This window comes from Dendrobates tinctorius, unplaced genomic scaffold, assembly GCF_039654945.1.
Source record: "Dendrobates tinctorius isolate UK_male_01 unplaced genomic scaffold, ASM3965494v1 ptg000004l, whole genome shotgun sequence".
NCBI classification, from domain to species: Eukaryota; Metazoa; Chordata; class Amphibia; order Anura; family Dendrobatidae; genus Dendrobates; species Dendrobates tinctorius.
In genome coordinates, this window is record NW_027361672.1 from 4,241,027 (window position 1) to 4,385,205 (window position 144,179).

Here is a 144,179-nt window from a genome sequence, read left to right on the forward strand (position 1 = left end):
CAACCTCCGGAAACACGGGGTGGCACTGACAGAGGTACCCGAGATAGCAAGACCCCGTTGCACTGGTGGCAGCCAGCGGGATATGATACCCCTTCTACAGGAGGAAAGGAATGAATGGAAAACAACTACCAGAAGTTAAAGAGGACTACATTAAAAGATCTGGTGGAAGCCCGAGGGTTGATTGCCAGCAACAAAACAAAAGCGGATTTGATAGCAGCCATCATGGAACACGACAGTGCAGCGCCCCCCAATGTAAACGTGGAGAAAACTGAATTCCAGAGGGAAGTAAAGAACAGACTGGCGTTCTATGGCCCGAACCCTGCAGTAGAGATCATACGAGAGGTGATGGCTGATGTGCGTACTGATCTGAAGGAAAAGATGGCTGAGTGGACCAGGATAGACCTAGCCAAGATGGAGATGGCAGAGCGGACCAAAGTGGAGCTGGCCAAGATGGAGATGGCAGAGCGGAGAGTCAACGAGCAGGGGGAGCTCTGGCCTTCGACCAGGTACCTTCAACAGTAAGCCACAAAAAAATCCAGTATAATCCTTTCCGACAGTTGGGGGAGGCAGAGGAAGACATTGATGGCTTTCTGCAGGACTTTGAGCGGCAGTGTGCCCTTCATCAAGTAAAGCCGGAGGAACGGGTTCAGATTCTGGCCAGCAAGCTGACAGGCCGGGCAGCGGACGCCTATCGCACGGTACCTGATGAGGACTGTATGGACTATGAGCGGATCAAAGAAGTGATCTTGGCCCGGTATGCGCTGACACCAGAGGCATACCGCCAAAAGTTCCGTGGACTTATAAAACGCGTAACCGATACCCACGCTGAGTGGGCCTGTAAATTACGGCGGTCACTGCTACAGTGGGTGCAAGGGAGCCAAGCAACCACTAAGGAGGACGTCCTTCAGCTCTTCTTGTTAGAACGATTCTTTAATGGACTAACCCTCGAGACACAGGAATGGCTTCGGGACAGGCGGCCAATGACTCTGGAGGAAGCCGCTCGTCTGGCCGATGAAAATCATGATGCCAGGAGGCCTCAGTTGTCCGGATCAAAGATGGTTACTAGGGGCCCGCCCATGGACCTGGAGGGCCCCAAACCACCGAAGATTGTAGGGGGACCAGCTAGAAACCCAGCCTACCACAGTCCCCCTGGGGCGCGATGCCACAACTGCCGTCAGCTGGACCACCTGCAAAGACAATGTCCCAACCGGACTCAGCATACCCAGTGGCCAAAGGCGGGAACAGCTACCTTCAGCCGGGCTGCTGTACACTGCTACCAAGGTGAAGCTGACCCGGCATTGGGGGCTACGACTAACCAAGGGGTGGAAGAGATGGAGGAAGAGCTGCATGAAGTAGACCCCGTGAAGGCAGCCCGGGCAGATAATCGACAACAGCATCGACAGGTCGTGTGGGTTAATGGGAAACGTATGCAGGGACTAAGAGATTCCGGGGCAACTTTGACCCTTGTGAAGCCTCATCTTGTCCGGGACCAAGAGAAGACGGACCGGACAGTGGCAGTCCGTGTAGCAGGGGGAGCTATACATCGACTGCCCACTGCCAGGATTCACCTGAACTGGGGAGTCGGGGATGGCCTTGTTGAGGTCGGCTTGATGGAGGATTTGCCTGCAGACGTCTTGCTGGGAAACGACTTGGGGCCCATGTTGTCTGCATTCTCGGTTGCCCCTCTGGCTGAGGCATATCCTGTGACCACCCGGAGACAAGCTCGAGCTGCGGAGGCGGAATCACACTCAGAGGAGGCCCAGGTAAGACATCCCAGCCCTACACGTATTCCCATAGCCAGACACATTTCTTGGGCCACCCCAGATGAATTTAAGAGGGAGTTAATTGAGGATCCTTCATTGGAGGGATATCGTGGGAAGGCACAGGAGGGGAGAGCGGTACTGGAAGGGGAACAGTTTGTATGGAAGCAGGGACTCCTTTACCGGATCACAGAGCAGCACCACACAGGGACGAGCTCCACTATAAAACGACAGCTGGTAGCTCCCAAGAAGTATAGACAGGAGTTACTGCGAATCTCTCATGACATAACCTTGGCCGGGCACTTCGGCGTCAGTCGCACCAGGCATCGTTTGACACAAAATTTTTTGGCTGGGGGTAACCTATGATGTTCGTCATTACTGCCAGACCTGTGACAGTTGCCAGCGCATTGGCAAGAGGGGGGATCGATGCAAGGCTAAATTACGCCCCCTCCCCATTGTGGAGGAACCATTTAGCCGAGTAGCGGTCGATCTGATAGGGCCGTTAGCCAAACCCAGTCCGTCAGGGAAAAGGTATATATTGACAGTGGTAGATTATGCCACACGGTATCCAGAGGCGGTTGCGTTACCTAACATACTGGCAGAGACGGTGGCGGCCGCCCTGCTCCAGGTTTTCTCACAGGTTGGATTTCCTCGGGAGATTATCTCGGACTAGGGTACCCAGTTTACAGCAGAGGTGACCAACCAACTGTGGAAGCTGTGCGGCGTAAAGTCCATTAGAAGCTCCAGGTACCACCCGCAAACCAATGGGTTGTTGTGAGCGCTTTAACGGGACATTAAAACAGCTCATTGGGACTTTTACCAGGACCTACAGGGACTGGGAGAAATTCTTGCCACACCTCCTGTTTGCCTATAGGGAGGTGCCGCCAAGAATCCAGGGGGTTCTCCCCGTTTGAGCTGGTATACGGGAGACGGGTAAGGGGACCCCTAGACTTAGTGCTAGAACACTGGGAAGGGGAGGGCCTCATAGAAGGGGTACCTATTGTACCCTATGAGCTGGAATTCCGGGACCGCCTACAGGAGCTGACCCAGGCTGTACGTGAGAACATGCAGGCGACCCAGCGGCGCCAGCGCATATGGTACGATCGGAGGGCCAGAGAGCACACCTTGGAAATAGGACAGAAGGTCCTGGTGTTAAAGAACACTAAGCAGAACAAGTTCCAAGCTGCATGGCAGGAGCCCTACCAGGTAGTGGGGAAAATAGCCAACACAACCTACAATGTCGCCGATTGTGACGACCCCAGGGTTATCCGCATGTTCCACGTGAATATGCTGAAGCCCTACCGAGAGCGCCCTGAAGAGGTAGTGGCCATCTGTGCACCTGAAGCAGAGGATTTAGCCGGACTTCCCTAGCCGGATGTCTTAGTGGAAAGGACTCAGTTTAAAACATGGGACCAGGTACACTTGGGTGAAGACCTAGGCCCCCGGGAGAGACAGCAGGTGGAGGAGTTGTTGAGGCTGCGACAGAGGATGTTTTCGGGGAGACCAGGGTACACTCGCCTGGCACAACACAAGGTTGAGACCCAGGATCAGACCCCCCTGCGACAAAACCCCTTCCGCGTCCCTGAGTCTGTACGAGAGGGGATGCGACAAGAGATACAAGAGATGTTGCGTTTAGGGGTCATTGAAGAGTCAGATAGTCCCTGGCAATGGCGGATCTTAATAGGGGCAGATGGGGCGGTCGCCCCGGGCCCAAGGTTTTTTGGGGGCCCAGGGGCAGGGGCGGGCTGGGCCGGGTGGCAGAGAGGCAAATGCCCCCCGGACCGCTCCCCCAGCACCTGTACAGGGCCGGCCGTGCCCTGTGCTGTGACGCCGCCGGCAGCAGACAGCCACCTGCGTCACATTCTATGAGGGGCCGGGAGCTGCTCAGCTCCGGCTCCCTCCGGCTGTACTTCCGGGTCAGATGTCGGGCGTGCGCGATGACGTCATGCTGAAAGCAGAGGCGCTGCTGGGGAGCGAGCCGGCTGTGAGGTAAGTATGGGGAACTTTTTTTATTTTTTTTTATTTATAAAATGAATTAAATGGGGGAGGGGGTGAGTGGGGGCTGTACACAATGAAGGGGGGGTGACTGGGGCCTGTATATGATGAAGGGGGGGTGACTGGGGCCTGTATATGATGAAGGGGGGGTGACTGGGGCCTGTATATGATGAAGGGGGGGTGACTGGGGGCTGTATATGATGAAGGGGGGTGACTGGGGGCTGTATATGATGAAGGGGGGGTGACTGGGGGCTGTATATGATGAAGGGGGGTGACTGGGGCTTGTATATGATGAAGGGGGGGTGACTGGGGGCTGTATATGATGAAGGGGGGTGACTGGGGGCTGTATATGATGAAGGGGGGTGACTGGGGGCTGTATATGATGAAGGGGGGGTGACTGGGGCCTGTATATGATGAAGGGGGGGTGACTGGGGGCTGTATATGATGACGGGGGGTGACTGGGGGCTGTATATGATGACGGGGGGGTGACTGGGGGCTGTATATGATGACGGGGGGGTGACTGGGGCCTGTATATGATGAAGGGGGGTGATTGGGGGCTGTATATGATGACGGGGGGGTGACTGGGGGCTGTATATGATGACGGGGGGTGACTGGGGGCTGTATATGATGAAGGGGGGTGACTGGGGTTGTACAGGATGAAGGGGGTGAGTGGGGGCTTCACATGATGAAGGGCGGTGAGTGGGGCTGCATATGATGAAGGGGGGTGAGTGGGGCTGCACATGATGAAGTGGGGGATAAGTGGGGCTGCACATGATGAAGTGGGGGATAAGGGGGACTGCACATGATGAATTAAGGGGTAAGTGGGACTGCACATGATGAATTAAGGGGTAAGTGGGACTGCACATGATGAATTAAGGGGTAAGTGGGACTGCACATGATGAATTAAGGGGTAAGTGGGACTGCACATGATGAATTGGGGGTAAGGGGGACTGCACATGATGAATTAAGGGGTAAGTGGGACTGCACATGATGAATTAAGGGGTAAGTGGGACTGCACATGATGAATTAAGGGGTAAGGGGAACTGCACATGATGAATTGGGGGTAAGGGGAACTGCACATGATGAATTAAGGGGTAAGTGGGACTGAACATGATGAATTGGGGGTAAGAGGGACTGCACATGATGAATTGGGGGTAAGGGGGACTGCACATGATGAATTGGGGGTAAGGGGGACTGCACATGATGAATTGGGGGTAAGGGGCACTGCACATGAAGTGGGGGTAAGGGGGACTGCACATGATGTGGGGGTAAAATTAACTGCACATGATGATGGGGGAGTGGGGCTGCACATGAAGTTGGGGGGGAAGGGGACTGCACATGATGAAATGGAAGGGGGGATAAGGGGCTGCAAATGATGAAGCGGCACTGCAGATGAAGTGAGTGGGTGATAGGGGACTGCAATGGATGAAGTAAGGGGACTTGAAATTAAAGTGGGGACATTAAAGTGGATCCCCTATGGCCAGGATCACGTTGGGCGATTTTGTGCGTATTGGCCGTAGGCCTACAGCTTATGTGCAACGTCTTTTTAGGCCATGTCCACACGTGGTGGAATGGTGGTGGGTTTTCCGTATGGACCCGCAGCAAACCAAGTGCTGCGGTCCGTACGGCTGTCAATTCCTGCACGGGGCCCGCAGCGCTCAGGTGGGAAGGGGGATACAGGGGCCTAGGTTTTATGAACAGCCCCGGGCCCATAGTCCACTTAATCCGCCACTGGTCCCTGGGCATCCCCCATTGTGTTAGTGCCCAAGAAGGATGGGACCACACGGTTTTGTGTAGACTATCGTAAGCTCAATGAGAAAACAGTGACGGATGCATATCCAATGCCGCGTGTGGATGAGTTGTCAGACCGGCTGGCGGGGGAAAAGTATTTGACCACCATCGATCTATGCAAAGGCTACTGGCAGATTCCCCTTAGTCCTGACGCTATTCCCAAGTCGGCATTTGTCACCCCGTTCGGCTTATTCCAGTTTCGAGTTATGCCATTCGGGATGAAGAATGCCCCGGCGACCTTCCAAAGGCTGGCGTACTGGCTTCTGGATGATCTCCAGGACTATGTTTGTGCCTACCTGGACGACATCGCCATCTACAGTGTGACATGGGAAGAGCATCTAAATCACCTAGAGACAGTATTGGACAGGATCCACCAGGCCGGAATCACCCTGAACCCAAACAAGTGTCACGTGGGCAAAGCAGAGGTTCAGTATTTAAGGCATTGGGTGGGAAGTGGGAAACAGCAACCAGAACCAGCCAAGATTGAGGCCATAGCCAAATGGCCCACCCCACGCACTAAAACCCAGGTCATGGCGTTTCTAGGGACAGCGGGGTATGAAAGGAAATTCGTTCCCAATTACAGCAGCGTAGCCAAGCCCCTCACTGATCTGACCCGTAAGAACCAACCCCGCCAGGTAACCTGGACCCCAGAGTGTGAGGAAGCCTTTCGCCAACTAAAGAACGCCCTCACCAATACCCCTGTATTGGCCGCACCCGATCCAACTAAACGTTTACTGGTTCACACAGACGCTTCTATGTTTGGATTGGGGGCAGTGCTGAGCCAAGTCGGGCCAGACGGCCAAGAACACCCGGTAGCTTACCTGAGTCGGAAACTACTGCCCCGTGAAGTAAGCTATGCGGCCATCGAAAAGGAGTGCCTGGCGGTAGTATGGGCACTCAAAAAGTTGCAACAATATTTGTATGGACGACAGTTTTCCCTCCTAACGGACCATAATCCCCTATTCTGGCTTAATCGGGTCTCCGGAGACAACGCCAGATTGCTGCGGTGGAGTTTAGCCCTGCAACCTCTGGACTTCACCATCCACTACAGACCCGGATAACAAAACGGTAACGCCGATGGACTAAGTCGACAAACGGAACTTGTACCAACCCCATAAACTTCGGTCATCCCCAAACCGATCCGTTAAGGATCAGACTGTGTATGCCGATCGCGTCGCTGAAAAGGGGAGCCGTGTTACGTGTTACGGAACCACTCAGCACCCAGAATATGTTGTGCAGTTATATGTATGTATAATAGGTTCCATGGGAGATGCATGTCCCTAATGCATCAGCCCACAGGCTGATCCCAGCCGCCCCCCCTCTCACCTTTGTAATTCCCACAGTAAATATCCACCTGCGGCTATTGTAATGCATGTCTGGCCTGCCGCTTTTCTATTGGCCTGCCCTCTGTATCTGTGTGATATATTCTGTGTCCTGTGAGTAAAGTGTTGTCAGACTGGAAATACGTGGAGAAGCAGTGATCTTTTATATGCGCCCATGTAACCAAGGAATTCCAGCCAGCGTCCTTCATTCAGACTCCAGCCAAAGCAGAGTCGACCTCCGGAAATACGGGGTGGTACTGAAAGAGGTACCCGAGATAGCAAGACCCCGTTACAGTCTGTGACTCTGAACAGACTCAGCGTTTATTTTGAGCTTATTTGCCTGCAGCTCTGTGAGTATAACAGAGCTTGCTTTTGTGCACTGGGTGCCGTCTAACCCTTGTGCACATTACCGCCTTGTGCTCCGCCTCTCTAGCAGCGGTTTTTCCATCCACCGCACGGTGGATCCCGGGTGGCGAAGGCACTTTATTTTTTATTTAGTGACTTCCGCCACTCCTAACATAATACTAGCGCCAGGGTCTGGCTAGAGATGGCAGATCAGCAGCAACTGGTGCAGTGTGTGCGACAGCTCGAGGCTCGCTTGGCCACCCTTGAGAGGTCTCTCGCAGCTGCGCAGGCCACAGATGCTGCTGTTCAGGCACTCACAGATGCCATGGGGTGTATGTCCATGTCCTCCCTTGTGCCGACAGTTACCCGCCTCCCGTTGCCCGAAAAATTCTCTGGGGATGGCGCCTCCTGCAGGAGTTTCATCAGCCAGTGCTCTATACACCTGGAGCTGCTGGCTGCGCAATTCCCTACAGAGCGGGCTAAGGTGGCCTTCATTATCTCCCTACTGTCGGGCAAGGCTCTGGAATGGGCTACGCGGTGACCTCGAGATTCGGACTGCGGCTAACTTGCTAACAGCCATAAAGCAAGTATTTCTCGGTCCTCGGGTCATGCACAATACGTCTCTGCAGCTGCTCGCCCTTACTCAGGGGTCGCTCTCGTTTAGCCAGTATGCCGTCCGTTTTCGGACACTGGCATCCGAGTTGGAATGGTCCGACACAGCGCTTATCCCCGTTTTTTGGCGAGGTCTAGCAGAGCACGTGAAGGATGCTCTCTCCACTAGAGAGATCCCCACCAGTTTGGAAGAGCTAATTTCCATCTCCTCACGTATCGACCTCCGTTTTTCGGAGCGCGGTATGGAGGGCTCACTCCAAGCGAAGAGCTGCCTCAGCTCCTAAATTTTTTGTACCTCCTGAGCTGTCTGAGCCAGAGGTTATACCCCCTGAGCCCATGGAGGTGTCTCGTACCGATCTCAACACAGACTCTGATCAGGAATCCATTTGTGGTTGTCCCCATGTATGTGCGGTTTCTCCGGAAGCCAGCTCCCCGCAATGGTCAGAATCTGAACCGGTCACCGAGACTTTTGTCCCTCCTCATCTAAGGGCTCAAGTTCTCTCATGGGCGCATGCTTTCCATACGCCTCAACATCGAGGTTACATGCAAATTCCGAAGCTCTTGGCCAGAGCGTATTGGTGGCCTCATAGAGCTCGGGATATTAAAAAATTTATCCAGGCTTGCACTTCATGTGCCCAGGTTAACCTTCCTAAGCGGAGAGTGGTGACGGTCGCTGATTCGCGGCGGCGTTCAGTTACATCGCCAGCTCCTGCCATCTTCTCCCAGCTGTCTCTGTTGAAACCTGGTGACTTTTCTTCCACTGATGCTTTCCAGGTGTCCCGGTTTACTGCAACACCTACCAGGACATCAAGCTCGCCTTCGGGTGAGTTTGAGCCCAGGTTGATGGTTCGGAAGGCTCAGGGAGGAGGGGGGTAATGTTAGGAGTCTGATTTCTTCCTTCCCTATGATGAAATCTAGACCCTTACATGCTGCAGTCTCCTGCGCTTCATATGCGGTAGAGATTGCAGAGGAGAGTGCCTTGCAGCAACTCTCTCCGGAGGCTATGTCCTCTGTTCCCTCCACTGAGCATGCTCATGGGACGAGCTCCCATTGGAGTTTGGGAGTCACATGCTCAGGTCCTGTGTCTAATCATATTGGCTCCTCCTGGAGCCTTGGAGACTTCCGAAAGATCCCGTTTGGTATAAAAAGCACGCATGGCTGTTCCGCCATGCACTAGTATTTCATACTTGCTGCTGTATGTATGGTGATGGATGCTTGGACTGGTGACTGACTTATTAAGAAACCCCTTCCCTCTGATAATACGATTGTGTGAGTGTTTGGATTCAGCCAGTAGGAGCGCTAGCGCCAGCGCGCATATGCTCCACCTTGCTCAACAGCTTAGCGTCTGCATTGCGCCAGCGTTATTGCAGCTCCTTGCCAGCGGCTCAGTTCTTGCCGCACTGCAGTTGCAGCTTTCTCTGTGTCCGCAGTTGTGACGCTTCGCACCTTATTTGACGGTAGGTCTAGATGGAGTAGTCCTGCTGTTTAAGGCTACTCCTGTGACCGCGAATACCGCGACTATATCGCTGTGTGTCTGTGACTCTGAACAGACTCAGCGTTTATTTTGAGCTTATTTGCCTGTAGCTCTGTGAGTATAACAGAGCTTGCTTTTGCACACTGGGTGCCGTCTAACCCTTGTGCACATTACCACCTTGTGCTCCGCCTCTCTAGCAGCGGTTTTCCATCCACCGCACGGTGGACCCCGGGTGGCGAAGGCACTTTATTTTTTATTTAGTGTCTTCCGCCACTCCTAACACCCTCTGACATGAGAAAGGCAGTTTTCCATTCGTCCCCTTCTTTAATTCTTATCAAATTATAAGTCCCTCTGAGATCCAATTTGGAGAACCATTTTGCCCCCGAAAGATGGTTACACAAATCTGGAATCAGGGGTAAGGGGTACGTATTACTGACAGTAATCTTGTTGAGTTCTGTGAAGTCGAGGCAGGGGCACAGGACACCATCTTTCTTTTTAACAAAGAAAAACCCTGCTGCTACCGGAGAAACTGAGGGTCTTATATGCCCTTTTCAGAGACTTTCCGTTATGTATTCCTTCATTGCCAGACGCTCAGGTCCTGACAAATCAAATAAACGGGCTTTGGGCAATTTGGCCCCAGGGATAAGGTCTATAGTGCAGTCAAATGAACTATGTGGGGGTAATGCCTCAGCCTCGCTTTCGGAGAACACATCTTCAAAGTCCTTGAGGTACTCCGGAATACCCTCCAGACAAACAGAAGACTCACAGGTGTTTTCGGAGGTCCGCTCTGCGTTGGCTGGAGTCTGAATGAATAACGCTGGCTGGAATTCCTTGGTTACATGGGCGCATATAAAAGATCACTGCTTCTCCACGTATTTCCAGTCTGACAACACTTTAATCACAGGACACAGAATATATCACACAGATACAGAGGGCAGGCCAATAGAAAAGCGGCAGGCCAGACATGCATTACAAAAGCTGCAGGTGGCCGGAGCCTGCCGATGTTTACTGTGGGAATTACAAAGGTGAGGGAGGACGGACAAAAGGAGAATATCGTGTCCCCTCTGCTCAGGGGCGCAGCCTGTGGGCTGATGCATTAGGGACATGCATCTCACATAGAAACTATTATACATACATATAACTGCACAACATATTCTGGGTGCTGAGTGGTTCTGTAACACGTAACATGGCTCCCCTTTTCAGCGACGCGATCGGCATACACAGTCTGATCCTCCAAGGATCGGTTTGGGGATGACCGAAGTTTATGGGATTGGTACAAGTTCCGCTTGTCGACTTAGTCCATCGGCGTTACCATTTTGTTACCCGGGTCTGTGGTGGATGGTGAAGTCCAGAGGTTGTAGGGCTAAACTCCACCGCAGCAATCTGGCGTTGTCTCCGGAGACCCGATTAAGCCAGACTAGGGGATTATGGTCCGTTAGGAGGGAAAACTGTCGCCCATACAAATATGATTGCAACTTCTTGAGTGCCCATACTACCGCCAGGCACTCCTTCTCGATGGCCGCATAGCTTACTTCCCGGGGCAGTAGTTTCCGACTCAGGTAAGCTACCGGGTGTTCTTGGTTGTCCGGTCCGACTTGGCTCAATACTGCCCCCAATCCAAACATAGAAGCGTCTGTGTGAACCAGCAAACGTTTAGTTGGATCGGGTGCGGCCAATACAGGGGTATTGGTGAGGGCGTCCTTTAGTTGGCGGAAGGCTTCCTCACACTCTAAGGTCCAGGTTACCTGGCGGGGTTGGTTCTTATGGGTCAGATCAGTGAGGGGCTTGGCTACGCTGCTGTAATTGGGAACGAATTTCCTGTAATACCCCGCTGTCCCTAGAAACGCCATGACCTGGGTTTTAGTGCGTGGGCATGGGCTATTTGGCTATGGCCTCAATCTTGGCTGGTTCTGGTTGCTGTTTCCCACTTCCCACCCAATGCCCTAAATACTGAACCTCTGCTTTGCCCACGTGACACTTGTTTGGGTTCAGGGTGATTCCGGCCTGGTGGATCCTGTCCAATACTGTCTTTAGTTGATTTAGATGCTCTTCCCATGTCGCACTGTAGATGGCGATGTCATCCAGGTAGGCACAAGCATAGTCCTGGAGACCATCCAGAAGCCGATCAGCCAGCCTTTGGAAGGTCGCCGGGGCATTCTTCATCCCGAATGGCATAACTCGAAACTGGAATAAGCCAAACAGGGTGACAAATGCCGACTTGGGAATAGCGTCAGGACTAAGGGGAATCTGCCAGTAGCCTTTGCATAGATTGATGGTGGTCAAATACTTTGCCCCCGCCAGCCGGTCTAACAACTCATCCACACGCGGCATGGGGTATGCATCAGTCACTGTTTTCTCATTGAGCTTACGATAGTCTACACAAAACCGTGTAGTCCCATCCTTCTTGGGCACTAACACTAAGGGGAATGCCCAGGGACTATCTGACTCTTCAATGACCCCTAAACGCAGCATCTCTTGTATCTCTTGTCGCATCCCCTCTCGTACAGACTCAGGGACGCAGAAGGGGTTTTGTCGTAGGGGGGTCTGATCCTGGGTCTCAACCTTGTGTTGTGCCAGGCTCTCTCAAAACATCCTCTGTCGCAGCCTCAACAACGCCTTCGCCTGCTGTCTCTCCCAGGGGTCTAGGTCTTCACCCAAGTGTACCTGGTCCCATGTTTTAAATTGAGTCCTTTCCCCTAAGACATCCGGCAAGGGAAGTCCGGCTAAATCCTCTGCTTCAGGTGCACAGATGGCCACTACCTCTTCAGGGCGCTCCCGGTAGGGCTTCAGCATATTCACGTGGAACATGCGGATAACCCTGGGGTCGTCACAATCGGCGACATTGTAGGTTGTGTCGGCTATTTTCCCCACTACCTGGTAGGGCCCCTGCCATGCAACTTGAAACTTATTCTGCTTAGTGGGCTCTAACACCAGGACCTTCTGTCCTATTTCCAAAGTGCGCTCTCTGGCCCTTCGATCGTACCATACGCGCTGGCGCCGCTGGGTCGCCTGCAGGTTCTCACGTACAACCTGGGTCAGCTCCTGTAGGCGGTCCCGGAATCCCAGCTCATAGGGTACAATAGGTACCCCTTCTATGAGGCCCTCCCCCTCCCAGTGTTCCAGCACTAAGTCTAGGGGTCCCCTTACCCGTCTCCCGTATACCAGCTCAAACGGGGAGAACCCCGTGGATTCTTGGGGCACCTCCCGATAGGCAAACAGGAGGTGTGGCAAGAATTTCTCCCAGTCCCTGTAGGTCCTGGTACTAGTCCCAATGAGCTGTTTTAATGTCCCGTTAAAGCGTTCACACAACCCATTGGTTTGCGGGTGGTACAGGGCGCTTCTAATGGACTTTACGCCGCACAGCTGCCACAGTTGGTTGGTCACCTCTGCTGTAAACTGGGTACCCTGGTCCGAGATAATCTCCCGGGGAAATCCAACCTGTGAGAAAACCTGGAGCAGGGCGGCCGCCACCGTCTTTGCCAGTATGTTAGGTAACGCAACCGCCTCTGGATACCATGTGGCATAATCTACCACTGTCAATATATACTTTTTCCCTGACGGACTGGGTTTGGCTAACGGCCCTATCAGATCGACCGCTACTCGGCTAAATGGTTCCTCCACAATGGGGAGGGGGCGTAATTTGGCCTTGCATCGATCCCCCCTCTTGCCAATGCGCTGACAACTGTCACAGGTCTGGCAGTACTGACGAACCTCGTAGGTCACCCCCGGCCAAAAGAAGTTTTGTGTCAGACGATGCCTGGTGCGACCGACGCCAAAGTACCCGGCCAAGGGTATATCATGAGAGATTCGCAGTAACTCCTGCCTATACTTCTTGGGAACTACCAGCTGTTGTTTTAGTGTGGCTCGTCCCTGTGTGGTGCTGCTCTGTGATCCGGTAGAGGAGTCCCTGCTTCCATACAGTAGGCAATAAAAAAAAACCCCGGCACTCAATTGAGGAAAAGAAGGAATGTATATGCAAAAGTGAATTTATTAATTGACACACTGCAAAGGGAACCTAACCAAAGCAACAGCACCAACGTTTTGGCATAGAGCCTTTCTCAAGGTTGTTGCCTGAAAAGGTGTGAAAATAACAATAGTGAGTGCGATATGTACATGTGATACATAGAATATTTACATACGTATTTACATACACAATAATACAAATAAACATAAGAAGTATAATGCAAATGGAACATACATCACTGGTCAGAGCAGGGAAACATGGGTCTCAAAGGACTACCGGATAATTCAAAGAGAGGTGAGGTTCCATACGGTTTGCAGAGCGTGCTTTTAATCACATGAAAAGAGAATAGTTAGTACAAATATGAATATAATAACATGAAGCGTACCAAGGGAAACAAGTTGGATCAACTGGCACAAATAGTAGAACAGCCAAGGATAGTATCCATATCAGTAGAGGATGGTGGGAAGCAAAAAGGAGAGAGAGAAAAAAGAGAGAGAGAAAAAGAAAAGAGAGAAAAAAAAAAAAGGGAGGAAGGGGAAAAGCAGGGAGCAAGGGGAAAGGAAAAGGAGGGAACGAGAAGGAGAAAGAGGAAGGGAAAGAGAGAGGGGGGGAGAAAGAAAGAGAGAAGGGAAAGAAAAGGGAGAGAAAGAGAGAGAGAGAGAAGGAGAGAAAAAAGGAGAGGGGGGAGAAAGAAAGGAAAAGAAGAGGAAGAGAAAAAGAGAGAGAGTGAGGGAGAGAAAGAAAGGGAGAGGGAGAAGGACACGGGGAAGTGAGAGAAAAAAAAGAAAAAGAAAAAAAGGAATGAAACCGAAAGATAAAGGGAAAAGGCAGGAAAGAGGGAGAGAAGAGAAAAGATAGAGCAGCAACAGAGAGAAGGAGGTAGAGTAAAAAGTAGAAGTAAGGAGAAGAAAGGAAGAGAAAGAGAACAGAGAAGAAAAAAAGGAAAAAAAAAGAAGAAACAGAAGAGAAAGGAGGGGAGGGGGAAGGAGAAGAACACATCCAGGGAGTACAATTGACAACATCAGAGAGGCTACATACCATGGGTGAGAGATGTGATAAGGTCACTATGGAGAGTGAATGGACGCCTGGAAGGAAAAAGCAGCATGGTGAAGCGGACTAATATATAGAATAGGAAGAAGCCAAGAGTAGCCGGGCAGCAGCGCTACCTGCAGTAGAGGTCCAGGACAAGCACGGGTGGCGAGGGGAACGGCTGCAGCGGCGTGGTGTGACGGGCCGAACGGCACCATTATAAGGAAGCCAGCCATGCACAGGGGGGAGGGGCACTTCCGGGAACGCAAGGTCTGTGACGTGCATGGTCACATGACCAGGGACGGCCAGTGAGAGCAGGGAAGTGCTGTATCCCGGGTTACCAGCTGTGGGGCGTGTGCGGGGTGTGCCACTAGGAGAGTATAGGAAAACAGTGCGGATCAGTTGTGTGAGATCTGAAAGGGAAAAAAAGCACACAGGGGGTTAGTACTGTGGATGGAAAAGGAGACATAAGAAAAACGAGTGCATGGGTATATACAGATACAAATATGCACATATACAAATATGCAAGACACTAAGAGCAGAGAATGCAATGACATACTGTAAGTCAAAATAACTCAAGGTGAGCATGCAAGCATACATTGATGAACAGTAAGGGTCAAATAGGTAAATAAGCAAATCGATTAAGCACAGTGGATAGGTAAATCAACGGAGGGCCTCATATTCCCTATTGAGCCCTAATGGCTCTAAGGTCTGGAGGGTATGGATCCAGAACGCCTCGCGTTCTCTGAGTGTTTTAATCCTATTTCCGCCGCGGCGGGGTTGGTCAACATGCTCAATCATTTGAAATCTGAGCTGTGGAATGGTGTGGCCAGCGGCACTAAAATGAGCTGGGATGGGTAAGGTGGTCAATTTACAGCGGATAGTGGATTTGTGCTTGTTAATGCGGTCTCGGATATGCTGGGTGGTCTCACCAACATACCCGAGACCGCAGGGGCATTTAATCAGATAAATGACATAATTTGAATCGCAAGTAAAATATCCAGGGATCGGGAACTTCTTCCCAGTATGTGGATGTGTGAAAAACTCGCCTTTGGTGATATGAGAGCACTGAAAACAGTGCAAGCAGGGGAAAGTACCCTTGCGTTGGCATGAAAAGAAAGTCTGTTTGGCCAATGGCTTAGAGGGGCCAATGTCGGCTCTGACTAGGGAGTCCCTAAGGTTCTGGGGGAGTTTATGGCAAATCAGGGGCCGGGAGACAAATTCTGGGACAGAAGGATAGGCTTGATGGAGTAAAGGCCAATGCTTGAAGATGACACCATTGATGAGAGGACTGAACGGGTGGTATGTGCTCACAAACAGAATACACTTACGGCTCCGTAAGCTGGAAGCCGGAGTAGGGGGCGAAGGTCTAACATACGGCGGATAGCCCCTTGCTGAAAATTTAGTGTCCATGTCAGTATGTCGTGCCTCCCTAATAGAGGGATCTGATACAATCCGGTCGACACGGCAGTGTTGGTGTCAGGAACACCGCACTGCACTTGCTCACTGAGCCAGGGTGCGTGTCCTGAGTACAAAGACTGTGCACAAAGATACCTGCGGAGCGAGCAGCAGTGGTGACAATGCATGCTCCAGGACCTGAATCACGTGACTGCTGGGGGCGTGGCCTAAGCTCCACAGAGCTAGGAGCTGCAGGGAAACTCCTAGAAGGGTAACTACAGGACAATGTTACCAAGGAGCATAGACAGAGACAGATACCAGATCAGGCCGGGTCAAAGCACGAGATAGCAGGACAGTACCAAAGGGCTAGACAGAAAGAATAGTCAGGACGTAGCAATAGATCAGAAAACCAGAACAGGTATTAGACGGTACAATAGGGGTAAACTGTAACGGAGTAACGATAGCCAAGCCAGGAGGTCAGAACCAGAAAAGACAATGGTACCAAAAACGAGAGACGGAGTACAGAGTGAAGGAACAAGCCGGGTCATACATGGGAAGCAAACAAACAATGCAGAGTACACGCACACCAGGGGTCAGACACACCAGAATAGCAGTATAACTGACAGAGAATGCCAGTATGGAGTGAGCATAAATACCCCTCCCAGATCCAAAGAGAGGCCGGCAATGTTAACCCTGTCAGAACAGGACATTAACCATGTCCTAACCATGACAGTACCCCCCTCTTAATGGGGGGCCACCGGACCCCCAGGTTTCTCAGGGTACCTGGCATGAAAAGCCCGCACCAGTCGATCAGCGTGCACCGAACTGGCCGGAACCCACGATCGATCCTCAACGGAATATCCCTTCCAATGGATAAGGTACTGAAGTCTCCGGCGCACCCACCGCGAATCAATGATGCGCCCTACCTCGTACTCCAGTTGACCCTCTACCAACACTGGTGGAGCCACGGATGAGGGATCTTCTCTAACTGTCCCCACAGGTTTTAATGGGGACCTGTGGAAGACGTTAGAGATTTTGAAGGAGGTGGGCAACTGTAATCTGTATGCCACCGGGTTGATCACCTCTACAATCTTGTATGGGCCAATAAATTTGGGGCCCAACTTCATAGAGGGTATTTTAAGTTTGATGTTACGAGTGGACAACCAGACTTTTTCCCCCACTGTCAACGCAGGAACCACCCCCCTCCTCCTGTCTGCAAAATGTTTGAACTTCTTCTGGGCTTTGGAGATGTTCCCCTGTACCTCCTTCCAGAGGGTTTTTAATTGTTGTACCATCCCCTCGGCACCAGGGCAATCCGAATCCATACGGAAAAATTCCCCAAACTGCGGAACAAACCCATAATTGACCAGAAAGGGAGGCTTTCCGGTAGACTGATTAACCCGACAGTTGAATGCAAATTCTGCCATGGGCAATACCTCACACCAGTCTTCCTGTCTGGAGGAGGTCAGGCATCTCAGAATCTGCTCCAATGACTGGTTGGTGCGTTCCGTTTGTCCGTTAGATTCCGGGTGATAGGCAGAGGAGAATGACAACGTGACCCCCAACTTCATACAAAACGCTCTCCAAAACCTGGCCACAAATTGCACACCCCTGTCCGACACCACGTTCACAGGCACTCCATGCAGTCGAACAATGTGCTGTATAAACAAACGAGCCAAGGTTTCAGCAGATGGTAACGCAGGTAATGGCACAAAGTGGGCTTGCTTAGAAAATCTATCAACCACTACCCATACCACTGAGTTGCCCTTGGAAGGTGGAAGGTTAGTGATAAAGTCCATGGACAGGTGTGTCCATGGTTTATCCGGAATTGGCAAAGGCACGAATTCCCCGGCCGGCCGGACCTGAGAGCTTTTAGAGCGCGCGCACACCCCACAAGTATTCACAAACCTTTTTATATCAGTACCCATAGAGGGCCACCAAAAACCCCTAGCTACTGCCCCCCGGATAGATGCAATACCAGGGTGTGCACTTAACATAGAGTCATGAAATTCTTGAAGGAGTGTGGGACGGAATTGTTCGGGTACAAACAATTTACCTGGGGGTTTATTCCTGGGAGCTTGTGCTTGTGCTTCCAGAATCTCTCTCTGTAACTCAGAGGAGATTTCGGCTACAACCACTCCCGGTTGAAGAATGGAGGAAGGAGGTTCTGGAGGGGACACAGAATCAAAACTTCGGGATAAGGCATCTGCCTTTACATTTTTAGACCCTGGTCGGAACGTGATGATAAATTGAAATCGAGAAAAAAAAAGTGCCCACCGAGCCTGTCTGGGGGTCAATCTCTTAGCAGACTCGATATAGGCCAGGTTTTTATGATCAGTGACGACCGTAATGGGATGAGCGGCCCCCTCCAAAAAATGTCTCCATTCTTCAAAGGCCAATTTAACTGCTAACAGTTCCCTGTTACCGACATCATAGTTTCTCTCGGCCGACGAGAACTTCTTAGAAAAAAAGGCACAGGGTTTGAGGTTAGTCAGGGTAGAGGGGCCCTGTGACAATACTGCCCCCACCCCCACAGCGTCGACCTCGACGATAAAAGGTCTTGACGAATCGGGTTGTACCAACACAGGGGCTGTAGTAAAACACTTCTTTAATGCCAGGAAGGAATTTTTTGCGGCCACAGACCAAATTTTTACATCTGCCCCTTTAAGTGTGAGGTCCGTCAAGGGTTTTACCACCTGCGAGAACCCTTTAATGAACTTCCTATAATAATTAGCGAAGCCCAGAAATCGCTGCAACCCCTTCAGGTCATGAGGCTGCACCCAATCTGTAATGGCCTGAACCTTCCCTGGATCCATGCGGAATCCCTCCCCGGATACAATTACACCCAGAAAAGACAGTTCTTGCATAAAAAATGAGCACTTCTCCAGCTTAGCATACAAATGGTTCTCCCGGAGTCTCATAAGCACCGTACGCAGATGATGCAAGTGTGACTGACTGTCCTCAGAGTAAATCAAGATGTCATCCAGGTAAATGACTACATTACGTCCAATCAAGTCAGAAAAAACAACATTAATAAAGTTCTGAAAAACCGCAGGAGCATTAGTGAGGCCGAAGGGCATAACCAGGTTTTCAAACAGCCCCTCAGTTGTCAGGAACGCTGTTTTCCATTCGTCCCCCTCCCGGATCCTTATAAGGTTATAAGCCCCTCGTAGATCGAGCTTAGAAAACCATTTGGCCCCCGTGAGTTGATTGCATAGATCAGGAATCAACGGGAGAGGGTACGTGTTCTTAACAGTAATTTTGTTCAGTTCTCGAAAGTCGAGGCACGGTCGCAACCCACCATCTTTTTTCTTTACAAAGAAAAACCCCGCTGCCACGGGTGAGACCGAGGGCCGAATATGCCCCTTGCGAAGGCTTTCTTTAATGTACTCTTTCATAGCTTGGCGCTCAGGCCCGGACAAATTAAACAAACGAGCCTTGGGTAATTTGGCTCCAGGTACTAAATCGATAGCACAATCATATGGTCTATGTGGTGGGAGCGCCTCGGCCTCGCTTTCGGAAAACACATCTTTAAGGTCTCTCAGGTACTCCGGAATACCCTCCAGACCGACAGATGACACAGATACAGATTTTATCGGATTGACAAAAGGAACCGGGTTACAACACAGACCATTATCATTACATCCCCAATGGGTGATCTCCCCTTCACCCAATCAATAAGAGGATTGTGGCGTTGCAACCAGGGCATTCCCAATACCAGTCCTGCAAGCAGATTATTCATAACGAAACAACTTAAATTTTCCACATGAGTGAAACCCACTTTCATAGAAAAAACTTCAGACATAAAACAATTCCATCCCGGGTAAGAGGGGATGAATCCACAGCCACAATTTTAACAGGGTCTTTTAACCTGACTGTCCCTATCTTATTAAGAGTCACAACTTGGGCATCAATCAGATTAATGGAGGAACCACAGTCAACAAAGGCGGTGGTCATAACAGGACCGCCAGCAATTTCCAATTCAACCTGGAGGACCATTTTTATACGTGAGAAAAAATGTACCTGGGAGTCTGGACAACCTCCTCGATTGTTGCCCAGACTCAGTCGTTTCTCTGAAGGTTTCTCTGAAGAAGGGCAGGAAGGACAATTCCTTTTCCAATGTCCAGAGGCTCCACAGTAAAAACATAGTAGGTTGTCTCTGCGGTGCCTTCTCTCTTTCTCCTTAACAGAGACTGACCCAACGTTCATGGGCTCAGATACGGGTGAATTGTCACACAATTTGGGGTACAAGGGAGACTCTTGTTGCATCATTCCTCTAGCACGGAGTCTCCGGTCCATACGGACCACCTGCATCATGGCGTCCTCCAGGGTATCAGGAGGCGGATGTAATGCCAGAACGTCCTGCAGATGGTCAGAAAGGCCCCTGCGAAACAACCCCCTCAGGGCGGCGTCATTCCAGGATACTTCAGCGGTCCAACGTCTAAACTCTGAGCAGAACCATTCGGCAGAGTGTCTCCCCTGTGTCACACTCATCACCATATCCTCTGCCAGACGCACTCTATCAGGCTCGTCATAAATGTGCCCCAGAGCCTCAAAGAACAAGTTCACTGACATACGTTCAGGAGCAGAGGAAGACAGAGAGAAAGCCCATGCTTGCGGAGCCCCCCGAAGTAGGGAAATAATGACCCCCACCCTCTGGAACTCATCCCCGGAGGAGCGGGGCCTTAGAGAAAAAAAAAGCTTGCATCCTTCTCTGAAAGACCTGAACTCCTTTTTATCCCCTGAGAAGGGATCGGGCAATTTGACTGGAGATTCGGGGGACGCTAATGACACATCCCTACCCCCAGAACTAGAAGCCCCTGCATCGACAGCCCCCTGCACAGTAACCACCAACTGTTGCTGGGTATGGGCCATCGTGCGCTGTTCCACATTGAGTTTATGGAACATTTGGGTCAGGTGCTTGACCTGATCAGCCAAGGCTTGTATGGGATCCATGAGGATAACACACACTTTTTTTTTTTTTTCCTTCAGAGGAAAAAAAAACTGAAACGGTCAGTTATAATGTCAGGAACACCGCACTGCACTTGCTCACTGAGCCAGGGTGCGTGTCCTGAGTACAAAGACTGCACAAAGATACCTGCGGAGCGAGCAGCAGTGGTGACAATGCATGCTCCAGGACCTGAATCACGTGACTGCTGGGGGCGTGGCCTAAGCTCCACAGAGCTAGGAGCTGCAGGGAAACTCCTAGAAGGGTAACTACAGGACAATGTTACCAAGGAGCATAGACAGAGACAGATACCAGATCAGGCCGGGTCAAAGCACGAGATAGCAGGACAGTACCAAAGGGCTAGACAGAAAGAATAGTCAGGACGTAGCAATAGATCAGAAAACCAGAACAGGTATTAGACGGTACAATAGGGGTAAACTGTAACGGAGTAACGATAGCCAAGCCAGGAGGTCAGAACCAGAAAAGACAATGGTACCAAAAACGAGAGACGGAGTACAGAGTGAAGGAACAAGCCGGGTCATACACGGGAAGCAAACAAACAATGCAGAGTACACGCACACCAGGGGTCAGACACACCAGAATAGCAGTATAACTGACAGAGAATGCCAGTATGGAGTGAGCTTAAATACCCCTCCCAGATCCAAAGAGAGGCCGGCAATGTTAACCCTGTCAGAACAGGACATTAACCATGTCCTAACCATGACAGTTGGGAGTGGGGTAAGGACCTCTTGATGTGCCGAGGGTGGCAGCTCGAGTGTAGGAGAAGACTATTTCTGTCCGTAGGCTTAGTGTACAGGTCTATCGAGAGGGTATGATCAGGATTAATGATAACTGAAGTGTCAAGAAAATTAATGGAATGGTCACTATAGTGGAGGGTGAATGAAATATTGTTAGTGGCGTTATTGATATCGGAGAAGAAAGAGTTCAATGATATAGCGTCACCTGTCCAAATGAGGAAAATATCGTCAATGTAACGTTTCCATAGTGTCACCTGACTACCAAAAAGAGGATGGGAATAGATATGACTGTGCTCAAAGTGGTACATATAAATATTTGCATAGGGGGGCGCGACGTTGGATCCCATCGCAGTCCCCCTACACTGCAGGTAAAACTGGTCCTCAAAGAGAAAGAAGTTCTGGGTAAGGACCACCTCGAGCATGTCAAGACAGAACTCCTTTTTTGAAGAAGAAAAATCGGTGTGGGTATCAAGGAACCTATCGACAGCGTGAATGCCTTCATGGTGGTCGATGCTCGTATACAGGCTCGAGACATGTAGGGTTACCAACAGACAGTTGGCAGGGACACTCGGAATAGATCTAATTATAGACAAAAAGTGGTTAGTATCCTTCAGATACAAGGGAATTTTGGAGATGTGTGGAGTAAATATTTTCTCAAGGGTAATTGAAATAGGTGATAATAATGAATCGGTGGACGCGACTATGGGACGACCGGGTGGGGAGGTCAAATTTTTGTGAATCTTAGGTAACGTGTAAAAGACGGGAGTGATGGGATGGTTGTTGATCAAAAAATCACTGAGTTTGTCGTCAATGACGGCATTCTGCTTGTACATTGTCACTTTCTCCTGTATAAGGGTGGAAATGTGAGATGTGAGATCACGGGATAGTGGACGATAGGTATTGGTGTCACCAAGTTGCTGCCGGATCTCCTTAATATAGAAGGTTCTGTCAAGGACCACAATAGCCCCACCTTTATCGGCTGGCTTGATAATGATGTTCTTATAATTTTTGCGTGAGACAAAGGCTCTGCGTTCATCAGGGGTCATATAGTTTTTTAAATGAAAAATGCCCTTACCGATGTCAGTGGTAATGGCGTGGACGTCCCTAGAGACTAGACTGGTGAATGTCTCAACGGGGTGGTAACAGCGAGGGGGTTGATAGCTGCTAGGAATCCTGAGGTTGAGACCCGCGAGTGTAAACCCCATAGGGGATGAGGGTGTCATGGAGGCAACTAAAGGTCGGTCGGTATCAGAGATTTTGTTGTAAAAATGTGCCTTCAGGCGGAGATTTCTGAAGAATCTGTTAAGGTCGTGTTCTATATTAAAGGTGCTGAAGGCGGGGGTGGGGCAAAAGGAAAGACCCTTCTGTAAGACCTGGGTCTCAAGGGGGGAGAGGGTCTGGCTGGAAATGTTGTAGACAATGTTGTCCCTACCTGGGAGCGGGTGGTAACTCGGTCTGAGCGTCCCCTGGTGCTTACGACCCCTCCTCGTCTGTTTTTTCCGGGGCGTCTCGGGTCTAAAAAAGATTGGGAATCTGTGGAGAAATGGTCGCTGTCGGACCCAGAAGAGAAACCGCCACCACGGCGAGAGTTGCGGGATGGAGCGGACGAGTGCCATCGATAGATACGATTCTTCAGATAGTCTTCTTGGTTCCGCAAGAATTTGTCGCGTTTGCGTATCTGTAGCGTGTCCCTGTATTCAGAAAGCGTGGAATTGCACTTGTTCTTAAGCTCTTCAAAGGCCGTGGCATTCAGTGTCTGGGAAAGTTGTGTCTCTATGTTCTTGATATTCGTGTCAATGCTGATGAGCTCCCTTTGCAGGTAGTCAATTGTAAGGAGAATAATATCGAAGGAACATTTGTTGAGAATGCTCTCAAAAGACTTACAATACTCAGAATTATCTGAGAATAGCATGGGCCGCAGAGAGACTCTAAGTCCCCTCGGTATTCTCTGGGTTCTATGATATTCAGCCAAAGTAGCTGCGTGTAGTTCAAGGGCTGTGTTCCTCTTAATTTCCCTCAAATAGTCACGGGTACGGATCTCGTCTGAAGGAACAGTGAGGAACTGCGCCTGTGGTCACCTTGGACAGGATACTAGCGGCTTGTTCATCATTGAAGGAGAGAACAGGTGCCGACATGAGACTAGTAGGTACAGTGGGGGCACTGGAAAAAACAGTAGTACGAGAGTATAGAAATTCCAGGCTCTACCACACACTGAAGGTGCTCTGGGGGTAAAGAATCATAAGTAGGCAATAAAGTAAACCCCGGCACAAAACCTCTGATACCGACCGACCTTTAGTTGCCTCCATGACACCCTCATCCCCTATGGGGTTTACACTCGCGGGTCTCAACCTCAGGATTCCTAGCAGCTATCAACCCCCTCGCTGTTACCACCCCGTTGAGACATTCATCAGTCTAGTCTCTAGGGACGTCCACGCCATTACCACTGACATCGGTAAGGGCATTTTTCATTTAAAAAACTATATGACCCCTGATGAACGCAGAGCCTTGGTCTCACGCAAAAATTATAAGAACATCATTATCAAGCCAGCCGATAAAGGTGGGGCTATTGTGGTCCTTGACAGAACCTTCTATATTAAGGAGATCCGCCAGCAACTTGGTGACACCAATACCTATCGTCCACTATCCCGTGATCCCACATCTCACATTTCCACCCTTATACAGGAGAAAGTGATAATGTACAAGCAGAATGCCGTCATTGACGACAAACTCAGTGATTTTTTGATCAACAACCATCCCATCACTCCCGTCTTTTACACGTTACCTAAGATTCACAAAAAATTTGACCTCCCCACCCGGTCGTCCCATAGTCGCGTCCACCGATTCATTATTATCACCTATTTCAATTACCCTTGAGAAAATATTTACTCCACACATCTCCAAAATTCCCTCGTATCTGAAGGATACTAACCACTTTTTGTCTATAATTAGATCTATTCCGAGTGTCCCTGCCAACTGTCTGTTGGTAACCCTACATGTCTCGAGCCTGTATACGAGCATCGACCACCATGAAGGCATTCACGCTGTCGATAGGTTCCTTGATACCCACACCGATTTTTCTTCTTCAAAAAAGGAGTTCTGTCTTGACATGCTCGAGGTGGTCCTTACCCAGAACTTCTTTCTCTTTGAGGACCAGTTTTACCTGCAGTGTAGGGGGACTGCGATGGGATCCAACGTCGCGCCCCCCTATGCAAATATTTATATGGACCACTTTGAGCACAGTCATATCTATTCCCATCCACTTTTTGGTAGTCAGGTGACACTATGGAAACGTTACATTAACGATATTTTCCTCATTTGGACAGGTGACGCTATATCATTGAACTCTTTCTTCTCCGATATCAATAACGCCACTAACAATATTTCATTCACCCTCCACTATAGTGACCATTCCATTAATTTTCTTGACACTTCAGTTATCATTAATCCTGATAATACCCTCTCGATAGACCTGTACACTAAGCCTACGGACAGAAATAGTCTTCTCCTACACTCAAGCTGCCACCCTCGGCACATCAAGAGGTCCTTACCCCACTCCCAACACTGCCGTGTCGACCGGATCGTATCAGATCCCTCTATTAGGGAGGCACGACATACTGACATGGACACTAAATTTTCAGCAAGGGGCTATCCGCCGTATGTTAGACCTTCGCCCCCTACTCCGGCTTCCAGCTTACGGAGCCGTAAGTGTATTCCGTTTGTGAGCACATACCACCCGTTCAGTCCTCTCATCAATGGTGTCATCTTCAAGCATTGGCCTTTACTCCATCAAGCCTATCCTTCTGTCCCAGAATTTGTCTCCCGGCCCCTGATTTGCCATAAACTCCCCCAGAACCTTAGGGACTCCCTAGTCAGAGCCGACATTGGCCCCTCTAAGCCATTGGCAAAACAGACTTTCTTTTCATGCCAACGCAAGGGTACTTTCCCCTGCTTGCACTGTGTTCAGTGCTCTGATATCACCAAAGGCGAGTTTTTCACACATCCATGTACTGGGAAGAAGTTCCCGACCCCTGGATATTTTACTTGCGATTCAAATTATGTCATTTATCTGATTAAATGCCCCTGCGGTCTCGGGTATGTTGGTGAGACCACCCAGCATATCCGAGACCGCATTAACAAGCACAAATCCACTATCCGCTGTAAATTGACCACCTTACCCATCCCAGCTCATTTTAGTGCCGCTGGCCACACCATTCCACAGCTCAGATTTCAAGTGATTGAGCATGTTGACCAACCCCGCCGCGGCGGAAATAGGATTAAAACACTCAGAGAACGCGAGGCGTTCTGGATCCATACCCTCCAGACCTTAGAGCCATTAGGGCTCAATAGGGAATATGAGGCCCTCCGTTGATTTACCTATCCACTGTGCTTAATCGATTTGCTTATTTACCTATTTGACCCTTACTGTTCATCAATGTATGCTTGCATGCTCACCTTGAGTTATTTTGACTTACAGTATGTCATTGCATTCTCTGCTCTTAGTGTCTTGCATATTTGTATATGTGTATATTTGTATCTGTATATACCCATGCATTCGTTTTTCTTATGTCTCCTTTTCCATCCACAGTACTAACCCCCTGTGTGCTTTTTTTTCCCCTTTCAGATCTCACACAACTGATCCACACTGTTTTCCTATACTCTCCTAGTGGCACACCCCGCACACACCCCACAGCTGGTAACCCGGGATACAGCACTTCCCTGCTCTCACTGGCCGTCCCTGGTCATGTGACCATGCACGTCACAGACCTTGCGTTCCCGGAAGTGCCCCTCCCCCCTGTGCATGGCTGGCTTCCTTATAATGGCGCCGTTCGGCCCGTAACACCACGCCGCTGCAGCCGTTCCCCTCGCCACCCGTGCTTGTCCTGGACCTCTACTGCAGGTAGCGCTGCTGCCCGGCTACTCTTGGCTTCTTCCTATTCTATATATTAGTCCGCTTCACCATGCTGCTTTTTCCTTCCAGGCGTCCATTCACTCTCCATAGTGACCTTATCACATCTCTCACCCATGGTATGTAGCCTCTCTGATGTTGTCAATTGTACTCCCTCGATGTGTTCTTCTCCTCCCCCCTCCCCTCCTTTCTCTTCTGTTTCTTCTTTTTTTCCTTTTTTTTCTTCTCTGTTCTCTTTCTCTTCCTCTCCTTACTTCTACTTTTTACTCTTCCTCCTTCTCTCTGTTGCTCTATCTTTTCTCTTCTCTCCCTCTTTCATGCCTTTTCCCTTTATCTTTCGGTTTCATTCCTTTCTTTATTTTTCTTCTCTCACTTCCCCGTGTCCTTCTCCCTCTCCCTTTCTTTCTCTCCCTCAGTCTCTCTTTTTCTCTTCCTCTTCTTTTCCTTTCTTTCTCCCCCCTCTCCTTTTTTCTCTCCTTCTCTCTTTCTCTCCCTTTTCTTTCCCTTCTCTCTTTCTTCCCCCCCTCCCCTCTCTCTTTCCCTTCCTCTTTCTCTCCTTTTCCTTTCCCCTTGCTTCCGGCTTTTCCCCTTCCTCCTTTTTTTTTTTTCTCTCTTTTCTTTTTCTCTCTCTCATTTTTCTCTCTCTCCTTTTTTTCTCTCTCTCCCTTTTGCTTCCCACCATCCTCTACTGATATGGATACTATCCTTGGCTGTTCTACTATTTGTGCCAGTTGATCCAACTTGTTTCCCTTGGTACGCTTCATGTTATTATATTCATATTTGTACTAACTATTCTCTTTGCGTGTGATTAAAAGCACGCTCTGCAAACCGTATGGAACCTCACCTCTCTTTGAATAATCCGGTAGTCCTTTGAGACCCATGTTTCCCTGCTCTGACCAGTGATATATGTTCCATTTGCATTATACTTCTTATGTTTATTTGTATTAGTGTATGTAAATACGTATGTAAATATTCTATGTATCACTTGTACATATCACACTCACTATTGTTATTTTCACACCTTTTCAGGCAACAACCTTGAGAAAGGCTCTATGCCGAAATGTTGGTGCTGTTGCTTTGGTTAGGTTCCCTTTGCAGTGTGTCAATTAATAAATTCCCTTTTGCATATACATTCCTTCTTTTCCTCATTTGAGTGCCGGGGTTTACTTAATTGCCTACTTATGATTCTTTACCCCCAGAGCACCTTCAGTGTGTGGTAGAGCCTGGAATTTCTATACTCTCCTGCTTCCATACAAACTGTTCCCCTTCCAGTACTCCTCTCCCCTCCTGTGCTTTCCCACGATATCCCTCTAATAAAGAATCCTCAAGTAACTCCCTCTTAAATTCATCTGGAGTGGCCCAAGAAATGTGTCTGGCTATGGGAATATGTGTAAGGCTGGGATGTCTTACCTGAGCCTCCTCTGAGTGTGATTCCACCTCCGCAGCTCGAGCTTGTCTCCGGGTGGTCACAGGATAGGTCTCAGCCAGAGGGGCCACCGAGAATGCAGACAACATGGGCCCCAAGTCAATTCCCAGCAAGACGTCTGCAGGCAAATCCTCCATCAAGCCGACCTCAACAAGGCCATCCCCGACTCCCGAGTTCAGGTGAATCCTGGCAGTGGGCAGTCGATGTATAGCTCCCCCTGCTACACGGACTGCCACTGTCCGGTCCATCTTCTCTTGGACCCGGACGAGATGAGGCTTCACAAGCGTCAAAGTTGCCCCAGAATCTCTTAGTCCCTGCTTACGTTTCCCATTAACCCACACGACCTGTCGATGCTGTTGTTGATTATCTGCCCGGGCTGCCTGCACGTGGTCTACTTCATGCAGCTCTTCCTCCATCTCTTCCACCCCTTGGTTAGGCGTAGCCCCCAATGCCGGGTCAGCTTCGCCTTGGTAGCAGTGTACAGCAGCCCAGCTGAAGGTAGCCGTTCCCGCCTTTGGCCACTGGGTATGCTGAGTCCGGTTGGGACATTGTCTTTGCAGGTGGCCCAGCTGACGACAGGTGTGGCATCGCGCCCCAGTGGGACTGTGTTAGGCCGGGTTTCTAGCTGGTCCCCCTACAATCTTCGGTGGTTTGGGGCCCTCCAGGTCCATGGGCGGGCCCCTAGTGACCATCTTTGATCCGGACAACTGTGGCCTCCTGGCATCATGATGTTCATCGGCCAGACGAGCGGCTTCCTCAAGAGTCGTTGGCCGCCTGTCCCGAAGCCATTCCTGTGTCTCGGGGTTTAGTCCATTAAAGAATCGTTCTAACAGGAAAAGCTGGAGGACGTCCTCCTTAGTGGTTGCTTGGCTCCCTTGTACCCACTGTAGCAGTGACCGCCGTAATTTACAGGCCCATTCAGCGTGGGTATCGGTTACGCGTTTTATAAGTCCACGGAACTTTTGGCGGTAGGCCACTGGTGTCAGCGCATACCGGGCCAAAATCACTTCTTTGATCCGCTCATAGTCCATACAGTCCTCATCAGGTACCGTGCGATAGGCGTCCGCTGCCCGGCCTGTCAGCTTGCTGGCCAGAATCTGAGCCCGTTCCTCCAGCTTCACTTGATGAAGGGCACACTGCCACTCAAAGTCCTGCAGAAAGCCATCAATGTCTTCCTCTGCCTCCCCCAACTGTCGGAAGGCATTATACTGGATCTTTTTGCGGCTTATTGTTGAAGGTACCTGGTCGAAGGCCAGAGCTCCCCCTGCTCGCTGACTCTCCTCTCTCCGCTCTGCCATCTCCATCTTGGCCAGCTCCACTTTGGTCCGCTCTGCCATCTCCATCTTGGCTAGCTCTATCCTGGTCCGCTCGGCCATCTTTTCCTTCAGATCAGTACGCACATCAGCCATCACCTCTCGTATGATCTCTACTGCAGGGTTTAGGCCATAGAACGCCAGTCTGTTCTTTACCTCCCTCTGGAATTCGGTCTCCTCCACATTGGGGGGCGCTGCACTGTCGTGTTCCATGATGGCTGCTATCAAATCCGCTTTTGTTTTGTTGCTGGCGATCAAGCCTCGGGCTTCCACCAGATCTTTTAATGTAGTCCCCTTTAACTTCTGGTAGTTATTTTCCATTAATTCCTTTCCTCCTGTAGAAGGGGTATCATATCCTGCTGTCTGCCACCAGTGTAACGGGGTCTGCCAAGCTGGAGTACCTCTTTCAGTACCACCCCGTGTTTTCGGAGGTCCGCTCTGCGTTGGCTGGAGTCTGAATGAATAACGCTGGCTGGAATTCCTTGGTTACATAGGCGCATATAAAAGATCACTGCTTCTCTACGTATTTCCAGTCTGACAACACTTTACTCACAGGACACAGAATATATCACACAGATACAGAGGGCAGGCCAAAAGAAAAGCGGCAGGCCAGACATGCATTACAAAAGCCGCAGGTGGCCGGAGCCTGCCGATGTTTACTGTGAGAATTACAAAGGTGGGAGGAGGGCGGACAAAAGGAGAATATCCCCTCTGCCCAGGGGCACAGTCTGTGGGCTGATGCATTAGGGACATGCATCTCACATAGAACCTATTATACATACATATAACTGCACAACATATTCTGGGTGCTGAGTGGTTCTGTAACACGTAACACTCCGGAATACCCTCCAGACAAACAGAAGACTCACAGGTAGGTTTTACAGGTGTAACACAGAACACAGGTTTATAGGCACAGTCAATACATTTAGGACCCCACTTAACAATTTCTCTTTTCTCCCAATCAATAACTGGGTTGTACCGTTGAAGCCACGGCATACCCAATACCAGCCCTTCGGGCAGGTTGTCCATGACAAAACATTTCATCTCCTCAACATGGGAGGAACCAACATGCAAAACAAAACTGTTAGTAACATTATGAATCCCCGAACGGGTGAGAGGGGAAGAGTCAATGGCCACGATTTTCAGAGGGGTCTCCAACCTGACTGTCCCTATCTTGACCCTGGAGACGGTACTGGAACTGACCAGGTTAAGTGATGAACCGCAGTCCACCAAGGATGTAGAAATAAAATGACAGTTGTCTACTACCAGTTCGACATTAAGCAGAAATTTAGGGCATGAGGAAAAAAGTACCTGGGGGTCTGGGCAGCCTTCTCGATCACTACCCAGACCTAGTAGTTTCCCGTCGGCTTGGAAGACGTTGGACACACACTGGACAATCTCTCCTCCAATGTCCTGGTTCCCCACAGTAGAAGCAAAGTTGTTTCTCATGGTGGCGCTTCCTCTCAATTTCCATAGGCACAGGACTGGCCTCCACCTCTTTACTGCTGGAAAACAAAGACGACTCGGAGTGCATAACCCCTCTGGCTCTGAGCCGGCAATCCATCTGCACGGCTTTGGTCATGGCATCCTCCAGACTTTCAGAAGGTGGATGCAGAGCCAGGGCGTCCTGAAGGCGTTCCGACAGGCCCCTACGGAATAGACCACAGAGAGTGGCATCATCCCAGGAGACTTCTGCTGACCACCGTCGGAACTCAGAGCAGAACCACTCTGCTGAGTGCCGACCCTGACATGTGCTCATCACCATGTCCTCTGCCAAGCGAACCCTGTCTGGTTTGTCATAAATGCGGCCCAAGGCCTCAAAAAATGCATCCACAGTCATACGTTCTGGGGCTGTGGGGGCTAGAGAGAACGGCCAGGCTTGGGGGGCACCCCGAAGTAGGGAAATAATCACCCCCACCCTCTGAAATTCTCCCCCAGACGAACGGGGTCTCAGGGAAAAGAACAATTTGCATCCCTCTCTAAAAGCCCTGTACTCCCTTTTGTCCCCAGAAAAAGAGTCCGGCAGTTTAACCGGAGACTCCGGGGAAGTGAGTGACACGTCCCTGATCTCAGGACCGAGAGCTCCTTGTACAGTAAGATTAAGTTTCTGAAACATCTGTGATAGTTATTTAACCTGGTCAGATAATGTTTGCATGGGGTCCATGATGCAATCTCTAATTTCCACACTCACACACCTTACTCTCAGGGGCGGGGGGAATGAACTATTATAGGTCGCTTATAATGTCAGGATCCTGACAGCGTCGGCGTGCAGCCTCCGCTGTGCAGGGACTCACCCGTACTGTAGGGGGCCCGGGGTCAGGTACAGCCAGAAAGTATAGATGCACAGGACCTGTGGATGCTGAAGTTAGCAAGCAGTCACAGGACCTACGGTCATGTGACTGCAAGGGGGTGGGGCTTAGCGTCCTGCTTTCAGAGATGGAAGGACACTATACAAAAACTCAAAGTCAGGCAAAACGGAGGTCATACACAGTACGGGCAAGCGAGGTACAGGAGGGATATACAGATGGGAGGTCAGACAAAGCAAAAGGTCATACACAGTACGGGCAAGCGCGGTACAGGATGGATATTCAGGAGGGAGGTCAGACAAAGCCAAGGGTCATACACAGCACAGGCAAAGCAGGTACAGAGTCAGCAAACCAGAGACGTAAACCGTAACAGAGCAGGGTCAGAATACCAGGCAGACGGACAATGATTGGCGTGACGCAAGGACAGAGCCACGTCGGGCACACTCAGATAGGAGTATAAGCGACAGGGGACGGCTCTCCCCTGAAGCTATAAAAACCCTCCCCAGATCCACAGAGAGGCTCTCAGAGTTAACTCCTTCACCACCTACCCAAAACACACCATGACAACAAAGTCGAAGACGTGAGTAGGGGCGTGCGGTGCACTTGACCCACCATCCACCTAGGTAATTTCATCCCCTCTCCATTACATCCCTGCAAATCTGGATTTTTACTATCCTTACTATCAGTTCTATCTCACTGCCTCTAACACTGAGCACAACAGGGCACAGTACGACTCCTCCTGTCCTGTATATACACTCACTGGCCACTTTATTAGGTACACCATGCTAGTAAGGGGTTGGACCCCCCTTTTGCCTTCAGAACTGCCTCAATTCTTCGTGGCAGAGATTCAACAAGGTGCTGGAAGCATTCCTCAGAGATTTTGGACCATATTGACATGATGGCATCACACAGTTGGCGCAGATTTGTCGGCTGCACATCCCTGATGCGAATCTCCCGTTCCACCACATCCCAAAGATGCTCTATTGGATTGAGATCTGGTGACTGAGGAGGCCATTTGAGTACAGTAAACTCATTGTCATGTTCAAGAAACCAATCTGAGATGATTCGAGCTTTATGACATGGCGCATTATCCTGCTGAAAGTAGCCATCAGATGTTGGGTACATTGTGGTCATAAAGGGATGGACATGGTCAGCAACAATACTCAGGTAGGCTGTGGCGTTGCAACGATGCTCAATTGGTACCAAGGGGCCCAAAGAGTGCCCAGAAAAAATTCCCCACACCATGACACCACCACCACCAGCCTGAACCGTTGATACAAGGCAGGATGGATCCATGCTTTCATGTTGTTTACGCCAAATTCTGACCCTACCATCCGAATGTCGCAGCAGAAATCGAGACTCATCAGACCAGGCAACGTTTTTCCAATCTTCTACTGTCCAATTTCGATGAGCTTGTGCAAATTGTAGCCTCAGTTTCCTGTTCTTAGCTGAGAGGAGTGGTACCCAGTGTGGTCTTCTGCTGCTGTAGCCCATCTGCCTCAAAGTTCGACGCACTGTGCGTTCAGAGATGCTCTTCTGCCTACCTTGGTTGTAACGGGTGGCAATTTGAGTCACTGTTGCCTTTCTATCAGCTCGAACCAGTCTGCCCATTCTCCTCTGACCTCTGGCATCAACATGGCATTTCCGGCCACAGAACTGCCGCTCACTGGATTTTTTTTCTTTTTCGGACCATTCTCTGTAAACCCTAGAGATGGTTGTGCGTGAAAATCCCAGTAGATCAGCAGTTTCTGAAATTCTCAGACCAGCCCTTCTGGCACCAACAATCATGCCACGTTCAAAGGCACTCAAATCACCTTTCTTCCCCATACTGATGCTCGGTTTGAACTGCAGGAGATTGTCTTGACCATGTCTACATGCCTAAATGCACTGAGTTGCCGCCATGTGATTGGCTGATTAGAAATTAAGTCTTAACACACAGTTGGACAGGTGTACCTAATAAAGTGGCCAGTGAGTGTATACACTGCACAGTATCACTCCTCCTGTCCTGTATATATACACTGCACAGTACCACTCCTCCTGTCCTGTGTATATACACTGCACAGTACCACTCCTTCTGTGTATATACACTGCACAGTACCACTCCTCCTGTCCTGTATATATACACTGCACAGTATCACTCCTCCTGTCCTATATATATACACTGCACAGTACCACTCCTTTTGTCCTGTGTATATACACTACACATTACCACTCCTCCTGTCCTGTTTTCGGAGAGGCAACATTGGACTCCAGTGTTGGTTTATTATTTTCCCCTGGGGAAATAAAAATCTTGGAAAACCTGTTTAAATGGGTTCTCAACTAATCCCATATTCTCTGGGTATGTGATCACTTTCCAGCTGGGGAACAGGAAAGCAAATTCATTATGAACCAACAGCCAGGTTTACTAAAGGGAATCTGTCACCTATTTTTTCGTATATAAGCTGCGGCCACCGCCATCAGGGGCTTATCTACAGCCAGGTACGGACTGGGACTGAAATTCAACCCTGGCATTTGCAATCACACAGGCCCATGCTGTCCCCGTCCCCCCATCACCAGTATACAGGGGTGGGATTCAGCGGGTTCTCCCCGGTTAGGTGGAACCAGTTGTTAAAAAAGCAGCCGGTTCCCCGAACCGGGGAGATTCAGAGCCGCGATCCGGTTCTGAGGACTATACAGGGGCCGGAGCTGCAGCCAGCACAGTGCGGGGATCGCCGCGTCACATCTACAGGGAGCACAGAGCTCACCTCCAGCCCAGCCCCAGGAAGCAAGTACCCGGAACTACCGCTACCGTATATCACCAAGGAGACGCGCCCCCGTCCTGCAGCAAGTGCCCAGAGAGCTGTGAGGACGCGGTCAGGCGCAGGCGCTCAGGTATACGGAACACGCTAAGTATGGGGGGGACAGTGGAGTCTCGGGGACAGAGAGGTCTGGAGGGGACAGAGAGGAGTCCGGAGGGGACAGAGAGGTCTGGAAGGGACAGTGGAGTCTGAGGGAGATAGGAGTCCGGAGGGGACAGTGGAGTCGGGGGGGAGAGAGAGAAGTCCGGAGGGGACAGAAGGGACAGAGGACTAGAGGGGTCAGATGAGTCCAGAGGGGACTGAGGAGTCAGAGGGAGAGAAAGGAGTCCAGAGAGGACAGAGGAGTCTGGGGTGGACAGAAGGGACAGAGGACCTGTGCAGCACTGTGCTGCCTATTGGGGGACCTGTGCTGCCTATTTAGGACGTGTGCTGCCTATAGGGAACAATGCTGCCTATTGGGGACCTGTGCTGCCTATTTGGGAACAATGCTGCCTATTAGGGACCTGTGCCTGCCTATTGGGGACCTGTGCTGCCTACTAGGGAACAATGCTGCCTTTTGGGGACAATGCTGCCTATTGGGGACCTGTGCCTGCCTATTGGGGACCTGTGCTGCCTATTAGGGAACAATGCTGCCTTTTGGGGACAATGCTGCCTATTGGGGACCTGTGCTGCCTATTAGGGAACAATGCTGCCTTTTGGGGACAATGCTGCCTATTCGGGACCTGTGCCTGCCTATTGGGGAACAATGCTGCCTTTTGGGGACCTGTGCTGCCTATAGGGAACAATGATGCCTATTGTGGACCTGTGCTGCCTATAGGGAACAGCTCCTTGACTGCGCCCCTACTTGTATATGTTTGAGGAAAAGGTGCGTGTAAATGGGTGTGTCTTAAAATGGGTGTGGTTTTACTACAAAGACTGAACCTGTTGTTAACAATTTGAATCCCACCACTGCCAGTATATTACTAATATTACCCTGGATGGAGGAAAGCAAGATTTACTACAAGACCAATATGTCTAATGATACCTGTGGCCTCCTGGGGTAAGTGATGGAATCAGTGACTTTGTGCTCCGCCACAACTCCAACAGCATGGGTGTCTTGAGAACACAGATACTGTTAACAACATATCAGACAAGGCAGCCCACAACCAGACAGGCCCTTCTGGCATTTGCCACATGGTCAGTCTGGCCCTGTCTACACCATTCTGTAATGCTGTAGATAAGCCCCGATGTAACCTGAAAGAGAAGAAAAACGAGTTATATTATACTCACCGGGGGGCGGTCTGATGGGCAGAGTAAAGTACAGCAGTGCGCAGGGGCCGGGAAATGTCAGAGAAGTCCGGCGCCTCAACAGGGCAGATAAAGTACACCTGCACAGGAGCCGCGGCAGAAGTAAGGAGGAGGACGGCATCGTATGAACGGCAGAAGTAAGAAGGAGGACGGCATCGTATGAAGATGGGAGGCGCCGGACCCCCGAGTGATTATACTCTCATTTTTCTCACCTTTCAGGTCAGGCCCTTGATGGCGGTGGCCGCAGCTTATATATCGAAAATGAGCTGACAGATCCCCTTTAATTGCTGACCAGAATACCCCTTTATTTAACCTCAGTGCCTCCCCAATACAAATGTCTTTTGCTTTTTACACTTATTACGACATCTTGCGTGGCTCCTCGCGGAGAACAGAACCTACAGCAGGAAGGCGGCACCCACAGCAGGAAGGCGGCACCCACAGCGCTCCAGCCCTCTGCCCCTCGCTCTGCCGCACACCAATGACGCGCTGTGGAGACTGACAGCCAATGACAGGGGGAAGCTGTGTCGATGCAGCGTCGAGAACGTGAGCGTCTCCCCGTCCAATCATAGTGTGGCAAATTACGTGGGGCGGGGATATGCAAATCCAATTTGAAAAAGACGGCGGGAAATCTGAGTTTCGCGGGAGGACCTTCGCGCGTAAACCGCATCCCTTCATTCATTGTCAGCTTCCTGGAGCCATTTTTCAGCCGCGGCGGTGGCAGGGAGGTCGGAGCCGGGGCCCTAGCACACACAGCCGTACAATCCGCCTCCATCTGCCTCCCCCGGTGCTCGATAGCCCTCCGGCGAGCTCGCCTCAGCACCGAGGGGACCTGCTCTAACTACAGCCCCGGCTATTTCCAGGGTGCAGGCCGGGCAGTGCGGATTACTGGGGTCACAAGGAGGAGAGCGGAGGAGGCGGCGGCTCCGTACCATGAGAAAGGGAAGCCACCTCGGGCACGACCAGCTGCTGCTCCCCGACAAATGCTCCAGCTTCTCCGGGGGCTTCGTGGCCGGGGGCGGCGCTGTGGTTGGTGCAGGAGGCGGCGGATACCTGCACGTCCTGTCCTCCCCCGGCCCGGTGCACCATCCCCCGCACGGACTGTGCGCTCCGGAGCAGCCAGCAGCGGCCAGCTTCATCTACTCCACCCCGCATGGACCCGCCGCCAGAGCCGGCCTACTGCAGCCTGCACCAGGGCGCCCTCCGGTAATGGTGCCCCATCCCCCACCCTCCTGAGTGTGTGCAGTGTCTGCTGTGACGAGTGCCAGGTACACGGGGGGCGCCATGCACACACGGCATAGGTGGGATCTCCTGCAGCAGGCCAGCGGGACGCCCCGGATGGAGGGGGCAGGGGAAAGGTCACCTGTGTATTAGCGGGTTGGCATCTGTCACTGGGAGGAGGGGGTACAGCATTGTATGCCAGGCTGTGTGTGTGTGGGGCTGGCCTCTACCTGGGCCAGGCTGTGTGTGTGGGGCTGGCCTCTACCTGGGCCGGGCTGTGTGTGTGTGGCTGGCCTCTACCTGGGCCGGGCTGTGTGTGTGGGGCTGGCCTCTACCTGGGCCAGGCTGTGTGTGTGGGGCTGGCCTCTACCTGGGCCAGGCTGTGTGTGTGGGGCTGGCCTCTACCTGGGCCAGGCTGTGTGTGTGTGGCTGGCCTCTACCTGGGCCGGGCTGTGTGTGTGTGGCTGGCCTCTACCTGGGCCAGGCTGTGTGTGTGTGGCTGGCCTCTACCTGGGCCAGGCTGTGTGTGTGGGGCTGGCCTCTACCTGGGCCAGGCTGTGTGTGTGGGGCTGGCCTCTACCTGGGCCGGGCTGTGTGTGTGGGGCTGGCCTCTACCTGGGCCGGGCTGTGTGTGTGGGGCTGGCCTCTACCTGGGCCGGGCTGTGTGTGTGGGGCTGGCCTCTACCTGGGCCGGGCTGTGTGTGTGGGGCTGGCCTCTACCTGGGCCGGGCTGTGTGTGTGGGGCTGGCCTCTACCTGGGCCGGGCTGTGTGTGTGGGGCTGGCCTCTACCTGGGCCGGGCTGTGTGTGTGGGGCTGGCCTCTACCTGGGCCGGGCTGTGTGTGTGGGGCTGGCCTCTACCTGGGCCGGGCTGTGTGTGTGGGGCTGGCCTCTACCTGGGCCGGGCTGTGTGTGTGGGGCTGGCCTCTACCTGGGCCGGGCTGTGTGTGTGTGGGGCTGGCCTCTACCCGGGCTGTGTGTGTGTGTGGGGCTGGCCTCTACCCGGGCCGGGCTGTGTGTGTGTGTGGGGCTGGCCTCTACCCGGGCTGTGTGTGTGTGTGGGGCTGGCCTCTACCCGGGCCGGGCTGTGTGTGTGTGTGGGGCTGGCCTCTACCCGGGCCGGGCTGTGTGTGTGTGTGGGGCTGGCCTCTACCCGGGCCGGGCTGTGTGTGTGTGTGGGGCTGGCCTCTACCCGGGCCGGGCTGTGTGTGTGTGTGTGGGGCTGGCCTCTACCCGGGCCGGGCTGTGTGTGTGTGTGTGGGGCTGGCCTCTACCCGGGCTGTGTGTGTGTGTGTGGGGCTGGCCTCTACCCGGGCCGGGCTGTGTGTGTGTGGGGCTGGCCTCTACCCGGGCCGGGCTGTGTGTGTGTGTGGGGCTGGCCTCTACCCGGGCCGGGCTGTGTGTGTGTGTGTGTGGGGCTGGCCTCTACCCGGGCCGGGCTGTGTGTGTGTGTGTGTGTGGGGCTGGCCTCTACCCGGGCCGGGCTGTGTGTGTGTGTGTGTGGGGCTGGCCTCTACCCGGGCCGGGCTGTGTGTGTGTGTGTGTGGGGCTGGCCTCTACCCGGGCCGGGCTGTGTGTGTGTGTGTGGGGCTGGCCTCTACCCGGGCCGGGCTGTGTGTGTGTGTGTGGGGCCGGCCTCTACCCGGGCCGGGGTGTGTGTGTGTGTGTGTGGGGCCGGCCTCTACCCGGGCCGGGGTGTGTGGGGCTGGCCGGCCTCTACCCGGGCCGGGGTGTGTGGGGCTGGCCGGCCTCTACCCGGGCCGGGGTGTGTGGGGCTGGCCGGCCTCTACCCGGGCCGGGGTGTGTGTGGCTGGCCGGCCTCTACCCGGGCCGGGGTGTGTGTGGCTGGCCGGCCTCTACCCGGGCCGGGGTGTGTGTGGCTGGCCGGCCTCTACCCGGGCCGGGGTGTGTGTGGCTGGCCGGCCTCTACCCGGGCCGGGGTGTGTGTGTGTGTGTGTGGCTGGCCTCTACCCGGGCCGGGCTGTGTGTGTGTGGCTGGCCTCTACCCGGAACCGGGCTGTGTGTGTGTGTGTGTGTGTGTGGCTGGCCTCTACCCGGAACCGGGCTGTGTGTGGCTGGCTGGCCTCTACCCGGGCCGGGCTGTATTATCGTGGCTGTGCCAGTCATCCTCATACAGCATAGTTGTCATGGGTCAGCTGTACTGTGGCTCAGGCACTGTTCACATGAGTGTATTTTCTGCTGTCTGGAAGAAACAGACATCACACAGACGTTATTTATAGGGCTGTTTATATGAATTTTTTTACAGACAAAATGTGTGTGATAAAAATCAGTTTCCTTATTCTCTTTATTTAGGATGAGACTCACGTATTCAAGTCTGTACACAAAAACGATCAGATCCCTATGGATAATCTGTATGACATGGTTTTTACTGATACATAGGAAACTGTATTTGGTCTTTGTAATGCATGTGGATGACAATACAGATTAAAATTCATCCCTTTTTGTGTGTGTGAACTTGGCCTTAGGAGCAAGAGGCGCATATCTTGAAGACGCAGCCCCTCATTGTATATCTTGCGCCTGCAGCCTGCTCAGATTAGGCACTGCACACTATTATGTGCCTGATCTGCTTGATCTCTATTGACCACCAATGTGTAACCTGTGCATACGTTTCGGATTCTGCTGCGGATTTTGCCCTGCGGATCCGCAGCAGATTCTCTTGCGTTGTACAGTACTATTCTATCCTATGTAAGATAAAAAAAACGCTGTGCACATGCCGCGGGAAAATCCGCAGCATAAACGCTGCAGGTTCATTTCCGCAGCATGTCAATTCTTAGTGCAGATTCCGCAGTGTTTTACACCTGCTCCGTTATAGGAATACGCAGGTGAAATCCGCACAAAATCTGCACTTATTCCGCAGGTAAAACGCAGGTCATTTTACCTGCAGATTTAGCAAAATCCGCAACACAATCTGCAACGTGTGCACATACTCTTACCATAGACTTTATTGGAAGCACTTAACTCAATGCTGCTCCCTATTTAGTCTTTTGTGTAGGGATCACCAGGTGCTTGCAGGCGCAGGTCAGCCTGCGATGGTGACCATGAAACAATGCCTAGGAGATCGTCACAACCTACCTAGTACTTATTCTTTATGGTGTTGCTAAATAAGAACTCTACCTACAGCCTAGATTTTAAGGGATTTTCATCAGATGCTTTACTGGGTTCTTCCCATCTCGGTATTTAACGGCTGAGGTTGGAATAAGTCTGTTCATGCTCTAGAGGTGGTGCTGAGGGTCAACTTTTAGGCCATGTTCCCACGTGTGGAATTCCCACGTATTTTATGCGTTTTTGCTGCGTTTTTTTGCCACAAAAAGGCATTAAATAAGCAACCCATTGAGTTCAATGGCATTTCGCACATGCTGTGCTAATGCTGCCTATTTTTCTGTGGCGGAATCGCATCGCGGAAAAATATGCAGCATGCTCATTGTTTTTGCTGAATCGTGGGGATTCCGCACACATAGGAATGCATTGTTCTGCTTACTTTCCGCATGTGGCTAAGGCCACCATGTGCAAAGTAAGCGGAAAATGTGCGGATGGTACCCAGGGTTTGGAGGAGAGTTGACTCCTCCAGGCCCTGGGTACCATATCCCTGTAAAAAATAGATTTAAAATAAAAAATCGTGATAGTCTCACCTTCTGGCGGCTGCCGCAGCCTTCCCAATCCTCACGATGCTCCCGGCAACTCCCATTCCCAGTGATGCCTTGCGACAATGACCTGTGATGACGTAGCGGTCTTGCGAGATGCTACGTCACCTGGGGTCATTGTCACAAGGCATCGCTGGGAACGGGACTTGCCGGGAGCACCGCAAGGATTGGGAAGGCTGCGGCCGCCGGAAGGTGAGAATATCGCAATTTTTTTTTTTTAAATTATTTTTAACATATCTTTTACTACTGATGTTGCATAGGCAGCCTCAATAGTAAAAAGTTGGTCACACTAGTCAAACACGGTGTTTGACGAGTGTGACCAACCTGTCAATCAGTTTTCCAAGTGGTGCTACAGATTGCTTGGAAAATGCTAGCTTTCTGCAAACTACGCTTGCAAAATGCTAGTTTTTCCACGGGAATTACGCATGCGGATTTCTCGCGGATTTCCCGCAGCCCAGTCGCACACAGCGAGAACGCTAGCGAGATAGCTGATTGTGATGCAACAGCGATCTCGCGGTGTGAGACACATCAGCGACTGAGCCCCCCCCCGCCGGGTATCGCTGATCGTGCTTTAATGTCCTGTGCCATTTTCTTTGATCGTTGGTCTCCCGCTGGCCAGCACGCATCGCGTGTGGCAGCGGGAGAGCAACGATCAGGGCGCTCCCAGCGCTGTAAGCAGACGCTGGGAGCTGGTATCCAAGGTAAATATCGGGTAACTAAGCGTGCGCGCGCGGCGCTTAGTTACCCCCTGTGTACCTTGGATACCCGCGTGCTTGCGCTGGGAGCTGGTATCCAAGGTACACAGCGGGTAACTAAGTGACATGCGCTTAGTTACCCGATATTTACCTTGGATACCAGCTCCCAGTGCGAGCACGCAGGTATCCAAGGTACACAGCGGGTAACTAAGTAACGCGCTTGCTTAGTTACCCGATATTTACCTTGGATACCAGCTCCCAGTGCGAGCACGCAGGTATCCAAGGTACACAGCGGGTAACTAAGTAATGCGCTTGCTTAGTTACCCGATATTTACCTTGGATACCAGCGTCCTCGCTGGTCCTGTTCGCTGGTGAAATCTGCCTGTTTGACAGCTCAGCAACGATCATGTAGCGAGGCACCAGCGATCCTGACAAGGTCGTATCGTTTAGTGTAACGGGACCCTTAGAGACAGCCATGCTGTTCTGTAACTGCTATATAAAAATGTTATGGAACCAGTGTAGCTCCCATGGTCGCAGACTGGATATGAGCTCATGAAAGAGGCCTTCGCTATCCGTCGATCCTTGCTGACTAAGCTCTGAGATGATGCTGAGGTAGATGCTATGAGATCACTGAGCTCAGTGATTTTTTGCAGCAGATGAGATTTTATCATTGCAGCCATGTTGAGAGGTGCTGCTGGAGCCCCCATTGGTGAGTACACTCCCTGACCTAAGTTATGTCGCTTATCCATGTTATGTAAATAAAAACGTATAACCTGACGTTAAATTCATCCATTGGTTGTATAAACTATTCTTTTGAAAGCTGAAACCCTCTGAAATGTGTTTTAGGTTAAGAAAATAAATTGGCATCAAAGCAGAAATATTGATCATTTAATGGACACAGAATGGTTAGATTTTGGCAAGACAAAAGTTTTGTCAGCCACAAAGTAATGTGATATTCAAACAAATTAACTTAACCCCTTAACGACCAGGGGTATTTTTGGTTTTGCATTGTCATTTTTCCCTCCCCTTCTTTCTAGAGCCATAACTTTTTTTTATTTTTCCGTCTATATGGCCATGTGAGGGCTTATTTTTTGCGGGACGCGTTGTACTTTTAAATAAAACCATTGGTTTTAATATGTTGTGTACTCAAACGGGAGAAAAATTCCAAGTGCGGTGAAATTGCCAAAAAAGTGCAATCCCACACTTGTTTTGCTTGGCTTTTTTGCTAGGTTCACTAGATGCTAAATCTGGCCTGCCATTATGATTCTCCAGGTCATTACGAGTTCATAGACACCAAACATGTCTATGTCCTCTTTTATCTAAGTGAAAAAAAATTCCAAAGTTTGCTAAAAAAAAAAAAAAAATTGCGCAATTTTCCGAGACCCGTAGCGTCTCCATTTTTCATGATCTGGGGTCGGGTGAGGGTATATTTTTTCTGTGCCGGGCTGACGTTTTTAATGATACCACATTTGTGCAGATACGTTCTTTTGATCGCCAGTTATTGCATTTTAATGCAATTCTTGGCGACCAAAAAAAAGTAATTCTGGCATTTTGAATTTTTTTCTCGCTACGCCGTTTAGCGATCGGGTTAATGTTTTTTTTGTTTTATTGATCAGGCGATTCGGAACGCTGCGATACCTAATATGTGAGATTTTTTTTTTTTCCTGTTTTATTTTGATTGGGGCGAAAGGGGGGTGACTTGAACTTTTAGGTTTTTAATTTTTTTTTTAATTTTAAACTTTTGGCATGCTTCAATAGCCTCCATAGGAGGCTAGAAGCATGCGCAACCTGATCGGCTCTGCTACATATGGCCGATGAGCAGATCACCCATATGTAGCAGATTTACTGCTGTGCTTTCAGCGCCGACCACCGGGTGGCGCTGAAAGCCATATGCCTGGACAACCATGTTGTCCAGGCAACATGACGCCGACCCCCGATCATGTGACGGGGGTCGGCGATGACGTCATTTCCGGCCCGGCAGCCGGAAATGCTATTTAAATGCCCGCTGTCAGCTTTGACAGCGGGATTTAACTAGTTAATAGGCGCGGGCGGCGTTTTCGCTTGCACCTATTGCGGGCACATGTCAGCTGTTCATAACAGCTGACATGGCCCGGCTTTGATGCGGGCTCAGCGCCGGAGCCCTCATCAAAGCAGGGGAGATGTCATTGGAAATTAAGGGGTTAAAATACAAATATATTTTGCATAACATTGGTGAATGAAGTTGTGATGCTATTAGTCATATTTAATATTTTGTGTGACTTACATGAGCTTGAAGTGGATGGCCATGGAACAAGGAGGTGGAATAAGATTCTGCAGGTGAACAACTGGCTACGTCGATGGTGCCATCAGCAACGATTTGGATTTCTGGATCACGGAGTGAATTACCTTTACGATGGACTACTTGTTAGAGATGGGGTGCACCTTGCGAAGACAGGAAAACATGTATTTGGAAGTCGTCTTGCTACACTTGTAAGGAGAGCTTTAAACTAGAACAACATGGGAAGGGAAGCAAAAAGCCAGTAAAAAGCCATACATCTGACAAATGCTATTGAGAACTCTGCTATTAGAAGTGGAAAGGAAGAACAAAGACAAAAGAATCTAATTAATACAAATATTGGAGAAAGAGAAACCAATCGCAAACTAAAATGTTTCTATACTAATGCACAAAGCATGGGCAACAAACAAGGAGAATTGGAACTACTAACACAGGAAAAGAAATATGTCATTGGAATCACAAACTTGGTGGGACAATACACATGATTGGAATACAAGACTAGAAGGATACAACTTATTTGCAAGAAACAGACTTGATAAACGAGGAGGAGGTGTCGCATTGTATGTTAGAAACGCGTATATCTGCACAGAGATTGAAGCTTCAGAGACTGGGAGTTCTGTGGAAACTGGGTAAGAATACAAGGAAAGAACGATGGAAAGGACACCAATGTAGGCATTTACTACAGGCTGCCTGTGCAAGCTGAAGATATGGATGATCTCTTTATGCATCAAATGGCCAAGTTCTCCAAAAAATGACATAGTTGTCATGGGAGATTTCAACTATCCAGACATTTGTTGGGAATCTCTCTCAGGCAAAACTAACAGGTCAAGGAAATTCTTATCCTCTCTTGCTGACGTTATCTTCCAAAAGGTAGGGGAGAAAACAAGAGCAACTGCTACCTTTTGGATTTAATCTTAATCCTTATAAACAGGGAGGAAATGGTTGAGGAGGTAAAAGTGGCTGGACCCTAGGAGGGAGCGACCATGCTATTTTAGAATTTTGGATAACTAGAGGAGGAAGACCTGTGAAGACTCAAACGTCAAGGTTAGATTTCAGCAAGGCGGATTTTAAGGGATTCAGAAAGAATTGGAGGGATCTAATGGCTGGATATCCTTAAAGACAAAAATGTCCAGGAAGGATGGGAAATCTTGAAAAATGAAATTCTCAAAGCACAATTGTTAACAATTCCTAAAAGAGGGAAGAATAGGAAGCATTTAAGGAAGCCAGGATGGATGAACATAGAACTTAAGCACATGCTAAAAAGGAAGAAAGAACTGTTTATAAAATGGAAAGAGGGAGGCATTTCTAAAGAAGAATATAATGCTGTCTGCAGAACCTGCAGGGCACAAATCAGAGTACTAAAGCTGACAATGAATTGAGGCTTGCAAGAGATGTCAAAAGCAATAATAAAGGATTTTGGGGATATGTCAAAAGTAAAAGAAAAGTCAAAGATGCTATAGGATTTTTACAGGATGAAAATGATAAAATGGTAAGACAGGATGTTGAGAAGGCCGAACTTTTAAATTCCTATTTTGCATCTGTTTTCTCTCAGAAAGGAAATGTAACATCAACGGTTCTTCACTGTCCTATTAAGGGAATAGAAGAATCCAGGATATCTATAAACAGAAAGATAGTGAGGAATCACTTAGCTAACCTAAATGAATTCAAGTCTCCAGGTCCAGATGAATTACACTCCACAGTACTGAAGGAGATAGCAGAAGAAATTTTTGAACCCCTCTCCATAATCTTTGAAAATTCTTGGAGAACAGGAGAAGTCCCAGAAGACTGGAGAAGAGCAAATGTTGTTCCTATCTTCAAAAAGGGGAAGAAGGTGGACCCAGGCAACTATAGGCCGGTGAGTCTGACTTCTATACCAGGAAAGATCTTTGAACAAATTATTAAACAACATGTATGTAAGTACCTGGACAAGAATGAAGTGATTAAACAGTCAGCATGGGTTTGTAACTAATAAGTCATGTCAGACTAACTTAATTTCCTTCTATGATGGAATCACTGATTGGGTGGATCAAGAAAATACTGTAGATATAGTATATCTTGACTTCAGCAAAGCATTTGACAAAGTATCTCATACAATCCTTATTGAAAAAATGACTAAGTATGGAATGGACAAGGCAACTGTTAGGTGGATTCATAACTGGCTTAGTGATCGGACCCAAAGAGTGGCCGTAAATGGCTGCACATCCAGTTGGAAGAATGTCTCAAGTGGGGTACCACAGGGCTCTGTCCTGGGCCCTGTATTGTTCAACATCTTTATCAACGATTTAGATGAAGGAATTGAGGGTGAACTGATTAAATTTGCTGATGACACAAAGCTAGGAGGGATAGCTAATACTAGAGAAGAGAGAGAGAGGATTCAAAAAGATTTAAATAAACTGGAGAAGTGGGCAGCAACTAACAGAATGGTTTTTAACATGGAAAAATGCAAAGTACTACATCTGGGCAATAAAAATGAAAAAAGCATATACAGAATGGGAGGAATAGGGCTAAGCAACAGCACATGTGAAAAAGACTTGGGTATACTAATAGATCACAGACTGAATATGAGTCAACAGTGTGATGCAGCAGCAAAAAAGGCAAATGCAATTCTAGGATGTATTAACAGAAGCATACAGTCTAGATCACGTGAAGTCATTATTTCCCTCTACTCCTCTTTGGTCAGACCTCATCTGGAATATTGTGTCCAGTTTTTGGCACCACATTTTAAAAAAGATATCAACAAACTGGAGCAAGTTCAGAAAAGAGCAACCAGAATTTGCGACCGGTCTGCAAACACAGTCTTATGAGGAAAGGTTGCAGGATTTGGGAATGTTTAGTTTGCAAAAGAGAAGACTGAGAGGAGACTTAATAGCTGTCTACAAATATCTAAAGGGCTGTCACATTGTAGAAGGATCAACTTTATTCTCATTTGCGCAAGGAAAGACTAGAAGCAATGGGATGAAACTGAATGGGAGGAGACACAGATTAGATATTAGAAAAAAACTTTTTGACAGAGTGATCAATGAGTGGAACAGGCTGCCACGAGAAGTGGTGAGTTCTCCTTCAATGGAAGTCTTCAAACAGAGGCTGGACAGACATCTGACTGGGATGATTTAGCGAATCCTGCTTTGAGCAGGGGGTTGAACCAGATGGCCCAGGAGGTCCCTTCCAACTCTACGATTCTATGACTGCATCCATGTGGTTCAACAATGATTCATACAATTTATTAATGAAGTCATCAGGAATAGCAAAGAATGCAGTCGTACATGCCTCCCAGAGTTCATCTAGATTCTTTGGTTTTGTCTTCCAAGCTTCCTCTTTCATCCTACACCAAACATGCTCAATGATGTTCATGTCTGGTGACTGGGCTGGCCAGTCCTTGAGACCTTGATCTTTTTTGCCTGGAGGAACTTTGTTGTAGAGATGGATGTATGAGAGCACCATCCTGCTGCAGAATTTGATCCTTTTTATGATTTGGAATATGAGGTAGCTAATACTTCTTGATATTTTAGGCTATTGATATTGCCTTCCACCTTGCAAATGTTTCGCACAACCCCATACTGAATGTAACCCAGACCATGATCTTTCCACCACCAAATTTAACTGTTTTCTGCGTTTATTTTGGATCCATACGGGCTCCAGTAGGTCTCCTGCAGTATTTGCGGAGGCAGTGGTGTCATTCTACTGAAGATTCATCAGAGAAATCTACCTTCTGCCACTTTTCTAGCATCCATTTGTTTAGCAGGCTGTAGGACTTTGCAAATGCCACACTGTTTTTTATTTGCCTTTTGTTTAGTGCTGGCTTCTGGGCACTGATTCGACCATGGAGGCCATTTTATTTCGAGACAGAATCCTACAACCTGTTCTAGTTGACACAGGAACTTGAGGTGACCAGGCCTGTTGGAGCTCTGCTGCAGTGGAAGAGGGGCTTGCTTTGGATTTTCTAACCAATAAACGTTCCTCCTGAGCAGTTGTCTTGCGGGGTCTGCCGGACCTGGGCTTGTGAAACACATCTCCAGTCTCTTCGAATCTTTTTTTTTTTTTTTTTATTCTTTGTACTTGACGCTGAGACACATTAAAGGTGCCAGCCACCTCTGCAGTGGATCTGGTCTTCAGCCTCTTGATGATCCAGGCTTTGGTCGCAGGGTGGATTTTTGGCATGTTGTCATAGCTCAAGTTGCAGCTCAAGTGAAGGTCTGGGGTGCTGGGTTTCTCTTTATACACACCCACTAGTTAACCGATCATTTACTGAGCACAGGTGAGGAAGTAAACTAGGATTGGGTGCATTATATGACCAGGCGACAACTTTTGTCTTGCCAAAATCTGACCATTCTGTGTCCATTAAATGATCAATATTTCTGCATTGATGCAAATTTATTTTCTTAACCTAAACCACATTTCGGAGGGTTTCAGCTTTCACAAGAATAATTTATACAACCAATGGATGAATTTAGTTAACGTCAGGTTATAAGCTTTTATTTACATAACATGGATAAGCGACATAACTTCTGTCAGGGAGTGTAATGCTGAATTTGTTTTTCAAGCACTTCAAATATGTGATTTGTGAAAATGGAAAACCCCGGTACTTTGTCAGTAGTGGTGTTTGAAATACAGGCTTTGGTAGTGGAGGTTAAAGAGGTTGTCCACTACTTTATCATTGATGACCTGTACTTAGAATGATTGGTCGGGGTCTGACACCCTCACTCATTAGGTGTTCTGTGGCTGCCAGCAGCAGCTCAATTGCGGAGCTGCTCAGTCTTCTGATAATGGCTGTGACTTGGTCCTGCACATCTGCATCCTATTCCAATCGGTAGGAGGCGGATGTGCAGTACTTTGCCGTGGCCGCTCTCAGAAGGTGGAGCAACTCTACAATTGAGCAATTTTGGCCACTGACACAACATAGCTGATTGGTTGGGGTTTGACAGCTGTTGTCCCACCAATTGGACGTTGATGACCTCTGACCTATCCTAAGGATGATAAAGCAGTGGCAACCTCTTTAATGAGATGTTCTCACTGCGACACCCCATCTGTATTGTATGCTTTTATTAGGCTATATATGGAAGTTGGAGAGTATCCCCTTTGCCCAAGTGCAGTCTCCAGTGCCTAGTGCATCACACGCAAGGAGCATTATTTTGACCAGACTATAATACTGTTTTGGCCAGGGCTGTGAATGTGTGGCTGGTCATGGTTTCACCATATGTTAGCAGTTGACCTCCATGGACCAGGGAATTAACAATCTAGAAATGACCTCAGATCTTTGCCATCCTCCCAATCAAACCCATTTTAAAGCAAAACGTTTGACTAAGCTCGTACTCCTAAGCCATATAGACCCCTCAAACAGACTTCAAATGTGAGGTAGTCATACTCTTACATTATCTGACATAACCAAAACCATACGCCGTGTACTTTTTGCATCACTGACTAATCTGGCCAGGAGGCACCTTGATCTTAAGATCATGGCGCCATATAGCAGGTACAATAGTGTTTTTGAGGTGCATGCACCACAGTGAGCATCCAAGTGTTTATGGGAGAGTTGGGCGATGTCGAGTGAGTGCAGGGGGCTCATAATCTGTACCCTTTTCTTCTTCCTATGGTCAGTGTATTCAGCTTGCTTGTGTGCACAAGAATGCTGAATTCACTGACCATAGAAGGAAGGTCGTACAGGTCGTCTGGCGAGCGCTGGGCGCATGCGCAGGATTCCAGAGCAACAACTGCACATCCCAGGTCAGTGTGACAAGCATGGGAGGGGGGTGATAGTATAATAAAGACCGGAGGCAGGGATTTCTTCCAGGCCTGGAAGAAATCATTAATATAATGAAAAAAAACAAAAAAAAAACTTTCTCCACATCTAGACAGCAACTATGAGGCATACAGGTAAGACTAGATTAACCTTTCTATTACCTTTATACCCATAGTAATAGCTGAAAAGTGTCATAGGGTGACAGATTCCCTTTAATATCCCCCAAGTGAGCATGTTTAAAGACCTATTTAAACTTCTGAGCTAAAACTGAAGTACAATAAAAAACTGCAAAAAAGTACAGGTGTTCGCTGCATCACAGCGGAGCTTTAACTACACCCTCCTTCCTGCTTGTTTTCACTCAGTCTCCACTCTGTCCTCTTGGATAGCCCTGGCGTTATAGAGCCAGAGACCTGCAGAGATGGATGGAAAACAAGCAGGTTGCAAAGTGCTCTTAAAGGTGTAGCCACGTCATGATGGTGCCACGCACCCTGGTTTGAACAGTCATTTTGTGCTGACAGTCCCTTTTAAAATACACCAGATTTATCAAAGTGGTGCAGCTTTAGACTATTTAAAGGGAATCTGTCACCATTTTTTTTAGATCATATAATGAGATCATTAAATTGTCACATAAGGATTCTCTTAGTACTTTTGCTTCCCCCTGACCCTGCACCTTTCATGCATAAATACCTTTTTTATATTGGTTCAGATGTATGTAAACTGCCGTGGTTTGGTCTGATGGGCGGGGCTTATTCACCTGCTTCCCCCCCCCCCCTCCCTGTCTTGCTCTATGCATTTCTTCTTGCGCAGAGCAAGACATGGAGGGGGAAGCAGTTGAATAAGCCCCGCCCATCGGTCCGGACCACGGCAGTTTACATACATCTGAACCAATATAAAAAAAGGTATTTATGCATGAAAGGTGCGGGGTCAGGGGGAAGCAAAAGTACTAAGAGAATCCTTATGTGACACACAATTGAATGACATCATTATATGATATCTCAAAAAAGGGGTGACAGATTCCCTTTACGTTTACATCACCAATTTGTCTTGTCCTAAATTTTGGTACATGGTGCTGCCTGTTGGGCCATGCCCCTTTTCTGTTAAAGGGTCTTGGTCGACACAGGATAATTGACTCTACTTCAAACCAAGTGCACGTGCTCAGTGCATCATGGGGTCAATCATTTTTATGCCCTTTCCTGCCTGCTTGTGTTCCATCTATTTCCACCCTTCCCTGGCTCTATGAACTCAATTACAGGGGTGAGGGAAGGCTTGGATATTGTGTCCTTACTTGGGGGTGCTGGATAATATTGCGTGTTTCGAGCAAGATTGATCCCTGGAGTGATGCATATAAAATCTGTTTCCATAATGTCCTTCCTGTTTCAGGTGAAAACTAAAGAACTTGGAGACTTGGGACTTAACTTTCATAGTGTTTATTTGCACATGAGTGTACAGATTGCTGTATTCAGCTTAAATTTGTTGTGAAAAGGGAATCTGTCACCCTTTTTTTTGGCTTTGCAGCTGCCGGCATAGACATCGGGGGCTTATCTACAGCATTCTGTAATGCTGTAGATAAGCCCCCGATGTAACCTGAAAGAGAAGAAAAACGCGTTATATTATACTCACCGAGGCGGGCGGACCGGTCTGATGGGTGTCGCCGTCCCGTCCGGCGCCTCCCTTCTTCATGCGATGACGTCCTCTTCTCCCGTCCTGTAATGGCTCCGGCACAGGCGCACTGCTTTGCCCTGTTGAGGGCAGAGTCCTGCAGTGCGCAGGCATCAGGAGAGGTCTGGTGCCTGCGCACTGCAGAATTCTGCTCTGCCCTCAACAGGGCAGAGCAATGCGCCGGAGCCACTTCAGGACGGGAGAAGAGGACGTCATCGCATGAAGGGAAGCGCCGGACCGGGCCGCAACACCCATCGGACCGGACTGCCCACCTCGGTGCGTATAACGTGTTTTTCTTCTCTTTCAGGTTACATCGGGGGCTTATCTACAGCATTACAGAATGCTGTAGATAAGCCCCCGATGTCTATGCCGGCAGCTAATGGGGGATAAAAAGGGTGAGATCCCCTTTAATACAATACTCAAAGAGGAGATCCCAAGAGGGATTGTTTATTACAATAAGATACTTGCTAATTACTATGTGGTCCGGAACAAGGAGGGGGTTTGGATGGGTGTTGTCTTTTGTTGCATATTGAAAAATTCAATAAAAATGTGTCTGATTAAAAAAAAAAAAAAAAAGGGTGGGGGTAGAGACTGAGGTAATAAAAAAAGGGTGGGGGGGTAGAGACTGAGGTAATATAAGCAGGTGGAAAGGTGCATTTAGTTGACTGGTTCTGCCATGATGTATCGAGCGCCTGTATTTGGTTTGAACAGTTATTCTGTGCTGACACTCACTTTAAGTCACATCATGATTTTGTATTCATCAGAGTGGTTAAAATGCAATAATATACTTTGTGCAAGTCATGAGAGAGGACACTTTGCCTAAATTTTGGCACACCTCTGGATCATTGACTTGTTAGATGACTAATGTTGCAGGTTTTAGTGGATTTTCCTCAAATGAACAATCACTTAAGTGCTTCAGATGGTGGGTAAAATAGTCACCATTGGCTCCTGACATTAGAATTGCTATCACTTTGTGCCTTTTGTTTGACGTTGGCCAGTTAGTGCTTGATTTGTTAAACGGAAAGTGTGGCTTCAATGTAAGATTAAATGGCTGAATTCAAAAAGCCCTATTTGCCTTCGCTTTAATATAAAGTTAAAGGGGTTGGCCTCTTTCCGGAAAAGGTTTTTTTCCCTAAAATCTTTTCCAGCAGTTAGAAAGAGAAAAAACCTGGGCTTTACATATCCTGCCCTGGTTCAGCACCGAGTCGCCACTGCTGCTTCCAATCTGTCTGAAGCGCTGCAGACAATCATTTAACTCACGGTTTTTGAGCTGCTCATTAGTGATGAGCGAGTATGCTCATTGCTCGGGTTTCCTCGAGCATGCTCGGGTGGTCTCCCAAGTATTTGGAAGTGCTCAGAGATTTAGTTTCTGTTGCCGCAGCTGCATGATTTGCAGCTACTTGACAGCCTGAATACATGTGGGGATTATCTGTTTGTTGGGGCATTCCTCACATGTATTAAGGCTGTCTAGCAGCCGTAAATCATGCAGCTGTGGAAACAGAAACTACTTTAAATCTCCGAGCACATCCAAATACTCGGAAACCACCTGAGCATACTCGGGAAAACCTGAGCGACGAGCATACTCGCTCAGCACTACTGCTCATTCAATCAGCTCAGGCAAAGCTGCTGAGCTCCCATTATTGGTTGCAATGCTTTCAAGGTGACATCAGTGATGCAGATAACACATTGAGAGCGCCAGTGGGGACTCTGTGCTGGACCCGGGCATCACGAGAAAAGCGCAGTTTGTGTTTTTTTTTTGCCTAGAATACCTACTACTACGAAACTTTAAAGTAGACAATTTAGGCATGGACAAACCCTTTAAGGTTTCTGTGTATTTCAGTGAGCCAGTCTCCATATTGTAGTGTAGTGCAGACAGGCTGCGCCCACTCTCTGTGAGCCAACTGTTCATACGTGTCATAACACGAGTGTGGAACATGGATCTGGGGCGTGAAAAAATGCTGTAGTTTTGTGTACAGTTTTGGGACTCTGCATAAAAGTGAAGCAGTTTACTAAATGAACAGATGTCTCCTGCTTTCAGTAAAAGGATTGTCCACTGTGCATGATAAAGATGTGCATTAAGTAGGTCATAGCCTTGTTTAGTTGTGTTCAGCATAATCTTAGTTACATTAAGGCTTCCAGTGCTTATGTAGTACAGCTGTTATAGTTATCTGTAAGTTGGTTTAAAAATATTTTCACTTTATACTTAACAGCTGTATTATCATGTGTTCTAGGCGAAGCGACGACTAGAACTTGGAGATGGAAGTCAACAGTACCTCGCTGAAGGATTAAAAACACCAAAAGGCAAAGGAAGAGCCACTGTCTTCTGTCCCGACAGCCCAAAAAGTGGGTTTAATTAAACTTGAGTTCCTAGCCTAATTAGGCAAGAATGTTTCCGTACACTTACTGGCTTTTGTCACTGTTTAAAGGGAACTGGTAATCTCCAGAAACTTATTTTTTTGGATCTTTATTCCATACTTCAGGGGCCGTACAAAATTATCAACTTGAAAAGTACTCTGCTACATTTGGGAAAATTGACTCACCCCTAATGTGTTGGCTGGAACGGCTTTTCTTTGGTGCAGCTGTGATGTTAAGTGATATGGATGATGTTACTTATAATTGCTTTTCTAGGTCAGCCTGGAGCACAGGTGACTCTTTGCGATAAGTTTTGTAAAGAACTCGCAGCAGTAAGTAGTATAGAACAGATGTATATTGCACTGCAGGTCTCACAATTGGAAATTCAGCGCTGCTCATGTAACATAGAACTCAAGTAATAGGAGATCTGCAGTATACGTAACTTAAGACACCGAGACTGCTGTATACAGTTCACATAAGACACAGACTGCTGTAAATGCACATCTCACAGGAGATGTGACTGTGGTGTAGACATCACAGGAGATTCTGCTGCTGTCTACTACTATGGAATGGGAGTGCATCATGCTCTAACTCCACCTATAAAGTACATCCTGCCACTGGCCAGCATGAGGACATGATCTTTCATTACGTGCACTGTAGCATTCAGTAGTGAACGCTGTGTGCACCTGCTCTCAGAGGAAGACGAAATTAAAGGACTGGCAGCCGTCAAAACGGAGCTTCTGTCCCAAGCACCGCAGTCTCCGGGAATCTGCCAGGGGGGTCAGACAAAGTCATGATGGGTTATAAATGGCACCTGGGCCTTGGGTTACCCACCCCTGATGTAGAGGTACTTCTGGAGAGTAGTGATTAAACCAGGCCTGGTTGCCTTACTGGAGCAATGGCTCCCGGGAGAAAATGGTTATATTCTCCCTTCAGCCACTTGCTTCAAGACAATACAGTAATTGCTCTGATGTACATGGATTGACAGCACACATGTGCTAAAGAGCAGGCTGTCAATGAACAAGGGAATGATTACAGCACCTCCCTGTGTAGTGATGAACTGTGATACTAACAGCTGCTTGCACCGCCCTGATGACTGGGAGTGGTTGTAGGGATAAGTCATTTTCTCCTTATAGCCACTCATCCAGTATGTCAGCAAGACATGACCTAAACAGTTTATCTGCAAGTTAAGGCTATATATGCAGGTAAATAGTTTCTGGAGGTGACTGGTTCCCTTTAAGAGTTGATTGCTTGGATTTGTATCCATGTCATAATTGTTGGTCTGTGTAGCACAGCCTACCTCTTGGTCTGTTGGTTGTATATTTAGGCTGGCCAAAATGATGCATAATTTTTTTTTTTTTTTTTATTTTTTTTTTTAAATTTTCCTGCTTTAGCTCCAAAATCACCTCTGGAAAAAACAAGATATGACACCTCACTTGGCCTTTTGACTAAGAAGTTTATTCAGCTGCTTAGTCAATCCTCTGATGGTGTTGTGGACTTGAATAGAGCTGCTGAAGTCCTCAAGGTGCAAAAAAGGAGAATTTACGATATCACTAATGTATTGGAAGGCATTCATCTAATTAAAAAGAAATCTAAAAACAACATTCAATGGATGTAAGTATAAATTTGTCAAAGTATGCCTGTTATTTCTGGTAAACTTGCAGCAGGATGTGGGCGTCTGCCTTTAACACCTTTCTCAGGCCCCTTCACACTGTCACTTTTTGAGAAAAGAAAATATACTTTGAAAATCCAGCCAGGGACCATTATCGGAAACAATTGCCTGACTCTGCCCCCAGCAAGCTCTTCCCAGCACTGCTACATCTAATTGACAGGTCTCTCCCTTGGTGTGTGTTCTTAAAGGGACTGTCAGCACAGAGTTACTGATAATACTACGTCCGGCCGCCTTGTGCTTTATGGTGGGGCCAATCCCTTAAATACACCTTCTATCTGTTTGGCTTCTGCTCCACCCCCCCTCTTCTTTGACAGCTCTGGGTTCATAGAGCCAGGGAAGGCTGTAGATGTAGCTAAGCAGGTGGGAAGGTGATTATAACCCCTTACCCCCAAAAAAGTCTGTTTTCACCTACCTGACCAGGACAATTCTGACCACTGTCACTTTGAGGTTGTAACTCTAGAACACCTTCCATAGATCCCTCAGATTCTGAGATTATTTTTTCGTGACACATTGTACTTCATGGTAGTGGTAAAATTTATTTGATATAACTTGCGTTTTTATGAAAACAATGGAAATTTGGCAAAATTTTTGAAAAGTTAGCAATTTTCAAACTTTGAAATTTTATGCCCTTAAATCAGTCATATAACACAATAGTTAATAAATAACATTTCCCACATGTTTACTTTACAGCTGAACAGTTTTTTAAACTTTTTTTTTTTTTTTTTTTTTTTTTTGTTATGAAGTTCTAAGGAAAGATGGCCAGCGATTTCTCATTTTTACCACAAAATTTGCTAAACCCTTTATTTTATTTTTTTTTTCTTAGGCACACCACATTTGAAGTGACTTTGAGGGGCCTTTATGACAGAAAATACCCATAAGTGGCAGCGTTCTAAAAACTGCACCCCTCAAGGTGCTCAAAACCACATTCAAGAAGTTTATTAACCCTTTAGGTGCTTAAGGAATTTTTGGAATGTGGAAGAAAAAAATATTTCTTTATCGCCTTATTGGGGGACACAGAATACCATGGGTGTATGCTGCTGCTGCTGCTGCTGCTAGGAGGCTGACACTATGCAAAACAAGAAAATTAGCTCCTCCCCGGCAGTATACACCCACCGACAGGCACTAGGCACCTCAGTTTGTGCTTAGTGTCTGTAGGAGGCGGACCGGTATCTTCCCAGATCCGCTTTAACCTTTCTTTCCTTTAGGTGTTCTAGTGGAACTTTTTAATTTTTTTTGTCTTTTGTTTTGCAGATTCAAGTCGGGAAACTGGGTGGAAGTTCACCCTGCTTTCCCATATCAGGCGGCTGAGCGAGCAGTGTGGCTGATCCCACATCGCAACTCTCAGTACGCTGGCAGGACTTTTTCCATATCACCTTCTGGTGCTATGGGATGTGGACAGGTGGCTGGTCCTTGCCAAATCCCCCTCACCCCTCTCTCGAGACAGGGCTGAGAGGAAGACGGCGATCGCAAGATTTTCCTCGCCATCAAGAGGTTAATGTCATCTTCTGCAGGATGCGGGTACAGAGGACAGCGGCCAGCGACTTGCCACTACCCTTGTGAGGCCCCTGTGGTCATCCTCTTCAGGGACGTCAGGTAAGTGCCTGTACGATCCCTCCAGCCCGCAGCATTACCAAGAGGCACATCGGTGGGAAAATGGACAGCCGAACACATCAGGCTGTTAGAATCTCCCGCCCCTCTCCCTGCCTGACGGGCGCCGCTCTCTCCAGCCGCGCGCCTCTCCACATATATTAAAGGGCTGAATACAGGGTTTTCTCCCCCCGTTGTCACAGCTGGGCAGGGTTTTCCAAAGCTTCTCTGCGGGCACAGTACCTCCTTACAGGCCTTCTCTTCACCTTCCTGGGCGATTCCATCACGGGGCTGCGGTACCGACTTTCACTTTCGTTTTCAGCTCCCGCTCTCAGAGCGCGTCCTCGCGCCTTTTTTAGCCCATCACAGGGCCCCTTTTTCTCTTCCTGTATGTCAGCTCCAATTGCGGCGCAGCCGCTAAGCTCCGCCCACCGCTCACCTCATCAGGCATTTCCTGTTTTTTCGGTCCTGCCTTTCTGCGCTGCTTGGGGGACACTTCAGCGTTCCTGCTGCTCTCCGGAACTAGGTAGGCTCTGCTCGCTGCAGAAATATTAGCCCTCCTCCGCAGTTCTTCCCCAATTCCCGCGGCCATTCAGCGCAGTTTTCCTTATGCACAACCCTGCAGGGGAGCTCTGTTTCAGGCCCACCGCTACTCATTACGCCTGTGCGCGCTGTAAAAAGAAGTGGGCTTCTGGTCAGCCATCTCCTTTCTGCCCGTCCTGCAGTCCTTCAGCCATGTCGGCCTCTCAGGAGCACACAGATTCCCGTGATGAGGGCGCTTCCTCTCTCCCAGAATGGGCCATGGCTATGTCTCAGTCGGTTTCCGATCTGACCAAAGTCTCTCAGTCCCTGGTCCAGGTCCTAGAACGTTTGCCTCAGCTATCTACAGCCACCGCTGCTCCGACCGCCTCTCAAGGCGAGTCGTCCGCTCCTGACCGCGACCTTCAGAGGGACAGGCCGAGTAGGATGTCCAGGAAGCGTCTCCTATCGGACTCGTCTTCCTGTTCGCTAGGCCCGTCTGCTTCACCCAGGTGTCCATCTCCTTCAGTGGACGACCTTAGGTCAGATGACGATCCACAATCAGGATCTAGTTCAGAAGCAGATGACATGTCTAAAACACGAAATATGGTCGATAGTCTTCTTTCAGCAATCTTCCAAACCCTGGAGATTAAGCAGGACAAGCCCCTTCCTCAGGAATGTTCTGTTCCATTTAAACGATCAAGGCCTCCATCCAAAACTTTTCCAAACCACAACGAGTTTGATACTACTCTAGCCAAACATTGGGAGCACCCTGAGCAACGCTTTTCGGGCCGCAGGTATTTAAATGTTCTGTACCCATTTGAAGCTGATTTGCTTTCTAAACGGACCAAAGCCCCTGAAGTGGACCCTCCCGTTTCTCGCATAGCCTCTAAGACGGTTCTGTCCCTTCCAGATGGTGCATCGCTTAAGGATCCAACAGACAGGCAGTTAGAATCTTTGGCAAAGTCTATCTTTGAGGCCTCCCTCTACCCTATTTTCGCCTCCTCCTGGGTGGCTAAAGTCATTTCGGCTTGGGCAAAAATTCTTCGCAGAGGCATCTTAGTGGCGGCTCCCTAGGACGAGCTGGCAGATCTAGCAGATCAAATTAATCATGCGGGTAAATACCTTTTAGCCGCCTCCTTAGATGCGGCCGGTTGCGTAGCAAGGGCTAACAGCAATATAGTGGCTGTACGCCGAGTTCTTTGGTTAAAGTCATGGAACGCGGATACCACCTCAAAAAAATCGCTCACCAATCTGCCCTTCCATGGTTCTAGGCTCTTTGGGACCAAGCTTGATCAAATAATTTCCGATGCCACTGGGGGTAAAAGTACTTCTCTCCCCCAGTCTCGACCAAGGCGCCTTTTTAATAGAAAGGGTTTTCGGCCCTTTAGGCCTTTTCGCCCGTTCTCGTCCACAGAGAGATCTGTCCAGCAAGAGCGTCCTTCCGCATCTAGGGAGCGAGAGCAGAAGAAACCTTCTTACAAGCCCGCTCCCCGCTTGAGATCTAGAGGACAATACTCCAGGTCCTCAGGTGCCCGTTCCGGTAGGTTTGCCTCCAAGTGATGGGGCACCCCCACCTGGAAGTTTTTCCAGGGTGGGAGGCAGACTTTCCTTTTTCGTGGACGCTTGGCTGTCGGTTGTCGACGACGCTTGGTCAGGGAAATCATCGCATCCGGTTAAAAGATCGAATTTTCTTCCCCGCCAGACAGGCGTTTTTTCCTGTCTCGACCTCCAAGACAACAGTCCCACATTCCAGGATTCTTTCAGGCTGTCTCCTCCCTTCTTTCCGCCGGAGTGATTGTTCCCGTTCCCTCAGACGAACGGTTTTCAGGGTTCTACTCAAATCTCTTCGTAGTCCCGAAGAAAGACGGCTCCCTGCGGCCAATCCTGGACCTCAAATTGCTCAATCGCCACGTGAAGATTCTTCACTTCAAAATGGAGTCTCTTCGATCGGTGATAGCCTCAATGGAGCCCGGAGAATTTCTCTGTTCTGTGGACATACGGGATGCCTATCTTCACATCCCTGTTTGCTTGCAGCTTCAGAAATATCTCAGGTTTGCGATTCAGGAAAATCATTACCAGTTCACGGCTCTTCCCTTCAGCCTAGCCTCTGCCCCCCGTGTTTTCACGAAAGTGATGGCGACGGTCATGGCCATCCTTCGATCCAGAGGGATTCTCATCATTCCTTATCTGGACGATCTCTTAATCAAGGGCTCGTCCCGTCAAGACGGTCTCCTAAGTCTTCAGATAACCCTGGATACTCTCGATCGTCTCGGATGGTTAGTCAACAAAGAAAAGTCCGTTCTCAGCCCCACTCAGCGTCTGACCTTTTTAGGCATGGAGTTCGACACGAACCTGGCCTGGGTGTTTCTTCCGAGGGAAAAATTTGCGGCTCTGTTCAAAGGGATTCGAGCCCTCAAACGGCCAACGCCCATTCCTCTTTGATTCTGCATGAAAGTTCTGGGGAAGATGGTAGCTTCCTTGGAAGCAGTGCCCTTTGCACAGTTTCACCTTCGTCCTCTTCAGCTGTCCCTCCTTTCAATCTGGGACAAGACGACGAGGTCCTTAGACCGGCCCATTCTCCTCCCTCTCAAAGTGAGGCAAGCCCTCACTTGGTGAACGATGTCTACATCAGTCCTCCAAGGGAGGTCCTTCCTCCCGCTTCGGTGGCAAGTCATCACCACCGATGCCAGCCTCCTGGGTTGGGGAGCGGTTTTTCATCAGAGGACGACTCCAGGACACTGGAACCCACAGGAAGCTCTTCTTCCTATCAATCTGCTCGAGATCAGAGCGATCTTTCTGGCCCTTTGCTGGCAATCCCTTCTCGTCGGCAAGCCGATCCGCATTCAGTCGGACAACGCCACGGCTGTGGCGTACATAAACCATCAGGGCGGCACGCGCAGCCACCAAGTCATGTCAGAAGTGGCCAGGATTCTGCGCTGGGCGGAACGTTACGTCCCAGCAATCTCCGCTGTTCACATTCCAGGGATGGAAAACTGGGCAGCCGACTTTCTGAGTCGTCAAGGCCTAGCGTCTGCCGAATGGTCTCCCCATCCCTCAGTCTTCGATCAGATATGCAAGCGCTGGGGTTCTCCGGACGTCGACCTCATGGCATCTCGGATGAACCACAAAGTTCCGCGCTTCGTAGCCAGGTCCAGGGACCCTCTAGCCGTCGCTTGCGATGCCCTAGTAATCCCGTGGTCCCAGTTCCAACTCCCTTATCTTTTTCCTCCTCTTGCCTTGATCCCAAGAGCGGTCAAAAAGATAAAATCGGAAGGTGTTCCAGTAATTCTTGTGGCTCCAGACTGGCCAAGACTGCCTTGGTATGCGGAACTGGTGAACATGCTCGCGGACGTTCCCTGGAGACTTCCAGACCGTCTGGATCTTCTCTCGCAAGGCCCCCTTTACCACGAGAATTCTCGGTCTCTGAATTTAACGGCATGGCCGTTGAGGCCGCAATCCTAAGAGAATCAGGTTTTTCCAGCCAAGTGATTCAGACGATGATCAAAGCCAGGAAGCCAGCCTCTTCCCGCATTTACCACAGGTGTTGGAAGGCTTTTTTCCGTTGGTGCGACGATAAAAAGGTTTTTCCAATGGCCTTTTCCATTCCGTCCATACTGGGTTTTCTCCAGTCTGGCTTAGATTTGGGTCTGTCTCTCAGTACCCTGAAGGGTCAGGTTTCTGCCTTGTCTATCCTCTTTCAAAGAGAGCTCATTTCCTTACCGCAGGTTAAGACGTTCCTCCAAGGAGTCGCTCATGTGGCTCCTCATCATTCACCAATAGAACCGTGGGATCTCAATCTCATTCTTGGCGCTCTCCAAAAGGCGCCGTTTGAGCCCATCCAAGACATTCCTTTGTCACTTCTGTCATGGAAGGTAACCTTTTTGATCGCCATTACATCCATCAGAAGAGTTTCTGAGTTAGCGGCCTTGTCATGCTGTTCTCCTTATCTGGTGCTCCATCAGGATAAAGTCGTCCTCAGGCCCGTTCCTTCCTTCCTGCCAAAGGTGGTTTCCTCCTTTCACATCAACGAGGATATCGTTCTTCCATCGTTTTGTCCGGCTCCTTCTCACCCTCTTGAGAAGTCACTCCACAAGCTGGATGTTGTTAGAGCCTTGCGTGTCTACCTCGCTAGCACCGCTTCATTTCGTCAATCCAATTCATTGCTGGTCATCTCTGAAGGTCACAGGAAAGGGCTTCCTGTATCCAAATCCACGATTGCTCGCTGGATTCGTTCTACCATTCAGGAAGCATACCGACTTCAGGAAAAACGGCCCCCTCCGGGAGTGAGAGCTCACTCCACCCGGGCTGTGGCAGCTTCGTGGGCCGTTCGACACCAGGCTTCGGCTCTGCAACTTTGCAGGGCCGCGACCTGGTCGTCCTTGCACACGTTTGCGAGGTTCTACAGGGTTCATACCCAGGCCTCGTCTGATGCAGTTGTTGGTAGGAAGGTTCTGCAGGCGGCGGTGGTGCACCGGCCGACCTAAGCCTTTCCTGTTCTTTCGTTCCTTATTGCTGTTCCCGCCCTTGGGACTGCTTTGGAACGTCCCATGGTATTCTGTGTCCCCCAACAAGGCGATAGAGAGATTTTTGGTTCTTACCGTAAAATTTTTCTTGGAGCCTTCATTGGGGGACACAGCACCCTCCCTGTTTTAATTGTACCGTGTTGGGTCTTTGAGTCCCTTGTTGGGTTGGTGCATATGTTTAAAGTGTTCCGATGCTTCTCCTACTGCTTTCTCACCAACTGAGGTGCCTAGTGCCTGTCGGTGGGTGTATACTGCCGGGGAGGAGCTAATTTTCTTGTTTTGCATAGTGTCAGCCTCCCAGCAGCAGCAGCATACACCCATGGTATTCTGTGTCCCCCAATGAAGGCTCCAAGAAAGATTTTACGGTAAGAACCAAAAATCCATCTTTACATTACTTTCACAAAAATTTTCCTTAAGTTCGCAAGGGTAACAGTAGGAAATTGACCATACAATTTGTTGTGCAACTTCTCATGAGTGCACAGATGCCCAATATGTGGAGAAAAACAACTATTTGGGCGCACGGCAGGGCTCGGAAGGGAAGGAGCACCATTTGACTTTTTGAATGTAAAATTTGCTAGAATAATTAGCAGATGCCATGTCGTGTTTGGAGAGCCCCTGATGTGCTTAAACAGTGGAAACCCCCCACAATTTACACCATTTTGGGAGCTAGACCCCTCTGGGAACTTATCTAGATGTATATTGAGCACAAAGAACCCCCAGGTGCTTCACAGAAGTTTATAACGTTAAGCCGTGAAAATAAAATTCACATTTCCCACAAAATCTAGCTGCAAATTTTGTATTTTCACAAGGGTAACAGGAGAAAATGGACCCCAAAATTTGTTCTGTAATTTCTCCTGAGTTTACTGATAGCCCTTATGTCGTCGAAAACTACTTTTGAGGCACAATGCAAAGCTCAGAAGAGAAGAAGCACCATATTATAGTGCAGATTTTGCTGCACTCGTTTGAGGGTGCCATGTTACATTGGCAGAGCCCCTGAGGTGCCAACACAGCAGAACACCCCCACCCCCCCCCATATGTGACCCCATTTTACAAACTAAACCCCTCAATTCAATTCATCTAGGGGTGCAGTGATTATTGACACCACAGGTGTCACAGGCTTATATACAGTGGAGAAAAAAAGTATTTAGTCAGTCAGCAATAGTGCAAGTTCCACCACTTAAAAAGATGAGAGGCGTCTGTAATTTACATCATAGGTAGACCTCAACTATGGGAGACAAACTGAGAAAAAAAAATCCAGAAAATCACATTGTCTGTTTTTTTTCATTTTATTTGCATATTATGGTGGAAAATAAGTATTTGGTCAGAAACAAAATTTCATCTCAATACTTTGTGATATATCCTTTGTTGGCAATGACAGAGGTCAAACGTTTTCTGTAAGTCTTCACAAGGTTGCCACACACTGTTGTTGGTATGTTGGCCCATTCCTCCATGCAGATCTCCTCTAGAGCAGTGATGTTTTTGGCTTTTCGCTTGGCAACACGGACTTTCAACTCCCTCCAAACGTTTTCTATAGGGTTGAGATCTGGAGACCGGCTAGGCCACTCCAGGACCTTGAAATGCTTCTTACGAAGCCACTCCTTCGTTGCCCTGGCGGTGTGCTTTGGATCATTGTCATGTTGAAAGACCCAGCCACGTTTCATCTTCAATGCCCTTGCTGATGGAAGGAGGTTTGCACTCAAAATCTCACGATACATGGCCCCATTCATTCTTTCATGTACCTGGGTCAGTCATCCTGGCCCCTTTGCAGAGAAACAGCCCCAAAGCATGATGTTTCCACCACCATGCTTTACAGTAGGTATGGTGTTTGATGGATGCAACTCAGTATTCTTTTTCCTCCAAACACGACAAGTTGTGTTTCTACCAAACAGTTCCAGTTTGGTTTCATCAGACCATAGGACATTCTCCCAAAACTCCTCTGGATCATCCAAATGCTCTCTAGCAAACTTCAGACGGGCCCGGACATGTACAGGCTTAAGCAGTGGGACACGTCTGGCACTGCAGGATCTGAGTCCATGGTGGCGTAGTGTGTTACTTATGGTAGGCCTTGTTACATTGGTCCCAGCTCTCTGCAGTTCATTCACTAGGTCCCCCCCGCGTGGTCCTGGGATTTTTGCTCACCGTTCTTGTGATCATTCTGACCCCACGGGGTGGGATTTTGCGTGGAGCACCAGATCGAGGGAGATTATCAGTGGTCTTGTATGTCTTCCATTTTCTAATTATTGCTCCCACAGTTGATTTCTTCACTCCAAGCTGGTTGGCTATTGCAGATTCAGTCTTCCCAGCCTGGTGCAGGGCTACAATTTTGTTTCTGGTGTCCTTTGACAGCTCTTTGGTCTTCACCATAGTGGAGTTTGGAGTCAGACTGTTTGAGGGTGTGCACAGGTGTCTTTTTATACTGATAACAAGTTTAAACAGGTGCCATTACTACAGGTAATGAGTGGAGGAAAGAGGAGACTCTTAAAGAAGAAGTTACAGGTCTGTGAGAGCCAGAAATCTTGATTGCTTGTTTCTGACCAAATACTTATTTTCCACCATAATATGCAAATAAAATGAAAAAAAAACAGACAATGTGATTTTCTGGATTTTTTTTTCTCAGTTTGTCTCCCATAGTTGAGGTCTACCTATGATGTAAATTACAGACGCCTCTCATCTTTTTAAGTGGTGGAACTTGCACTATTGCTGACTGACTAAATACTTTTTTGCCCCACTGTACATTGAGCAGTGAAGATAAAATTTACATTTTTACCACCAAGATTGTTAGACCCAAGTTTACATTTTCATACTGGCAAATGGGTAAAACTGGCACTAAAAATTGTCCTACAATTTCTACTGAACGTGGCAATACCCCATATGTGGTTGTGCTGCAGTTCTATTTAGTCATACGGAGAGGCTCAGGAGGGATGGAACACTATTTGCCTCCTGAATACGCAGATTTTACTAGAAGAAGAATAATAATATAATAATAAATTTTATTTTTATAGCGCCGACATATTCCGCAGCACTTTACATTTCAGAGGGGATTTGTACAGACAATAGACATTACAGCATAACAATAATCACATACAGTAGATTATAGCAAATACCAAGAGGAAAGAGGGCCCTGCTCGCAAGCTTACAGTCTATGAGGAAAGAGGTAGACACGAAAGGTGGGTGGTAACAGTTGCCCTGATTGTATGGACCAGCCATAATGTTAGGTGTGTGACAGTACGGACACAGAGGGCTAATGGATGCATAAAGCATGTGGGAGAATGATGCGGGGAACCTGGTTATGGTAAAACTTTTGGCTCTGCCACACAGGGATAGATTAGGTTAATGTGTTGAGGCGATAGGCCAGTCTGAATAAATGCGTTTTCAGGACACGCTTAAAATTGTGGGGATTGGGGACTAATCGTATTGACCTGGGAAGTGCATTCCAAAGAATTGGCGCGGCACGTGTAAAGTCTTGGAGACGGGAGTGGGAGGTTCTGACTCTTGAGGATACTAACCTCAGGTCATCAGCAGAACGGAGGGCGCGGGTAGGGTGGTATACTGAAACTAGGGAGGAGATGTAGGGTGGTGCTGAGCCATGGAGGGCTTTGTGAGTGAGGGTAATAAGTTTATACTGAATTCTGGAGTGGATGGGTAGCCAGTGTAATGACTGGCACAAGGTAGAGGCATCGGTGTAACGATTGGTGAGGAATATGATCCTGGCTGCAGCATTCAAGACAGATTGGAGAGGGGAGAGTTTTGTAAGAGGGAGACCGATTAGAAGAGAGTTACAATAGTCGAGACGAGAATGAATAAGAAACAGTAAGAGTTTTTGCAGAGTCAAAGGTAAGAAAAGGTCGAATTCTAGAAATGTTTTTGAGGTGCAGATGACAAGAGCGAGCCAGTGATCGAATGTGGGGGGCAAAGGAAAGCTCGGAATCAAGTATGACCCCAAGACAGCGGGCCTGTTGCTGGGGAGTAATAGTGGAACCACACACAGAAATGGCAATGTCGGGTATAGGTACATTAGTAGAGGGAGGAAACACCAGGAGTTCAGTCTTTGACAGGTTCAGTTTCAGATATAGTGAGGACATGATATTAGACACAGCGTTTAGACAATCGCCGGTGTTTTCTAGAAAGGCTGGCGTGATGTCAGGAGAAGAAGCGTATAATTGGGTGTCATCAGCATAGAGATGGTACTGGAAACCAAATCTACTGACTGTTTGACCAATAGGGGCAGTGTACAAGGAGAAGAGGAGGGGGCCTAGAACCGATCCTTGTGGGACCCCAACAGTAAGGGGAAGATGAGAGGAGGAGGAACTGGCAAAAGATACAGTAAAGGAGCGGTCGGAGAGATAGGAGGAGAACCAGGAGAGAACGGTATCCTTGAGGCCAATGGAACGGAGCATGGTGAGGAGGAGCTGATGATCCACAGTGTCGAATGCTGCAGAGAGATCCAAGAGAATTAGCATGGAGTAGTGACCATTTGATTTAGCTGTTAGCAGATCATTAGAGACTTTAGTGAGGGCAGTTTCAGTGGAGTGTAAAGAGCGGAAACCGGATTGGAGAGGGTCGAGAAGAGAGTTTTCTGAGAGATAGCGGATAAGACGGCAGTGGACCAGGCGTTCCAGGAGTTTAGAGATGAAGGGAAGATTAGAGACAGGTCTATAGTTAGCGGCACAGTTTTGGTCGAGGGATGGTTTTTTAAGTAGTGGATGTATGATGGCATGCTTAAATGAGGAGGGAAAAATACCAGAAGAGAGAGGTTAAATATCTTAGTTAGGTGAGGGGTGACAGCAGGGGAAAGGGACTGGAGGAGCTGTGACGGAAATGGGTCACTGGTGCAAGTAGTTGGGCGAGAAGATGCAAGGAGCCTGCTTACTTCTTCTTCTGTGACTGGTTCAAAATCAGAGAGTGAGTTAGATGCAGTGGGGGAGGGAGGACAGTGCATGGTATGAGGTGATTGGGAGATAATTTCCTGTCGAATCTGGTCAATTTTTTCTTTGAAGTAATTGGCCAGATCGTCAGCTCGGAGCTCCGTGGTTGGGGCCTGTATTCTTGGATTGAGTAGAGAATGAAAAGTGTCAAAGAGACGTTTTGGGTTATTGGACAGTGAGGTGATGAGGGTGTTGAAATAGGTTTGTTTGGAGAGGTGAAGGGCAGTGTTGTATGTTCTAAGCATAAACTTAAAATGGATGAAATCTTCGGGTAGATTGGATTTTCTCCACAGACGTTCGGCGCACCTGGAGCACCGCTGCAGGAAACGTGTTTGCACCGTGTGCTAGGGTTTTCGCCGTCTGCGTTGTGGTGTTCTATTTATAGGGGGTGCAAATTCATCCAGGGCAGTTTGAAGTGTTTCATTGTAATGCTTCAATGCAGAATCAGGACATGAGAGGGAGGAGATAGGGGCCAATGAAGACTGCAAGTTCTTCATAAGTTTCTGGATGTTAATGGCCTGTATGTTTCTATAAGTCTGGACAGTGGGGGTGACCTGAGCAGCCTGGCAGTTCTTGATAGAGAATGAAAGAAGATTGTGGTCAGAGAGCAGGAGAGGGGAGTTTGCAAAATCATCCACTGCACAAAGCCAAGAGAAGACCAAGTCGAGGGAGTTTCCGTCTTCATGCGTTGGAGAATTAGTAAGCTGCGAAAGGCCAAACGAGGTTAGAGATAAAAGGTGAGTAGCAGATGGTGAGAGGGGAAGAGCAATGGGGATATTGAAATCTCCCATGATGAGGGTAGGGATGTCACAGGAGAGAAAATGTGGAAGCCAAGTGGCAAAATGATCCAGGAACTGATGGGAGGGGCCGGGAGGACGATACACCACCGCCACTCGCATGGAGAAGGGGGTGTAGAGTCTGACGGCATGGACCTCAAAAGAAGGGAAGACAAGTGAGGGTACTTGAGGGATAACCTGAAAGGTACATTTTGGTGATAGGAGCAGACCAACACCTCCACCAGCTCTACTGTCTGATCTTGGGGTATGAGAGAAGTGAAACCCCCCGTATGAAAGAGCAGCAGCAGCGGTAGTGTCTGACTGCTGGATCCAGGTTTCAGTAAGAGCCAGGAGGTTAAGAGAATTAGAAAGGAAAAAGTCATGAATGAAGGAGAGTTTGTTACACACTGAGCGAGAATTCCAAAGTGCACAATTAAGAGACAGATGGCATGCAGGGAATATTAATAAGATTAGAGGGGTTTCTAAGTGTAGCAGTCGGGGGGTTTGACTTTCTACAACATGGGGGACCAGGGTTGGGAGCAATGTCTCCTGCGACTAGGAGAAGGAGGATAGAAAGAGTGAGCAGATGGTTAAGTGATTTGTGAGAGCGTCTCTGATGTTGAATGGTGGGACTGACTGGATCTGTGCAATTTAACAACGTGAAAAGAGCATGAGTGCTATACATAGGAGAGGAAAGAAGCGAGGGGCCAATGTGGATGGAGTGTAGAGAGTTAATGCCAGGGCGGTGGATTTGTGTGAATGCAGCGGCCAGGATTAAAATTACACAAATGCATATGGTATATTTTTGTTGTACTCCAAATGTACAGGGAGTAGATGTATATAAATGTCTTACCTGTCTCCTGCCCTGTCTAACTGCCATGTTATAACTGCCAGTACTTTGATAAACTGTACTTCAATAAAGTGTGCATAAATGCCCCCTAGAATAGTTTGCAGATCCCACATAAAGAGCCCCTAAGTGCTAGAAAAGTAGAATCCCCCTCAAGTTTCCCCATTTTGGAAACTATAACCCAGATGTAGTGACGATTTTGACTCCATGGGTGTTTTCCAGAAACGGGGGGATTATGGAGCCATTTCGCTTTTCCAGAGCCTTTGTGCTACCAGTAGCGTGGAAGCCCCTATAGTTCCATTAACAGATGACAGACCTGAGTGAGGGCTTGCATTTTTGTGGATTGAGTTGATGCTTTTATTGGGAACATTTTACATAGCATTTATGATCATTTATTCTGCTCTCTACTCTGAGCACTTCCAACAAGGTTTCCATCTAAATCTCCGAGTGACGTAACAGATGATACCCCCGATTGATCCACTCATTATGAGGCAGCAGAGTTACTCTGGACTCTATCTGGCCTCTGCGCAGCGGTGTCCTTTTCAGAAGTGCACAAAATTGTAGCAGACTGCACTTTTATGCAATCCTAAAAAGATGGACGCTGCCGGATTACAGGTCCTATGGCGTCCAGTGCCTCCATCTGCCTCGTTGTAGGGAATCTTCCGCCGGGGATTCTGTCAGAATCACTGTTTTCAGAGATTTACACAGAAACCCTGGTGTAAGCGCTCAGCGCAGTGCACAGGATAAATGTGCGCCGAGCCTTACTGCGATCTTTCGGAAGCAGAAAGAAAAAATCAACAGCATGTGAAGAATTGGCTTTATTTATGCTGTTCCTTGTGCAGCGTTAAAGTGATTAGGCGACTTCATTCAGGTTGGTGCGATTACAGCAATACCAGATTTATATTGGGTTTTTGTTTGGCTGCTGTCACACTAAAAGACGCTTTTTATTGCATAAACTAATTTTTGCATCACCATATTTTGAGAGCTATAATTTTTCCAAAGTTCGGCCGACAGTCATGGTATAGCTTGTTTTTGGCGGGTCAAGCTGACATTTCTTTTGCTACCATTTTCGGGCACTTGACCTCTTTTGATCGCTTTCTATTCAGATTTTTGGGAGACAGAACAAAAACCAGCAATTCAGGAATTGTGTTTTTTTTTTTTTTTTTTTTTTTTTATGGTTTGGTGCTTTTGCACAATAAAAACTGTTATAGAAAAAATTTAACATCGCTTTATTCTGAGAGCTATAACTTTTTTTTATTTTTCTGCTAAGAGCTGTATGACGGCTTGTTTTTTGCGAGACAAGATGTTTGCAGTGGTATCATTTTTAGTTGCATTTTGTCTTTTTGATCGCGTTTTATTGCACTTTTTTGTTCGGTATGATAAAGCATTGTTTTTTGCCTAGTTTTTAACTTTTTACAGTGTTCACTGAAGGTTAACTAGTGAGACAGTTTTATAGAGTGGGTCGTTGTGGAGGCGGTGATACCAAATGTGTACTCTTATTACATTTATTTAGGTAAATAAAATAAATTGGATGTATGTGTATATATGTGTTTATGTACAGTATATATTTGTGTGTATGTATCAGGGCTGTGGAGTCGGTAAGCCAAACCTGCGACTCTGACTCCTCAATTTCCCTTACACCGACTCTCCGACTCCCACATATATTGCTTATATTTAAGTGAAAAATTTATTAGTATGTAATAACTATTTGCGCTAGCAGGATAAGCCAGGGAAAAAAGATGCAAATAGGAGTGTGTTTATATGCTAAATACACCCTCCACTCCTTATAAGAAGAAAAGTGCCATCCAGCAGTGGTTGAAAAAAGCAACAATAAAATTAGTCACAAAACATACAGCGCGGTACCTGCATTCCAATGTCGTCCTAATGCAGAAGCAAAAGTTCAGACGGCAACAGTTGTCAGGAAGCCGGATTCCAAATCCTCGGAGCACAGCTCCCCGTGTATATGCAACAGTTCAGACGGAGGAAGAACTATGAAAATGCCGACTTTCAAGTCCGTAAGCTTGCCAAGTTGACGGAGACACTGAAGAACAGACAAGCAACATCAGCTGTTCGCGACCACATCCCACAGGAGCGACGGGCAAAGGAACCCCACTGGGGGGAATTGGGAAAAATATCTGCGAAAACCTTTGGGAAGCAGGAATCAGACTGGTCTCCAAGAATCCAGCAGAGAAATTGTAGTACAACGTGAACATCAGACATTTAATCATTTTTGATACAATAATCAAGATATTTAGATAGAAGATATTTATTGGAATACAACTTTAGAACACAAAACTGTAATAAAATGTAAATATGTAATACACTACGTAATATCGATTACATATACGGTATACAGTACAGACTAAAAGTTTGGACACCTTCTCATTCAAAGAGTTTTCTTTATTTTCATGACTATGAAAATTGTAGATTCACTCTGAAGGCATCAAAACTATGAATTAACACATGTGGAATTATATAATTAACAAAAAAGTGTGAAACAACTGAAAATATGTCTTATATTCTAGGTTCTTCAAAGTAGCCACCTTTTGCTTTGATGACTGCTTTGCACACTCTTGGCATTCTCTTGATGAGCTTCAAGAGGTAGTCACTGCAAATGGTCTTCCAACAGTCTTGAAGGAGTTCCCAGAGATGCTTAGCACTTGTTGGCCCTTTTGCCTTCTCTCTGCAGTCCAGCTCACCCCAAACCATCTCAATTGGGTTCAGGTCTGGTGACTGTGGAGGCCAGGTCATCTGGCGTAGCACCCCATCACGCTCCTTCTTGGTCAAAAAGCCCTTACACAGCCTGGAGGTGTGTTTGGGGTCATTGTCCTGTTGAAAAATAAATGATGGTCCAACTAAACGCAAGCTGGATGGAATAGCATGCCGCTGCAAGATGCTGTGGTAGCCATGCTGGTTCAGTATGCCTTCAATTTTGAATAAATACCCAACAGTGTCACCAGCAAAGCACCATCACACCTCCTCCTCCATGCTTCATGGTGGGAGCCAGGCATGTAGAGTCCATCCATTCACCTTTTCTGTGTTGCCCAAAGACACGGTGGTTGGAACCAAAGATCTCAAATTTGGACTCATCAGACCAAAGCACAGATTTCCACTGGTCTAAGGCTAGTTTCACACTTGCTTTTTTTTGCAGCGCGTTTTTCCCGCAAAAAAACGCATTGAAAAAACGCATACAAAAGCATACGACTGCTGCGTTTTTTTTCAAGCATTTTTATGAGCATGCATGAAAAAAACGCAGCGTTTTTATGCGTTTGTATGCGTTTTTAGTGCGTTTTTACCGCGTTTGCGTTTTTTTCCAACATTAGGTGGCCCCTCACACTAACCCAAACCATGACTTTACTAACCCTAACCCTGACCCTAACCCTTAACCAAATCATACTTGACCCTGACCCTAACCCTGACCCTGACCCTAACCCTGACCCTAACCCTGAACCAAACCATACTTGACCCTAACCCTTAACCAAACCATACTTGACCCTAACCCTGACCCTAACCCTTAACCAAACCATACTTGACCCTAACCCTGACCCTAACCCTTAACCAAACCATACTTGACCCTGACCCTAACCCTTAACCAAACCATACTTGACCCTAACCCTGACCCTAACCCTTAACCAAACCATACTTGACCCTAACCCTGACCCTAACCCTTAACCAAACCATACTTGACCCTAACCCTGACCCTAACCCTTAACCAAACCATACTTGACCCTAACCCTGACCCTAACCCTTAACCAAACCATACTTGACCCTAACCCTGACCCTAACCCTTAACCAAACCATACTTGACCCTAACCCTGACCCTAACCCTTAACCAAACCATACTTGACCCTAACCCTTAACCAAACCATACTTGACCCTAACCCTGACCCTAACCCTTAACCAAACCATACTTGACCCTAACCCTGACCCTAACCCTTAACCAAACCATACTTGACCCTAACCCTTAACCAAACCATACTTGACCCTAACCCTGACCCTAACCCTTAACCAAACCATACTTGACCCTAACCCTTAACCAAACCATACTTGACCCTGACCCTAACCCTTAACCAAACCATACTTGACCCTGACCCTAACCCTTAACCAAACCATACTTGACCCTAACCCTGACCCTAACCCTTATCCAAACCATACTTGACCCTAACCCTGACCCTAACCCTTAACCAAACCATACTTGACCCTAACCCTGACCCTAACCCTTAACCAAACCATACTTGACCCTAACCCTGACCCTAACCCTTAACCAAACCATACTTGACCCTAACCCTGACCCTAACCCTTAACCAAACCATACTTGACCCTAACCCTGACCCTAACCCTTAACCAAACCATACTTGACCCTAACCCTGACCCTAACCCTTAACCAAACCATACTTGACCCTGACCCTAACCCTTAACCAAACCATACTTGACCCTGACCCTAACCCTTAACCAAACCATACTTGACCCTAACCCTGACCCTAACCCTTAACCAAACCATACTTGACCCTAACCCTGACCCTAACCCTTATCCAAACCATACTTGACCCTAACCCTGACCCTAACCCTTAACCAAACCATACTTGACCCTAACCCTTAACCAAACCATACTTGACCCTAACCCTTAACAAACCATACTTGACCCTAACCCTGACCCTTAACCAAACCATACTTGACCCTAACCCTGACCCTTAACCAAACCATACTTGACCCTAACCCTGACCCTAACCCTTAACCAAACCATACTTGACCCTAACCCTGACCCTAACCCTTAACCAAACCATACCTGACCCTAACCCTTAACCAAACCATACTTAACCCTGACCCTAACCCTTAACCAAACCATACTTAACCCTGACCCTAACCCTTAACCAAACCATACTTAACCCTAACCCTGACCCTAACCCTTAACCAAACCATACTTAACCCTAACCCTTAACCAAACCATACTTAACCCTGACCCAAACCCCAACCCTGACCCTAACCCTAAACCCCCTTAACTAACCCTAACTCTAACCCAAACCCCTAAATTCCATGGTTAACAAAAAAAACGCATGTGCATAAAAACGCATACATGAGCATGCCAGTGCGCACATATGCGCATCCATAGGCTACAATGGCCATTTTTAGCGCAAAACGTGCGCATATGTGCGCATGCGCTTTTTTGCAGGGCCAAAAAATGCAACATGCTGCGTCTGGAAAATACAAACGCACACCCCAAAAAAACGCAGCGCATGAAAATCGCATACATGCGCTTACAAGCGCGCAGGTATGCGCACCCATGTTAAATATAGGGGAAAAAACACATGCGCACATATGCGTTTTTTTCCAGCGCTAAAAAACGCAAATGTGAAACCAGCCTAATGTCCATTCCTTGTGTTCTTTAGCCCAAACAAGTCTCTGCTGCTTGTTGCCTGTCCTTAGCAGTGGTTTCCTAGCAGCTATTTTACCATGAATGCATGCTGCACAAAGTCTCCTCTTAACAGTTGTTATAGAGATGTGTCTGCTGCTAGAACTCTGTGTGGCATTGACCTGGTCTCTAATCTGAGCTGCTGTTAACCTGCGATTTCTGAGGCTGGTGACTCGGATGAACTTCTCCACAGCAGAGGTGACTCTTGGTCTTCCTTTCCTGTGGCGGTCTTCATGTGAGCCAGTTTCTTTGTAGTGCTTGATGGTTTTTGCCACTGTACTTGGGGACACTTTCAAAGCTTTGCCAAATTTTCGGACTGACTGACCTTCATTTCTTAAAGTAATGATGGCCACTCGTTTTTCTTTACTTAGCTGCTTTTTTTTATTGCCATATTACAAATTCTAACAGTCTATTCAGTAGGACTATCAGCTGTGTATCCACCAGACTTCTGCACAACACAACTGATGGTTCTAACCCCATTTATAAGGCAAGAAATCCCACTGACAGGGCACACCTGTGAAGTGAAAACCATTTCCAGTGACAACCTCTTGAAGCTCATCAAGAGAATACCAAGAGTGTGCAAAGCAGCAATCAAAGCAAAAGGTGGCTACTTTGAAGAACCTAGAATATAAGACATACAGTATTTTCAGTGGTTTCACACTTTTTTGCTAGTTATATAATTCCACATGTGTTAATTCATAGTTTTGATGCCTCCATAGTTTTGGTGTGTGTGTATAATATATTATTTTTTTTTATTATAAAAACTATGAACCCCTTCTACGCCCGGGTGGCGAGCATTTTTATTGGTATATGGTCTCCCATCCTGGTATGTGCTGCCCCCTCCTATCCTGGTATGCATGACACCCCCATCCCTATCTTTGCATGCATGGCCCCCTCCCCCCTTTCGTGGTATGCATGGTACCCTCTCCCCCCCCCCTTTCGTGGTATGCATGATGCCCTGACCCTCCTTTCGTGGTATGCGTGGTCCCCTCACTCCCCTATCCTGATATGCGTGGTCCCCTCACTCCCCTATCCTGGTATGCGTCGTCCCCTCACCCCCTTTTGTGGTATGCATGATGCCCTGACCCTCCTTTTGTGGTATGCATGATGCCCTGACCCTCCTTTTGTGGTATGCGTGGTCCCCTCACCCCCCCCCCCCCCCCCCCAATCCTGGTATGCGTGGTCCCCTCACTCCCCTATCCTGGTATGCTCCCCCCTCAGTCCTATTATACTACACACATACAAAAAAAACAAGCATTTATACTCAGCTGATCTGCTTTTGCAGCTGAAAAACGTATCCTCAAACGCAGGAAAAATGCTTTGTGTGAATGTAGCCTTAGATCAGGAATAGAACAGCCATTTATAGGGCATTTCATAACTTTCCCAAATTCCTATGAAAAAATATTCAGCACATCCTGCATTGAACTACTGTACCCAATTTATTATATATTTTAGGAGGCGGTCCATTTTATTCCGACTCTACAGCCAGTGTGTATATGTATGTGTAATTTTTTTTTACATTGTCCCAGTATGGGACATTACTGTATAACATCAGATCGCTGATCTGATATTCTGCAATGCATATGCTCTGCAAGGCATTAGACCAGGATCTGACAGGCAGATGGAGGAGGTGCCTGAGGTCCTGCTCTGAGCAGGCACTGACACCCCACCTTCCCTGGAGGACCCTGTGGCCATTTTGCGGCCTGGAGTTTCCATAGAGACCATCAGGTCAAGGCTTTTGCTTCTTGTCCTGATGGAAGCGCTTAGGGAGCCCCCTTTACGACACTGACAGCGGCATTAGAGGGGTTAAATTCACCACCATGGTGCCCAAGAGCACTTGTAATTGGTTTTAGTTAAGTGCTGACAGTCCAATTAAAGTATATTTTCACTGACATGCTGTAGCATTTCAGGTTATAATTAACCAATCTTCAGTTGTGAAGCAGTGCTACCATTCATGATGCCTTCGGTCTAGGCAGCATGAATTGCCCAACGAGTTCCCTTTAGAATGACTAATGACCAGTTCTATAGAAAGAGAATGGTACATGTGTGCACTTGCACAACATCTACTTTAATCAGACAGGGCTCTGGTTAAGGGATGTCTTTAACCCCTTCATGACATGTGCCTTGCTAGCACGGCACATGTCTTCCTCTTTGATGTTGGCTCCATAGGTGAGCCCACATCTTTCCCAGCACATGTCAGCTGTTTTGAACAGCTGACTTGTACCTGGAACAGCCGTGGGTCGATTGTGATCCACTCGCGGCTATAAACCCGTTGCCGCTGAACTGACAGCGACATTTAACATGTGATTCCGGCAATCGCGCCAGAAATCAACCCACATCTGTGACCCCCGTCACGTGATCGCTGGTCACTGATGGGTTGGCATGACAACCAGAGGTCTCTGGAGACCTCTGGTTGTCAATGCCGGATTGCTATGAATGCTGCCTGGTGGTCGGCGCTCACAGCAAGTGAGTAATTCTGCTACATACAGGTGATTTCATAACCTCTGCTACATACAGGCGATTATCTGGTTATGGCAGCTTCTAGTCTCCCATGGAGACTATTAAAGCATGCTAAAAGTAAAAAAAAAAATTTTTTTAAAAATAACTAAGTCTAAATCATTCCCCCTTTCGCCCCATTCCAAATAAAACAATAAAAAAATCAAACGTACACATTTGGTATCGCCGAGTTCAGAATCACCTGATCTATTAGCGTAAAAAAAAAAAATTACCCCGATCGCTAAACGGTGTAACGACAAAACAGTAAAAATGCCAGAAGGTTTTTTTTTTTGTTTGTTTGTTTTTTGCCGCAGCATTGCATTAACATGCAATAACGGGCAATCAAAAGATCGTATCTGCACCAAAATAGTATCATTAAAAACGTCAGCTCGGTGACCAAAAAACAACCCGAGATCACGAAAAATGAAAATGCTACAGGACTTGGAAAATGACGGTTCTATGAGCTCATAATGACCTGGAGAATCATAATGGCAGGTCAGTTTTCTTTATCGCCTTATTGGGGGACACAGAATACCATGGGTGTATGCTGCTGCTGCTAGGAGGCTGACACTATGCAAAACAAGAAAATTAGCTCCTCCCCGGCAGTATACACCCACCGACAGGCACTAGGCACCTCAGTTTGTGCTTAGCGTCTGTAGAGGCGGACCGGGATCTATCCAGATCCGCACTTAACCCTTTTTTCCTTAGGTTTTCTTGTAGAATATTTTTAATTCTTTGTCTCTTGTTTTTCAGATTCAAGTCAGGAAACAGGGTGTAGACCTCACCCTGCTTTCCCATATCAGGCGGTTGAGCGAGCAGTGTGGCTTATCCCACATCGCACCTCTCAGTACGCTGGCAGGACTTTTTTCCATATCACCTCCTGGTGCTATGGGTTGGAGACAGGTGGCTGGTCCTTGCCAAATCCCCCTCCTCACCTCTTTCTCGGGACAGGGTTGAGAGGAAGACGGTGATCGCAAGATGTTGCGCCGTCTTCTCCAGGATGCTGGTACAGAGGATCGCGTGGGCCCCTGTGGTCATCCTCTTCAGGGACGCCAGGTAAGTGCCTGCACGTCCCTCCACCCCCGCATTACTTTCAGTGAGTCCATCGAAGCATCTACAGGTCCAGGAAACACAGCAGTAGAGTACCTTCAGATCAGCGGTGAATCTCCTCTCCATTTGTCAGGCACGGGGCTGCGGCGTCCTTGCATCATTTTCACTTTCGCTTTCAAAGGGCTCCCTCTCTAAGCGTGCTTTTTTCACGCCCTTACTAGCCCATCACAGGGCTCCTTTCTTTTTCGATATGCCAGCCTCTCTTTTACCTCGCCCATCTCCGACGCTGTTATCCAATCGCGGCTCAGCCGCTAAGCTCCGCCCCCCCACTTCCATCATCAAGCATTTCCTGGAGTTTTTTTCTTCTCTTCCTGCGCTGCTTGGGGGACACTGCGACGGTTTTTGCTGCTCACCTGAATCCTGGTAGGCTCTGCTCTGACGCAAAAAATTAGCTCTTCTCTGCAGTTCCTCTCTATTCCTGCGGCCATTCAACAGTGTACTTATGCCCAATCCTTCAGGGGATCTCTGTTTCAGGCCCACCGCTACAAATTACGCCTGTGCGCGCTGTAAAAAGTGGGCATCGGGTCAGTCGTCCCCTTTCTGCCTTTCCTGCAGTCCTCCAACTAGGTCTGCATCTCAGGAGCACACGGACTCTCGGGCTGAGGACACGCCACCTCCCCTGGAGTGGGCCGTTGTAATGTCTCAGTAGTGTCTGACTTGACTAAGGTTTCTCAGTCGCTAGTCCAGGTTTTAAAACGGAATATGGTCGATAATCTCCTTTCTGCTATCTTCCAAACCCTGGAAATTAAGCAGGACAAGACCCCTCCGTAGGAATGTTCTGTTCCATTTTAAACGAGCAAGACCTCCGTCCCGAGCCTTTCCAAACCACAAAGAGTTTGATACTACTCTATCCAAACATTGGGAGCACCCTGAGCAACGCTTCTCAGGCCGCAGGTACTTAGATGTTCTGTACCCCTTTGATGTAGAGCTTCTCACAAAATGGACCAAAGCCCCCGAAGTGGATCCTCCCGTCTCTCGTTTAGCCTCTAAGACTGTTCTATCCCTCCCGGACGGGGCATCGCTTAAGGATCCAACTGACAGGCAAATAGAAGCTCTGGCTAAATCTATTTTTGAGGCATGAGGCGCTTCTCTGTTCTATTTTCGCTTCCTCCTGGGTGGCGAAAGTCATTTCAGCTTGGGCCAAAATTCTTCGCAGAGGCATCTTAGCGGCTGCTCCTCAGGACGAGTTAGCAGATCAAATTAATCATGCGGGTAAATACCTTTTAGCCGCCTCCTTAGATGCGGCAGGGTGCGTAGCAAGGGCTAACAGCAACATAGTGGCAGTATGCCGAGTCCTTTGGTTAAAATCATGGAATGCGGATACCACTTCTAAAAAGTCGCTTACCAATTAGCCGTTCCATGGTTCTAGGCTCTTTGGAGCCAAGCTGGATCAAATAATTTCTGATGCCACTTTCAACAGGGTTTCCAGCCGTTTAGGCCCTTTCGTCCCTTCTCGTCCACAGACTGATCTACCCATCAAGATCGGTCTGCCGCCGCCGCCAGGGAGCGAGAGCAGAAAAAACCATCTTACAAACCCGCTCCCCGCTGGAGATCAAGGGGACAATATTCCAGGTCTTCAGGCGGCCGTTGGGCAAATGGTCTCTTTACCCCACAGTCTTAGATCAGATATGCCAGCGCTAGGGCTCTCCGGATGTCGATCTCATGGCATCGCGGATGAACCACAAAGTTCCGCGCTTTGTAGCCAGGTCCAGGGACCCTCTAGCCGTCGCTTGCGACGCCCTAGTAATTCCGTGGTCCCAGTTCCAACTTCCTTATCTGTTTCCACCTCATGCCTTGATCCCAAGAGCAGTCAAGAAGATAAAATTGGAGGGTGTCCCGGTGATTCTAGTGGTTCCAGACTGGCCAAGAAGGCCTTGGTATGCAGAGCTGGTAAACATGCTCGCGGATGTTCCTTGGAAGCTTCCAGATCGTCTAGACCTTCTCTCGCAAGGCCCCCTTTACCACGAGAATTCTCGGTCTCTGAATTTAACGGCATGGCCGTTGAGGCCGCAATCCTAAGAGTCAGGTTTGTCCATCCAGGTGATTCAGACAGTGATCAAAGCCAGGAAACCAGCCTTTTCCCGCATTTACCATAGGTACTGGAAGGCCTTCTTCCGTTGATGCGACGATAAGAAAGTCTTTCCAATATCCTTTTCCATTCCGTCCATACTGGGTTTTCTCCAGTCCGGCTTAGATTATGGTCTCTCTCAGTACCTTCAAGGGCCAGGTTTCCGCTTTGTCTATCCTCTTCCAAAGAGAGCTCGCTTCCTTGTTGCAGGTTAAGACTTTTTTTCTCCAAGGGGTCGCCCACTTGGCGGCTCCTCATCATTCGCTGATAGACCCGTGGGATCTCAATCTCGTCCTTAGCGCTCTTCAAAAGGTGCTGTTCGAGCCTATCCTGGACATCACGTTATCCCTTCTCTCATGGAAGGTAACCTTCTTGATTGCCATTACGTCCATCAGAAGAGTTTCTGAGCTGGCGGCATTGTCATGTCGTTCCCCTTACCTGGTCCTCCATCAAGATAAGGTCGTCCTCAGGCCCGTTCCTTCTTTCCTTCCGAAGGTGGTGTCCTCTTTCCACATCAATGAGGATATCGTTCTTCCATCTTTTTTGCCCTGCTCCTTCTCACCCTGTTGAGAAGTCTCTCCACAAACTGGACGTAGTTAGAGCCTTGCGTGTCTTATCTCGCCAGGACCTCTTCATTTCGTCAGTCCAATTCTTTGCTGGTCATCCCTAAGTCACCGGAAAGGGCTTCCGGCATCCAAATCCACGATCGCTCGCTGGATTCGTTCTACCATTCTGGAAGCGTACCGGCTACAGGAAAAACGTCCCCCTCCGGGAGTGAGAGCTCACTCCACCCGAGCTGTGGCGGCGTCGTGGGCCATTCATCACCAGACCTCGGCTTTACAAATTTGCAGGGCCGCTACCTGGTCGTCCTTGCACACCTTTTGCGAGGTTCTACAGGGTTCATACCCAGGCCTCGTTTGATGCAGTTGTTGGTAGGAAGGTTCTGCAGGCGGCGGTGGCGCACTGGCCGACCTAAGCCCTTCCTTTTCTTTCGTTCCTTTATTGCTGTTCCCGCCCTTGGGACTGCTTTGGAACGTCCCGTGGTTTTCTGTGTCCCCCCAATAAGGCGATAAAGAAGAAAGAGATTTTATGGTAAGAACCAAAAATCCATCTTTGGAGCCTTCACTGGGGGACACAGCACCCTCCCTGTTTAAATTGTACCGTGTTGGGTCTTTGAGTCCCTTGTTGGGTTGGTACATATGTTTAGAGTGGTTTCGTTGCTTCTCCTACTGCTTTTTCACCAACTGAGGTGCCTAGTGCCTGTCGGTGGGTGTATACTGCCGGGGAGGAGCTAATTTTGTTGTTTTGCATAGTGTCAGCCTCCTAGCACCAGCAGCATACACCCATGGTATTGTGTCCCCAATGAAGGCTCCAAGAAAGATTTTACGGTAAGAACCAAAAATCCATCTTTTTTTAGCATTTGAAGAACATGGTAAAAATCCCCAAAAAGTTGTAGAATTGCACTTTTTTGCAATTTCACCACAATTGGAATTTCCGGTTTTTGAGTCGACATGGTAAAACCGATGGTGTTCAAAAGTACAACTTGTCCCGCAGAAAACAAGCCCTCACATGGCCATATTGATGGAAAAAAATAAAAAAATTATGGCTCTGAAAAGGGGAGCGAAAAATTTCTTCGGTCATTAAGGGGTTAAGGGCATGAAAATTAACTCTGAAAATTGTGAAATTTTTAAAATTTTCGCCTTATTTCCATTTTTTTCATAAAGAAATGCAAGTCATATTGAAGAAACACTAATATGAAGTACAATATATCACGAAAAAACAGTCTCAGAATCAGAAGGATCCATTAGTGTTTCAGAGTTATAACCTCATAAAGTGTGGTCAGAATTGTAAAAATTGGCCTGGTCATTAAGCTGCAAATTGGCTGTCACTAAGGAGTTAAGAACATAAAAATTTTAAGTTTGAAAATTGCGAAATTGGCAAGTTGTCGATATTTTCATAAATGCACAAATCAGATCAACCTAAGTACAATATGTCACGAAAATTGAACTCTCAATCAGTGGGATTCCAGAGTTACCACATGAAGTGTGACACTGGTAAGATGTGAAAAAAAAAACGATTCCCTTTTAAGCTTTTTCATCTGACCTTTGGCTGAATCAGATGGATACACAGTGGAAGCGGTTGACTTTTTTTTTTTTTTTTTGTCTTCATTTCGCCTAAGCAGTTCAAAGACCAGGCCATTTACTCCAATTCCTGACCAGGCACCTTTTTGACGGTTCTTGTGTATGTGGTTTACACCTCATACACAATGATCAGATGACCACTGTGTATGGGGGAGGGAATGCTATCAGCAACTTCTTACTACTGCATACACAGTGCTGCTTTAGCGCTCTGTATACAACAGTGAAGAAGATACAGCCGGTAGTAATTTTTGCCTTATCTATGGTGATTCCGGTTGTCTGACAGCCAGATCCCTGCCTCCGCAGCTATATGATTTCCTTCAGAGTAGGAGTGAGACAGGCTGGACACTTAGGCCGGGGTCACACTAACCTATGCAAAATACGGTCCGTAGCTTACATGCGTAATACGGATGAATGACCCCTAAATAGTGCTCGGTATGTCATCCGTAAGCAAGGTGTGGTCGCGTATTTTGCACATATCTGTATGTAATCCGTATGGTATCCGTATGCTGAGATTTTCTCGCCGGCTTGCAAAATGGACATATAATGGAGCCCCATGACAGGTTTCATAACACAAACGAAAGAATAGATAGAGAGATAGATAGATAGAGATATATATATATATATATATATATATATATATATATATATATATATATATAGATATATATTGTCATTGAGAGAGAAATATATATTTTGTCATTGAGAGAGAAATATATATAGTCATTGAGAGAGAAATATATATATATATATATATATATATATATAGTCATTGAGAGAGAAATATATATATATATATATATATATATATATAGATATATATATATATATATATATATATATATATAGTCATTGAGAGAGAAATATATATATATATATATATATATATATATATAGTCATTGAGAGAGAAATATATATATATATATATATATATATATATATATATATAGTCATTGAGAGAGAAATATATATATAGTCATTGAGAGAGAAATATATATATATATATATATATATATATATATATATATATATATAGTCATTGAGAGAGAAATATATATATATATATATATATATATATATATATAGTCATTGAGAGAGAAATATATATATATATATATATATATATATATATATATATATAGTCATTGAGAGAGAAATATATATATATATATATATATATATATATATATATAGTCATTGAGAGAGAAATATATATATATATATAGTCATTGAGAGAGAAATATATATATATATATATTTTGTCATTGAGAGAGAAATATATATATATATATATATATATATATATATATATATATATATATATATATATATATATATATATATATATATATATATATATATTATATTTCAGAGTTCTTCATAGCAGAATAGCCGCTAATTCAATTGCCGGCTTTTGTCAAATCTTTCCCCAACCCGACATGTAATGACATGGTTTACATACAGTAAACCATTTCATTTCATGTTTTTCTTGTATGTCTTTCATTAGTAATTAGATGAGGGTTGATGTGTAAAATTTGGGAGGTGTAGGGGTTAATTCGTTGTAAAAAAAATGTGTGGGCTCCCACAGTAATTTGTCAATGCGGGAGCCCACATTTTTTTTTTTTTACAACGAATTAACCCCTTAAAATATATATTTATAATTATTTATTTTGTGTGTATATATACTTTTGTTTCTTTATTAAACCTGTCAATGTGAGCGCACTGAATTGCCGGCTTTTCTAAAGGACACTGGGTGCGTATTTCTCGCAAGTCACATGTGTGGTCAGTGTGTAATGCGTATTTTTAGCGCACCCATAGACTTCCATTGGCGTAGTACGCTGATAATCGCAGCTAGCGATTGGCACGGACCGTAGAATACAGACGAGAAATATACGGCTGATGGGAGCTGCCCCATGGAGAATCATTTGTCCGTGTGTAATGCGTGCTTTTAACGCTCCTCACTCGGCCGTATTCCTCTCTAGTCTGACCCCGGCCTTAGGCTATTTGCCCACGTTGCAGAAATGCTGCGGAATTGTTCGCAGCATCTCCGCAATTCCCCGCCGTGGGTAAAACGCATGCGGAATTCGCATGCGTTTTCCTGCAAAACACAAGTGTTTTTAGCTTGCAGAATGCTAGCGCTTTTCCAAGCGATTTCAAGCATCGCTTGGAAAGGTGATTGACAGGTTGGTAACACTTGTCAAGCATAGTTGCTTGACAAGTGTGACCATGCAGCCTATGCAGCATCAATAGTAGAAGATAGAATGTTAATAATTTAAAAATAAAAAATATGGATATACTCACCTCCTGGCGGCCCCCGATCTTGTCAGCGGCGATCCCGGTCCTCAACGGCGCTGCTGGCAAGTTCCGTTCCCAGGCGTGCTTTGCGAGAATGACCTTTGTGATGTCGTGTGACCGCTACGTCATCAGAGGTCATTCTCGCAAAGCCCGCCTGGGAACGGAAATAGCCGGCAGTGCCGCTGAGGACTCCGGGGGCTGACAGAGGGTAAGAATATCCCTTTGTTTTTTGTGTTTTTAATTCTATTCTTTACAGGAATATGGTACCCAGGGCATGGAGGACTCTCCTCCAGACCCTGGGTACCATCCGCACATGAAGTACTCACTTTACGCATGGTGGGTATAGCCACATGCGTCAAGTGAGCCTTTCAGTGCAATCCTATGGTGGCGGAATCGCCGCAATTCCGCAAAATTAATGGACATACTGCGGATTTTTCCGCTATGCTATTCCACAGCGCATTGCACAGCAATGCAGAATCCCATAGGATTGCATGGGATGCTTTTTGTTAGTGTTTTAAGATTTTTAAAAAATGCAACGTGGGCACACAGCCGTCTGTCGGTGCATTGTAAGCAGTTGATGTAAAAATGTCTATACTGCATATGTTGTGTGGACACAATTTGTCTTATTTACCGAATTATCCGATCGATACGTTTTGGAATCGTCTTTATGTACTATAATGTGTACTTATGCCCGTAATTTCTTAATAAACTTTCCATTTAAAAAAAAAATTAATATAAAAAAACTAGGGGCTGCACACTTCCTGATGATGGATGTAACATGGCACGCTGCCAAGACTTGTCCAATGAGCTTGCAGAGCTCAGTCAAGAAGAGAAGAAGCTAGATGACTTGTTACAAAGTTGTACCTTGGACCTGAAACTTCTAACTGAAGACTCAGAGAACCAAAGATATCCTTTACATAATGCAAGTCCCTATTCCTGTGGCTAATGAGTAAAAGACTAAGATCGAGTGAAAAAAAAACAACTTTAATGCATACAGTTCTTTTGTTCATGGTATTTTTCATTTTTATGTACTTAAAAGCAGAACTTGAAACCGATTGTATTGTATACGGTTACCTATGAAGAGTAGCATCCATCCACTTCATAGTCTTATAGCAAGCTTGACAAGCAGCTCAAAGTATGGAGTGCCATTATATTCCCACAAGTCATTGCGTATGTTCGCTCCACAGAGAATGCATCAGCTTAGAGTTCCAACAAAGTGGATTGGAGTTATAGAAATATGCCGTTTTTTTAACTTTAAATATAAACTGGCCTTTGTGTTGATTTTTGCCATAGAATTGCATTAACGCAGAAAATTTTGGGGTTAGAAAAATACTGTCGCAATGCAGAAAAAAAAAATCATACACACATGACTATCAGTTTTGATAAAGCCAAATAACAGGAAGTATCAAAAACAGCCTTTTAATTCAAAATGTAACATACTAAAAAGACTAATGCATTAAAGGGAATCTGTCACACTTTTTTTTTTTTTTGCACTATCAGCTGCCGGCACCACCATCAGGGGCTTATCTACAGCATTCTGTAATGCTGTAGATAAGCCCCTGATGTAACCTGAAAGATGAGAAAAACACGTTAGATTATACTCACCGGAGGGGGCGGTCCGGACCGATGGGTGTCGCTGTCCGGCTCCTCCCATCCTCATACGATGCCGTCCTCTTCTTCCCTTCCTGTAGTAGCTGCGGCGCAGGCGCACTGCTCTGCCCTGTTGAGGGCACAGCAGAGTCCTGCAGTGCGCAGGCATCAGGAGAGGTCTGGCACCTGCGCACTGCAGTATTCTGCTCTGCCCTCAACAGGGCAGAGCAGTGCATCGGAGCTACTACAGGAAGGGAAGAAGAGGATGGCATCGTATGAAGATGGGAGGAGCCAAACCGCGACACCCATCGGACTGGGGACCGCCCCCTCCGGTGAGTATAATCTAACGTGTTTTTCTTATCTTTCAGGTTACATCGGGGGCTTATCTACAGCATTCTGTAATGCTGTAGATAAGCCCCTGATGTCAATGCCGGCAGCTGATAAAGCATAAAAAGGTGACCGATTCCCTTAATAAAAAATACATGAATAAAAAAATACAATAAGCCTATGTTCACACATAGCATTTTTTATGCAGATTAAAAGCTGCTTTTTTACAGTACCAACAAAAGCTACAGTTTCAGAAATCTCATGCACTGTTATTTTTTTTTATTTTTTTTTTAAAACTGCAGCATGTCACTTTCTTTTACAGTTCTGGGTGCACAAAAAATTGCCATCAATTGCCATTCAATGGCCGTCCAACATGTAAAACTAAACATTACTTGACCAATGTGTGAAAGTAAAGTGTCCACCTTACAAAATGCTCTGCAATTAGTCCAGAAGTCACTTTTTTCAGACATGTTATTTTTCCACTAAATAATTTGATCAATTTGCCCTTTTTCCCCCAAAAAATGGTTTCCCACATGTTTTGCATTGGTGGCCTAACACCTTGCATAGTCCAAGCTTCATATATGGTGGAAGCAAAGCTGAGCTATGGGATGCTGAAAAACAACAGCAAAAAGTCAGCAAAACCTGCTTTTTAACTGCTAAGAGATCAGGTTTTGGCTGCAGCAAAAAAAAAAAAACATGTGAACATAGCCTAACAATGCGAGTAATTTAGCTAAAAAATCGGCAACATCACAAACTCCCCAAATACTTATTTGGTGGGAACAAAGCCCTTGATTAGCCATAAGTTGCCAATTGTAGTAATCATGAGTATGTGCCAGCATTTGGGTCATAACACTTCAATCGCCTGCATTTCATGTTTTTATCCTTAACCTTCTTTACGTTGGCTTATGTAACCTATCAGGATATACGAAAAATTAGTGGCCTTAAGGATCAAACTGTTATTGTTGTGAGAGCTCCTCCGGAGACTAGACTTGAAGTGCCTGACCCAGTTGAGGTAAGTAATGGTTTCCTAGCCGTACTTTCTCCTTTCAGTACTCCCTAAACACTTTCAATATGGGAAATGTACTTTGAGGCTTGGAATATTTGTCAATGACAGCTCAGAAAAAGCAGATTTCTGCCACAAAATGGTGGCAAACTGAGCTATCACTTTAGACTTTTTTTTTTTTTTTTTTTTTTATTGGGGCAGAACTGCAATGAACAAGTGTGGTGGTGGTTCTGGAAGAAGGCTGCCATGTTTCATGAAATTCCCACAAGTAGCACATAATTGAATGTTAATCAGTGATTACAATGAATGTTATGTTTTTCCATTCCTCACTAACCAACATTCTTTGGAGTGGAGAGGGGAATCTCAGCAGGCAATAATCTCCTCTTTTATAGATGAATCCCCCAGTGGGTGCCAAAAAACACAACTGATCAACTGCAAATAGGAAACTTCATTTTGGCCTAAATTTTTAACTGTGGTTAAACTCCATACAGATGATCAGAAACCTGTTGGGCAGTCCAGCCTGGGGATGGCATGGAGAAGCTGAAGTGACTGATACATGGGCTTGTGGATTCTTATGCCTGAGAGTCTAGTGGGCGATTCTGCTCGGTGACAGCTCTCTGCATGCACAGTTATACAGAGAATACTGTCAATCTTTGAATAGGATCGCACCACTAGACTCGTGTAAAAGAAGAAAAAAAAAAAAAAAACCACCAGGGATTTCAATTAAAACATCCAAGTCATTCATACTAGAGCTTTTCCTACAAAGTTTGTACAGAATGTAAACTCCAAACTTTTTTTGCACAGACCTTCTAAAGGAAATCAGAAAAAGGTAAGCGACCCAGATTAACAAATCATCACGTCACATTCTGTAGTATTTTTCAGCAAAGAGATTGGCCTGCAGTATAGATTTTTCCCTTAATCAGATTTTTACTGTAAAACCACAATTTGTACAGTTTGCGCATAATACAATAACAAACGAATGCAAAACCTTTCTGCCCCGAAATTTGTATCGTAGGCTAGTAAACCGGCTAGGGAACCAGGGAAACCTGAGAAAGAGAAGGAAAGGATATTATTCGGATTTATATTTTTACACAATTGGCAGCAGCAGCTTTTGTGATGGATCCACAGATTATTGCTGCATTTGTGAAAGTCCACAGTATGAAAATATGAAATTGTCCAAAATGGTAAACTGAATAAACAAGAAAAATGAGAAACTCTAGAATTGCGTGGTGGTGGTTGTTGGGGGGTGGGTGTGTGTGTGTGTGTGTGTGTGTGTGTGTGTGTGTGTGTGTGTGTGTGTGTGTGTGTGTGTGTGTGTGTTTGTTTTTTTTTTTTTTTTTTTCCCACTGGATTTTAGTGGTCTAAAGTTGCATCAACGAAAATGTCAGCTCGTCAGCTTTTTATTTTCTTTGCCTTAATTCTATTGGATCGTTCAGTGTATACTATGCTAAGATGGTCTCATTCAAAACTACAACTTGTCCTTCAAAATAAGCCCTCGCATGCCTGTCTACTTTGCAAACACTAAAAATTGCCCAATCCTTAAGTGGTTACATTACTGAATTGACCTTTGCACTGTTTGACAATTCAATGCATGCTTTGGTAGTCTCGTATATGTTCCGTATTATAGGAGTCCTAGAGTTCTCTTCTCCTAGAGTCAAATATGGCATGGATCATGTTAAGGCATAAATGAGATGATGTCGTAGCTTCTGTCTTATTTGGTGTTTTGCAGAGTTTACAGATACACTTATCTAGCACTCAAGGAGCCATAGAAGTTTACTTATGCCCTGAAGAAAGTGAATCCAGTAGTCCAGTCAAACAAAATAATCCTGATCATAATGGAAATCTTCAGAAGCCAAGTTCCAAAGGTAACTCAAATTATTCCTGTCCAAACTGGCTATCACTTTAAAGCGAACTTGTCAGGTTCACTTTAAATTTGAGAAAACGCACTTTTCCTTCCCCAGTGTATAGAGGTTTTCTTCGCCCATGTAGAAAAGTAACCTGTTATCTCTTTAAATGCTATTTTACCTGCAGGCAAATGGCATTCCCTCTCCCTATACTGTGAGTGGTCACCATAAGCACATCCTTGGACTTTGGTGGGTCGTACTAATAGTTGACACTCACAGTATAGCGAGTGGTGAATGGAGGTGCTCTGTGCACACCCCTATAATTGAAAACCAGTGGCTCCTGGGAGAAAATATATATTTTTTTCCCCAATGGCAACATTTTCAGTAAGCCAGCTGAGCAGCATTGTAACGCTATTTACCTGCAGATTAATCTATCTGCAGCTAAATGGTATTTTCCAAGATTAAAATTTCCTAAGTTTGTAACCCATATGTATACTTTTCTGCAGACTTTCTCTCCCCTAACATAGAAAACGTAAGCTGTAAAGTGGAACCCATTTCTCCTTTGACCTCTCCGACCAACCTACTACAGCAAACAGAAGATCAAATACCCTTGAATCTCGACAGTCCTTTTGTGAACTTGCTGCCTCCTCTTGTTCACGAGGATTATTTGCTTAGTCTTGGAGAAGAGGAGGGAATCAGCGATCTCTTTGATGCCTACGAATTAGAGAAATTGCCATCTCTGGAGGACTTTATGTGCAGTTGATGCATTTACAATCGTGCCACAATGGATTTTTTTTTTTTTTCATATATAAGGAATGTGATTGGAACCTGAGTTGGCATCCCTTACTTGACACACACTATTTGCCTCTCCCTTTAAAAAGGCATGTAATCAGTGCGGCAATGGCTGCAAAAATTGCTGATATTTGATGAATAATACTTGAGGCTATGCAAATATGTAAGACTGGGATGATGCTCTGGGGCTGCTGAAGGCACAAATGAATAACTTGAATCAATTTGGCTTCCTCAGTTTCTCAATACTTGGTCTGGTGAAGTCAGTCTGTGCCTTCCTGTACTTTACGTTCATCCCCAGCCTGTGTGGTGAAAGTCCACAATAAATATGAACTGTTTTGCATATGCTGTGTGCATTTGTTTCTTTAACAGTTAGGCCATCTCACAGTCAAGAAGTACAAGAGCCCAAAGAACCTCACGTGTTACATAGACACCTTGTACATGGTGTATCCCTTCATGGTGCCCTGTCTCACAATATCCCATAGTGCTTGCTGTGAACTGGGGCATAAAGTGCCTATTTAATGCATTATGTGGGAAAACTGTCTAATCCATCCATCGTATCACCCTGCTTGAATGTTTACTAGTTCAGTTCTGATGTATGTTACAATGAGTATTTTGTGTACGATGGTGTGACCAGTCTTATTTAATTCTGGAGAAATGAAGTTTACACAATGGGGTTCTGTACAGGAATCCATGCCTATTTAGTGTTGTGGTACTGGGCCTGATGGTTTTTGTTGTTTTTCTTGGGTGTGAGGTTTTCTTTTTTCCTGTTGTGTATAGCACGCTTATTTCAGAACTCCTATATATTGTGTTGCTGAATTAAAAAAAAAAAAAAAAAAAAAAATGCTTTAAACATGAGATCTAAAATATACAGCTCTTACAAGGCTAACGGTGCATTCACTCATGGGTTTTGTACCTGACTCTTCGAGTCACTCTGTTTGCTAACTAGTCAGTGAATGAGATAAATGTGCCAAAGGCTTTTTTTTTCTCTTCTAGTGGTGCGGATGTGCTGCTAATTTCTACTTTAAAGGGAATCTGTCACCAGGTTTTCTCACCTAATCTGAGATCAACATAATGTAGAGACAGATACCCTGAATCCAGTGATGTTCACTTACTGGGCTTCTTGCTGTAGTTTAGATTTGTGTTTTATCAGCAGCAGATAGCCTAAAGGACTATTATATCTGCTATTTAGTCCGTCATATTCATGATCTGTGATTGTAAGCAGGTCACTCTTCATTATTTCCAGATTCATTGATGCCATATGTAGGTGACTTTAGAAGACAAGCCCTAAAAGTCTGGTGTGCACTGAACTACTAGACTTTTATTTCTATATCGACTATCTTCATTCTGCCTACTATCCGAAGCTTATGAAAATCTTACTGGTTCTGCGGTACTGAGCGAATGTACCAGTGTCCCAGTGGAATCTATATTTACCTTGCAAGTTTTGTTGCTGTCCAAGATTTTCACCAGATTTTACAAACGTTGTTGGTAAATTAAACCGCAGGGAACTTATGAACTAGTACAATGTGAACAGTGTTGCGCACGTGTGGTATGTCTACCACACAATCGGTATTTATCCTACAGTACAAGTCTATACAGACTGGAGACCTGAGAATTTGCAATTAGTGGAACTGAAGATATTTTTGTATTTTATTTGGTCAGTTTTAAATTAAAATTAATGTTATTTAACCTTATGGTATTTGTGGAGCAGAAAATGTGAGCTTGTGTTTTGTATGACTTTTCTTTTTTTTTTTTTTTTTTTTTTTTTTTTTTTTTCCCTTTTAATTTAGGAGGTGGGTTGTTCTGTGTTTTTGGAATTTGGCCTATCTGCATGGACAGGAACAATTCACGAAGTACATTTTATTGGAGAAACTTGAGCTTTGTGTTTTAGAGTAATTGTAACATAATGTAAAAAAAAAATATTGCTATTTGTAAATAGATGATTTACAGGATGTCCTGTAATGTAGCGATTATGTCCTTTACATACTTTTGTAAAGTAACCAATAAATGTTTGTTTTTTTTCTAATTTGTATGTTGTGTGTAATGAACATGTCTGATACACTCCTATGAGCCGTGTCTAATCCCAGCGTGTGCTTATCACACAAGGATTAGATATGCAGTATCAAAAACCTAGAAATGAACTGGAATATAAATTGGTGTGCATTCCGCATGTAGGTGCATGTAAACACTGTTTAACCCCTTAAAGACAAAGCCACTTTGTAGGTTAATGACCGGGCCTTAATTTTTAAATCTGACCAAGTCACTTTATGTGGTTATAAGTAACTCTGGAACTGTTCAACGGATCCCGGTGATTCTCAGAATTATTTTTTTTTTTTCGTGACATATTGTACTTTATGATAGTGGTAACATTTCTTCAAAATTTCTTGTTTGTGGAAAAAATGCAAATTTGATAATGTCACAATTTTCAAACTTTTTTATGCCCCCTAAATCAGAGCATTGTCACATATAATAATTAATAAATAACATTTCCCTTTTCTACTCTACATCAGCACAATTGTTTAAACAATATTTTTTGGTTAGGAAGTTATAAGTGTTAAAATTTAACCCAGTGATTTTTAATTTTTCCAACAATATATTTTTTTTTTTTTTTTTTTTTTGGGACCACCTCACTTTGGGGATTTTTTTGCCATATTTGTCATATAGGCCCTCAAAGTGACACAATTCTAAAAACTGAACCCCTCAAGGTGTTCAAGACCACATTCAAAAAGTTTATTAACCCTTCAGGTGCTTGACAAGAAGTGAAGCAATGTGGAAGGAAAAAATGAACTTTTTTTTTCGCAAATTTTACTTCGGACACAAATTTTTTAAATTTTGTCAGGGGTATCAGGAGAAAATGAACCACAATATTTGTTGTGCAATTTCTCCTAAGTACACATATACCCCGTGTGTGGAGGAAGACCACTCCTTAGGCGCATGGCTCTGAAGGGAAGGAGTTCCATTTGAGGTTTGAACGAAAAATTGGCTGGAATTGAGATCTGACGCCATGTCGTGTTTGGAGAGCACCTGATGTGCCTAAACAGTGGAAGCTCCCCATAAGTGACCCTATTTTGTAAACTAGACCCCTTCTCCCCCTAGGGAATGTATTTAGATGCATGGTGAGCACCTTGAAACCCCCAAGTGCTTCACAGAAGTTTATAACGTAGAGCCGTGAAAATAAACTTTATCCACAAAAATGTTCTATGTTCTTTTCGCCCCCAATTTTTTTTTTTTACCAAGGGTAACAAGAGAAATTGGACCCCAAAAGCTGTGCAATCTGACCTGAGTATGCTGATACCCCATATGTAGGGGTAAACCACTGTTTGGGTGCACGGCAGAGCTTGGAAGGGAAGGAGCGCCGTTTGACTTTCAACGCAAAATTGGCTGGAAATGAGATTGGACACCATGTCTCATTTGGAGAGCCCCTGATGTACCTAAACAGGGGAAAATCCCCATAAGTGACCCCATTTTGGAAACTAGACCCCTCAAGGAATGTATTTAGATGCATGGTCAGAACCTTGAACCCCCAGGTGCTTCATAAAAGTTTATAACAGTTGTGAAAATTAAAAAATTTTCCCGCAATCATCGTTTAGCACTTTTTTTTTTTTTTATTTTAACAAAGGTAGCCGGAGAAAATGTACCCCAAAAATTATTGTGCAATTTCGACTGAGTTTGCTGATGCCTCATGTGTGGAGGAAGACCACTATTTGGGCGCACCACAGGACCCGGAAAGGAAGGAGAAAAGGTTAACTTAATGAACACAAAATTGGCTGGAATCGAGAGCCATGTCACTTTTAGAGAGCCCCTGATGGGCCTAAACAGTGGAAACCCCCTGGAAGTGATATTTTGGAAACTAGACCCCTCAAGGAACTTATCCAGATGTGTGGTGAGCATCTTGAACCAACAGGTGCTTTACAGAAGTTTATAACAAAGCTAAGAAAATAATAAAAAAACCAAACATTTTCCTGCGAAAAATGTTTAGCGCCAATTTTTTTTATTTTCTCAAGGGTAACAGGAGAAAATGGACCCCAGAATTTGTTGTGCAATTTCTTCTGAGTGTGCCAATACACTGTGTGGATGAAAACTACTTTTGAGGCACAGTGCAAAGCTCAAAAGGGAAGGAGCGCCATATTGTAGTGCAGATTTTACTATTATGGTTTGATGGTGGCATGACCCACTGGGAGGGCCCCTGAGGTGCCAGAACAGTAGAATACCCCATCAGTAACCCCATTTTACTAACTTTACCTCTCGGTGAATTAATCTAGGGGTATAATGATCATATTGATAACGAGGGGTGTCAAAATTTTATACCATTGGGCAGTGAAGGAAAAAAATACATTTTTACCACACAAATTTTGTATTCGCCCCTGATTTTAACATTTTCACATAAATGGGTACAATTGGCACCAGAATATGTCACACAAGTTCTGCTGAATATTCAGGGGGTGCCATTGATAGGAATACACCTAAATAAAATGTGAATGGTTGGTGATATCAACTTCCTGTTTGTGGCACATTAGTATATGGGAGGGGGAATACTTTTCAAGATGGGTGCTGACCATGGTGGCCATTTTGAAGTTGGCCATTTTGGATCCAGCTTTATTTTTTTTTTTCAATGGGAAGCGGGTCATGTGACACATCAAACTTATTGAGAATTTCACAAGAAAAACAATGGTGTGATTGGTTTTAACATAACTTTATTCTTTCGTGTGTTGAAAGTGCTGCCCATTGTGTTGGATTGTCAATGCAACCCTCTTCTCCTACTCTTGACACACTGATAGCAACACCGCAGAAGAAATGCTAGCACAGGCTTCCAGTATCCATTGTTTCAGATGCTGCACATCTCGTATCTTCACAGCATAGACAGTTGCCTACAGATGACCCCCAAAGATAGACTTCTAAGGCCTCTTTCACACTTCCGTTTTTGATCATCAGTCAAAATCCGCCAGGTTTTGAAAAAAAATGGATCTGCCTTTTTTTTTTTTTTTTTTTTCTTTTGCGGATCCGTTTTTTTCCCCATTGAGTTGCATTACTGGCGGATCTTGACGGATGGCCATCCGTTGGATCTGTTTTTGCGAGGATCCGCCAAATTATTTTTGTCCGCCGGGCATGCCTGGACGGACCCTGCAACGTTTTTTTGTTGGATCCGCATTTACCATTGCGCATGCCCGGAGAAAGGAACTCAGGAAGAAAATGAACCCTGAAATCCTTTCTGGCGGAGAAAAAAAAAAACTTTCTCTCTCTCCCCCCCTCAGCGGTTCCTTTAAAATTCTTCATTCTGAGGATCTGTCAAAAACGGATCCTGTGGCATCCGTTCACATCAGTTAGGAACGGATCCGCTTTTCCGCGGATTTTGACTGACACAAAAAACTGAAGTGTGAAAGAGGCCTAAGGGGGTCAGATCGGGAGACCTTGGTGGCCATTCAACTGACCCACGACAACCAATCCACTTTCCAGGAAACTCTTCATGTAGGAATGCTCGGACCTGACATCCATAATTGATGGTGTGGTATATGGGGTACAAAGATAGTGGAGCCATTCTTCATCAATGGAAACCTCAATGCCACTGGATATCTGAAATTGCTACATGATGTGTTGCCTTCTTTATGCACTGAAGATGGCACGTTCCCTGAGTTTTTCCAGCAAGATGGTGCACCACCATGTTATGGGTGTCAGATCCAAGCATTCCTACAAGGAATCTTACCCCCTTGGCAAAACCACCACAGAAGAAATGCTAGTCTATCAATGTGTCAAGAGAGAGAGGAGGGTTGCATCGACAATCCAACACAATGGGCAGCACTTTGATCACATTTTGTAAGTGGTCATAAATTTATAAATGACTCATGAAAGAATTGTTGCGTTAAAACTAGTGATGGGTGAGCACTAAAATGCTCGTTGCTCGGGTCAAACAAATTGGAATACTCGGGTACTTGGACAGAACGAGCCCAATGTAAGTCTATGGGGGACCCGAGCATTGTTGCCGCGATCCCCCACGCGGGTCCTTTAAAGGTCTGAAAATGATTGGAACACTGCTCAAATGACACCGGGACATCATGGGGGCCGCCCCGGAAGCATTCCTGACTCCTAGTTTCATGCCATTTTTACCAGTGTGCCAAAACGGATTTTGCTGGGAATTATGTTAAGTTACATCCTTTCCAGGTTAATGACTAAAATAATTAACCCCAGACCAAACTGTTCCTCCCTCATTTGGGCTATGTTCAGACGCAGCATTTTTTAAGCGGGTTTTCAACTTTAACATTGCTTTCAACCAATACAAATGCATTCACTGGGAAATGTCGTAACATTTAACAAACCTAGCTGGCCATGTGTGTGACACATAAGCAGACACATCTTGTTTCATTTATGAAGGAGGGGCACTTAAAGTCACAGAGTCTATTTGTACAGGGGCATCACATGGCATTAATCTTCTTAAAGGGCCATTATTCAACAGTGGGTCTCTTAAACTGTTATTGTCTATGCAGTGAGTGTATGGGCTGCCAAGAATTACGATGCACCACAATATCTCTTTCACGAGAGGTACAGGAGGGCTTCCTTAAAAAAAATGTTGCATTGAATGCAAGGCCTGACTTGCCCTAAAGTTACATTGCACCCCAATAAGCTTTTTCAAGCCACGTACTGGATGGCCACCGGAAAATCCACTTCACATTATTCATTTTGTACTTCTATTCTGTTTTCTTATGCATTGACAGCAAGGCCTGCCCTGCTGCCATGTCATATGCATCCCAATAAGCCTTTTAACCCACATACTGGATGGGCCCAGGAAAATACACTTCACATTATTCATTTTGTACTCCCATGCTGTTTTTGTATGCATTGACAGCAAGGCCTGCCCTGCTGCCATGTCATATGTACCCCAATTAGCCTTTTAACCCACATACTGGATGGGCCCAGGAAAATCCACTTCACATAATTCATTTTGTACTCCCATTCTGTTTTCTTATGCATTGACTGCAAGGCCTGCCCTGCTACCAAGTCATATCCACCCCAATCCCCCATTTTTAATGTCCCATTAAAAATGAGCGGGTCTCCTAGACCTGGAATGCCCAAACAGTGTATTGGGCTGACAAACATTTTTCCCTGTGGGGTACATCGCAACCTTATCCATAACAAGTATTTAACACCCAGCAAAAACCCCCACCCTTGTTAGGATTTCGACACTGGCTGTCGCAGCACGGAACACGTTAACGCTCGTGATCTAGTGATGATGAGACGTGGAAGAAGGCCTGATTTAAAACTGCCCAATTTAAAGGAGCGGGTCTCCTACACTTGGAATGCAAGTGTATGGGCTTGGCAAACATTTCCCCTGTGGGGTACATCTCAACCTTTGGCAGAACAAGTATTTGACACACAGCCTAAACACCCACCCTTGTTACAAATTCGACACTGGCTGTAGCTGCACGGAACATGTAAACCCTTTGGATCTAGTGAGGGTGGATGATGAGACTTGGAGGAAGGCCTGATTAAAAAATAGTCCCAATTTAAAGGAGCGGGTCTCCTACACTTGGAATGCGCATACACTTAGTGTATGGGCTGGCAAACATTTCCCCTTGGGGGTGTAAATATTTTTAAAATTTTGGTGACGGCCAGAAACAGTGGTCAGAGCATGATTGAATATGTTCACCCTGTTGGACGGTGAGGATGAGGAGAAGGGCACCAAATGGCAAAAAACACAAAGCCGTACATCCATGTTTGGTTGTGAAGAGGTGCATGTGAATACACCTCACACAATAACACTACAATGGAGTTTATGCTTCGCTGTCAAAATTTGGCGGTGTCGTGAAGTCAGGCCCAATCCATCCCTTGTTCATTTTTAAGAGACAGCCTGTCTGCATTTTCCGTAGAAAGGCGAATGAGCTTATCTGTGGTATTGCCACCAGCAGCACTAAAAACCTGCTCTGACAAAACGCTAGCGGCAGGCCAGGACCTCCAAGGTGTAGAGAGAGAGCTCATGCCACGTGTCCAGCTTGGACACCCAATAATTTAAAGGCACAGAGGAATCACGGAGGACGTTGGTACGGTCAGCAAGGTACTCCGTCAGCATCTTAGCAAAGATTGCATTCCTTGTGAGATTACCCCGCGCCTCAGTGCCTGGGCGATGGGAGGGTCTTAGAAAGCTGTTCCAGAACTTTGCCAGGGTTCCCCTGCCTCTGCTGGAGTGGACTTGTGTCTGTGTCTACTGTCCTGATTGGTTGGCCAACTAAATGTTCTCTGCCGCCTGCGTTTTGAGAAGGGAATTTTTTTAATAACTTTACAACGATGGCCCTACAGTACTGCACTATCTTGGTACACCTGTCTGCCTCTGGAACAAGAGATACAAAGTTATCCTTGTAGCGTGGGTCTAAAAGTGTCACTAGCCAGTAATTACTGTTACCCAATATTTTGACAATATGAGGGTCACAGGAAAAGCAGCGCAACATAAAAGTCAGCCATGCGTGCCAGACTGGTAACAGGCAAGCCTTCCATGTAATCACCAACAGGACGACTGACCAAGGAGTCCTCCTCCTCTTCTTCTCTGTCCTCAGGCCATCCACGCTGAACAGACGGTATGACAGTTGTGGTTGGAGTCCTGTCTTTAGCTCATGAAAGTACCTCCTGTTCTTCCTCCTCATTGTCAACCAATCCACGTTGGGAAGACATGAGGCTGGGCTGTGTGTAATCACCCTGTATGGTTCCCTTGATCCATGTCCTCGTGCTCCAACTGCAATGCATCCTCTTTCATTGTTAGCAGAGAGCTTTTCAGAATGCAGATGAGCGGGATAGTGACGCTAATTATGGCGTCATCGCTGCTCACCATCTTGGTGGACTCCTCAAAGTTTTAGAGGCTGCTACATATGTCTGACATCCATGTCCACTCCTTAGGTCTTATATGTGGTGTCAAACCTGAAACACGACGGCCTTGTTGATGCTGGTATTCAACAACTGCCTGCTTCTGCTCACAAATCCTTTCCAACATATGGAGTGTAGAGTTCCAAGGGTGGGGACATCATACACCAGTCGGTGAGCCGGAATCTGCAATCAGTGCGGAAGCACGGCAAGGGCGGCTGAAGCTGTAGCTGACTTTCTAAAATGTGCACACAGGCGGCGTACTTTAACCAGCAGCTCCGGATAACTTTTTAGAAAATGTTGAACAACGAGGTTCAGCACATGGGCCAGGCATGGTACGTGTGTCAGTTCGCCTCGCCTCTGAGCCGCCACCATGTTCCTGCCATTGTCACACACAACCATGCCTGGCTGGAGATTCAGCGGTGTCAGCCACACACCTGCCTGCTCTTTCAGAGCTGTCAACAACTCTTCAGCATTGTGCGGTTTGTCACCTAAGCAAATTAGCTTCAGCACAGCCTGTTGCCGCTTTGCTTTAGCAGTGCTGCAGTGTTTCCAGCTTGTGACTGATGTGCTCCTTTTGTACATGGAGGCTGAAGAGGAGGAGGAGGCGCAGGAGCTGTACACGGTGGGGGCAAGACTGATTGATGTAGGGCCCGCAATCCTTGGCGTCGGGAGGACGTGTTCCATCCCAAGGTCTGAATGGGTCCCGGCTTCCACTATGTTAACCCAGTGTGCCGTCAGCGAGATGTAATGTCCCTGGCCACAAGCACTTGTCCATGTGTCTGGTTAGGCGTACTTTCCCAGTAACTGCATTGATGAGGGCACCGGTAATGCTGTGGGACAGGTGCTTGTGTAATGCCGGGACGGCACAGCGGGAGAAATAGTGGCGGCTGGGGACCGAGTACCTTGGGACGGCTGCCACCATCAGGTTGCGGAAAGCTTCCGTCTCCACAAGCCTAAAAGGCAACATTTCGACCACAAGCAGATGAGATATGAGTATTGAGTACTGTTGCCTGTGGGACGCTGGCTACGTATTTACGCTAACGTTCCAATGACTGGGGTATGGACAACTGAAGGCTGTGCTGGGACAAGGATGTGCTTGATGATGCTGGTATTTGACTGGGCAACGGCAGGTGCAGGGCAGGAGGCATCTTCGCATGCACCGTGGACAGGGGATTGGCTTGCACGCACAGCAGTGGAAGAAGCATTGGTGTTACCCGCAGATACTGTTTCTGTAGCCTGGGGTTGGGCCCACAAAGTCGGGTGCTTTGCTGCCATTTGCCTGATCAATGCTGGTGGTGGTAAGGCTGGTAGTTTTGCTACCCCTGCTCATGCTGGCATAACAGGTGTTACAAATGGCCTGTTTGGGGTTATCGGCAGTCTTTAAAAAATAATCAGACTCGGAAAGACCTAACAGTTGGACTGGAAACATCCGTCAGGTTGGTGTTACAGGGAATGGTTGCACGCCTTCTGTCTGCAGCCACCACACTGCTTCTTCCTGCCTGAAGTGGTGCGACGCCTACTTCCCCTTGTGTGCTGCTGTCCTCTCTGTGCATGTCCTCCTGCCAGGTTGGGTCTGTTACTACATCATCCACCACCTCATCTTCCTCTTCCCCACTCTGGTCTTCCTGCCTTTCCGGCAATTGTGTCTCATCATCGTCCACCTCTTGACTGTGGCTGCTCAAAGATTTGTACATCGCTACATGGAAAATCATCTTGCCCCACTTCAAGTGGATCGGGCGAGAGGCACGAATCTCCAAATGGAAAACTGAACAGCTCTTCGGAGTGTCCGACTGTGGGATCAGTTGTCTCAGGGCACTCAGCATGGTCAAAGGAAGGATGATCAGGGTAAGGAATTTGCGGTTCACGGCAACTGTGACTTCACCGTGTTGAAGACAGGTTGCTGGTGGTGGTGGATAAGTAACTGGAAGTATTATCCGCTATCCAACTAACAACCTTTTCACACTGCTCGGGCTTCAATAGTGCTGTCTTGCCGCGGTCCCCTAGGACTTTGGACACTAAGGTCCATCTAGAAGATGTGGGTGTTTTCAGTGGCCCAATTTCAGCTTGGCCACGTCCTCGACCTGCACCATCAACATCATGTCCACTTCCCCGTGCCTTGCCCATTGTAAATGGACTAGAATATGAGACACGTTCAATACAAAAGGGTGATTTGGGAGGCAACTTGTATGTGATATGTGTGCTGGACAAACACACTTACCTATCTGTACTTTAGGTTAAAATGTGTTTTGCCTTATCAGATTTAATAAGTACTATAACAGACTGCAAATAAAATACAATGTATAGGCCTAAAATGGACAAATTTTTGGTAAGGATAAATGAAGCCTGTTTATGGAGATACCACAACCAAAAATTTCTGGCTTGTATTTTTTTATAATTTTTTTTTTTGTGCTAAATACTGCTGTGTATAAGTCCAGTGACACCCAGGTCCAAAAAAGAAAACAGCCGTAAACTGGCCAAACTTTCAGCACACACAGATATGAGCTGCACGCAGATACCACACTGAAAAATGTGTGGCCTGTATTTTTTATAATTTTTTGGCTAAATACTGCTATATCTAAGTCCAGTGACACCCAGGACCAAAAAAAGAAATCAGACGTAAACCGTGCCAGACGGGCAAAAAAAAAAATGAATTTAGGGCTAAAAAGACCAAAATTTTTAGCAGACGAATGGATGAGACGTGTCACAGATATACCACACTGTAAAATATGTGGCTTGTCTGTATTTTTTGGGGGGTTCATCAAAATAGTGTTAAGTAATTGTGCAAGACACTCAAAAAAAGCCCCTCAACCATACCACATAAAAAATAAATATTTCTCTGCACACTCAAAAGGGATGTTTAGGACCTCTTTAAAATTGCTGGATTTACACGCTGTGCTAGGAAAAGGATCTGGTTGTATTGTGCACTGATAAAAAGCAAATGGAGGGAAAATAATAAAAGGGGCTCTATTGCTTTGCAATAAATAAAGCTCTATTAGCCTTGGCCCAAAAAATTTTCAAAGCCAATTACACCTGGGGCTAGGTATATATGGCCAATATATCCTCCCACAGGTAGCAGCAGCAGCACCATAACACAGGACCCTTTTGATATATGCAATAATATGTATATACACACATACAGTGCCTGCAGGCCTTGCACTGATGTGTATTCCGGTAGAGTACACTAACCTGCCTGCCTAACACTGGAACCTATATACTCTGGAATTAGTCCTTAGAAGGACTGTTGGTTTAGCTGAATTTAGAATCATAGAATCGTAGAGTTGGAAGGGACCTACTGGGCCATCTGGTCCAACCCTCTTCTCAAAGCAGGATTCTCGAAATCATCCCAGGCAGATGTCTGTCCAGCCTCTGTTTGAAGACTTCTATTGAAGGAGAACTCGCCACCTCTCGTGGCAGCCTGTTCCACTCATTGATCACGCTAACTGTCAAAAAGTTTTTTCTAATATCTAATCTGTGTCTCCTCCCATTCAGTTTCATCCCATTGCTTCTAGTATTTCCTTGTGCAAATGAGAATAAAGATGATCCTTCTACAATGTGACAGCCCTTGAGATATTTGTAGACAGCTATTAAGTCTCCTCTCAGTCTTCTCTTCTGCAAGCTAAACATTCCCAAATCCTGCAACCTTTCCTCATAAGACAGGGTTTGCAGACCGGTCGCCATTCTGGTCGCTCTTTTCTGAGCTTGCTCCAGTTTGTTGATGTCTTTTTTAAAATGTGGCGCCCAAAACTGGACACAGTATTCCAGATGAGGTCTGACCAAAGAGGAGTAGAGGGCAATAATGACTTTACGTGATCTAGACTGTATGCTTCTGTTTATATATCCAAGAATTGCATTTGCCTTTTTTGCTCTGCTGCATCACACTGTTGACTCATATTCAGTCTGTGATCAATTAGTATACCCAAGTCTTTTTCACATGTGCTGTTGCTTAGCCCTATTCCTTCCATTTTGTATATGCTTTTTTCATTTTTATTGCCAAGATGTAGTACTTTGCATTTTTCCCTGTTAAAAACCATTCTGTTAGTCGCTGCCCACTGCTCCAGTTTATTTATATCTTTTTGAATCCTCTCTCTCTCTTTAGTATTAGCTATCCCTCCTAGTTTTGTGTCATCAGCAAATTTAATCAGTTTACCCTCAATTCCTTCATCTAAATCATTGATAAAGATGTTGAACAATACAGGGCCCAGGACAGAGCCCTGTGGTACCCCACTTGAGACACTCTTCCAACTGGATGGGCAGCCATTTACGACCACTCTTTGGGTCCAATCACTAAGCCAGTTATGAATCCACCTAACAGTTGTCTTGTCCATTCCATACTCAGCCATTTTTTTCAATAAGGATTGTGTGAGATACTTTGTCAAATGCTTTGCTGAAGTCAAGATATACTATATCTACAGCATTTCCCTGATCCACCCAATCAGTGATTCTGTCATAGAAGGAAATTAAGTTAGTCTGACATGACTTATTAGTTACAAACCCATGCTGACTCTGTTTAATCACTTCATTCTTGTCCAGGTACTTACATACATGTTTAATAATTTGTTCAAAGATCTTTCCTGGTATAGAAGTCAAACTCACCAGCCTATAGTTCCCTGGGTCCACCTTCCCCTTTTTGAAGATAGGAACAACATTTACTCTTCTCCAGTCTTCTGGGACTTCTTCTGTTCTCCAAGAATTTTCAAAGATTATGGAGAGGGGTTCAAAAATTTCGTCTGCTATCTCCTTCAGAACTCTGGAGTGTAATTCATCTGGACCTGGAGACTTGAATTCATTTAGGTTAGCTAAGTGTTTCCTCACTAACGTTCTGTTTATATATCCTGGATTCTTCTATTCCCTTAATAGGACAGTGAAGAACTGTTGATGTTACATTTCCTTTCTGAGAGAAAACAGATGCAAAATAGGAATTTAAATGTTCGGCCTTCTCAACATCCTGTCTTACCATTTCATCATTTTCATCCTGTAAAAATCCTATAGCATCTTTGACTTTTCTTTTACTTTTGACATATCCCCAAAATCCTTTATTATTGCTTTTGACATCTCTTGCAAGCCTCAATTCATTGTCAGCTTTAGTAATCTGATTTGTGCCCTGCAGGTTCTGCAGACAGCATTATATTCTTCTTTAGATATGCCTCCCTCTTTCCTTTTTATAAACAGTTCTTTCTTCCTTTTTAGCATGTGCTTAAGTTCTGTGTTTGTTCATCCTGGTTTCCTTAAACGATTCCTATTCTTCCCTCTTTTCGGAATTGTTAACGATTGTGCTTTGAGAATTTCATTTTTCAAGATCTCCCATCCTTCCTGGACATTTTTGTCCTTAAGGATATCCAGCCATTGGATCACTCCAATTCTCTTTCTGAATCCCTTAAAATCTGCCCTTCTGAAATCTAACCTTGACGTCTGAGTCTTCACAGGTCTTCCTCCTCTAGTTATCCAAAATTCTAAAATAACATGGTCGCTACCTCCTAGGGTCCCAGCCACTGTTACCTCCACAACCATTTCCTCCATGTTTATAAGGATTATATCCAAGGTAGCAGTTCCCCTTGTTTTCTCCCCTACCTTTTGGAAGATAACGTCCGCAAGAGAGGATAAGAATTTCCTTGACCTGTTTGTTTTGCCTGAGAGAGATTCCCAACAAATGTTATGATAGTTGAAATCTCCCATGACAACTATGTCATATTTTTTGGAGAACTTGGCCATTTGATGCATAAAGAGTTCATCCATATCTTCAGCTTGCACAGGCGGCCTGTAGTAAATGCCTACAATGGTGTCCTTTCCATTGTTCTGTCCTTGTATTCTTACCCAAACAGTTTCCACAGAACTCCCAGTCTCTGAAGCTTCAATCTCTGTGCAGATATACGCGTTTCTAGCATACAATGCGACACCTCGTTTATCAAGTCTTTCTAGCAAATAAGTTGTATCCTTCTATCCTTGTATTCCAATCATGTGTATCGTCCCACCAAGTTTGTGATTCCAATTACATCATATTTATTTTCCTGTGTTAGTAGTTCCAATTCTCCTTGTTTGTTGCCCATGCTTTGTGCATTAGTATAGAAACATTTTAGTTTGTGATTGGTTTATCTTTCTCCAATATTTTTATTATTTAGATTCTTTTGTCTTTGTTCTTCCTTTCCACTTCTAATAGCAGAGTCCTCAATAGCATTTGTCAGGTCAATCATAGAATCATAGAATTGTAGAGTTGGAAGGGACCTCCTGGGCCATCTGGTCCAACCCCCTGCTCAAAGCAGGATTCGCTAAATCATCCCAGTCAGATGTCTGTCCAGCCTCTGTTTGAAGACTTCCATTGAAGGAGAACTCACCACTTCTCGTGGCAGCCTGTTCCACTCATTGATCACTCTAACTGTCAAAAAGTTTTTTCTAATATCTAATCTGTGTCTCCTCCCATTCAGTTTCATCCCATTGCTTCTAGTCTTTCCTTGTGCAAATGAGAATAAAGATGATCCTTCTACAATGTGACAGCCCTTTAGATATTTGTAGACAGCTATTAAGTCTCCTCTCAGTCTTCTCTTTTGCAAACTAAACATTCCCAAATCCTGCAACCTTTCCTCATAAGACAGGGTTTGCAGACCGGTCACCATTCTGGTCGCTCTTTTCTGAACTTGCTCCAGTTTGTTGATGTCTTTTTTAAAATGTGGTGCCCAAAACTGGACACAATATTCCAGATGAGGTCTGACCAAAGAGGAGTAGAGGGAAATAATGACTTCACGTGATCTAGACTGTATGCTTCTGTTAATACATCCTAGAATTGCATTTGCCTTTTTTGCTGCTGCATCACACTGTTGACTCATATTCAGTCTGTTATCTATTAGTATACCCAAGTCTTTTTCACTTGTGCTGTCACTTAGCCCTATTCCTCCCATTCTATATATGCTTTTTTCATTTTCATTGCCCAGATGTAGTACTTTGCATTTCTCCCTGTTAAAAACCATTCTGTTAGTTGCTGCCCACTGCTCCAGTTTATTTAAATCTTTTTGAATCCTCTCTCTCTCTTCTCTAGTATTAGCTATCCCTCCTAGCTTTGTGTCATCAGCAAATTTAATCAGTTTACCCTCAATTCCTTCATCTAAATCGTTGATAAAGATGTTGAACAATACAGGGCCCAGGACAGAGCCCTGTGGTACCCCACTTGAGACATTCTTCCAACTGGATGTGCAGCCATTTACAACCACTCTTTGTGTCCGATCACTAAGCCAGTTATGAATCCACCTAACAGTTGCCTTGTCCATTCCATACTTAGTCATTTTTTCAATAAGGATTGTGTGAGAGACTTTGTCAAATGCTTTGCTGAAGTCAAGATATACTATATCTACAGCATTTCCTTGATCCACCCAATCAGTGATACCATCATAGAAGGAAATTAAGTTAGTCTGACATGACTTATTAGTTACAAACCCATGCTGACTCTGTTTAATCACTTCATTCTTATCCAGGTACTGACATACATGTTGTTTAATAATTTGTTCAAAGATCTTTCCTGGTATAGAAGTCAGACTCACCGGCCTATAGTTGCCTGGGTCCACCTTCTTCCCCTTTTTGAAGATAGGAACAACATTTGCTCTTCTCCAGTCTTCTGGCACTTCTCCTGTTCTCCAAGAATTTTCAAAGATTATGGAGAGGGGTTCGAAAATTTCTTCTGCTATCTCCTTCAGTACTCTGGGGTGTAATTCATCTGGACCTGGAGACTTGAATTCATTTAGGTTAGCTAAGTGTTTCCTCACTATCTTTCTGTTTATAGATATCCTGGATTCTTCTATTCCCTTAATAGGACAGTGAATAACAGTTGATGTTACATTTCCTTTCTGAGAGAAAACAGATGCAAAATAGGAATTTAAAAGTTCAGCCTTCTCAACATCCTGTCTTACCATTTCATCATTTTCATCCTGTAAAAATCCTATAGCATCTTTGACTTTTCTTTTACTTTTGACATATCCCCAAAATCCTTTATTATTGCTTTTGACATCTCTTGCAAGCCTCAATTCATTTTCAGCTTTAGCTAATCTGATTTGTGCCCTGCAGGTTCTGCAGACAGCATTATATTCTTCTTTAGATATGCCTCCCTCTTTCCATTTTATAAACATTTTTTTCTTCCATTTTAGCATGTGCTTAAGTTCTGTGTTCATCCATTCTGGTTTCCTTAAATGCTTCCTATTCTTCCCTCTTTTCGGAATTGTTAACAACTGTGCTTTGAGAATTTCATTTTTCAAGATTTCCCATCCTTCCTGGACATTTTTGTCTTTAAGGATATCCAGCCATTGGATCCCTCCAATTCTCTTTCTGAATCCTTTAAAATCTGCCTTTCTGAAATCTAACCTTGATGTCTGAGTCTTCACAGGTCTTCCGCCTCTAGTTATCCAAAATTCTAAAATAGCATGGTCGCTACTTCCTAGGGTCCCAGCCACTTTTACCTCCTCAACTATTTCCTCCCTGTTTATAAGGATTAGATCCAAGGTAGCAGTTCCCCTTGTTTTCTCCTTTACCTTTTGGAAGATAAAGTTGTCAGCAAGAGAGGATAAGAATTTCCTTGACCTGTTAGTTTTGCCTGAGAGAGATTCCCAACAAATGTCTGGATAGTTGAAATCTCCCATGACAACTATGTCATATTTTTTGGAGAACTTGGCCATTTGATGCATAAAGAGTTCATCCATATCTTCAGCTTGCACAGGCGGCCTGTAGTAAATGCCTACAATGGTGTCCTTTCCATTGTTCTGTCCTTGTATTCTTACCCAAACAGTTTCCACAGAACTCCCAGTCTCTGAAGCTTCAATCTCTGTGCAGATATACGCGTTTCTAACATACAATGCGACACCCCCTCCTCGTTTATCAAGTCTGTTTCTTGCAAATAAGTTGTATCCTTCTAGTCTTGTATTCCAATCATGTGTATTGTCCCACCAAGTTTCAGTGATTCCAATGACATCATATTTCTTTTCCTGTGTTAGTAGTTCCAATTCTCCTTGTTTGTTGCCTATGCTTTGTGCATTAGTATAGAAACATTTTAGTTTGTGATTGGTTTCTCTTTCTCCAATGTTTTTATTAATTAGATTCTTTCGTCTTTGTTCTTCCTTTCCACTTCTAATAGCAGAGTTCTCAAAAGCATTTGTCAAGTGTATGGCTTTTTCTAGTCTTTTGCTTCCCTTCCCATGTTGTTCTAGTTTAAAGCTCTCCTTACAAGTGTAGCAAGGCGACTTCCAAATACATGCTTTCCAGTCTTCGTAAGGTGCACCCCATCTCTAGCAAGTAGTCCATCGTATAAGTAGTTCACTCCGTGATCCAGAAATCCAAATCGTTCCTGACGGCACCATCGACGTAGCCAGTTGTTCACCTGCAGAATCTTATTCCACCTCCTTGTTCCATGGCCATCCACTGGGAGGATGGAAGAGAAGACCACCTGCGCTCCCAGTTCTTTCACTTTCTTGCCTAAGTCTTCAAAGTCTCTGCAGATGGTTTCCAGGTCATTTCTTGCGGTGTCATTTGTCCCCACATGTAGTAGCAGGAATGGGTAGTCATCTGTAGGTCTGAAGAGTCCTGCTATCCTGTCAGACACATCTTTAATTTTTGCACCTGGAAGACAGCACATTTCTCTTGAAGTTATATCCGGTCTGCAGATAGCGGCCTCTGTTCCTCTCAACAGGGAATCCCCCATGACCACCACTCTCCGTTTCTTCTTCACAACATTTTTCTTTCTCCATCCAGGAGGACTCTGAAGGCGTACAAGGATGCTGTTTGTGGGCAAAGTCTTATCCTGATGTATTTCTTCATCGTTTTCCTGCGTGAGAGCCAGGTACTGGTTTCTGAGCAGTAAGGGTGCTGACTGCCTCCTGATCCTCCTGTTTCTCTGGGTCACATGTCTCCATTCCTCTGTTTCTTCAGGTGCACTTCGAATTTCTTCTCTTTCTGTAACATGAAGAGATAATTCTGTTCTGTCCAAGAACTCTTCACCTTCCTTAATGATCTTCAACGTAGCTAACCTCTCTTCGAGATTTTGCAACTTTTCCTCCAACAGGGACACAAGCTTGCATTTGTGGCATGTGAAGTTTGGCTTTTCCACTGGTAAATCTGTGAACATGTAGCAAGAAATGCAGCTCACCAAATGGCTCCTGGCCTCTTCCATCTTGAGATTTCTTAAAAACGATGAAAGATGAGCCAAAATTTTTCCGATTTCCTCTTTTCAGCTGCAACGGCCAAAACCCAGTGATCGTTGAGCCCGCGGAGACTCTTCACTTATCCCAGAAGGCACTGGGAATATGCAAATGATCTCCTCAAGACTCTTCCCCTGGTTTATGGTGTATGGCTTTTTCTGGCCTTTTGCTTCCCTTCCCACATTGTTCTAGTTTAAAGCTCTCCTTGTTACACCCGGTCCCCGTCCTGGCGCTGCGCCCAGGTCTGCCGCTGTTACACCTGGCCCCCGTCCTGGCGCTGCGTCCAGGCCTGCCACTGCTCTCCGTTCTGGACACTCACCTCGAGCCTCTCATGCTGCTGCTCAGCATTCTGTCCTGCCTCCACCTCCTGGCGTCCTGTGAGGAGATCTGTAACTAAGGCTATTAGGGCACGCCCGCTCTCTTGCCTTCTTAAAGGGGCGGCGTGCATTATTCAAAAAATGCATTCAACCAATGGCAGCGCACTGGCTGCTATTTCTGGCCTCTCCTCCATAGGGAGAGCGCCGGAGCAACGAGTATCTATCATTGCTACATCTGGTTCTCATGTTAATCTGTCTGCACTGCATCTGCAGTTTCTGTGCTTTGTCTAATGCTCTCTGTTTCCACAGCATATCAGTATCCTGTGTTACCTGGTTATATCAGCAACCATCTGGGCCTAAGCCCGTTCCGCCTACAGCCATCCGAGTCCAAGGACTCTGTGAAGGTCACTGGAACCGACTCCTTACCAACTAACCGGATCCAGGACCCAGCGCATTACGGACTCTGCTGTAACTTTTGTTATCCCTTTTGGTCCCGCTGGGACAGCTGCCACGTGTTCAGGGTCTAACTGGAGGTAGCACCTGTGTCCTCCGGGTATTCCATTCTGGCCCTGCCTGTGCGGCTTTACTATGGGTGCCCGGGGTATTCACTTGTCACGTCCCCTTCGGAGCCCCCTGGACCGTGGTCCCAAGGTTCCACTTAAAAAATAAAAACGAATGTGAACTTCACCACCTCCGCTTCCATTCGTTACAGATTGCTCCGGCCATGGAATCCGCTGGACCCCAGAGGCCTCCGACGTTGGAGTTGTGCCAAGAGGTGACCCATTTAAGGGATTAACAGGATAAGATCACGACGTATCTACGTAACCTGTCCACCCGCATGGATTCTCTGCAGAACCCGGCTGCTCCTGATTCACCTAGCAACACCCAGGTACCTGCTGTTATGACAAGCAAGGGCCCCCGCCTGGCGTCTCCTACCCGCTTCCATGGTGATCCCACGCAGTATCGGGGTTTTCTCAATCAGTGTACCCTACACTTCAAAATATTGGGGCATATGTTTGCTTCTGACCTTGCCAAAGTGGGCTTCATTATGTCACATCTAGCAGGAGTGGCTCTCGCCTGGCTGAATCCGTTATGGGAGAGAGGAGACCCGCTGGTTAATGATCTTCAATCTTTCCTAGAAACTTTTCGCAGGACCTTTGATGAACCTGGCCGGGTCACGTCAACTGCTTCTGCCCTGCTTCGCTTACGCCAAGGAACCCTTACGGTGGCGGTGGCTCAGTATGCTGTTCAGTTCCGCACCCTCTCGTCTGAGTTATCTTGGAACAATGAGGCCTTGCTGGCTACCTTCAGGGAGGGCCTATCTGGAAAAATTAAAGATGAGCTGGTGGGACGGGAAAGGCCTACCATCTTGGATGACCTGATTTCCTTGGCGACCCGGATTGACCTGCGTTTTCAGGAGCGTTCCATGGAGATTAAGTGTGACAGGAGGTTCTACCACTTGGACTCTAATTCTTCCAAGACGTCTACCTCATCCTTTTCTCCCGAAGCTATGGAGGTAAATCGAGTAAGTCTGGCCAGCCGACGCCAGGAGGCGCGTCACAAAAACGGAAGTTGTCTGTACTGTGGTAGTTCCGAACACCTAATCCGCTCCTGTCCAAAGAAGTCGGAAAACTCCTGTGCCTAGGCTCGGTAGGAGAGGCCACCCTAGGTAAAGAATGTTCCTCTCCTTCGTTGCAGATCTCAGTCTCCGTGACTTGCGGAGCAATAAAATTTTCTGGACTCTGTCTGTTGGACTCCGGAGCCGCCGGAAGCTTTATCCAGCAGACGCTTGTGGATCGCTGCCACTTACCAGTTCATGCTCTTCCTAACCCGTTGCGAGTAACCGCTGTTGATGGCCAGCCTCTCACCAAACCCGTCCAGTTCCAGACTGAACCAGTGGAACTCCGGGTAGGTCTTATGCATTCTGAAGGAATCCGTTTTTATATGTACCCTGGTTTGTCTCAACCCTTGCTTCTAGGTTTGTCTTGGTTTTAGAAACATGAACCAGTCCTTAATTGGAGAACAGGCGAAATTCTACGTTGGGAAGATTCCTGCTCGGACCATTGTTTAACCCGGATTGAACCAGCTTCACCCCCGGTTCAACCTGCTACCCTGCCTGGATTACCATCCGCTTACTGGTCCTTCTCGGATGTCTTCGGGAAAAAGGAGGCTAAAAAACTTTCTGCCCACAGGTCGTATGACTGTCCAATAGTCCTTCCTCCTGGAACATCTCCCCGTGGGAGAGTTTACCCTCTTCCCCAGGCAGAGACTCAGGCTATGTCGGACTACATACAACTTGGCCAGAGGGTTTATCTGAAAATCATCGTCACCGGCAGGAGCAGGCTTCTTCTTCGTGAAGAAAAAGGACGGATCCCTGCGGCCCTGTATCGACTACCCAGGACTGAACCAGATCACGGTAAAAAACAGGTACCCTTTGCCTCTAATTTCAGAACTGTTTGACCATCTCCGAGGGGCCAGGATCTTCACCAAGCTGGATCTCTGAGGGGCTTACAATTTGATCCGAATCAGAGATGGAGACGAATAGAAAACAGCCTTCAACACTCGTGATGGCCACTACGAGTACCTGGTAATGCCGTTTGGTCTAAGCAATGCTCCCGCTGTTTTCCAAGAATTCGTCAATGACATTTTCAGGGATCTGCTTTGCACCTGTGTTGTTGTCTACCTAGACAACATTCTGATTTTTTCTACTGACTTGGTCTCGCATCGCAGACAAGTGCGCCTGGTCTTACAAAGGCTCAGGGAGAACAGACTGTACGCCAAGTTTGAAAAGTGCCTCTTTGAACAATCCTCTTTGCCTTTCTTCGGTTACATTGTTTCCTCCACAGGATTAAAAATGGATCCAGAGAAGTTATCGGCTGTACTCAAGTGGCCTCGTCCGTCTGGGTTGAAGGCCATACAGCGATTCCTGGGCTTCGCCAACTACTACAGGCAATTCATTCCTAAATTCTCCACCCGAGTGGCGCCCATCTCAGCTCTAACCCGGAAAGGTACAAATCTGAAGGATTGGCCTCCTGAGGCTGAGGAGGCCTTTGTTTCTCTCAAAAAGGCCTTTGCTGTCGCACCTGTTCTTCATCGTCCTAACTCCAATGAACAATTTTTTCTTGAGGTTGATACCTCTTCAGTAGGTGCGGGAGCTGTACTAACCCAGAAATCGTCCTCCGAGCGAATGCATTCTTGTGGGGTTTTTTCCAAGGTTTTTTCTTCCGCAGAGAGGAATTATTCTGTTGGAGATTGGGAATTGTTGGCTATCAAATTGGCTCTGCAGGAGTGGAGGCATCTTCTAGAAGGAGCTCTTCATCAGGTGGTCGTATACACCAATCACGAAAACCTTGCTTGCCTCCAAACTGCACAAAGGCTGAATCCTCGTCAAGCCCGCTAGGCTTTGTTTTTTGTTCGTTTTAACTTTGTTCTTCATTTTCACCCAGCTGACAAAAATGTCAAAGCAGACGCACTTTCCAGAGCCTTTCTACCTCCTGATCAAGAAGAAGAACCGCAGCACATCATTGAACCCTCAAGGTTAGTCGCAGTCGCTTCTACTGATCCTGCCCGGCTGCCTCCTGGGAAGACTTTCGTATCAGCTTCTGAGCATACTCGTGTCCTTCGGTGGGGTCACTCGTCCAAGTTGGCTGGTCACGCCGGCCAGAGAAAGACTCTGCAACTCATCTCCCGGTACTACTGGTGGCCTTCCATGGCTAAGGACATTCTGGAGTACGTCACAGCCTGTCCTTCTTGTGCTCGTAAAAAGACGGCCAAGCATCTACCCGCAGGTAGGCTTCAGCCTCTTCCAATTCCGTCTGCCCCCTGGCAACATATCGCGATGAACTTCATCACAGATCTCCCGATCTCATCTGGCTGTTCTGTGGTGTGGGTAGTGGTGGATCGCTTCTCTAAAATGGCTCATTTCGTTCCACTACCCAGTATTCCAACTGCTCCTGAGTTGGCGGACCTGTTCATCCGGCACATCTTCCAGTTCAGTTTGTAAACTGGTAAGAATTGAACTATATTTTTCCTCAGCGTACCATCCCCAGTCCAATGGACAAGTGGAGAGGACAAATCAAATCCTAGCTGGATTCCTGCGTCACTTTGTCTACGCCCATCATGATGACTGGGTAGACTTACTGTCCTGGGCCGAATTTTCTTACAACAATCAAGTAAGTGAATCTTCTGGTAAGTCTCCCTTTCAGATTGTCTTCGGATTGCAACCCGGAATACCTCTTCCCATCTCCGGATCATCTGGCGTTCCAGCTGCCGATACTTTCTCCGAAGCTTTTTCTAAGGTCTGGAGGGATACCAAAACTGCTCTGGAGAAAGCCTCCCAGCGTATGAAAAGGCATGCGGACAAGAGACGTTTGGATGCGCCTATCTTTCATCCCGGAGACAAGGTATGGCTCTCTTCTAAGTACATCCGGTTAAAGATGCCATCCTACAAATTGGGTCCCCGGTTCATCGGACGATTTGAGATCTTGAGACAGATCAATCCAGTCTCGTACAAGCTGAAGTTGCCCACTTCCCTACGTGTGCCTAACTCCTTTCATATTTCTCTCCTCAAACCAGTAGTTTTGAGTCCCTTCTTTAAGGATCCGGGTACCACTCCTGACCCTGTCTCGGAGGAAGATGTTTTTGAGGTAAAACATCCTGGCCGTAAAAAAGTAAGGGGTAAGACCTACTACCTGGTGGACTGGAAGGGTTTTGGTCCTGAGGAGAGATCTTGGGAGTCTAGGGAGAACATCCAGGCTCCTCTTCTCCTTAAACGGTTCTACGCAGGCTTGAAGAAGAGGGGGTGTAAAGAGGGGGATACTGTTACACCCGGTCCCCGTCCTGGTGCTGCGCCCAGGTCTGCCGCTGTTACACCTGGCCCTCGTCCTGGCGCTGCGTCCAGGCCTCCCGCTGCTCTCCGTTCTGGGCACTCACCTCGAGCCTCTCATGCTACTGCTCAGCATTCTGTCCTGCCTCCTCCTCCTGGCGTCCTGTGAGGAGATCTGTAACTAAGGCTATTAGGGCCCGCCCGCCCGCTCTCTTGCCTTCTTAAAGGGGCGGCGTACATTATTCAAAAAATGCAATCAACCAATGGCAGCGCACTGGCTGCTATTTCTGGCCTCTCCTCCATAGGGAGAGCGCCGGAGCAACGAGTATCATTGCTACATCCGGTTCTCATGCTAACCTGTCTGCACTGCATCTGCAGTCTCTGTGCATTGTCTAATGCTCTCTGTTTCCACAGCATATCAGTACCCTGTGTTACCTGGTTATATCAGCAACCATCTGGGCCTAAGTCATCCCATTCCACCTACAGCCATCCGAGACCAAGGACTGTGTGAAGGTCACTGGAACCGACTCCTTACCAACTAACCGGATCCAGGACCCAGCGCATTACGGACTCTGCTGTAACTTTTGTTATCTCTTTTGGTCCCGTTGGGACAGCTGCCACGTGTTCGGGGTCTAACTGGGGGTAGCACCTGTGTCCTCCGGGTAATCCATTCTGGCCCTGCCTGAGGGGCTTTACTACAGGTGCCCGGGGCTCACTAGTCACGCCCTCTTCGGAGCCCCCCGGACCGTGGTCCCGATGTTCCACTTAAAAAATAAAAACGAATGTGAACTTCACCATCTCTGCCTCCGCTTCCATTCGTTACACTCCTGATGTGTAGGATGGTAGACCCCACACTCACTAATAAATCCCCAATTCTGACCCTATCAAGGCAGCAGCTCTCCCTACACTATGTAAATCCGGAGCTGAATGCGGCTAGCAGGGCAGTGTCCGGTCTCTTATACCCCTGATGATGCTGTCCGGCCAGCCCATCACTGCATGACCAAAAAAAAGATGGCTGCGGCATTTCATTGCCTGGCAGACAATCCCTGCATCGTGATTGGTTCTGTAAAGTCCGCCCAAAAAGCTGGGTGGAGACCCGAGTTCCCGCCGAGTAATCCCGGAAATGCTCGCTGCTCGCCGAGTACAGTGATACTCGGGCGAGTACCGAGTAATGGCGAACACGTTCGCTCATCACTAGTTAAAACCAAGCACACCATTGTTTTTCTTGTGAAATTCTCAATAAGTTTGATGTCACATGACCCTCTTCCCATTGAAAAAAATAAAGTTGGGTCCAAAATGGCCGACTTCAAAATGGCCACCATGGTCAGCACCCATCTTGAAAAGTTTCCCCCCTCCCATATACTAATGTGCCACAAACAGAAAGTTGATATTACCAACCATTCCCATTTTATTTAGGTGTATCCATATAAATGTCCCACCCTGTAGAAATATACCATATGTTGCTGTACAGTCATGCTTAGCCATATGGAGAGTTGTTGTGAGCTCATTTTCGGGTTTGCCTCTGGCTTCTGGTGGGGGTTATGGAGCTGGCTGTGCTGACAGAGGAGTAGTGAGTTCTCTATCTGGACTCCCTCTGTTGGTGAAGGGAGGTAATGAAGCTGATCTAAATGGCAGAGACCGGCCACCTGAGGAAGAGGACTGCGATTGGACATCAGGAGTTTCTGATTGGATTTAAGGCAGCCGACTCCCTAGTTTCTTGCTGGTGATTTTTCCTGACTGTGGCTTCTGGTTTCCAGTTTGGTTCCTGCCTTCTTAAAGCTAGTTATCTCTGCTATTGTTCATATGAGTTTTTGTCTGGTTTACTTAGTTTTTGTGTTCAGCCAGCCCTGGCTGGGACTGGGCTGAATCCCAATTTTGTCTCTGATCAGTTGATCTCTTTTGCTCTGTCTTCAGAATATACCTGAGTGCTGATATAGGGAATTGACGTCTAGCGACTTCAGGGCTTTTTTCTATCAGACGTGTTGGACATTTTTTGGCAGGGTTTTTTGCGTGATTGCAGACAGCAGCTTTTCTTTCCTGTCCTTTCTAGTTAGCGAGGGCCCCATCGTTTGCTCAGCCTATCTTTCTATCTGTGTTTGTGTTTTCATCTTGTTTCACCGACAATACATGTTGGGGGCTGTCTATTGCTTTGGGGTCTGCTCTGGGGCAGTTTAGATTTTCCCTTTCTTTCTTTAGGCTTATTTAGTTCTCCGGCCGTGATGAGGCATCTAGGATCACCGTAGGCACGCTCCACGGCTACTGCTAGTTGTGTGGATACGATCAGGGGTCTGCAATCCGTTAGTTACCAACCTCTCCGGTTTTCTGGGCTTAGCTTGCTTTTTGTTTTTTCCTCCTCGGTGACTCATTCATAACAGAATCACCAGCCATACCGCAGATTCTAGGGTACTCAAAAGCAGGAGAAAATTGTATAAAAAAAAAGTGTCAGAATTTTCTCTGGGGCCGTAGGAGGATTCTTTTTTTTCTTTTTCTCCTTGATGGAGATTAAGCAATTGTCTGATCGTGTGGAGCAGCTCGCTGCTGAAGGGCTGGGAATTTCCGCCTATCTCACTCACTCACATGCTGTTGAACCAAAAATCCCCACTCCTGATGTGGTTTTTGGGGATCAGTCTAAATTTTTGAATTTTAAGAATAATTGTAAATTATTTCTTGCCTTGAAGCCAAACTCATCGGGGAGCTCTGTGCAGCAGGTTAAAATTGTCATCTCCTTGCTGCGCGGCGATCCCCAGGATTGGGAGTTTTCTTTGACACCTGAAGATCCCGTTTTGACTAATGTGGATGCATTTTTTCAAGCCTTGGGGTTGTTATATGATGAACCTAATGCTATTGATCAAGCTGAGAGAGCCCTATTGGCATTGAACCAGGGTCAGGATCCTGCAGAGTTATACTGTCAGAAATTCCGAAAGTGGGCGGTCCTTACTACATGGAATGATAGTGCATTGGCAGCTCTCTTTCGGAAGGGTTTGTCTGAAACTTTAAAAGATACTATGGTGGGATTTCCTGTTCCCTCTGGTCCTGACGATTCTATGTCATTAGCCATTCAAGTTGATCGGCGTTTACGTGAAAGCAAGACTACAAGGGAGGCGCTGCCACCTTTTGAACAAATATCTGAACCTATGCAATGTGATGGAGTTTTGTCTAGGGCACAACGTCAGGAGTTTAGAAGGCGTAATAAGCTGTGTTTTTTCTGTGGAGATGCCTCTCATGTTATTTCTGTCTGCCCTAAACGAGATAAACGTTTTGCGCACACATTTGCTGTGGGTGGTGTACAACCTAAGTTTCTTTTGGCAATTACTCTGATCTGCTCCTTATCCACATTTTCCGCGAATGCTTTTGTGGATTCAGGAGAGGCCTTGAATCTGATGGACTTGGATTTTGCCAAATGTGCTTTTCCTATGACACCTCTGCAGACGCCTATTCCTTTGAGGGATATTGATGCTACTCCTTTGGCGAAGAATAAACCTCAGTTTTGGACCCAGGTGATAATGCGGGTCGCCCCAGACCACCAAGAAAATTGCAGATTTTTGGTGTTTCATAATATACATGATACCATTGTTCTGGGTTTTCCCTGGTTGCAAATCCATAATCCGGTTTTGGATTGGAAATCTGTGTCTATGGTGAGTTGGGATTGTCGGTGTGCTCTTGGCGACACTTCTGTTTTCTCCACCTCTCCCCAGTCGCATGATGTTCCTGACTATTTGGCTGATTTTTATGATGTATTTAGTGAGAGCAAGTCTGCGTCTTTGCCTCCTCATAGGAGTTATGACTGTGCAATTGAATTGAGACCTGGGTGTAAATTTCCCAAGGGTCGACTTTTCAATTTATCTGTACCTGAACACGAGGCTATGCGATCTTATATTAAGGAGGGTCATATTACACCATCCTCTTCGCCCTTAGGTGCTGGGGTTTTTTTTCGTGGCCAAGCAAGATGGGTCATTAAGGCCTTCTATTGACTATCGTTCCCTCAACAAAATTACGGTTAAATATCAGTATCCGTTACCCCTGATTTCTGATATATTCTTCAGAGTTAAAGGTGCTTGCTGGTTTACTAAGCTTGACCTCAGGGGGGCGTATAATCTTATTTGCATCAAGCATGGGGATGAATGGAAGACGGCGTTTACTACTCCGGAGGGACATTTTGAGTACCTGGTGATGCCTTTCGGGCTCACTAATGCCCCTTCTGTCTTCCAATCCTTCATGAATGATATTTTCCGGGACTTTGTGGATACGTTTTTGATCATCTATCAGGATGATATTTTGATCTTTTCCAGGGATTGGGATTCTCATGTGGAACCTGTTCAGACTGTGTTCCGGATTTTGAGGGAGAATTCCTTGTATGTTAAGGGATCGAAGTGCCTTTTTGGTGTACAGAGGATTTCATTTTTGGGATTTATTTTGTCTCCGTCAACTATTGAAATGGACCCGGCCAAGGTACAGACCATTTATGACTGGGTTCAACCCCCTTCTTTGAAGGCTCTCCAGAAGTTTTTGGGTTTTGCTAATTTTTATCGTATATTTATAGCTAATTTTTCTGGTATTGCTAAACCACTGACTGATTTAACTAAGAATGGTGCTGATGTGCTGAATTGGTTTTCAGAGGCTGTTTCGGCCTTTCAGGAGCTGAAGCGGAGGTTCACTTCTGCTCCGGTTTTGCGGCAACCTGATGTCTCACTTCCTTTTCAGGTGGAGGTAGACGCTTCAGAGATTGGTGCAGGAGCTGTTTTGTCCCAAAAAGATCCGGTGACGTCTAAAATGAATCCCTGTGCCTTCTTTTCCCGAACGTTCTCCCCATCTGAACGCAACTATGATGTGGGGAATCGGGAATTGTTAGCCATGAAATGGGTATTTGAGGAGTGGAGACATTGGTTGGAGGGAGCTAGACATCAAGTTGTGGTCCTCACTGACCACAAGAATTTGATTTACCTTGAGTCGGCCAAACGCTTGAATCCTAGACAGGCTAGGTGGGCCTTGTTTTTTACGCGTTTTGATTTTGTGGTCTCCTTTCTTCCAGGCACTAAGAATGTTAAGGCAGACGCCCTTTCTAGGAGTTTCTTTGCTGATTATCTTATTGTGACCAAGCCTACTACCATCCTAGGTGAGGGGGTAGTTCTTTCTGCCATCTCGCCCGATTTGAGACGTGCTCTGGAAGAATTCCAGGAGGACAAACCTGAGCGTTGTCCTATGGGAAAATTGTATGTTCCTGACCAGTGGAGGAAGAGAGTGATGTCTGAAGTTCATTGCTCCACATTGGCTGGTCATCCAGGTATTTTTGGTACCAGAGATTTGGTGAGTCGGTGTTTTTGGTGGCCTGCCTTATCTCGTGATGTCAAGAATTTTGTGCAGTCCTGTGGGACTTGTTCCCCATCTAAACACTGTTCTCCCTCTAGTGGGTTGTTGATGCCCTTGCCGGTGCCTAAGAGGCCATGGACCCATATTTCAATGGATTTTATTTCTGATCTTCCTGTCTCTCAGAGAATGACTGTTATCTGGGTGATTTGTGATAGATTCTCTAAGATGGTCCATCTTGTACCACTCCCAAAGTTGCCATCTTCCTCAGAGTTGGTACCCTTGTTTTTACAACAGGTGGTTCGGTTGCATGGGATTCCTGAGAACATTGTATCGGACAGAGGAGTTCAGTTTGTTTCCAGATTCTGGCAAGCCTTTTGTTCCAAGCTGGGAATTCAGCTGTCCTTCTACTCTGCGTTTCACCCTCAGACCAATGGGCAGACGGAGAGAACAAACCAGACTTTGGAGTCCTATTTGAGATGTTTTATATCTGCTGATCAGGATGATTGGGTTTCATTTTTGCCCTTGGCCGAATTCGCTTTAAATAATAGAGCTAGTTCTGCCACCTTGATGTCGCCCTTTTTCTGTAACTTTGGGTTTCATCCTCGATTTTCTTCAGGGCAAGTGGAATCTTCAGCCTGCCAAGGTGTTGACACTGTGGTAGAGAGAATGCAGCAGATTTGGGACCAAGTAGTGGATAAGTTGTCTCTCTCCCAGGAAAAGGCCCAGTGGTTTTCTAACCGGCATAGGACCATTGGTCCCCGGTTTAAAGTGGGTGATATGGTTTGATTGTCATCAAAGAATATCTCTATGAAGGTGGCTTCTCCAAAGTTCAAGCCAAGATTTATTGGACCTTACAAGATTTTGGAGATTCTTAATCCGGTTTCTTATAGATTGGCTCTTCCTGTTACGTTTAAGATCCATAACGTGTTTCATAAGTCGCTGTTGAAGAGATATGTTGAGCCAGTAGTTCCTATGGCGGCACCTCCTGACCCTGTATTGGTTCAAGGTAATGTGGAATATGAGGTAGAGAAAATACTGGAGTCTCGTCTGGCTAGACGGAGACTCCAGTATTTGGTCAAGTGGAAGGGTTATGGCCTGGAGGACAATTCTTGGGTCTCTGCCTCTGATATTCATGCCGATAGATTGGTTCGTGCTTTTCATCGGGCCCATCCTGATCGGCCCGGTGACGTGGATGATGGTTCGGTGACCCCTCCTCAAGGGGGGGGGTACTGTTGTGAGCTCATTTTCGGGTTTGCCTCTGGCTTCTGGTGAGGGTTATGGAGCTGGCTGTGCTGACAGAGGAGTAGTGAGTTCTCTATCTGGACTCCCTCTGTTGGTGAAGGGAGGTAATGAAGCTGATCTAAATGGCAGAGACCGGCCACCTGAGGAAAAGGACTGCGATTGGACATCAGGAGTTTCTGATTGGATTTAAGGCAGCCGACTCCCTAGTTTCTTGCTGGTGATTTTTCCTGACTGTGGCTTCTGGTTTCCAGTTTGGTTCCTGCCTTCTTAAAGCCATGTTTTCTCTGCTATTGTTCATATGAGTTTTTGTCTGGTTTACTTAGTTTTTGTGTTCAGCCAGCCCTGGCTGGGACTGGGCTGAATCCCCATTTTGTCTCTGATCAGTTGATCTCTTTTGCTCTGTCTTCAGAATATACCTGAGTGCTGATATAGGGAATTGAAGTCTAGCAACTTCAGGGCTTTTTTCTATCAGACGTGTTGGACATTTTTTGGCAGGGTTTTTGCGTGATTGCAGACAGCAGTTTTTCTTTCCTGTCCTTTCTAGTTAGTGAGGGCCCCATTGTTTGCTCAGCCTATCTTTCTGTGTTTGTGTTTTCATCTTGTTTCACCGACAATACATGTTGGGGGCTGTCTATTGCTTTGGGGTCTGCTCTGGGGCAGTTTAGATTTTCCCTTTCTTTCTTTAGGGTTATTTAGTTCTCCGGCCGTGACGAGGCGTCTAGGACCACCGTAGGCACGCTCCATGGCTACTGCTAGTTGTGTGGATAGGATCCAGGGGTCTGCAATCCGCTAGTTACCAACCTCTCCGGTTTTCTGGGCTTAGCTTGCTTTTTTGTTTTTTCCTCCTTGGTGACTCATTCATAACAGAGAGTCACAGTAGGGATGAAGCGCTATTTGCCTCCCGGTGCCCAGATTTTCCTAGAATAGTTTGCGGACTCCATATACAGAGCCCCCTAGGTGCTAGAGTGCAGAATACCTCCCCAAGTGACCCCATTTTGGAAATTATACCCCTGCAAAATGTGAATGCTAAAGGTGGTTTATGCACACTGGGGCTCAGGAGGGAGGAGGGCATTTGGATTTGGGAGCGCAGAATTTGCTGAATTTCTTTTGGCTTTTCCAGAGCCTTCGTACTACCAGTAACGTGAAAGCCTCCTATATTTCTGTTAACAGATGACAGACCTGAGTGAGGACTTTTTTTGTGGATTGAGTTGAAGCTTTTATTGGGAACATTTTACATAACATGTTTGATCACATTTATCCGGCGCGCTGTGCTGAGAACATACTTTGTGGTTTCCATCTAAATCTCCAAGCTACGTGACAGATGAAACCCCTGAGGGATCCATTCACTATGAGGCAGAAGAGTAAGGGCCCGTCACACATAGCGATCTCGCTTGCGAGATCGCTGCTGAGTCATAAGTTTTGTGATACAACAGCGATCTCACCAGCGAGATCGGTGTGTGACAGCTATCAGCGACCGCCCCCCCCCCCTGCCGGTATCGCTGATCGTTGTAGGAAACCGCTGGACATTTCTTTTGTCGCTGGTCTCCCGCTGGCCAGCACGCATCGCTGCGTGTGACAGGCGGGAGACCAGCGATCTGCTGGTAACTAACGTACACATCGGGTATCTAAGGGACGCACGTCCCTTGGATACCCGATGTGTACGTTAGTTACCAGCTCCCTGCATCAGCGCGCTGGTAACTAACACAGCGACGCCACGCGTTCAGCGTCGCTGTGCTGATCGCTGGTGAAGCTGTCAGTGTGAGCTCACCAGCGATCGCATAGCGACTTACCAGTGATCCTGACACGTTGATATCGTTGTCGGGATCGCTGGTGAGTCGCCATGTGTGACTCCAGCTTTACTCTGGACTCCGTCAGGCCTCTGTTCAGTGTGGTCCTTCCTTTCAGATGTGCATAAAACTATGGTGGACTGCGTTTTATGCACGCCGAAAAAGACGCACCGCTGGATCACAGGTCCTATTGCGTTCACAGTACATCCATCTGCCTCATTATAGGGAATCTTCCACTGGGGGTTCAGTCTGAATTAAGTATTTCAGAGATTTACATGGAAACCCCGATGCAAACGCTCAGCGTACAGCGCTGGATAAATGTGCGCTGAGCCTTACTCCGATCTTTGAGAGGCAGAATGAACAAATCCACAGCAGGTGAAGAATTGTTTTTATTTATTTTTTTACGTCGTTCCTCGTGTGGTATAAGTGATTAGGCAACTTTATTCTTTATTTCGATGCAATTACAGTGATACCAGATTTATGTCCTTTTTTATGTTTAGCTTCTGTCACACACTAAAAGCTTTTTTTGCAAGAAGTTTTGCATCGCCATATTTTGAGAGCTATAATTTTTCCAAATTTCGGCCCACAGTATACACAGTAAATGGAGGGCACCACCAGAGAAATTTATATGTAAGAGAAAGAGGTCTCACCAGGGTACGCAAGTAGACATGTAATAGAGCAAGAAAAAGTCAAACCCGTAAAAGGGAGCACCTCAATTGCACAAGAAATATATATATATACAAATATATGTGTAATACAAAATTTGAATTTTTATTATTCACCAAAAAAATACATACAGAGACAGAACAAAACACATATAGTATAAAAACAATTAAAATTGTATCTGTGTGCAAAGGAGACTCAGGACCAAATGCCACACCTCAGTATAAAGGCAATGGCAAACCACAGCCGGCTCCCATAAAAGGCGCTGAATGAATAAATATAACTGACTTTAGAAATGTATGTCTACAAATGTACAAGCATGTATCACAAAAAACTTATATAAATATAATACAGTTAGGTTCATATATATTTGGACAGAGACATTTTTCTAATTTTGGTTCTAGACATTACTACAATGAATTTTAAACAAAACAATTCAGATGCAGTTGAAGTTCAGACTTTCAGCTTTAATTTGAGGGTATCCACATTAAAACTGGATGAAGGGTTTAGGAGTTTCAGCTCCTTAACATGTGCCACCCTGTTAGTGCCTAACTGTATGTGCAAAAAAATTACATATATAAAGAGTGACAAATGACAAAATTTAACAATGAGTATACAATACCAAAAAAGGGTCCAACAGCATTTGTGATCAAAAATTGGTTTGAAAAAAATATCCAGTTGCTAATATGAAACAATGGTAACCCCTCAAAGGGGGGGAATTTTATCACTGAGTCAAATGTGAAGGACATATAACGAAGATAAATTGTATGACGTCACTGACATGCATCTGCAAATCTGCACTTAACATGCATGGAGGAGACTATGCTACTTGACTGCCAGGTAAGGGGAAAATGTTTTGGTTTTTTTTAAGCTGAAAGCGGCAAGTCACAATATGGGGCAGATTAGGCAGGATCATGAGACAGAAGGGGCAGGATAAAGACAGATGGGGAAGCCACAGCATCATAGGACATATAGGGCAGGATAGAGACAAATGGAACAGGATCATGGACCACATGGGATGAGGGAGCATCATGGGACACATTGGGCAGGTTCATGGGACAGATGGGGCAGGATCATGGGACAGATGGGGCAGGATCATGGGAAAGATGGGGCCAAATCATGGAGGGGCCATTTCATGGTAACTTACGTTACATTCACAAGCCAAAAACTGAGTTAATAATGGCTACAGACTGTTCTTTGAAGGCAGGCACAAAAATGAGTGAATGTATATTGTACATTACACTATTCTCAATAGATTTCAACACAGAATTTTCAACAATACAAATTAAATACAAAATACAGTGTTATTACTTGGTAACTTACGTTACACAAAAAGGAAAGGCAATTGTCCATATCATGAGACTGCCAAATTTTCTGTTCTGGTAAACGGGAGAAGCACTATTTTTATTGTATTAAAAGACCATAGTCCACGGAACTTGTAACAAATTTATTTTAACCTCTCAAGTTAAATGCAACAGTTTTTATTACAAGAAATGTAGGTAACTTACATTACAACACAATATAGTAACTTACGTTACAAAACAAAGAATGTGTTCAACTTTGTCAATGTTCATAATCGAGAAGGCAAACTGACTTTATGTAGACAAAACATAGGCTACTGCATGTGAATTCATTGGTGTGAACTAAATATGTAGACTTTAGAATAAAAATGTAATCAATCAATATTCATACTTCAGTTGTCAACATTTTTGCAGAGTGGGAATTTTGATTACAAAATATGACCGTTGATCAATTATATAATGTAGACAAAATTTTAATCTAGGCCTATATATGTGGTCCAGTCCAATGAATTCAGACCCAGTCTGATCACTGATCACTACTGAGCATGTCCATAAAGTGCAGCGCAGATTCATCTCAACTACGACTCCACAGCACTGGTCACTCATGTGCATGTACATAAAGTGCAGCACAGATTCATCTCATCTACAACTCCATAGCACTGGTCACTACTGAGCATGTACACTACTGTTCAAAAGTTTAGGGTCACACAGAAATTTCCTTATTTTTGAAAAAAAAGCAGTTTTTTCCAATGAAGTTAACATTAAATGATTGAGAAATACACTGTTAATGTGGTAAATGACTAATCTAGCTGCAAACAACTGGTTTGTAATGCAATATCTTCATAGGTGTATAGAGGCCCAATTCCAACAACCATTACTCCAGTGTTCTTAGGTACTTTGTGTTTGCTGTGTAAGAAGGCTAATGGATGGTTAGAATACCCTTGAAAACCCTTGTGCAAGTATGTTAGCACAGCTGAAAAAAGTTTGGCTAATTAGAGAAGCTATAAACCTGACCTTCCTTTGAGCTAGTTGAGAATCTGGAGCATTACATTTGTTGGTTCCATTAAACTCTCAAAATGGCCAAAAAAAAGAACTTTCATGTGAAACTCGACAGTCTATTCTTGTTCTTAGAAATGAAGGCTATTCCATGCGAGAAATTGCCAAGAAACTGAAGATTTCCTACAACGGTGTGTACTACTCCCTTCAGAGGTGTTAGGAACGGTCGAATGCACTAAATAAATAATAAAGTGCATTCGCCGCTCGGGGTCCACTGTCCAGAAGGTGTTAACAATGCTGCTGAATAATGGGAGACGCGCCATATGGCGGTATAACACGCACGGGTTAAACGCCACCCGATGTGCGCTGAGCGGACTCTGTTAGCTCACAGAGGCGCTGTAACATAAACGCCGAGCCTGTTAGACTCATGTCAGCGAAATTGCACGCGCGGTATTCGGTCACAGGACACGGGCCCAAGGCTGAAGTCGGTGTCCGTCTAGACCCACCATGCGTGCGGCGTCGCTACCGCGGACGCCGGTAAGTGCTGCTGACTGCAGCGCAGCGGCAAACACAGCCGCTATACGATAGTGCCGTGAGACGTGACAATCGGACGCTAGTGTAGAGGTGCGGTTTGCACAGTGGCCTATGGCTTGCCACTGACTGGTGCTGACTCTGTCTCTAGTTCCCTATCCACATGCGTAATATCAGAGGGAGGGGAATCATAATAAGTCACCAGAATCATACATCCATTACCATTCACACATCTAGCAAGTAAAGTCTATACTAGCGCATGGCCAAGTGGGCATTTTATAGCCGTGTGCTGCTGGGAACTTCCAGATCTCTGAGATGGACCAATCAGATCTGGAGAAGGACCTGAGCAGGTGACTCCCGACCTCCAATGGGAGATCGTCTCGTGAGCATGCTCAGTGGAGCGGCAGAGGAACTTAGCCTCAGGAATGGCTTGCTGCAGAGCAGCATGTGAGGCTCTGGATTCCTGTTGTGTCGCTGCAGGAATCCGACGCCTAACATTACCCCCCCTCCTAGGGCCCGCTCCCTCCTGAGCCTTCCAATCCACCAAATAAAGTTTTTTGCCACGTACCACCTTGTGTCCCACAGAGGCGTAGGCCTCAGGCTCATCCAAAGACAAGTCTGATGCCCCGGCAGATGACTCGGAAAACCAGGACATGTGACTAGGTTTGAGAAGGGACACGTGGAAGGCGTCAGGGATGGCTAAGTCGCCAGGAGCAGAAGTTGGAGCGGGGCGCCGATGTGTGTCGGCGGGCATCTTCATTCGCATTTTAGAGGTTTGAGTGAAATGCGGGTTTGCGACCCAGACTGTTGCGAACCTCCATTGCCCGGTCTGCCACCCAGCCGGCCTCTGTTTAGAGGAGCTGCGCCGAGCACAAGAGGCGCATGCCTGAATGTATTTTTTAGTGTCCTGGGCCCTGTGCGACCCAGGGCTGTGGAGTCGGTAGAAATGTACCGACTCCGACTCCAGCTTTAAAAAAAATGTATTAATATTTCATAATTGAACTTTCATATGAATTTTATAAATGTTACTCAAATATATATGTTCTATCAAACTATGAACAACAGTGATAAGCAGTTCTGCTGGAGATAGAGACATTTCTTGCTTCTTGTGTGTCATTGTTCTCCACTGCCCTTATCTAATCTTATACTTGGTTAACCTCATGCTGCCCCAACCCCCCTACTTACAATGTATGAAACTGAAAGTGAAAATGTGTTGCAAATTCTTAGTAGTAAAGCTCCTCCTCTAGACTAGATCATACTAGGTGTGCGTCTTCCAAGCATCTCACAGCTGCCTGCTACTCAGAAGAGGAAGACTGTAAGAAGTATCCTTTCAACAAACTTTGCATCAGTTAACTGTGAGTACATGAGGAATAATAACAGTATTACTGACCACTATATCAGTTGTACGACCTGGCAATAATTTTGTACAATTGTTTTTAGGAAAAACAATTGTCATTTGGATTGTGAATGCAGAATTAAAAACCTGAGAATGTCAAAGAAGCATCACATTAAATCAGCTGTATTTGAACATTTCACCATCACTCAAGATAGAAAACATGTCTGTCAGTGTATGACAAATGATCCAGACGAAAACAAATGCTGTGAAGCCAAGATGAGTGCATATTCAGGCAAAGATAAAAATGCTCCTACCAGAGCTTCTAATCTAAAGAGACATTTACAGCGCTTTCATCCAGAAGTACTGAAAGCAGTGGATGAGAAAGACTGCATCCAAACCAATGAACCAGTGCCAAGCTCTTCCAGCCAAACAAAGGAGCAGAGAACTTTGAAGCCATCAGTTGCAAGATATTTTGTGAGTGACAAAGTTACTGTGACAATGACAGTAGATACATTTAAAAAACAGATCATAGAGCTTGTTGTAAAGGATAGTGTGCCTATTTCATTATTTTCACGACCAGCTTTTATGTGTCTGAATGGGGAAATGGCCCGCAAGCTTGGTGTTTCCATGGAGAGAGTATTAGAAAATTAGTAATCGAAGAAGCTTTTAAACAAAAGGAAGAACTTAAAAAAACTCTCAAGGGACGCTTTCTGTTTCTTAAAATGGATGCCTGCACACGTCACAGAGTGAACTATTTTGCCATCAATGTCCGATTTGTTTGTGACAAAAATGAAATAGTTACCAAGACATTGGCAGTAAAAGACACCAAAGCTCATCACACCAGTGAGTTTCTCCAGGTCTTGGTGGAAAAGGTTCTGCAAGACTATGAACTTAAAAAAGAGCAAGTTCTTTCTGTCATAACTGAGCTAATGAATGAGAGTAATGATGGTGACCAGCAGCTAGAAGAACATTCTGGGTCCACAGACACAGAAATGTTTGAAATAGAGGAACACAGTATTGTAACTGAGGAGCAAACTGAAGTTGCTTCAGATGAACAGCAACATGATAGTTTAGATGATCTTGTTGAAACTGTGTCAATATGTTCTTTCATTCATCACATGCGCTGTGTTGTGCATACGCTACAGCTGGCTATAAGAGACAGTCTGCAAGAAGGACATGCTGCTGCACTGATTGGCAAAGTGAGAAAATTGGCTACTGTTGCCAGAACCCCTAAAGTTGACTCAATTTTGAAGAGACGTGCTGGAAAAGGGGCAATTATTGATCAAGCCACATGATGGGGCAGTACTTACTTAATGATTCAGCGCTTGGTTGAACTGAAAACCTTTCTTGTAGACATGGCTAACCCTCAACTGACGCTGAATGAAAGTCAGTGGAATCAGGTGACTGAGCTGGAAAAATTGCTAGAGCACCCATTTACAGTGACTAAAAAATTACAAGCAGAGGACTTAACTCCAGGTATTTTCTTAAAGGAGTGGAAGAACCTGATGTTTCGCCTGTCCCAAAGAGGAGGGTTAATTGCAAGTGGCATTGCTACATCAATGAAACAGAGAGAGAAGCTACTATTACAAAATAACATTCTTTTGGCAGCTGTTTATGTAGACCCAATGCATCGGATTCTTCTAGATGATCAACAGCTAAGTAAAGGAAAAGAAGCTCTGTTTGAAATAGCAGTAAGGATGAAAGGGTTGCAGAACAGTCAGGAGGAACAAGAAGAATTTGGTCGTCCTGCCACATCTTCACCCTCATCATCAACTGATGAAGAATTTAATTTCGAAAAATATTTGGATCACAAGGACCGTGCAAAGCATTCCTGCATAGAAGAAGAGTCATCCCCATCAAGGAACACAGCCAATACATTTCAGCAGAATTTTTCATGTGCACTAAAAGAAATTGAGAAATTTGACCGTTCATCAAAAATAACAGTGCAACAAGCGATTCCTCTGTATCCTGACATTGTCAGAGATGTTGCCCAAGTGGTTACTGCTTTGCCACCAACACAAGTTAGTGTAGAGAGGTTGTTCTCTGCTCTCAAAATAATTAGATCAGATTTGAGGGCATCCATGAAGGAGGATCTGACAGAGGCAATACTTTTTCTGAGGACAAATTTATAGATTTCTTCTTATTAACTGCATAAAAGTGTTTATTGCATATTTACTTACAGTTTAGAAAAGTTTATAAAAGTTATTTGCTATATTCTAATTGTATTCTAATAAATGTAGTTTTTGCTCTAAGTGGTCTGATTACTTATATGATGGTGAGAAACTGAATAAGCACGATGTTTAATATTTTACAACAGTAAATTTGTTATGAATTGGCCATTTATGAAGGAGTCGGAGCCGGAGTCGGAGCCTGATAAAATCCAGGAGTCGGAGTCGCAACTGTGGCTTACCGACTCCACAGCCCTGGTGCGGCCACCAATAAGATCTTGCCAGGGAGTTTTGTGGTCTGCTTGTAGCCAAAGTGACCACCCACCCTGGAATCGTGTGCCCACGCGAGAACCTTGGACCGCAGGTGAGGCGGGACAAAGGTCTTGCCTGGCGACACTGACGCGAGGACGACCGGTGCCACGGTCCTCAGGTTCCCAGTAGGGGGCGCGGGAAGATCCGCAGACACCGCCACAGAGGCTACTTGGATGATTTCCCCCATGCACCTTCCCACAGTTTTTGCTCCATCCCAGTATTCTCCCTGAAGACCACTGTATATGAGGGGAATGGCAACGGAGCCAGGGAACCCCGAGGAGCACCTGATCGATGCCCTCTGCATAATGAGCAGGGAAAGCGTCTCCTGGTGAGACGGTGAAATAGAGAGCCTAAGGGGCGCTGTTTGGTGGGTTAGCTGGGATGATAAGGTCGCCCCGTTGACCACCCTGATGGGCACTGGGCGAGGAAGTGGTACCAATGGGATAGCGTGCTGTTGGGCGAAGGACGAAGACATAAAGTTCCCTTCTGCCCCGGAATCCACCGACACCCATACCTCCCAAGAGGAATCACCGCTATCTAACGTCCCTTCGAGTGCCGGTTTGGGGGAGAAGGTCTCCATAGTGAATAGACCCTCACCAATGACCAGTGGACGCGATTGTTTTTTCGGCTGCTGCGAACACCTGTTAGCCGGGTGACCAGCCTGTCGACACTGGTAACAGCATGTAGAGCTTTGTGTCGGACGCGTCTTGAGACCGGCGCGGGACACCTCCATGGGCTCAGGAGGTAAACTCTCCGGCTCGGATGGGCCTAGAGGTTCAAAGAGGAGCCAAGCTAACCTTCTGTCTGGATTGAGCACGCTCCAGCCCACACTCTGAAAAATGGAGATCGATGCAGGTGGAAATGGCAATCAGCTCTTCCAGACTTACGGGAACCTCTCTCGTAGATAGAGCATCCTTAACATGCTCCGCCAAACCTCTCCAGAACACAGGGATGAGGGTTTTGTCAGACCATTCCAGCTCGGAAGCCAGTGTCCAGAAACGGACGGCGTACTGGCTGACCGACAGAGATCCCTGAGTCAACACTAGTAGCTGGAGAGAGGTGTCATGGGTGACCCGTGGCCCTAGGAAGAACTGCTTCAGGGATGTTAAAAACTGAGCGGCGGTCCGAACCTCTGGGTCACCACGCTCCCACAGTGGCGTGGCCCACTCCAGCGCCCTGCCCGACAGAAGGGAAACGATAAACCCCACCTTAGCCCGTTCCAAAGGGAATCGCGCGGCCAGTAACTCAAGCTGGATAGAGCACTGGCCCACGAAACCCCTGCAGGAGGCACTGTCGCCAGAAAATTTATCAGGTAACTGGAGGTGGGAAACTGTCGGCGCTGGCGTGGACACACACGAGACAACCTCTGCGACTGCCTGGACAGCAGCCTCAGTAAACTTCGCAGCTGAGTTGGCACTCTCGAGAGTAGCCAACCTGCCCTCCAGCTGCCGAATGTACTGCAGTAGCTGCTGCTGGTCCATTACTAGCCAGACCCTGGCCCTAATATAATGTTGGGAACGGCGGAACGCACCAAATAAATAATAAAGTGCGTTCGCCACTCGGGGTCCACCGTGCAGAAGGTGTTAACACTGCTGCTGAATAATGGCAGACGCGCTATATGGCAGTATAACGCGCACGGGTTAAACGCCACCCGATGTGCGCTGAGCGGACTCTGTTAGCTCACAGAGGCGCTGTAACATAAACGCCGAGCCTGTTAGAATCACAGGTCTCAGTGAAATTGCACGCGCGGTATCCAGTCACAGGACACGGGCTCAAGGCTGAGGTCGGTGTCCGTCTAGACCTACCGTGCGTTCAGCGTCGCTACTGCGGACGCCAGTAAGTGCTGTTGACTGCAGCGCGGCGGCGGCAAACAGCCGCTATACGATAGTGCCGTGAAACGTGACACAATCGGACGCTAGTGTAGAGGTGCGGTGTGTACAGTGGCCTATGGCTTGCCACTGACTGGCGCTGACTCTGTCTCTAGTTCCCTATCCACATGCGTAATATCTGAGGAAGGGGAATCATAATAAGTCAGTCACCAGAATCATACATCCACCACCATTCACACATCTAGCAAGTAAAGTCTATACTAGCGCATGGCTGAGCGGCCATGCGGGCCTTTTATAGCCGTACGCTGCCGGGACCTAATGTTAGGAGTGGCGGAAGGCACTACATTAAATAAAAAATAAAAATAAAGTGCCTTCGCCACTCGGGGTCCACCATGCGGTAGATGGAGAAACCGCAGCTAGATGAGGACAGAGCACAATGGCGGTAGTGTGCACGGGGTTTCACGTCACCCAGGTGCACAGGGAAAGCTCTGTTAAATCACAGAGCTATAACACAAAACATAAACACAATAACTCTGAGCCTGTTAGTGTCACAGGTACTCAGAGTAACTAACACGGTATTACAGTCACAGGAGTAGCCCCAAATGGCGGGACTACGTCCGTCTAGACTTACCGTAGTTAGTAGTGTATAGAGCGTTGCAACCGCAAAAAATAAGCTGCTACTGCAGCGCGGCATAATACCGCAAGGTGATACCGCTGGAAAACGCAGGCGCGATGTCAGACGCTAGCAAGTGTGCCTGGAGCAATGGCGCTCTGGCGCTGGTACTGGCTCTAACTCAATCCCTCACACATTCATAGTATCAAAAGAATGGGGTTTCAAATGAGTCATTCACCAGATCATGCATCCATCAACATACACACCGCAGCAAGTATGACTATACTAGCGCATGGCGGAACAGCCATACGTGCTTTTTATAGCAAACGGGACCTTCCAAAGGCTTCCAGATCTCTGAGCTGAGCCAATGGAATTTGGAGCAGGACCTGATCACTTAACTCCTGAACTCCAATGGGCGACTGTCCCATGAGCATGCTCAGAAGAAGGTACGAAGGACTTAGCCTCCGGAGAGAGTTGCTGTAAAGCAATCTCCTCTGCAGTCTCCTTTGCATTAGACAAAGAGCAAGAGACTGCAGCATGTGAGGGTCTAGATTCCTGCCTAGTAATGGCCAAAATCTAACTCCTAACACCTTCCAGATCTCTGAGATGGACCAATCAGATCTGGAGAAGGACCTGAGCACGTGACTTCCGACCTCCAATGGTAGATCGTCTCGTGAGCATGCTCAGTGGAGTGGCAGAGGGACTTGGCCTCAGGAATGGCTTGCTGCAGAGCAGCATGTGAGGCTCTGGATTCCTGTTGTGTCGCTGCAGGAATCCAACGCCTAACAAGAGGAGAGCACAAACAGGCTCTAATCAAAGTAGAAAGAGAAGTGGGAGGCCCCGCTGCACAACAAGACAAGTACATTAGAGTCTGTAGTTTGAAAAATCGATGCCTCACAGGTCCTCAACTGGCAGCTTCATTAAATAGTACACGCAAAACCCCAGTGTCAACGTCTACAGTGAAGAGGCGACTCCGGGATGCTGGCCTTTAGGGCAGAGTGGCAAAGAAAAAGCCATATCTGAGACTGGCTAATAAACGGAAAAGATTAATATGGGCAAAAGAACACAGACAGTGGACAGAGGAAGATTGGAAAAAAGGACAGACGAATCCAGGTTTGAGGTGTTGGATCACACAGAAGAACATTTGTGAGAAGCAGAACAACTGAAAAGATGCTGGAAGAGTGCCTGACGCCATCTGTCAAGCATGGTGGAGGTAATGTGATGGTCTGGGGTTGCTTTGGTGCAGGTAAAGTGTGAGATTTGTACAAGATAAAAGGGATTTTGAATAAGGAAGGCTATCACTCCATTTTTCAACGTCATGCCGTACTCTGTGGACAGTGCTAACAAGCACACCTCCAAATTATGCAAGATCTATTTTGTGAAGAAGCAGGCAGCTGGCATTCTATTTGTAATGGAGTGGCCAGCGCAGTCACCAGATCTCAACCCCATTGAGCTGTTGTGGGAGCAGCTTGACCGTATGGTACGCAAAAAGTGCCCATCAAGCCAAACCAACTTGTGGGAGGGGCTTCTGGAAGCATGGGGTGAAATCTCTTCAGATTACCTCAGCAAATTAACTGCTAGAATTCCAAAGGTCTGCAATGCTGTAATTGCTGCAAAGGGAGCATTCTTTGACAAAAGCAAAGTTTGAAGGAGAAAATTATTTCAAATAAAAATATTTTTTTCGAACCTTGTCAATGTCTGGACAAGATTTTAAATTCATTTTTCAACTCATTTGATTAATAAAAGCATGAGTTTTCATGGAAAACACAAAATTGTCTGGGTGACCCCAAACTTTTGAACGGTAGTGTACATAAAGTGCAGAACAGATTCATCTCATCCACGACTCCACAGTACTGGTCACTACTGAGCATGTGCATAAAGTGCAGCACAGATTCATCTCCACTAAAAGCTGAGATCCTCAAATCAGGAACAGAACAATCATAGGACATTTCATAACTTTCTCAAATTCTTATGAAAATATTTACAGCTCATCCTGCATTGTATACTGTCGTCTCTTCATCTTTTCAGCTCGCGTTAACGGCATTGTGACTCTAAAAATACAAAGAATGACCTTATAAAGTAAAATGAACATCAAAATTATGATAGTATTTAAGTATTTCAAAAAGCTGACTGTAAGTGTTGTCCAAAAATTGAAAGGCAGGTAACTTACATTGAAAAGCTGAAGTCACTTACGTCACAAAGCTGATGGTAACTTGCATTACAATAAGTTTACTTCATACAGAAACTGTAAAACTTTTAGCAGCAACATGAAACTTAGTGAATACTATAAGAACTCTTCAAGTTACAACTTAATTTATGCTTAGTTCTCAATCCTACAAAAACGTTTTATCTTTTTGGTAACTTACGTTACTGAGAAAATGTCTACAATGGATATGTGCAAAATTTCTGGTAAACAATATTCTTACAGAACCAAAGATATTATAGGATTTTGGTTTCCTAACTACTTCTTTTAGATTTACTGAACTTAAGTTATACATGTTGCTAGTTAATAGTAATCCACTTACCAATATAGCCTTGATACTGTATGATTCCAGTAAGAACAGTAGGTGTTCACATTCAACCCTCTGCCATCTTGGAAATATATGGAATTTGAAAGAAACAGTGTTGCCACTTTATACCATGTGTAATGAAGTACCAACTTACAAAGAATTAACTATTTCCAAAATATTTAAAAATTTTGAAAATATTTCTTCTCAGCATGGAACTGCCCGGAGCGGGATCATATGATATCTGTTATGAATGAGTCACCGTAGGAGGCAAAAACAGAAATACTAGCTAAGTCCAGAAAACCAGAGAAGTTGGCAGCTATCGGATTGCAGACCCCTGAACCTAACAACAACAACTAGCAGTAGCCGTGGGGAGTTCCTACGGTGCCCTAGACCCCTCAATCACAGCCGGAGAACTACATAGCCTAAAGACAGAAAGGGAAATCTAAACTGCCCCAGAGCAGACCCCAAAGCAATAGGCAGCTCCCAACATATAATGACGGTGAAGCAAGATAAAAAAACTCACACAGATAGAAAGATAGGCTGAGCAAATGATGGGGCCCAAGCTAACTAAATAGGACAGAATAGAAAAGCTGCTCTCTGCAATCCGCCAAAACCCTCTCAAAAACAAGAGCCAACAGACTGCTAGGGAAAAAAGCCCTGAAGACGCTAGGCTTCAAAAAGACTATATCAGTACTCAGGTATTATCTGAAGACAGAGCAAAAAGGAATTCAGCTCACTCAGCAGGGAAAGGCAGAAATCCAGAAAAACAAGGCAAAACAAAACCAAAACACAAATGCAAAAAGTAGAGCAGAAGACTTAGCTTTTGAGGAGCAGGAATCAGACTGGTCTCCAAGAATCCCTCAGAGTAATCACCCGCAAGGCAGAAGGGCGTCAGCTGCCTTATATCCAGTCAGCAATCCCAGTCACCCAGTCATCATTATTCTGCTCAGGTTCTTTGTAATCAGCCTCACTACCTTCCTTCACCAGAAGAGGGAGTTCATCAGACCTCAACGGTGAAGGGGAAAATGAACTCACAACAGATATCACTGTCATGCGCCCATGAATCCGCTCTTCACATGCACGGAGGAAACTATGCAGCTGGACTGCCAGGAGAAAGTGTTTTTGTTTGTTTTTTTACTGAAAGCGGCAAGCTGCAATAAGGGCAGATTAGGCAGGATCATGGGACCTATAGGGCAGGATGGAGACAGATGAGGCAGGAAGAAGACAGATGGGGCAGCCTCAGCATCATGGGACACATAGGGCAGGATCATGAGGCAGGATGAAGACATGAGACAGGATCATGGGACACATGGGGCAGGATGGATAAAGATGAAGTAGCATCATGGGACACAATGGACATGATCATGGGACAGATGGGGCAGGTTAATAGTACAGGATCATGGGACAGATGGGGCAGGATCATGGGACACATGGCGCAGATTCATAGGACACATGGGGCAGGATGGATACAAATGAGGCAGGATCATGGGGCAGAATGTGAAATAAAAACATAATGTAGCTTGCTGGTTCCATATGGTAGTCCATTTGTAAGACATCTGCCCTTGAACTTAAATAACCCTTTTTTTACAGGTTCTTGTCCATTTGAGTAGATATCCGGTCTTTTCTCTTTTTTTTTCTTCTTTTTTCTGTTTTCTTTTTCCTCTGTCAAAACCATAAACTGGACTTATTTCTTGGAAATGCAAGATAAATCAACAGTATTTTATACTATGCAATTCTTTGTAATATAGTCCACTTGAATTGTTAACTATGTGATGTCATTGAACTTTGACACTGCATCATCTGACTTGTTGGCATTTATTTTTTTTTAAATCCAGAGTCCTCTCAAAACTCTTTATGTCTGTGATGCCTTTATGTACTGTGTGGTGTTTCCTGATGAAGGGGGCATGAGACCCCTGAAACGCGTTGAATAAAACCACTGCAATCGTACAGCATTCTCCTAGAATTTGTCTCAGCGGCAGCGTGGAATATAACTACGAATTCCCTTTGGATATATCAATTAACAAAAGACTGATAGTAACTTCCAAACAGAAAACAGATGTGTACAGGTGCAAACTAAGAGTAGCCTTCTCCATTTATAACCAACAAATAAAGCTGCACTCTATAGAGCTATAGCATGAAAACATTAAATATGAATTTCATTACTCCTCTAGAAAACAGGAAAAATTTAGACTATTTAGAGCATAAAATGGCCAAAACATGTATACCCAACAGCTGCAATAAGGCAATTTCTGTTGCTGGGAACCTATCTAATGTGAATCCTCTCCTAAGCTAATGTTTACATTAATGAGGTTAATTAGAGTTTGTAATTTTCCCAAGTAGAAAATCAAAGTGGACTGCAGCATAGGAGACTCCTGTGGCCAGAAACCTAAAATGAAAATATAATGGTATGAATATAAAAATTTCAATATAAATGAAACACCTTTTAATTTTTCCAAAACATAGTTGGGGATTTACATCTTATTATTATAACTTAACAACAATATTTTTTTTACATGAAACACCAAAAAACACAGTACTATACAATACATAAAATTAATCAAAAAACTGTTTGCTTACAATTCATATTGGTAAAATTACCGTAAAACACAGTGTGGACACTAGTTATGACATTTTTGTGAAAAAAGTTAAATGTTAATTTTTACCCTTCCACATTGCTTCAGTTCCCGTGAAGCACCTGAAAGGGTTAATAAACTTCTTGAATGTGATTTTGAGCACCTTAAGGTGTGCAGTTTTTAGAATTATGTTTTAAACATTGTTCTGAGCTAATGTAGACATGTGGGAAATGTTATTTATTAACTATTTTGTGTAACATAATTTATCTCTGGCTTAAGGGCATAAAAAAGAGAAATTTGAAAATTGCGAAATTTTCGCCAAATGTATTATTATTATTATTTTACTACAAATAAACGCAAGTCGTTGTGAACAAATTTTACCACTATTATGAAGTACAATATGTCACGAGAAAATAGTTGAAAATACAATTTGTGCGATCTGTTAAAGAATTCCAGAATTATTATCTCACAAAATGACACTGGTCAGAATTGAAAATTTTGCCCTGGTCAGGAAGGTGAAAATGGGCTTCGGGGTGAAACACAGTCTCTACAGTGGGGAAAGTGAAGAGAGCGGCACTTCCACAGGTTAAATAAAAGCAGTACTTTATTTCTTTAAACTGAAAAACCCAACATACAAAGGTAAAAAACGTAATCGTTTCTGGCGTCCCAGACGCCCTTAGTCATAGCATGCTATGACACCCACTGGTTTTCTTTCCATGGACTTTCAATCTAAAAAGCGTAGTAAGCTCCGATACTTTTTTCTACACATTTAGGGTATGTGCACAAGCTGCGGTTCCGCAGCGGTTTTGGCCGCTGCGGACCCGCAGCTAAGGTGTACAGTACCATTCAAATGAATGGTCACCAAAAACCGCTGTGTAGACGGTGCGGATAAATCCGCGCGGTTTTCCTGCGGTTTTGAAACTGCAGAAAGAATTGACATGTCAGTTCTTTCTGCGGAATCTGCAGCGGTTTCCTATCTCCACCATTGTGGAGATGGTGAAACCGCAGGACCAAACCGCAGGCTAAACCGCAGATAATCCGCAGGTCTTTTGACCTGCGGTTTTTGCAAAATCCGTGCGGATTAATCCGCAGCGGATTCCGCAGTGTCTGCACACACCCTAAGTATCTCACCTCAACATCGGAGCGATTTAATTTATGCTGCTGAGTGTGAGCTCTAAATACACATCAATCTCTGACAGCAGTAGGGGGACGTGTTATTACACGCGCCCATCGGCGCACCAGTGACGTGAACAAGGGGCGCTGATAAGTTGCCCTTACAGCTGGGGGTCTACTGAAGATCCCCCCATGCCTGCATTATGATAATCTTGTGATAACCAGCATTTAGCTGGTGTTGATGGATTGTGATTTTAGCTACAACCCCTGGCATAAATTATGGAATCACCGGCCTTGGAGGATATTCATTCAGTTGTTTAATTTTGTAGAAAAAAAGTAGATCAGCATGGTGGCTCAGTGGTTAGCGCTGTGGAGTCCTGGGTTCGAATCCCACCAAGGACAACATCTGCAAGGAGTTTGCGTGGGTTTCCTCCGGGTACTCCGGTTTCCTCCCGCACTCCAAAGACATACTGATAGGGAATTTAGATTGTGAGCCCCATCAGGGACAGTGATGAAAATATGTGCAAACTGTAAAGCGCTGCGGAATATGTTAGCTCTATATAAAAATAATGATTATTATTAGATTATCACCGACATGGCACAAAACTAAAGTCAATTCAAATGGCAACTTTCTGTCTTTAAGAAACACTAAAAGAAATCAAGAACAAAAAATGTGGTAGTCAGTAATGGTTACTTTTTTAAACCAAGCATAGGGGAAAAAATATGGAATCACTCAATTCTGAGGAAAAAATTATGGAATCACCCTGTAAATTTTCCTTCCCAAAACTAACACCTGCATCAAATTAGATCTGCTCGTTAGCCTACATCTAAAAAGGAGTGAGCACACCTTGGAGAGCTGTTGCACCAAGTGGACTGACATGAATCATGGCTCCAACATGAGAGATGTCAATTGAAACAAAGGAGAGGATTATTAAACTCTTAAAAGAGGGTAAATCATCACGCAATGTTGCAAAAGATGTTGGTTGTTGACAGTCAGCTGTGTCTAAAATCTGGACCAAAGACACCATTGGAAGGTTGTTAAAGGCAAACATACTGGTAGACCAAGGAAGACATCAAAGCGTCAAGACAGTAAACTTAAAGCAATATGTCTCCAAAACAGGAAATTCACAACAAAACAAGTGAGTAATGAATGGGAGGAAATGTCTGTGACCGAGCTGTAAGAAACCGCCTAAAGGAAATGGGATTTACATACAGAAAAGCTAAAGAAAGCCATCATTAACACCTAAACAGAAATAAACAAGGTTACAATGGGCTAAGGAAAAGCAATCGTGGACTGTGGATGACTGGATGAAAGTCATATTCAGTGATGAATCGCGAATCTGCATTGGGCAAGGTGATGATGCTGGAACTTTTCTTTGGTGCCGTTCCGATGAGATTTATAAAGATGACTGCCTGAAGAGAACATGCAAATTTCCACAGTCATTGATGATATGGGGCTGCATGTCAGGTAAAGGCACTGGGGAGATGGATGTCATTACATCTTCAATAAATGCACAAGTTTATGTTGATATTTTGGACACTTTTCTTTCCCATCAATTGAAAGGATGTTTGGGGATGATGAAATTATTTTTCAAGATGATAATGCATCCTGCCATAGAGCAAAAACTGTGAAAACATTCCTTGAAAAAAGACACATAAGGTCAATGTCATAGCCTGCAAATAGTCCGGATCTTAATCCAATTGAAAATCTTTGGTGGAAGTTGAAGAAAATGGTCCATGACAAGGCTCCAACCTGCAAAGCTGATCTGGCAACAGCAATCAGAGAAAGTTGGAGCCAGATTGATGAAGAGTACTGTTTGACACTCATTAAGTCCATGCTTTAGAGACTGCAAGCTGTTATAAAAGCCAGAGGTGGTGCAACAAAATATTAGTGATGTGTTGGAGTGTTTTTGTTTTGTTGGTTTGTTTTTTTTATGATTCCATAATTTTTTCCTCAGAATTGAGTGATTCCATAATTTTTCCCCTATGCTTGGTTTAAAAAAGTAACCATTACTGACTATCACATTTTTTGTTCTTGATTTCTTTTAGTGTTTCTTAAAGCCAGAAAGTTGCCATTTGAAATGACTTTAGTTTTGAGCGTGTCTGTGATCTGCTTTTTTTCTATAAAATTAAACAATTGAATGAACATCCTCCAAGGCCGGTGATTCCATAATTTTTGCCAGGGGTTGTGTAATGCTAAAGCACTGCAATGTGTAGCACAAAGAATCGGATAATCACAGCTTCAAGTTCCCTAAGGGGACTAACAAGTACAAGCAAAACCATAGAAAAAATTGTTTTAAAAATATGAAAAAATGCAAAAGGTCAGATGACCCCCATTTTGTCCCAATAAAAACAAAACAGTTAAAAAAATTAAAAGTACACATATTTAGTATCACTGCTTTCATCCTATCAAAATGTAAAATATTTCCCATTCGTAAAGAGCATAATGAGAAAAACAATCGAAACGCCGGACTTACGGTCTTTTGGCTGCTGCAACATTGCAAGATAATAGGCGATCAAAACATTTCAAAATGGTAACATAAAAATGTCAGCTCAGCCTGAAAAAGAGAAGCCATCACCCAGCCCCAGATCCTGAACATGGTGACACAAGCAAATTCATGTCTTTTTTTCACCACTTAAATAAAAAAAAAAACTATACGTTTGGTATCTGCGTAATCATTCGGACCTGTGGAATTATATTGCTGGGTCAGATTTACTGCATAGTGAATATGGTAACTAAAAAACAAACAAAAACAATTGGGGAATTGCACTTTTTTTTTTGCAATGTACACTTGGAATTTTTCCCCATTTTCCAGTACACTATACGGTGAAATGAATGGCGTTACTCAAAAGTGCAACTCGTTCCGTTAGAAAAAACAAACTCCTCTCTTCATTACTAGTCCTCTCCTCCTCATTACTAGTCCTCTCCTCATTACTAGTCCTCTACTCTTCATTACTAGTCCTCTCCTCTTCATTACTAGTCTTCTCCTCATTACTAGTCCTCGCCTCCTCATTACTAGTCCTCTCCTCCTCATTACTATTCCAATCCTCATTACTGCTCCTCTCCAACTCATTACTAGTCCTCTCCTCATTACTAGTCCTCTCCTCTTCATTACTAGTCCTCTCCTCTTCATTACTAGTCTTCTCCTCATTACTAGTCCTCTCCTCTTCATTACTAGTCCTCTCCTCATTACTAGTCCTTTCCACCTCATTACTATTCCAATCCTCATTACTGCTCCTCTCCACCTCATTACTAGTCCTCTCCTCATTACTAGTCCTCTACTCTTCATTACTAGTCCTCTCCTCTTCATTACTAGTCTTCTCCTCATTACTAGTCCTCTCCTCTTCATTACTAGTCCTTTCCACCTCATTACTAGTCCTCTCCTCCTCATTACTAGTCCTCTCCTCTTCATTACTAGTCCTTTCCACCTCATTACTAGTCCTCTCCTCCTCATTACTAGTCCTTTCCACCTCATTACTGCTCCTCTCCACCTCATTACTAGTCCTCTCCTCATTACTAGTCCTCTCCTCTTCATTACTAGTCTTCTCCTCATTACTAGTCCTCTCCTCATTACTAGTCCTTTCCACCTCATTACTATTCCAATCCTCATTACTGCTCCTCTCCACCTCATTACTAGTCCTCTCCTCATTACTAGTCCTCTACTCTTCATTACTAGTCCTCTCCTCTTCATTACTAGTCTTCTCCTCATTACTAGTCCTCTCCTCTTCATTACTAGTCCTTTCCACCTCATTACTAGTCCTCTCCTCCTCATTACTAGTCCTTTCCACCTCATTACTATTCCAATCCTCATTACTGCTCCTCTCCACCTCATTACTAGTCCTCTCCTCATTACTAGTCCCCTCCTCTTCATTACTAGTCCTCTCCTCTTCATTACTAGTCTTCTCCTCATTACTAGTCCTCTCCTCTTCATTACTAGTCCTTTCCACCTCATTACTAGTCCTCTCCTCCTCATTACTATTCCAATCCTCATTACTGCTCCTCTCCACCTCATTACTAGTCCTCTCCTCATTACTAGTCCTCTACTCTTCATTACTAGTCCTCTCCTCATTACTAGTCCTTTCCACCTCATTACTATTCCAATCCTCATTACTGCTCCTCTCCACCTCATTACTAGTCCTCTCCTCTTCATTACTAGTCTTCTCCTCATTACTAGTCCTCTCCTCTTCATTACTAGTCCTCTCCTCATTACTAGTCCTTTCCACCTCATTACTATTCCAATCCTCATTACTGCTCCTCTCCACCTCATTACTAGTCCTCTCCTCATTACTAGTCCTCTACTCTTCATTACTAGTCCTCTCCTCTTCATTACTAGTCTTCTCATTACTAGTCCTCTCCTCTTCATTACTAGTCCTTTCCACCTCATTACTAGTCCTCTCCTCCTCATTACTAGTCCTTTTTACCTCATTACTATTCCAATCCTCATTACTGCTCCTCTCCACCTCATTACTAGTCCTCTCCTCTTCATTACTAGTCTTCTCCTCATTACTAGTCCTCTCCTCTTCATTACTAGTCCTCTCCTCATTACTAGTCCTTTCCACCTCATTACTATTCCAATCCTCATTACTGCTCCTCTCCACCTCATTACTAGTCCTCTCCTCATTACTAGTCCTCTACTCTTCATTACTAGTCCTCTCCTCTTCATTACTAGTCTTCTCATTACTAGTCCTCTCCTCTTCATTACTAGTCCTTTCCACCTCATTACTAGTCCTCTCCTCCTCATTACTAGTCCTTTTTACCTCATTACTATTCCAATCCTCATTACTGCTCCTCTCCACCTCATTACTAGTCCTCTCCTCATTACTAGTCCCCTCCTCTTCATTACTAGTCCTCTCCTCTTCATTACTAGTCTTCTCCTCATTACTAGTCCTCTCCTCTTCATTACTAGTCCTCTCCTCATTACTAATCCTTTCCACCTCATTACTATTCCAATCCTCATTACTGCTCCTCTCCACCTTATTACTAGTCCTCTCCTCATTACTAGTCCAATCCTCATTACTGCTCCTCTCCACCTCATTACTAGTCCTCTACTCTTCATTACTAGTCCTCTCCTCTTCATTACTAGTCTTCTCCTCATTACTAGTCCTCTCCTCTTCATTACTAGTCCTTTCCACCTCATTACTAGTCCTCTCCTCCTCATTACTATTCCAATCCTCATTACTGCTCCTCTCCACCTCATTACTAGTCCTCTCATTACTAGTCCTCTACTCTTCATTACTAGTCCTCTCCTCTTCATTACTAGTCTTCTCCTCATTACTAGTCCTCTCCTCTTCATTACTAGTCCTTTCCACCTCATTACTATTCCAATCCTCATTACTGCTCCTCTCCACCTCATTACTAGTCCTCTCCTCTTCATTACTAGTCTTCTCCTCATTACTAGTCCTCTCCTCTTCATTACTAGTCCTTTCCACCTCATTACTATTCCAATCCTCATTACTGCTCCTCTCCACCTCATTACTAGTCCTCTCCTCATTACTAGTCCTCTACTCTTCATTACTAGTCCTCTCCTCTTCATTACTAGTCATAGAATCATAGAATCATAGAATCGTAGAGTTGGAAGGGACCTCCTGGGCCATCTGGTCCAACCCCCTGCTCAAAGCAGGATTCGCTAAATCATCCCAGCCAGATGTCTGTCCAGCCTCTGTTTGAAGACTTCCATTGAAGGAGAACTCACCACTTCTCGTGGCAGCCTGTTCCACTCATTGATCACTCTAACTGTCAAAAAGTTTTTTCTAATATCTAATCTGTGTCTCCTCCCATTCAGTTTCATCCCATTGCTTCTAGTCTTTCCTTGTGCAAATGAGAATAAAGTTGATCCTTCTACAATGTGACAGCCCTTTAGATATTTGTAGACAGCTATTAAGTCTCCTCTCAGTCTTCTCTTTTCCAAACTAAACATTCCCAAATCCTGCAACCTTTCCTCATAAGACAGGGTTTGCAGACCGGTCACCATTCTGGTCGCTCTTTTCTGAACTTGCTCCAGTTTGTTGATGTCTTTTTTAAAATGTGGTGCCCAAAACTGGACACAATATTCCAGATGAGGTCTGACCAAAGAGGAGTAGAGGGAAATAATGACTTCACGTGATCTAGACTGTATGCTTCTGTTAATACATCCTAGAATTGCATTTGCCTTTTTTGCTGCTGCATCACACTGTTGACTCATATTCAGTCTGTGATCTATTAGTATACCCAAGTCTTTTTCACATGTGCTGTCACTTAGCCCTATTCCTCCCATTCTATATATGTTTTTTCCATTTTTATTGCCCAGATGTAGTACTTTGCATTTCTCCCTGTTAAAAACCATTCTGTTAGTTGCTGCCCACTTCTCCAGTTTATTTAAATCTTTTTGAATCCTCTCTCTCTCTTCTCTAGTATTAGCTATCCCTCCTAGCTTTGTGTCATCAGCAAATTTAATCAGTTTACCCTCAATTCCTTCATCTAAATCGTTGATAAAGATGTTGAACAATACAGGGCCCAGGACAGAGCCCTGTGGTACCCCTGTGGTAGTCTTCTCATTACTAGTCCTCTCCTCTTCATTACTAGTCCTTTCCACCTCATTACTAGTCCTCTCCTCCTCATTACTAGTCCTTTCCACCTCATTACTATTCCAATCCTCATTACTGCTCCTCTCCACCTCATTACTAGTCCTCTCCTCATTACTAGTCCCCTCCTCTTCATTACTAGTCCTCTCCTCTTCATTACTAGTCTTCTCCTCATTACTAGTCCTCTCCTCTTCATTACTAGTCCTCTCCTCATTACTAATCCTTTCCACCTC

At 46.1% G+C, this 144,179-nt stretch overlaps 1 protein-coding gene and 1 long non-coding RNA gene across 2 annotated transcripts; one reads left to right on the forward strand and one right to left on the reverse strand.

Moving 5' to 3' along the window:
- Positions 1 to 13,269: 13,269 nt before the first annotated feature.
- On the reverse strand, positions 13,270 to 35,908 carry LOC141081587 (uncharacterized). Its single transcript, XR_012229872.1, has 2 exons — positions 35,415 to 35,908; positions 13,270 to 14,705 (listed from the first exon to the last, which is right to left on the reverse strand). It is a non-coding gene; the product is annotated as an uncharacterized lncRNA (long non-coding RNA).
- Positions 35,909 to 36,087: 179 nt separating this feature from the next.
- Positions 36,088 to 89,295, forward strand: E2F3 (E2F transcription factor 3). Its single transcript, XM_073566111.1, has 7 exons — positions 36,088 to 36,635; positions 52,909 to 53,020; positions 54,424 to 54,643; positions 84,147 to 84,305; positions 86,214 to 86,328; positions 88,049 to 88,184; positions 88,670 to 89,295. The coding sequence occupies exons 1-7, from the start codon at positions 36,363 to 36,365 to the stop codon at positions 88,924 to 88,926; spliced, it is 1,272 nt and encodes a 423-aa protein (XP_073422212.1). The 5' UTR covers positions 36,088 to 36,362; the 3' UTR covers positions 88,927 to 89,295.
- Positions 89,296 to 144,179: the final 54,884 nt, after the last annotated feature.

Bases quoted from the DNA above. Each gene is read 5' to 3' on its own strand.
- E2F3 (XM_073566111.1), top strand. From the start codon at position 36,363: ATGAGAAAGGGAAGCCACCTCGGGCACGACCAGCTGCTGCTCCCCGAC. The intron at 36,636-52,908 runs GTAATGGTGCCC...CATGTGTTCTAG, and splicing joins CTGCACCAGGGCGCCCTCCG to GCGAAGCGACGACTAGAACT. The intron at 84,306-86,213 runs ATATCCTTTACA...AACCTTCTTTAC, and splicing joins GAAGACTCAGAGAACCAAAG to GTTGGCTTATGTAACCTATC.